Source organism: Phragmites australis, chromosome 1 (assembly GCF_958298935.1).
Source record: "Phragmites australis chromosome 1, lpPhrAust1.1, whole genome shotgun sequence".
Taxonomy (NCBI): domain Eukaryota; kingdom Viridiplantae; phylum Streptophyta; class Magnoliopsida; order Poales; family Poaceae; genus Phragmites; species Phragmites australis.
This window is the reverse complement of record NC_084921.1, coordinates 30955928-31098840: the sequence shown is the minus strand read 5'-3', so window position 1 is coordinate 31098840 and position 142913 is coordinate 30955928. Positions and strand designations below refer to the sequence as shown.

The following is a 142913-nucleotide window of genomic DNA, read 5'->3' as shown; positions in this document are numbered from 1 at the left end:
AGAAAGTTGTGCATGAGTTGAAGGAGCTTAGACCTGAGTATGAGTCTGTTTCTTATAAGCTTGCATTGCTTAGGTCTAGACGTGATGATGAGGAGTGTGAGAGTTGTTTGGTAGTTATGATAAAACTTGCCAAGCTTCAAGCTTTGCATGCTCAAGTTGCCAGTCGACTTGAGACTGCTGCAAAGCAACTCTCTGAGGAGTCTAGATCCACTCTCTTAGACGCCTGCATGAATTGCCCTTTGCTTGCAAAGGATGTTGAACTAAAAGCAGTGTGCATTAAGGAGTTGTAATCTAGATTGGAGAGTGCTGGGAGTTCAAAGGATGTGCAGCCGAATTGTCCCACCTGCATCATCTTTCAGAAAAAACTTAGTTGGGTTAGAGGGCAAGTTGAGAAGCTTTTAGTCGAGAATGAGTATCTCCTTTCTCTAGTAGAGAAATGCTCTGAAGGCAAGGGCAAAATAAATTTGATCTTGGCCAAGACCAAGATATGTGCCGATAAGGCAGGTTTGGCTCTTGGGCTGGGTTTTGAGAGGGTTGCTTACAATGGGAAGAGTAAGACTATTTTCACTACATCTATTACCTAGAAGCTGAGAAATTCAAAATCAATGACACACCATAACTCAATAAGAAGAAGCCCGTACCACAACCCAAGAGAGCTTCACAGTCTCAGATGAGAGCCCCTATGAGAGAGCCTAGAGTGACTAGCAGTCGAGTTCCCTAGAGACGCTACCATTGCACCTACTATCAGAGAGATGGTCACTTGGTTGGTTTTTGCTTTTGCCGTATAAGGGATGAGCGGCTATGTACTGCCCCTATGTTGATGTACATGAGCCTTTTTCTCGCTCCTACCCATAAGTCACATTTTTCTTTTTGTGGTTCTCGCCCCTAGTGTGCTGGTGTTGATTTGCATGCACCTACTTTTACTGCTTCAGGGTGGATGATCCAGTACTGGATTCCTAAGAGTTTATGACTAACCCCAGTACTGAGCCATCCATCTACTACTCTTCCCGCATGTAGGTGGCAGGCGGAGGCTTGGAGAACAAGTGGCTTATTGACTCTGGTTGTTCACGTCATATGACTAGAGATACATCATGGTTCTCCAGCCTCACCCCAACAAAGCGGCACGAGTACATCACTTTCGGGGATGATCGGAAAAGAAAGGTGAAAGCCAAAGGTATGGTAAGGGTGAATGAGAGTTATACTCTTAAAGATGTGGCTTTGGTGGAGCATCTGTGATACAATTTGCTTTCTATATCTCAGTTTTTGGATGAGGAATTAGAAGAACGTTTCAAACGTGATACTTCTTGAGTTCTTGATTCTTCAGGCACTTTGATTTGCCGAATTTTCAAAGTTGGGAGAGTTTTTGGAGCTAATTTTTCTAAATCTCTTGGTTCTTCTCGTTATTTAATTGCTCAACCTTCTTCTGAGCTTTGGATGTGGCATAGGAGACTAGGACATATGAGTTTTGACTTGCTTACTCGTTTGAGTGCCCTAGGCTTGATCCGAGAATTGCTCAAGCTCAAGTTTGAGATGAACCTCGTTTTGTGCTCCTTGTCAGTATGGCAAGATGGTTGCTCCAATCAAATTTTCTTGCACTCAATCTTGAATTTGACTTCTTATGAGTTACGTTTTGGAAGTAAGCCGAAGGTTTCGCATATGAGAGTTTTTAGGTGTCGGTGCTTCATCCTAAAGCGTGGTAATTTTGACAAGTACGAGTCACGTTTTTCTTATGGTATTTTTTGGTATTCTCTTCATGGTCATTTTTACAGGATCTTTAATCTTAACACTAACACCATCGGAGTCATATGATGTGACCTTTGATGAATCAACCCCTTGTGCTAGCCCTGTCTTTGAGTGTGTAGGTGATCAGGTTTCTGGTTTCTGGTTTAGATTTTTGTTTTGGTTTTTTTTTTGCTGAAATTTCAGCGTATTGTAAGGTCATTCTTCTTATTGCTAGAGGCATAAAATTCGTATACACATACTTATGTGATAGGGTCTTGAATTCCCTTACCTCTAGACAATCAACTTGGAGAGTTTCGTTGCTCAGTGTTCATCTTTTCTTGTTTCCTTGCAAGTTGTGATCTTTGAGTGCTAAGACATATGGATTGATCTAAAATGTAACATATGGTTTATATACCATCCGTGAAGTCGTGTTGCCTCGATTTTCTCTTATTAAAACTTCTCTCTATTTTTTCTTTCATTTAAGTTTTGAAATGCATTGGGTGATCTAAATCGGAGAAGATAATCGATTTCGCAAAAAAATTGTTGAGACATCTATTCACCCCCTCTAGTCACCAATTTAATTCTACACTATCCTTACTCGCAAGATAATGATAATATGATGACATTTGATAAGAGACTTGTTCAGAAATCATGTAAGTTTCTCTAAAACCATGTAAATTGATCGACAACCAGATATGGCATAGGAGCATGGATTTCCTTAGTATAGTTCAGCATGCCACCACGGACAAACACGGCCTGCACCACCATCGTATGAACTATGCTGTCCAAAATTCCATTGACTTGTGCCATATTTTGCCGTTGATGACACATGAAACGCATAGTTCTAAAGCCGCTAAACATGTCAATTACCATATTTTGTCTTTTTTTTCTCTCTCTATTCTGAGACTGTATTGCGTGGTTTTATATTTGGTCTTTGTTTTCGTCTTGTTGGTTGTATGAATCCTAGCTATAACACAGGGCCAACTCTTATGCTTGTGTATCTTCTGTATGCAATTATGAGAATTAATAAAGTTTCTATTATTGAAAAAAATAGATTTCTTCAAGTGGTAACGGAGGAAGAGGAAAATAAATATTGGAGGAGAAAGGAAAGATATAGAATGAATCAGATATCTGTAAACAAAATTCCCTAAATATCCTTCAACTCGTTCTTCAAGTTAGTCTGTGGTCCACTACTTAGGTCATCGCTAATAGATATTTAAAAATTCATCCTCCATAATACTATTACAGCATCCCCTATCACTATTACATCATCCTCTATTTTTTTATCTCCAACAACTATCCTATTTTCTAACTTTTATTACTTACCTCCTTCCTTCAGACTCACAGTAATACACTATAAACAGTGTTGCCCATCGTCTAAAACAATCAGCAAATTTGTTGTTCTCCATCTGCTACAGTATTATATCCACAACACTGTAGCACTGGAAAGGATCCGCTGGAGAGCGATGCTAGGAGCGCCGGCTGGCAAAACGAGTGGCACAGGGATGCGGCAGCATTTTGCGGGCACTGGTGGAGCTACCTTAAGTACCTTTCTTTATGTAGCTACTTTCTAATGTGGACCATCTCAGATTGTGTGTAATGGACGGTTATCGTTACTCGTAAGCACTTTAAAGAGTCTCAATCCAGAACTAGTTGCTCTTAAAAAATGCAGGTCAGACACTGCATTATGGAGATCAAGAGAGCTACGCTTGCTTAATTGGCGTTTCATCGTTTCGTCTTCTCTGACGCGTAATCAGAGGTTGACTTGGGTGTAATTGGAGCCGGCGAGGCTGCTACAAGCCTAGCCACGACACTGTGTCGGCAATTGTATACCGTTAAGTAGGAGAAAGAGCACTGCATTATGTATATGGTCAAATCTCTGCTATTGTTCTTGCAATCGGAGTTCAGAGACTGTTGATATGCGGAATGCCACATGTTATTCTAACTTCCGTATATAAAATTCAGTTCTCCGTGACTAATGCTGGGTAATGACGCGCCAATAATTTATAGTTGTGAACTATCCTAGAGCCCTTCGCTGTCAAGCAGCAACGATCAGAATCCTTTCTGATGCCCCATCCCGATTAATTTAGCGTAGAAGTTTCTGTATTTGTAGTACAATTGTGACTTGATTTGTTTCAAGCAAATTGCCCGTGAAAAGACGTCCATTAATTATTTATTTTCAATGGCGCCCCATGTGTCTTTATCATATTGGAAATGAATCATCAAACTCCACTGTATAATCCTATAGTACGATTAAGAAAAAAGAATCCACACAAGTTAATGGTTGTCAGTTAAATACTACAACATGTTCTTGAACAGATCAGACAACAGCTGATGTAACCGAAATATGTGTCTTTAATGTTTTTTAACAAGTCCACGCTAAATTATTGCTATATCAAATCCAATCAGGTACAGATTACTTATCCATTTATCTGTATAAGACATGTTCTTTCTTCATTTCTTTTCAGTTGCTCTTAGGATGAGATCAGAGCCAAGGTGTGTTGTATAGGGGTGTGACTACGGTCTTGGTCTGCAGATACTTCTCAAGGGCGTCCATGCCCATGTCCTTGCCGAACCCGCTATGCTTGTACCCGCCGAACGGCGCATCGGGGTCGAATGCGAAGTAGCAGTTGATCCAGATGGCACCTGCGCGGATCGACCGTGACACCGTGTTGGCGATGTCGATGTTCTTGGTCACTACTCCGGCGGCCAGGCCGTACCGGGTGTTGTTCGCCTTCTGAATCGCCTCCTCAACCGTCCTGCAACGTTGCATTCAGCAGTGTATGCACGGTTCAGTTGGTTCAGACTTTTTAGTTTCGGCTGTCAGATTGAAAAATGTTCAGGGAAGAAGCCTACTTGAATTTCATGAGAGCCATCACCGGCCCAAAGATTTCATCTTGCGCGATCGCCATGTCGTCCTGCATGAACATTTTTGTTAAGAAATTTCAGGATTTTCTTGTACCCTTTTTTTATCATGAGCGTTCTTGCACAACCTCTCTCTCTCTCTCTCTATATATATATATATAGAGAGAGAGAGAGAGAGTTGAAAAACTACTGTCCACGGTGACAATATATTGACCTTGACGTCCGTGAATATGGTGGGCTCAATGTAGTAGCCCTTGTCGCCGCAGGGCTTCCCTCCGGTGACTAGCGTGGCGCCTTCTTGCTTACCGAGATCAATGTACTTGAGAACCTTGTCGTACTGGTCCTTGTCAACCTGCATTGCATTTTCACAAGTGATCATTGCAGCTTGTGCATTCTTCTTCTCAGTAGATTATGCACATGATGACAGTATCACACATTCACATTGATGTGGGTACCTGAGGGCCTTGGTGTACATGCGGGTTGAACGGATCTCCGACCACCGATTTCTTGGCGACCTCGGCGGCCTTCTTCACGAATGCGTCGTAGATCCCTTCCTGCACATAGATGCGTGTGCCGGCGACACAGATCTCTCCCTGTGACATAGCAGGATTGTTGCAGCGGCGATGAGAAACTCTGCTCGCACTAGATGATCTGATACAGATCGATCGCACAGCCGGTGAGCATGCATGCTTACCTTGTTGGTGTATGTGGCGAAGTTAACCAGGTTCACGGCCATGTCAAGGTCCGCGTCGTCGAACACGATGACCGGAGACTTGCCGCCAAGCTCGAGCGAGACTGGCTTGAGGTTGCTCTCGGCTGCTGCCTTCATGACCAGCCGCCCGACCTCCGTGGACCCGGTGAAGCTCACCTTGTCGATGTCCATGTGCGACGCCACGGCGGCGCCGGCCTTGGGGCCGAACCCGGGCACGACGTTGAGCACACCGTCGGGGACACCGGCCTCCTTGGCGAGGTGAGCGTAGAAGAGCGCGGAGAGCGGCGTCTGCTCGGCGGGCTTGACGACCACGGTGCAGCCCGCGGCGAGGGCAGGGCTAACCTTGAAGAAGAACATGGTGGTCGGGTAGTTCCAGGGCACGATGTGGCCGACGACGCCGACGGGCTCCTTGAGCGTGTACCCGTGCATCCGCTGCGCCATCTTGAGCGTCTCGCCGTGGATCTTGTCGGCGGCACCGGCATAGTAGCGCAGCAGGTGGGCGGCGGCGGGGATGTCCAAAATCTTTCCGACCAGGAAGAGCTTGCCGGCGTCCACCGTGTCGAGCGCCGCCAGCTCCTCCACGTGCTGGTCAACCAGGTCCGCGAACCGGTGGAGGATCCGGCCCCGCTCCTGCTCGACACGTTGGCGCAAAACAAGGCTGCACGTCAGTCACGGATTTGGGCAAGAGTGATGGAGAGCCGGTTCTTACGTAGCCCGTCATCCTCGGCCAGGGGCCGTTGTCGAAGGCCTCCCGGGCGGCCTTCACGGCGAGGTCGACGTCTGCCTTGTCGCCCTCGGCAATCGTGGCGGTGACCTCACCGGTGCGAGGGTCCCGGGTCTCGAACGTCTTACCTGCAAGGGTGCGCAGAGTTCAAAATCCGTTAGTTTTTCATCAACTTCGTGCAAGTCCACAGCGAGTGATGGACCCCCGAACCCTCCCGACCATAACCAGAATGGAGCTCGCCGTAGTCGGAAGGCTCACAAGAGATACAAAGCTCGCGAGTTGGAAGGCTCGCAAGAGTTACAGAGCTCGCCGGAGTGGCCAGTGCACGGATCTCGTCACCAATCGAAGGTCAGAATTTTGCCCTCAAAATCCATTCGAACGATAATTAGCCGTTCGAATTAATTAGTGCACCCTTAATTATTCGCTTCAGGCACAAAATCGGCAGACGGTAAGTCAGATTTGTTGTACTTTAGCTTCCGGTATCTTTTTTTTTTGTCATTTAAATTGGGCACATGGAAATCAGTGGTTGGAGTTGAGTTTTCAGCGCATTGCCGATAGAAGAAGTATGGAGTAAAAAAAGCAGAGCGTTGACATTACTCAACATCACGTGACAGTAACATCATAATCCATATACTGGACTGATTGCTACCTTCAACATGCTATCGCTATAGACCCTATTGCTCCTAAGAGATTAATTTGTATATCTAGCTATCAGCTGGCCAAATATCTACGCATCCAACAAGTGGTAATACTAATAGCTGGTATATTAGAGAAGAGTATATACACTGCGAGTAAAGAAAAAACTATATATATAATGTGTTTAGCCGTATTGTAGTTTACTGTAGCGCCACTCTCAGTTACGATTTTAAAAGTAGTAGAATTACGATCCACAAGATATACAGTTACTATAAATATATATTGTCGTAATTCGATAACTTTTTTAGTTGTAATTATGAATTTTTTATCATGTGATGGTAACTTATTTATCTCTGCACATACTTCCAGTTACAATCCTAAAAATAATATAGTTGCAACCCACAAGATATATCAGTTACTATAAATATATAGTCGTAACTCGGTAAAATGCAGTGCTCTGCTCACGCTGTCCAACCAAAAGCACGTCCGGTGCCGTGGCCTATGGCAAATTCACGCGAATGAGTCATACTTGTATCGATGAGAGGCCACGACACGGGATAGCATGGCATGGTTGGGCGAACAACAGATCACGAGGCGCGATGCTGGACAGGCCCACGCGTGAAACGATGGTGCCAAGGCCGCGTGAATCCCTTCAGGCTCCATCGGCCGCAATGATGCAGTGCAAGTCTATTCTACGCCTATATATATAAGTCGGATCTATGTGGGTTAAACTTTTTAAATTTTGATCAATAATTGTGCACACTGAGAATATAATATTGATGTTAATTACTAGATGCATCATTGAAAAATCTTAAGCAAATAGTACCGCTAGCTCATCAATATTATATTATACGTATTTTATTATGGCCTAGTCTTTAAAATTAGAGGTTGACTATTATTTTCTCATAAAATATATTATTTATAGCTAAAAAAACATTATAGTGTGAAAGTTTTTTAAAATATGAATCTAGTTATATAACTTTTATACGCTAAACATATTTATAATTTGATCAATTACTAGTTAAAATATACAAAGTTTGATTTTATTAAAAATAAAATAATTTTTAAACGAGGGAGTATTAGAGTAACAAAGGGCACAAGTTGGATCAGCCCCACTCCAGGACTCCATCACAAGACTTCAAGCATGAAGATGTAGACAAGAGATTAACAGTGTAATTTAGTGACACGAAGTTGACAGGACACAGTGCCTGATCTGGACCGGGATTCGCTTTGGAGGTCATCTATAAAAGCTAGCAAACGAGCAATGAGCCAAAGGCCAGCGTCAGCAAGATGTACCGGACCGGTGATTGCTGGTTGCGTTGGCGTGTATGCAGTTGGGTAACCTGTCCCTATCTGATCAGACGAAGAATATAATCTCTTGGAATTGAGTACCGGCCGGATATCCAGGACTGCATCATTTCTCTACTACTTATAGAGTAGCGTAGTGCTTCTTCCCGTAGTCTGTCTTCCTGTGTGGGTCCCATGTTCTGCTGCTGCTCCACGTCCCGCGGTCTATCGTCTCCAGCGTGCTCGCGTCTCCCGCGTGGTCTGCCGCTCGCTTCTCCCCCGTCACGTCTCCAACGCGCCAGCGTCCCGCGCGTGCACGCGTGACATGCAAAGCACGGGTGCAGAACTAGAATTTAGCATGAACAGCCAGCCAGCTAGAGCTGAGGCTGCCTGGCAGATTTTTTGAAATAATATTATTTTACTAAAAATTGTAAAAATAATATTTAAAATAAGAAAGTCGTAGTTGCCGACTGACTCCTATCAGCAATCGGCGGATAGATATCAAGTTATGCAAATAATATAAAATTATAACTTTTTTCATATGATTTTAGATGATTTTATATGAAAATTTTAACTATCATTGATATCTACAACTTTGTAGTTAAAAATTTTTCTATTTGAATCTGTTTAGATGTAAAAAAAAGTAATTATAAATTTTAGATATGAAATTTCTAGCTACTTTTTTGGCATTTAAGCGGATTTAAATAAAAAAGTGTTCAACTGAAAAGTTATAGATATCGTTGATAAGTATAAGTTTTATATAAAGATCATCTTCATCTGAGATCATATGAAAAAATTATTAATTTTTTTAAATATCATCTACGAGATATAGGATATATCGGCAATTAGAGTACTAACAGGCCTCCACGTGTATGGCAAATGAGATGACGGCACTTCGATTGTCGATAGGTGACTAGTCGGTAATTGGAGTGCCAACTAACATATATATCTGCAAATTTTTCAATTTGAATAATATTTTGTAGTTTTCTAATAAAATAATAATATTTCAAAAAAATTGCCTGGCAGCTTTATATGTACACACCTTGTAAAGGCCGAATAAAACATCTTGGGGGCAGTTTCAAGATACACATATTATCATCAAATAGTTTCCTGATTACATAGTTGCAAAAGTTATGAAAAAAATATGGTGACGAATCCAATTACATTATTGGCCAAAGGTAAAGTTTAGCAAGTTTGTGTATACTAGCGGCCAGTGATTTCGAACTAGGTTGACTGCACGCGTTCAAAGGGAGGACGTCTAGCTATTTTACATTAAGACTATGTCCAATAAATTTCTTTTGCGATCTAGAATCTTTTTTAAAGGAATTTTTATTTTTTTAATGTTTCAATAGTTTCTCTTTACAGTTTACTTCACGAAGGAATTTTTAAAGTCATTTACTTCCAGATAAGATTCTCTCTCATTTCACTTTACGAATATCTTTTAATGGATGCTATTAAAGATGATAAAAAATAAAGGAAATAAGAACGAGAAAGAGGATCAGAAAAGAAATGAAATGAAGTAAAAATGGTTAGAGATGATCTAAGTAATTGTATTTTTATGATTGAATTAATTTAATGTTGCATTGCTTTGTTTTGTTCATGGCTGTCGTGAAGATGGTGATGTTGAGACTATTATTATCCCACTTAATTGAAAGTGGTTTTAGTGGTGTTTCATGGTGCACGTGGCCTTGATTATATGGTTGCAAAAGTTATGAAAAAAAAATAATCCCTCCGTCCACAAGTGGTTGACGTTTCGGACGACAACACGGTCTAAAAAATGTAGCTTTCATTACTTATTTATCTTTTTCATATCTTCATAAAATCCAATGGAGTTATGTTATTATGAAAATGCTTTTGAAGACAAATCTATATATATGATTTTTATATTTCCAATCTGCATATTTCGAAAGATATTGATAGTTAATTAAACATCCAAAAGTTTGACGTGAAGCGTGTCCAAAATGTTATATTTTCATGATCGAAGGAGTACTGATTAGAACCTGTATTACTTAACTATATATGTGGCAAATTTGGAAACTGTCATGTATACTAGTTGCCAGAAGTTTGAAAGGTTGATCGCACACGTTCTAAGGAGGATGTTTGTTTTAAAACTATGTGGTAGCGATAATTAATCTACATCGAAGTAAATTGTATTTGTATGATTTAGTTTAATTAATGTCACTTTGATTTTATTTGATCTGTTTGTGGTAGTCGTTATGATGGTGATGGGGCAATTAGCGTCATCGCAATTGAAAGTGATTTTAGACTTTTTAGGGTGTAATCGTGGTGCGCGTGGCCTTGCACGTCGGCTGTTGGATGAGATGGACCGATCAGATTTAGAGGCTGTTTGTTTCGGGCTGATTTTGACTTCTGTTTCTATTAGAAGTCTAGAAGTTAGAAGTTTTAGTTTAAATAAACAAGTTTGCTAAAAAATGATTTTTAAAGAAGTTGGAAGTCTACTTCTAAAGAAATAAACTGAAGCAAGAACCTAGCTGAGAGCAGTTTTTTTAAAAACAATATACTGATAAGTTAAAAAATTATTATAAAATTCAATAGCTAAAATCCAAAGACAGTTTTTAAAAAAACTAAAAACATAATTTTTCAGAGAAACCAGAAACAGAAATCAAATAAACAGACTCTTAGTGGGTGTGCGTTGCAAGCTCATGCAGGTGTACTACCTTCTAAGTAACGCCCTTGAAAATGGAAGTTTAAATCAATCAATGAGATCTAAAAAATAATGAAGGTCCCACTGTATGTACGTACTCCATGTATACTATGAACAAAGATAGGCGAGCAAGAAAGTGCTATATATGGCTTACGCCGGTCGACTAGTTTTTTCCGCGGTGAGCATGTGGATGTGCAGACCTACAGTAGTAAATTGGGTTGCCCAATTTCAGAGGATTTCCTATGAAATCTTGTAGAAAAATAATTTTAAATCCTACCGTACCGTCCATTTGAAAAATCCATGTATTCCAAACAAAGCTAACGGCACGTGGTTTTTCGAGCTCTGATAGCGTTATCTCTTTACTGGCAACTAAGCCTGAATCAATAATATTATGATGGAATAAAAAACAGAAAAAATAATTAAAAATAAAAGGTTTATACATAACTCTTATATTCTATATCTAATTATTATAGAACATATAGGTTGATCCTAGTTACTGATATGAAAATAGTGATGTATTAAATATATGCATGTCGATATTTTTATTATACTATAGTCTCCTATGTTACCTTGGCCTTTGTTCCCCACACCACACAAGAACAGACAAAGCAATGCAGGCCAACTGATCAAGATATGTAAAGATGTCGTCCACACGAATAAACTAAAGCTTGGAGCCGAGGCAGCTTGTCGTCTTTGCACCACAACTCGCTGCCTGCCTCACTGACAGTCCCTCGGCTGGAGCGTATTTGCACCACAAAATTAAGACAGATACTCTGTCTCGATTTCTTATTCTGTTTTTGGCATCAGTCCCTCCAGACTATGCATTTGAAATCTTGAGAAGATTTTTTCTATACTTTAGGAGAATCTTTTGGGCTTTGTTTGGAACGCAGAACAGGGGGATCGGAGAAAAGGAAGGGATGGGCGAGGGCGAGGGCGAGGGCGTACCGGAGACGGCGTCGACGAACTGGCCGTTGATGAAGAGCTTGGTGAACTTGATCTCCACCTTGGGCACCTCGAACCCCTTGCCGCCGCTGCTCCCGTTCGCCGTCGCCATGGCACCGCCAGATAGAGCGAGATGTGTAACTGTATTGTGTGTGTGTGTGTGGCCGCGAGAGAGGATGGAGGGCGCTGCCAGGCTTTTTAAAGGCCCAGAGCCAGAGCGGCAAAGGACGGTGGCAGATTCGTCCATGCCTGCTCTCTATCTCCTTTTCTTTATCATCTTTTCTTTTGTGAATAAATTAATAATTTATTATTTAAAAGATCAACATGTTAGTCATGTTAATAAGATGTAAGCTTATCTGAATCGATGACGGTAAGCTAGAGTAGCAAATAAGGGAAACCATCTCCGATTAACCAGGCGAGTTCTCTGATTAGATAGAATTGACTTCTTTCCATTTAGCTTTTCATTTTTTCCGATGCCGTCAATGTCCTCATTAAGGGTCCCAACGTGCTCGCAAATGTGCACGATTTTGAACGTCAACGTGGCCCGTTGAATTAAGCGGATGCGGCGCACTTGAAAGAGAAAAGGAAGGGCGCACGACGAACGCGCGGCGCCCGGCGAGGCCACGACGGCCGGGGGCCGAAGTCACCTGCCATCAATACCGGCGTGCGTACCGAAGCTTCCGCGAGAGTCCGTACTCCGTACGCGTGCCCTGTCGCCGGACTGTGCGCGCGTTGCGTCGCAAACAGGGGAGGCACGACGGCGACGGCGACGTGCGCCGTGACAGCGCGTGTTCGTGTCGCGGGGGCGTTCCTGGTGTGTGTCCGTCTCGTGGCCAGAGAAACGCCAGCAAGGTTACAAGGTAAGGGTCGTGCCACGGAGAGTGCGACAGAGATGGATGCGTCTGAACTGAATAGCCCAAAAAGAAGCGTAACTTAGGATGGGGAGAGGATTGGTGAAGAAGAAGAAGAAAGACTCAATAAAGGAAAAGGAAAAGTCTATCTAGGACCGGACCGCTCAGGGGATTTCAGCTTTTGCCACTCCCGAAGTTGACACTTACTTATTTGCCACCTACGAATTAGACATCTTTAAAATGCCACCAAATTGCTTATTAGTCTTTGTGATTTGACACTTTTAGCAGACCATAGCTTTAACTCGTGCTCGCTGACAATATAAAGATGTGAAATGACGAGGATGCCCCCGATCAGTTCTATTAGGGCATGGGAGTGTCGGTGCGGTCCCTCCCGAGCTCATTGGGGTATTCGCCGGGTCAATCCAATCCCCCCTCCCACCCCCTGCTGCCGCCGCCTCCTCCTACCCTGCCATCGGCACCCCCTCCCCACCCAAGCTCATATCCGACACCAGCGTATGATATTTCGCACCGCCCCTAGCTGAGACCCAACACCATCTTCTCTTTTCCCCTTGTTGTGCGCAAGGGAGATGAATTAGGAGGATCGACCCCCATGGTAAGTGTACGACCTCTCACGCGCGCGATTGGAGTTAGTTTGAAGGCTGACTCCATATTTTCTTTTGTTTTGTTGTACATTTCGTTAGGATTGACCCAGATGTTACGTTTAGAATCGGTGTTAGTGTTGATGAGTATATCGCGAAGCTCGACCATGGTTAGCACTTTGTCTGCCCGTAACAAGAGTTTCGAGTGGTGGATTGATATGCATGGATACAGTCTCGAAAAGTTGTATGAGGATATTGCCAGCAAGATAATTTGGGAATCCTGCTAAGAGCTGTTGTTCTTTGTAGTGGACAAGTTGGGTGGTGAACTTGAACATGTTGCACACAACCTAGAGTTGTTTCGACAGTTCTAGGAGAGGGACAGGTTGAAGTGGCTATTTTTCACCGTTAAGATTCGAGATAAGAAAGGCTATAGAGAGTCACAGTGAAGTGTGAATGAAGGACCTTCAATTTGTATTCAAGCACCCTCATCATCCCATATTGTTACCAATGCCAATGAAGGAGAAGGCATTGGTTCTCTGTCGGTTCCGGTTTCTAAAGTTGATAGCTCTCAGTTGGTTGTGGTGCCTGAAATTGATTGGGATAGATTAGAGATCTTTCCAACTCATGAGGATGGAGATGCACCTATTGTGCTAGGGGACGATCAGCTCTATGACTTGCTTGGACTTGGAGCTGAGGATGCAAGAGCTGAGGTTGCTAGGAATAGGGCACTTGCTGTGCCACATATACTAGCTGATCTAGAGCATGAGATAGGTGAGGCAACTCTTCGTGTGAATGATGAGAATGAAGAAGAGGATGGAAATCATTGGGACAGGGATGATCCAGCAATGGATGTTGGTTCTATCTATCCCAGCATGGAGTAGTTCAGGATTGCCATAAGACAACATGCTATCAAACAAGAATTTGAACTTGGGACTAAGAAATTAGATAAGAAAAAGGTTCGGAGGGTACTACACATCTGAATGGTGCCCATAGAAAATTGTTGCCAGGACAAAATCAGACAAGAGTGTTAGGGTATAAAATTCTTAGTGCTTTGCATTGCATTCATATGTTATTATGCACACTGAATTCTTGTGCTTCATATTAAATTGTCTTAGTCTCAATTTTGCAGGTGACTGTTAATAAGGATGGTCACAAGTGTGCATCAACCAGCAGAGTGCTTGCCAGAAATGCATCTAAGGGGTGGGTGGCAGATAGGGTTGCAAGTGAGCCGAGGAAGAACCATAATATGGGTGCTAAGGAGCTGCAACAAGAGGTTGAAAGTAAGTACAACGTGACAACCTCTTACTCCACAGTTTGAGTTAGTAGGCAGAGGGCAATGGATACTATATTTGGATCTTAGGATGATAACTTTGATTGGTTGTATAGGTTTAAGGCAAAGATTGAGCTTAGGTCCCCTAGTAGTTTTGTGGAAATAGAGACTAGAACTGTTGGTGGGGAAGTGTACTTAAATAGATTTTTCTGTGCATTTAAGCCATGCATAGATTGCTTTAGGGGTGGTTGCAAGCAATATGTTAGCATTGATTCCAATATGTTAGCATTGATTCCACTGCACTCAATGGCAAATGGAATGGACAATTATGTGATGCAAATGCTTTAGATGGGCATAACTGGTTGTCCCCCTTGGCATCTTTTTTTTAATCTGAGACAGCAAAGAATTGGACTTGGTTTATGGAACAACTTAGAAATGCTATAGGATCAGCGGCCAATATGGCTATATGTACATATGCATGCAAAGGTCTAGAAATTGCCATACAAAGAGTGTTCCCTTTTTTAGAACATAGGGAATGCTTTAGCCACCTAATGTAAAACCTGATCAAGAAATTACATGGTCCTATGTTTGAGAATTTGTATCCAGCAGCTAGGGCTTATAAAGCTGATAGGCATGAGCACTACATGAGCAAAGTTTTAGCTGTTTGCCGTGCTGTTAAGGATTACCTTGATAGGTACCATCAAGCTCAGTGAAAATATAAAATGTGACTATATAAATAACAATTTGGCTAAGAGATGGAACAGTTGGATAAAGGATTTAAATGACTTGCCTATATGTGAGTTAGCTGACAATGATGTTATTTGAAAAGAGAAGAAAGATAGGGCTGAGGCTTAAAGGAAATATTCTACCCTCTGTCACACTTGAATTGAATGATGCCAGTAGAATCTTAGGCCATCTGAGGGTCTCAAAAGGGATTGATCATTCAGATGAGGTAACTGAGTTGTATGACAACCAAATTATTGTTAGGCATGTGGTATACCTCAACAAGAGGGAGTGTACTTGCAAACAATGGTAGCTTTCTAGAAAACCTTGCCCTCATGCCCTGGCCCTCATCGCCACTCAAAGGGAGGCAAAAATAGATGACTATGTTGACCATGCTTACTCACTGGAAGCATTTAGATGCGCAGACAAGTCACAGTGGTCAATTGTTAATAAAGGTTTCAAGCTGCTACCTCCAATTGTGAAGAGATGCATAGGGAGGTAGAGGAAGAACATAATTCCTTCGTGCCTTGAGAAGGGCAAGGTGAAGAAGCACCACAAATACAAAAGATGCAAGGAGGTGGGACATATAGAGAAGGCATGTCCTCTTAATGAAACTAAGAAAATGTAATATAATTCTTTTAACCAATTTGAACCTTCAAATGAATCTCCTTTTCTGTGATAGGAAGAGAAAGCCAAGGCAGACCACCATAAGGAAAGAAAGAAAGAAGAACACTAAGGAGGCCACTGAGGTTACAAGTAATCAGACACCAAAAAGAACAAGATCTGATGTGTTGGCTAGCTTGGCCAACAGTCCAAGACCTGTTACTAGGAGGTAAAATTTGCTTCAATTGCGTCAATTGCTTTCAGAAACCCAAGTTCTTAATATTTTCTTGCTATCTTGCAGGTAGCTGGCCCTTACCTCAAAAGAGATGTGCTCCTAGACGTCGGCTACTTCTGGGATAGCAAGCAAGCCAGTTCCAGCTAGCAAGAAACTCACTCCAAGGAAAGTTGCCAATAAGAAGGCATGATTAAGTTGTTGATGCATTCTAGGATGTAACCTTTTGTCAGACATGTAACTAATGTTGTTATGCTTGATGTACTAATGAACTTAGGGGGGATCGAACTTGTGTCAGTCAATGATGTTAACCTATTTTGTGGAACCTAAGAACCAGCTGATGTTATGTTGGAGTTGATGTACTGATGAACCTAAGAACCAGCTGATGTTTTGTTAATATCAGTTACCATCAATTCCTGTTAATTTTGGATGATTTCAGTACCAATATTACTTCATTTTAGTTCAGACCACTTCATTCCACTGCAATGCATACATTTCGGTTCATTTCACTTCATTCCACTGGAATGCATACAAACATATGAGTTCACTTCATTTCAGAAGTTCACAAAAGCTGCTCAAGTTCAAAAAAGTTGAAACAATACACACACCAGTTCATCCAACTTTCTACATACCACAGACACAAACACATTCCCTCATTGTCGTTGAATCACATACAAACACATAAGCAAAATCACTATAAATGCATACATAGCACACATCATAATCAGCATAACCTTCCCCAAGCTAACTAGCTGCTCCACGCCATTGCTGTTGATGTTCGCCTTCTTCACTGCCTCCAGCCGCTCCTTCACTGACTCAAGATCACTCTTTAAATCAGTTGTAGCTTCCAATAGGTCGGGAATGACATCTCTAATTGAGGAGCAATCAACACCCACCAGCCCTTCGTCCACTAACGGCTATTCGTAGCCATCTCTCCACTCCCAAAAAGTGCACCCCGGATTCTACAAACTAAAAAAACCACACAAATCGGCAATGCAATATCAACAAAATGGCAATAAATCAAACCACAACTTACATGCCATCGGTTCCTTAGGCACTTGAAGAAGACCTTCCTATTATTCTCTGAGGTCTTAGTCGTGAGCTCAATGACCCCCTCCTCATTGCATCTAGGGCATGTGATTAGCAACAAGCCAGTGACATGGCCGCAGCCACCTCCCTTCGCGCTACTCCTTGTGGCCGAACTGGATCCCGACCGTGCCCTAGACCTTGTGCCGCTCTCAAACATGGTTGCGACCTGAGAGGGGGGAGGGGGACCGCCGGTGAAAGAAGAAGAAGTGAAGGCATGGAGGAAAAGGTTCGGGGAGGGCGACCGCCCCCGAGGTCCAGGGATGAAGGAGAAGGGGATCTGGGCGGAGGGGAGGGAACCATGCCGAGGGTAATTCTGTTCGAAAAATACATGCTGGCAGGCTCCCACTCTAATCAAATTAGATTAGCGCTCTAATCTACTAAAAGTGGCAAATCACGAAGACAAAAAAGGCAATTTGGTGGCATTTTAAAGAAGTTCGATTTGTGGGTGGCAAATAAGTGAGTGCCAACTTCAGGAGTGGCAAAAGCTAGAATCTCCCCCCCCCCCCTAGATCTAACTCTAGTCCCAGGTACGGCAAATGCTGCGTAGCATCTACCGCGTGACAAGCCGATTGTTCTCCAACCCCAGGAAACTCTTGGGCAACCAGATTCAATAAGGGTGTGTTTGGTTGTAGGATATCTTTGAATGGAAGATGGTCATCTAGTTTTTTTTAGTGTTTGGTTGGAAGGCAAGCTGTATAGGATGACTATCTAGATGGAATATTCTTCTTAGATACTGGATGAGCTCATCCGGCAAAAACTGCTGGACGAAGGCATGTATATTCTAGATGAGCTTTATCCTGTTGATGTGGAATATTCTGGTTAGTTAGAGTAAATGCATTTTTTAGTACACTTTAAATGATATTATGTCATAAACTGTTTATCTGATTTGCGATCTGATTGTACCATTGTATTCATTGCAATTAAATTAACAAAATAAGATCTCGCATGATTATATTTTTGATAAAAAAAACTAAGGTTGTGTTTGGTTCCAAAAAAGGTAATATAAACGTAAAGGGAATGAGATTATAGTGGTACTTGCGGTGCAATGGCTGATCACTTGCTTTGTTTGGTTAAGAACAGTGGTAACCGAACATGAACATACCAAGTCAAGCACACGGTGCTAAGCCTAAACTTGTGGGGCGGCGGAGCATGATGGAGACAGTTGTCGCCGAGGTCGTTGCATACCTTCATAACACTCGCTGAAGGGTGTGGCGGGATGGAGGCAATGCACCTTGGGTCAACGGTGCGGATGACAACCGAGGCACTCAGATTCGGACGCACCATGGATGACACCAAGGGCATCTCATCTGCTTGCTCCCTGACTTGGTGATGCCCACGAGCCACACCAAGGCACTCGAACGGGTGAGCTAGCTCGGAGGTAAAGGGAAAGACCGGCGGGAAAGGAGGCCAAGAAGGGGTGTCCCGCGCAAGCTACTAGGACACCATCAGATTTTGCACTTGGCAAATCCGACAAGCTTGCCGCATGGTAACGGACTCGGAGGCGAGAGGGTTGGCCGAGAAGTTGCAACCAGGAGCAACAGAGGCCTCTTGGCTGGCTCGGCAGCGCCACTTTTTCTATTGCGCTGAGAATTTTTCCCTAACCGACTCAGCAGTGCCACTTCATGTGACTCACGACTTCTCCAGAAGTGCCACCCAACATTGGGTGTAATGGACTCCCTGAAGACCTAGTATCCGATTCCATGGTACCTAATTACACCCGAGGTGAAACAAACATGTTTAACTGTATCAACTATCGATGTAATCAGATTACATCGAAAAAAGGCTCAACCAAACAGCATCTAAAAATATAATAGAGTCCTACAAAATTTTAACTAACTCCATCTAAATTTTATCCGTCCAACCAAATAAAAAATTATACATCCAACTAAACAAAAAATTAAATCGCACTATTTATATTACCAAACAAAAAGTTAAATCACCTCATCGAATAAACATAAATAATCATATCACACCCAACCTTATCCTTCAAACCAAACGCACCCTAACGGACAGGCACACATGCTTGGAAAACCATAAATGCCAGCGGTATACAGTGGAATACTCTGGCTGTGCCCTCCACCCAATGACCCAAGTAAACGCCAGGCACGCCCGACGCAGACAATCGAGACCTTCAGCAACAGAAAGGTTGCAGAAGTTTCAAAGAGAAGACATCTCGGCTTTTCCACACCCTTCAACATGGGATTTGAACGCAACAAGCCACAAGGCCCACAACCACATGGCCCATGCTGTCCAAATTCCAACAGCACGGCAATCATATGGAAGGAGCTGATACAATCATATGGGACGGCCTCTGTACTTGTTTTAATCGATGAGGTGAGGGCCGGGATGCAGCTCGCAGGGCATCCAAACTAACAATGTACAAGTTACTACTATGCTCCCTAGAACAAATGCTAGTGTACATTACATTGGGCGACTGAAACATCAGCTTTATCACTACAAGTCATATTGCTCAGCTCACAGAAATTTTATGGTACAGATTACCAAAAAGCCTTCTGCTTCATAACAGCTGCTTCTTCAGAACTTCTTGTTGTGCATATTAGAAGGGGCGGAGTCAAGCCTTTTTCAAACAGTCATGTTGGATTTCTGAAGAATGGATGGTCTAGAGCTTCTTGGGCAGTAAGGCGCTCTGATGGCTCAAATCTTAAAAGGCCATATAGCAAGTCCGCCAGTGCTGCCCTTGAATGGTCAGCATTCCTCAATACCAAATCCTGAAGTTTCAGTCCATAATATTCCAGATTTGTAAGCCGAATCCTCATCATATTTCACAGCATTTTACATGCACTAGGTTTTGCCTTGACATTCTTAGTTGAAATGCAAAGTCATTGACAATTCTAGTTAGTTACCACCTAATATTCTGTACTACTGAATTTGAAACAGAAAAAACAACCTGCATTTATAGTTCTCACCTACATGCAAACCAAACTAAGCCGTGCATTAAAAATTAGAGAACTTATTTAAGTGCTCTGCAAAAGCTTCAACTATACTATTGTTCTATAAATCTGAAATTTTACCCTTTTTACACTTGACTTGGTTGCAGATTGTCCTCTTCAAGTCTGTTTTCTTATAACTTGTAATTAATCTCTTCATAAGTGGCAGCACTTCTGTCCTAGGCAGCTACATACGTAAGTCAAATTTGTCTCTTCCATTAAAAGCTTCATATCTGGTAACGCTTTCATGAAGCATGGCATTTCTTTCCATGTGCAGTAACATATTAAATTGATTTTTTGTCCTCCAAAAGAAATTTTATATCTGTTAATGCTTACATGTTTTCTTATATGTCCAAAAGAATTTACTAGCAGGAATAGCAAACAACTGTACCTAATAAAGTACTGCAAATTATGACTGTAAACCCTAGCTCCAACCTTAACTAAACCCCCCAAACACCCTTTAAATTTAGAAAGAAGATAATCAGACCGAGGACAAGAAAAATACATTAAAATTTCAGGATCAAGAAACATAACTAGTTGACAGATAGCCATGGCCAACAAAAGAACAATTGAGAATCAAAACCTTTAGTCGATCAAGTTTTCTCACTGCTCTGATGCTTTCTCTTGAAACAGCACCTTCAGGCCAATTTAAACGTGTTCCTCTCCTAAAATATTTCTGAGCTGACGAACTGCACATTCAAGGTGACATCTCAGTACAATGAATGAACATAAAATAAAATGAAATGGAAAAGAGATTAGAAGCTAACGGCTGGTGACATATCATAGGTCAGAACACTCCTAAAGCCTTATAAAAAGGACATTTGGAAAAAAATTCAACTTTTTCAGTAGTGAAGCATCATTAGCAAAAAGCAAGCAAGCAGTATAACATGCAAGCAATATGTATCGTAGCAGAGTTGCAGTACACACTAGCAAAATTAACCTAAATGAAAACCAAGGATGAAGCAATACAAAAGGTGCACAAGCCCAGTGGGCATAATACAACTATTGGCTGTAAAATCATGTAGCTATAAACAAAATAGGATGAATTGAACATGACTTAAGTATAATCAATACTCTGTTATTGATGAAATATTATGAAGTACCGATTAGAAACAAGCAAACCCAAAGCCCAAAGGTTCAGCTCTGCAAGGAGAACCGAACATACCACTTTCTTAAAAGGCTTGAGAAAAAGGAGGATTTGATAAATTATAGAGGAACAAATAATAAAACTCAAAATCTCAACAAATAAAGAGATTTTGCTTCTCAAAAGTTGAATTGAACACACATTCATTTATTCTAACTGTGTGGAAGAGGAAATGAACAAATTAAGAGTGAGAACAACGCACCTGGCATTCCGTATCATGTGCTCTGGTAGTGGTCCCAAAACCCTCTCCATCATAGCTAGGTGCTCCAGGTTCTCATGTGTCTGGAACAATGCTTCCCCCTAAAAGGCTAATGGTTAGGAAAGTGGAAAGCACCTACTAAGACTAGTGGTAGAAGAAACACAAGTATGAGAAGCGATGTAACTGAGCATAGCTCAACGAGAATACAGCCAATACTCCAAATATCACATGTAAAACTCCAGCCTAGGCCTGCAATAGAAATACTCAACGAAATCAGAACAAAAGATTTATAGGAGAGATGGAGAAGAAGCATTACCAACTATCATGACAGTTGGTCTAATCATTGATGAAATAGGATAAAAGATCGATTTTTGTTCAGCAAATAAAGCATAGAGGTCAGTCCAATCAATTTCATTAATATAGCAACAAAACTTGAGCATTGTGCAGGTTTCAGAGTGACATATATAAATGGCACTTTTCTCATGAGAAAAATAAACTCTCAAGCATTGAGCATCTAAGCACTAACCAAATACAGTCAATTTTCACGAAATCTATAGTCTCATTAGGGCTACAACCATCAACTGTAAAACTGAATATGCACTCAAAAGACACTGCAGAAGGGGCAAAGAACCACCAAGTTTTTTTTCAAAATGAGTTGTTAGTTGTGCCACTTGGAAGTACATAAGAGTATGAACTGGGATGGTTTTGGGTGCTAAGATTTTAAAATTCATGTGTTCTACTCTATTGGAAAATATTCAATAGCACAGAAATCTTCAGTTTCAGCTATAGCTTATACCTCAAACAAGATAAAATGGAATCAAACCTTTCAGAATAACCAGTTTACCTAAGATTATTTCAGGTGCCCTGTAATGCCTCGTAGAAACAATCGAATTATGTTCTTGATTATCAAAGGCGGTACTACCAAAATCTATCAGCTTTATGGCACTGGACTTTGGCAAGCACTTGAAATGCATCTCATCTTGCGAACTCTTCTGTACAACCCCAAGCAATCGTTCAAGAAAAACTGCTAATAATGTATGCCCTAGTTGCAAAATAGCATATGAGCACTATGAAATTGGTTGAGATTAGGTACCTCCGAACTTGGAACTTTTATATACTCAGAAGACACAAGAAGTATGTTTTCTGGCTTCAGATCAGTGTGGATAAGCCGTGACTCATGCATATCTATTTTAAAAGAAAATATGGTCAAGCCTACCCCTTTGCAGCAAGAGAAGGATGAAACTGCAGATGCCTTTGCTAGGAATTGATATGCAGAATCAAGCAATAACTAACACACATGCTACAGATTCCAACAGTTGCCGTCCAAACTCCCGCACAAGTTCCATAGGGAAAGGTTGATATCTATTTCTCTTTAGAAAATCATACAAGCTTGGCCCAAGCTTCTCAAAAACCTGACAAAACCATTGATACCCATTGAATAAAGAATATCTTTAACTTGCCACCATATCAGTTATCAGGGAACCTTCATTAGCAAAGAGCAACAGCAAAGGTTTTGCTGTCATTGTTATAATTTGTATAGCGGGATCTCGCATTTTATAAAAGGGGTATTGGGTGTGCCAATAACATAAATATTATCAACAAACAAGTCATATACAGGAATGCAAGGCATTGTGTGGCTTTACAACTGATTTGTAGAACTAGCATAAGTGAATGAAAACTGGAACTTACAATGCATATATGATTGTGATAGTCAAACCACCTTTGAATCTGGACACAGCTGGCAATTGAAGAGGAATCATCAAGTGAGAAACAGAAAAGGTAATACTTTAGGTATGAGGTTTTCTGATACTCACAGTGATCTGTATCTTTCATTTTCTGCAAGGCGGTTAAGCACATCTATCTCGATCATTGCAGCATCTCGGTACTTGCGGATGCTCCGAACAACTTTTATGGCAACATATTCACGTGTTTCACGATCCCAGCATTCCAAAACTCGCCCAAAAGTACCTAGGAAAATCCAACTCGCAGTGTTCCTCATTAGAATAATAGCAAAGATACCCAGCACAAGAGAAGACGACAGATTGAAGAAAAAACCAAACCTTCTCCCATTTTGCTTAAGATTTTGTCTGCATGTCGATAAAGGGGACTGTCAACAAACAGTCATGCAAAACTCAAATAGCAACCAAACCCCAAAGTAGATACAGTATCAGCTCAACCTAACTCCACGAAATACTGGGAACTAAGAAAACTGCATGCACACATCAAGTTTAGTACTACAAACACAAAAACGACGAAGATCTGAATGGGAAACCTGCTTCATTCACCCCCTTCATCTAACAGAAATAACCACGTCATACATGGGATATAATAGCCCAAATTATTTATGTGATTCTGATAATATTTTTCATGAATGATACGACTACAGAAAAGCTAAAAGTGGACTAGCTACCAACTCCATGCAGGATCTCAGACCAATCGAAAAGCATATATAACCAAAATAACAAATATAGGTACTACTAGTCACAAATTATTACAGACAACTAAATGCTATCCGTGCACAAGGGCTCGAGGAGCTCAACGAGAGAGCCAAGAGTAGGGTGCTCACATCGGCGGGTCAAATTCTCGCCGAGATCGAAGACGAAGTGGCCGTCGCGGTCGTCCTCCCTCCACGGCGGCGACGCGCCGCCCCTCTGCGTCCACAGCGCGGCCGAATCCACGTCAGCACAACCCCGAGCGCCCCCAAATCCAAACCCTAGGCGCGAGAAAGCGGCCCTTACCACCTCCCGCTCCGGCGGCGGCGCGGCGGCGCCGTCATACGCTTGGCGCGTGCGCTTCCGCGGCCGCGACTCCATGGCTCCCGATCCGATTGGGAGGAGAGAGAAACCCTAGGGAGAAAGGCGAGGTCGAAGGGGCGCAAACGGCGGCGAGGTGGTGGCGGGGAGGCGTGGCGAGCTGGGGCCCAGATGGAAGTGAGCAGGAGAGGGGATGGGTCGGTGATGGACGCGTATGGGCTCAAATTTTTCTGTGTTGTGGGGCGGTCTGGGCTCAGGCCTGTTTGAGCTTCATAGGCCATGTTCACTGTAGCCACTAGTCAGCCTTTTTTATCATTTTTGCGTCTAATTTCTTCGCATGCCAAGATGGGAAGTGGTGGATTCAGGACCACCAAGTAAAGAAGTTCTAGCTCTTTTTCCTATCTCTTTCTCCTCCTCTTCTTCCTTTTTCATACCTAAAAATTAAAAAGAGGGCTTGCCGAGGATTTGATACTCAGTCGCAAGTTATTTTGTGATATAGAAAATAGGGATACATGCTAGTCATAAAAGTATATCACTTAGAGAGACACAGAGTTTAAAAAGGTTCTAGCCTTCGAGTTGAGTAATAGTCGTATATCTTGTCTTATCCTGATTATTCTTGAATCATATAGTACAATGATGAAATATGAGGTGTTTAATCCTAAGAAGTAGGTGAATTTGGTTGTGTCTAGAACTCGAGACCTAATCGACTAGGGGATTGCTTATGCTGTGGATCTTCGATAGGTATTGGTCTTCTACTCGATTAGTCTTGATGGGTTTCACGATTTTGGAGATCTGAAGAAGCGGGTTGCTTGTGTTTCAATTGGCTCGATGTGAGAATGGATGGTTTGATTGCTTGATGCCTAGAACGTACCTCTTTCCTCATCTTATATAGTTGAAGAAACCCAGGACGTAATTTCACTCGGATACCTCAGGCGTAATCTACTTGCATTGTGGAACTCCGGTATAGCTAGGTTCCTTACCGAACAGGACAGCGTTTTCTAATTCTAAACCAGCAGCTTTCTTGTTTTTTTAATCTCCATACCTTACTCTATAAAAGATCCTCCCATATACCTTCGAATTTCATCTCTGCACTTTCGACGACAAGCCAACATGTAGCATGTGTGTATAGATACCTCGTCCTTGTAATCGAAAAAGAGAGAGGGAAGAATGCACATTGCAAATTAAAAAAAAAAGATCGAAGAAATACACAGCACACCCTGGAGATACCCAAAGATGCAGGAGTATAAAGCTCTTACATATGACGACATTAGCTAGCAAAATAAAGAATTATTTTTCCTTATCGATCAACATACATACATACATACATATAATCGCTTCATGGACACAATTTTACATAACTTGATGGACGGTGACTAGACTTTATTGTAAGTCGCATCTCGCATCACATCAAAGTAAGGAAATGAACCCGCCCGACCAGAAAACCAGGTGGTAGCCAGCGAATAGAAATGGAGCCATGAGGAGCATGCACGTGGACGGCCGGAGAATTAAACTAGCTTGGACTTGTGTTGCTCAATTCTCAATTCAGTGCAGGATGTACGTGGCGAAGAGCGCCAGGAGCATCAGGACGTACGCGACCCCCTGGTCGATCGCCTTTGCTGCAATATGAGCAAGACAGCAAGCATGCGTTAACATTTGATTGATTATTTTCATTCAAAAAAAAGCATTTGATAGATTGTCTTCTTTCACAGAAGAAGAAGAAGAACTTACAATCCATTCTCCAGCTGCCGGCGCCGGTTGTGGCTGCCGGCGCCGTTGCGTGGCAGAGGCAGGGGTGCAGCAGCGTCGCGAGCTCGAGCAGCAGGTAAGCCAGCCAAGTCAGCCTCGCCGTCAGCGAACTCATGATCTCGATCGATCGATCGATCACAACACTTCCTCTCCCTTCCCTGCTGGTAACTCGATGTGGCGATCGTCGCAGTGGTGTGCGCATGTACTCTTATAGCCGAGGCCGACGAAAGTCGTGGCAGCATGCACCGGGTAGCTAGCTAGACTTCGGTGGTGCATGCAACCCCCATCACACGGGCGGGCCGGCAGGGCGAGCGAGAGCGCGCGCATGTCAAAGTTGGCGGGAGGCGCCGAGATGAGAAGTCGAGTAGAGGATCGCCAACTTACGTGGACGCGGTCTATCGATTATACAGTAATTGCTTGGAGTTTGGACGTGGCGACACTTTGACTAATCAGTGCATGCATTAAATATTACCACATGCACACGTCAACTGTACATGTGTACACGACGAGCACGTCTTCAACTGACAATCGAGTCGGCAGCTGGTGAACACGGCTGTACACGTACGTGGACGGCAGAAAATGAACCGACGAGTGTCGTCACGCTTTTCCAGTTCAGTACTACTGATCAAGATCGCAGTGTACCGTATACTCTTAGTTTCCGGCCGGCAAAAGGAAAGGAAACTTATCGGTCTTTATTATTTATACATAGAACGTCCGGGTCTGGTCTGTGGATGCATGCATGCAGCGTTTTCTCGCACATCTTTCTCTGCTTTCATCTCTCTTTTTTTCTTCTTCTCAAGAGTACTGCACATCTTCTCTCTGTGGCGGGCGTGAAATCGACTATATAAATTTTGTACGTCAAGAGTGACGGGCTAGCTTACTTTAATTACCCCCGGCCGCTCCATTCATTTAGCTGACTGGCGTATATATATCCAATAATTAGCAGGATGGTTTTTAGAGGGCAAATTTAAATATATTTCTACGTATAAAGGGCTGGACATGCTTCCTTTCTACTTTTCAAGAAGATCGAAAAAAATACTCCTATATAGAAAACATACATGCGTGCTAGATGAGAGTAGATCAAATTAACACTGCGGCGACCAAAATTGCAAGCTAAAACTTCAGTAGCCATGATTTACGTGCCTGATTGTCAGCGAAGAAAAACTACTTAGATGTGGAGTCATGTTAAGAAAACACTTACGGGTTAATTAATGGCTATCGATCTTGACCGGTTTCGATCTTAACAAAATATATATCTCGAAATCGGTTTAAGGGGCCGTTAGTTTGTGAACATGTCAACCGTGGTGTATAAATTGACTCGATCAAAACCTCGCCAAGCTAATTTATTTTGTTAATTTAATTTCTTGTCAATCCTATAACTAAACAGTAATTACTCATCAATGTTAGCGGGACCTATCTGTAAGACGTACTACGTACTGTCTCGATCCTCTACCTAAGGCTCGTTGAAAAAGAGTTGCATTATTACAGGCTCTCGTCTTAGTCTATTACTGTAATACCAAATTTTTTTGAGAGAGAAAGAAAGGAGTTTTGACCAAAAGTTGACTTTTTATCCGTTGCTCGTATGGACGATCGGAAACGGTGGTTGCGTTCATCTCGTCGAGACGAACCCATTTTGGTATTCATATGTCTGTTCCGGGCACTTTGTGACCCGTTACAAGCCCAATAAATCTAAACCGTTGTTTTTTCTTAAAAAATTATAAAAGACGGATGGGTCGGTCGTCAACCCGACCCATCCATCCAGAGGCTTCTCGCTTCCTCTCGTGCCTCTCTCTCTCTCCTGCGCACTGCGCTGCCGCTCTGTGCTTCACCCACCACTCCCTGCTCCTGCCGCCTCTGCACCGTGCTGCGCTGCCGGCCACCGTCGCCTCCGCCTGTGCCGGCCGTCGCTGCACCGCTGCTATGTGCGCTGCGCGCCGCCGTCGCGTCGGGCCGCGGCCGTGCGCCGTCGCCGCTGCCGCGTGCCGCCGGCGCCACCGTTTGCTCGCCGCCGCCGTCGCGCCGGGCCACTGTTGTCGCACCGTCGTGCCGCTCTGCGCCAGCCGCTATGAGCAAGCAAGCAAGCCGGCCGTAGGAGAAAGCTAGGAAGAAGGAAGCCAGGAAAGAGAAAAGAAAAGGAGAAAAGAAAAAAAAAGGGAAGAAAGAGAAAAAAAAGAAAAAGGAAGAAAAGGGGAAAAGTTGGAAATTTCATAATTTTGTCGGATTCGTCGTCAATCCTTCGAAGGTGATTCTTCAGTAATTCTTAGACGTTTATGGTTAGATCAAATCAATCAATTCCTATCATATCATTTCATGTGATCAATAGTCCGATTCGTTTCGATAATCGTTATCGATTCGAAGATACGACATCCGAGTCGAAACATTCATTTCCTTCAACGGAGCAAAGTCTCATTAGTGGGAACTTTGATTCGACTCTGAATTGGAAATAGTGTATCATTTAATGTAATACAGTTTTCTGTTCGGTTTTTTGAAATATAGGCGTATATGCGATGTTTTCAGGCGTAGGATTGACGCTTCATATTTTATGTGTTTTAAATGTGTTTTAGTGCTAATAATATACCTGTACAGGTGGTACTACTTCCGAACGTTCTTAATCGAATTTCTTCGTCGCTTTTGGTAAACGCATGTAACGTGGGGGTGTGATTTAGTGCTATGTTTATATTCATATCTTACTTCTTTTGCAAATAAAATTGAAGTATATGGCTTTTTCTAATTCATTCAAATCATGGATGATGTTGTATTTGATTATTTAAATCCATACTTTTCTTATTGATTTAGATTGTACCAAAGTCATCATGAATCAGTTTGGTGTTTTTTTATCACGAGTCATAAAAAAGGAATTAAGAATTGACGTCAATTCACATGCATACATATGCATTTATGCACTTCATATGGTGATAAAGGCCGATCACTGCCATCGTGCGTGATTCGTACCGGTACATGGAGTTGCATAAGAAGTTGGCATCGTCCAGCTCTCAAATGGAGTTGCATCATGGCATTCATACATTTTTATGATATCTGAAGAATACAGAATTCTTGAAGTTAAATGTCATATTTTGTGGGATACCGGGTTGGAGTCTGTTGCTACTTTCTCGACAAATACTTCTAAAAAGATATTCTCTTTAAAACCATATATTTTTCTATGTTGTGGGAAGAATGTTCAATTCCCAAAGACTTTTGAACTGAGTGAGATGTGTTTATATTCATAGCTGTTACTTGTTGAGCTCGTCTCACCCCCTGTTAAATCTTTACAGGTATGTTTAGAATGCTGACGTGCATTTTGGGGATGGATCTTGGTAGTTGCACACACTACCTCATCACAATGTCGATAACTCAACCGGTGTTTAGAAGTTGTGTTTTTGTTGGTCTATCGTTTGTTTTGTATATGTGGTGGTAAGACGCTGGTAGCGTTGTGAAAATTTCTATATATATGTTGGTTATATCATATATTGTCTGCCTATGATCTTTTTTGTGGTCAGTTATACCGCCCCTTTAGAGAAAATGCTGCCAAAATTTCCTATTTTCAAATAATTATGCTTAGTTGTAAAGTAGGGTGTTACAGCTTGGTATCAGAGCCTAGGCTTTAGGTTCTAGGGTAAGAAGATAATAACTTGACACACTTGCACATGTAGGATGGGAAAGGATTTGCATATCTTTTCGTATGCCTTGTTCCGCTATATTCCCTTTAGTTCATTTTTTTGAAGTATGTTTGCAGTTTAGTGCTTGTTTACTTATCCATTGTGGTGTTTGTAGCTATGCCGCCAAAGGTGTGAGGTCGTGGTCGAGGTAATGAGGCGGGTCGTAGTCGTACAACAGTCCCATGTCATGGTGATGCACAGTTATCGGCTGCTGAGGTTGAGTCCTCTCAACCAGGAAGTATCAGTCAAGCGGAGCTAATGACCACTATGAAGGAGATACAAGAAGAGCTAAGAGCATTGAGGCAGGCTGTTCCAAATACTCCTGCTCCTGCTAGAGTTGTGGCACGTGAGATACCTGAAGAGGGTGCTACTAGTGGGGTAACGCTCCGTGAATGGGTTAGTATGAAATTAGACTCCTTTTATGGATCAGGGACTCCAATTCAGGCTGCAGATTGGCTTGCTTATATAGAAATGCAGCTGGATGCTTTTGATGTGTTGCCTCGAGACAAGGTTAGATATGTGATATAGTTGATGAAGGGAGAAGCCCAAATCTGGTGGAGAGGTGTACAGTTAGCCAGGACTGTTGCCCATGGGGATCTTACCTGGTCTGAGTTTGTCAGGCAATTTGAGAGGAGATTTTATCCAGCTACCTTTCTGGATAAAATGCAAATTGACTTAAACAACTATACACAAGGTCAGAAATCAGTGGCAGAATATGAAGTGGGCTTTAATCAAATTGTGCGCTTTGTACCTCATGTAGCCCACGATGATGCAGAGAAGGCCAAACGTTTCAGACAGGGTTTGAAGCCTTTTATCCGTCATGTGCTTGGTGCTTTTGTTGTTACAGATTTTCGCTCTATGGTTGAACAAGCTTCTGGTGTTGAGTTGCAGCAATCTTATACTGATGATATTCGCAAGATGTCGGGAGCAGATCAGCATAAAGGACCAAAAGAGAAGAAGATTCATTTTGGTGGTCCCATCCATAAGAAGTACAAGGGACAACAACGTCACCAACCATACCGTGGTGGACCCTCTCAGATACATCCTCCAGGCACCAGTACCCAATTTCGTACAGTGGTTAAACCTGGTTTTGGTTTGGTGTGCTTCAAGTGTGGTGATTCACATATGCAGAGTGAATGTTCTTGGAAGGGGAACTGTTCAGTATGTGGTCGTCCAGGCCACAAGGATGTGGTGTGTCGCAGAAACCCGAACAGTCGTATCAGGTGGGAACCAGTATCTTCTTCTTCTGGGGTTTCTTCTTCATCGAAGGGATCAGCACATGTATTGGCTGCTACTCCTACTCCTACAGTCATTACTGGCCCGATGGCCCCACCGATGCAGTATTATATTCCTTCTACAGTTCCCACTGGGCCTTACTGGACACATCAACCTATGATTCCTCAGGGAACTTCTACACTGACATTGTCGGTGATTGGGGCATCTTCTTCCCACACTGCAGGAACCTCTTCATTTCAGACACCTTCTGGGTTATATACTTTACCTAGTGCTGAGACCGGAGGTCACAATGACGTGGTGACAGGTATCTTACCCGTGGACTCCTTTGATGCACATGTTTTATTTGATTCTGGAGCTAGCTTTTCCTTTGTCTCGGTAGACTTCGTTAGACGAGCGAGACTATCAGTACAACAAATTGGGCAATCTGTGGTAGTTAACTCCCCCAGTGGTCTTATATCCAGTTCTTATGTTTGCCCGGGGTGTGTTATAAATATTGGAGATGAGGAATTCACAGCTAACTTGGTGATGATCAATTTAGAGTCCTTCGATGTTATTCTTGGTATGGACTGGCCTGCCCAATACCAAGCCATTATCTCTTGTTCCTTGAAAATCATCACCTTGCGAGCTCCATCAGGAGGGGAGATTACTTTCCAAGGGAAGGCCTTGCCATATGCACTTTCCATGTTATGCAGGATTTTTTCTAACCGATGGATGTGGAAATCTGGTGCTCTTTGGTCATTGGTTGAAGGGCAGGATGTCACTCTACGCGTGGAAGATATTCCAGTAGTGTGTCGTTATCCTGATGTGTTTCCTAGTGAGCTTCCAGGATTACCTCCTGAACGAGGACCAGTCTTCCGTATTGAGTTGATTCCAGGTACACAACCTATTTATAAGACTCCGTACCGAATGGCTCCAATGGAACAAATGGAATTGAAGAAGCAATTAGATGAACTCCTTGCTAAGGGATTTATTAGACTGAGTACGTCACCTTGGGCAGTCCCTGTTTTATTTGTGGAAAAGAAAGATGGCACTAAAAGGCTTTGTGTAGATTATCGGGCGCTTAATCAAGTGACAATCAAAAACAAATATCCTCTACCTCGTATTGATGATCTTTTTGATCAGTTGAGGGGTGCTATGATATTTTCGAAGATTGATTTGCAATCGGGTTATCACCAATTGCGAATCCGAGATGAGGATATTGAGAAGACGGCTTTCAATACAAGGTATGGGCATTTTGAATACGTGGTTATGTCTTTTGGACTAACGAATGCCCCTGCTATTTTTATGGAAGCCATGAACCGGATGCTTCATGAATATCTAGATGTCTTTGTGGTGGTTTTCATCGATGATATATTGATTTATTCCAAGTCAAAAGAGAAACATGAGGTGCACCTCAGTTTAGTGTTGGAGGCTCTTCGAAAGAATAAATTTTATGCGAAGCTAAAGAAATGTGCCTTTTGGCTCGAAGAAGTAGGATTTCTTGGTCACGTTATTAATCAGCATGGTATTACTGTGGACCCAAAGAATGTTGCTGCAGTATTAGAATGGCAAAGACCATCTAATGCGACAGAGATTCGAAGTTTTCTTGGACTCGTTGGCTATTACCGGCGCTTTGTACAAGATTTCTCCATTATCGCAAAACCTATGACTAGACTTACTCAAAAGGGCGTTCCATTTGTATGGACTGATGAATGTGAGGTCAGTTTCGAAACCTTAAAGAATAAGTTGGTGAACGCTCCTATTTTGGCTTTGCCCGAGAGTGGTAAGAGTTTCACAGTTTACACTGATGCTTCTCGAATCGGACTTGGCTGTGTGCTTATGCAAGAAGGTCAGGTAATTGCATATGCTTCCAGACAATTGAAAACTCATGAACAGAATTATCCCACTCATGACTTAGAATTGGCTGCAGTGGTTTTTGCCTTGAAGAGTTGGAGGCATTACCTGTATGGTGAGTCATGTGATATTTTTACTGATCGTAAGAGTCTCAAGTACATTTTCACTCAAAGAGATCTGAATTTGAGACAGCGAAGATGGTTAGAATTAATCAAAGATTATGATCTGACAATTCAGTATCATCCCGGAAAGGCAAATGTGGTAGCTGACGCTCTTAGCAGAACAGGTGCACCTAAAGCAATAATGTCCCTACATTCAGACTTGGATCGGATGGGGATATCTTTTTGCTTTGCTGGCACTGTGCAGAAAGAAACTCAAATGATTATCCAATCTGCTATACCTGAACGTGTATGTGAAGCTCAGCAGCATGATCGTCTTCTTTTAGAAGTTCGAAAGAGAATTTCAGCAGGAAAATCAAAAGAGTTTAGTGTGGACAAGCATGGTGCAATACGCTTTAGAGGACGTCTTTGTGTACCACAGAAGGCAGATGTGAAAATAGATATATTGAGAGAAGCTCACCGGACTCCTTATACTATTCATCCAGGTGAAACCAAAATGTATCGAGACCTAAAACAAAATTTTTTGGTGGAAAAGGATAAAAGTGGATATTGCTAACTACATTGTAGCTTGTGGTGTCTACCAACAAGTAAAGGCTGAGCATAAAAGACCTGCAGGATTAATGTAATCCTTAGAAATTCCAGAATGAAAATGGGAACATATCACTATGGACTTCGTTGTTGGGTTGCCTCGTTCACCTCGAGGCAGAGATGCTATTTGGGTTATCGTGGATAGGCTTACCAAATCCGCACATTTCATCCCAATGAAGACAACCAGTTTGGCACATGATTTGGCTTCCTTGTATATCAGGGAAATAGTGAGGCTGCATTGTGTGCCAAAATCGATCATTTCATATCAGGATTCCAAATTTGTATCTCAGTTTTGGCAGAGTTTGCAAAGTGCCTTGGGCACAAAACTTTCTCTTAGCACAACCTTCTACCCTCAGACGGATGGTCAGTTAGAGCGGACCATTCAGACTTTGGAGGACATGCTTCGTGCTTGTGTCTTATCTTGGAAAGGCAATTGGGAAGATCATCTAGCCCTAGCAGAATTTGCTTATAATAATAGTTATCAAACAAGTATTCGGATGGCTCCTTTTGATGCCTTGTATGGCCGAAGGTGTGTTTCCCCTTTGTGTTGGGATTCTGTGGGAGAGAGATCACTACTTAGTCTAGATTTAGTTCAGCAAATATTAGAGAAGGTGCACCAAATACGTCAGAACCTGTTGGCTGTTCAAAGTCAACAGAAGAGCTATGCAGATATCCGGAGACGAGACCTAGAATTTACAATTGGTGACTATGTTATTTTCAGAGTGTTGCCAACCAAAGGTGTTGTATGTTTTGGTATCTCTATAAAGCTTAACCCGAGGTACATTGGCCCATTTCTAATCACAGCCCGAGTAGGCAGTTTGGCGTACCGTCTCGAATTACCAGACTCAATGAGTGGAGTACATAATGTCTTCCATGTTTCTATGATAAAAAAATATCTGAGAGACCCTGAGCATAAAATTGATGTTGAATCAATCACGATAGAGAAAGACCTGACCATAAAGTGCCACCCAGTACGTATTCTGGATTCCTCAGAGCAAGTCATGAGAAGGAGAACTATCAAGTATGTGAGAGTCCTTTGGACAAATCAAAATAGAACGAGAAGCAACTTGGTAACTTGAAGAACAAATACGCAAGGAGTATCCTGAGCTCTTTGAGACTGGTGAGTCATAAGTTTTGAAATATTTTACCTCTATTCCATAGTTGCCATGGAAGCGGCAGAATTCGGGGACGAATTCCTTTAGGGGGGGGGGGGAATGTAATACCAAAAATTTTTGAGAGAGAAAGAAATGAGTTTTGACCAAAAGTTGACTTTTTGATCCGTTGCTCGTATGGACAATTGGAGACCGTGGTTGCGTTCATCTCGTCGAGATGAACCCATTTTGCTATTCATATGTCCATTCCGGGCACTTTGTGACCCGTTACAAGCCCAATAAATCTATCCAGAGCCTTCTCGCTTCCTCTCGCGTCTCTCTCTCTCCTGCGCACTGCGCTGCCGCTCTGTGCTTCACCCACCACCGCTTGCTCCTGCCGCCTCTGCACCTTGCTGCGCCGCCGGCCGCCGTCGCCTCCGCCTGTGCCGGCCGTCGCCGCACCGCTGCTATGTGCGCTGCGCGCCGCCGTCGCGCCGGGCCGTGACCGTGCGCCGTCGCCGCTGCCGCGTGCCGCCGGCGCCACCGTTTGCTCGCCGTCGCCGTCGCGCCGGGCCACCACTGTCGCACCGTCGTGTCGCTCTGCGCCAGCCGCTGTGAGCAAGCAAGCAAGCCGGCCGCAGGAGAAAGCCAGGAAGAAGGAGGCTAGGAAAGAGAAAAGAAAAGGAGAAAGAAAAAAAAAGGGGAAGAAAGAGAATAAAAGAAAAAGGAAGAAAAAGGGAAAAGTTGGAAATTTTGTAATTTTGTCGGATTCGTCGTCAATCCTTTGAAGGTGATTCTTCAGTAATTCTTAGACGTTTATGGTTAGATCAAATCAATCAATTCCTGTCGTATCATTTCATGTGATCAATAGTCCGATTCGTTTCGATAATCGTTATCGATTCGAAGATACGACATCCGAGTCGAAACATTCATTTCTTTCAACGGAGCAAAGTATCATTAGTGGGAACTTTGATTCGACTCTGAATTGGAAATAGTGTATCATTTCATGTGATACAGTTTTCTGTTCGGTTTTCTGAAATATAGGCATATATGCGACGTTTTCAGGCGTAGGATTGACGCTTCATATTTTATGTGTTTTAAATATGTTTCAGTGCTAATAATATACCTGTACAGGTGGTACTACTTCCGGACGTTCTTAATTGAATTTCTTCGTCACTTTTGGTAAACGCAAGTAACGTGGAGGTGTGATTTAGTGCTATGTTTATATTCATATCTTACTTCTTTTGCAAATAAAATTGAAGTATATGGCTTTTTCTAATTCATTCAAATCATGGATGATGTTGTATTTGATTATTTAAATCCATACTTTTCTTATTGATTTGGATTGTACCACTGTCATCATGAATCAGTTTGGTGTTTTTTTTTATCACGAGTCATCAAAAAGGAATTAAGAATTGACGTCAATTCACATGCATACATATGCATTTATGCACTTCATATGGTGATAAAGGCCGATCACTGTCATCGTGCGTGATTCGTACCGGCACATGGAGTTGCATGAGAAGTTGGCATCGTCGAGCTCTGAAATGGAGTTGCATCATGACATTCATACATTTTTATGATATCTGAAGAATACAGAATTCTTGAAGTTAAATGCCATATTTTGTGGGAGACCGGGTTGGAGTCTGTTGCTACTTTCTCGACAAATACTTCTAAAAAGATATTCTCTTTAAAACCATATGTTTTTCTACGTTGTGAGAAGAATGTTCAATTCCCAAAGACTTTTGAACTGAGTGAGATGTGTTTATATTCATAGCTGTTACATGCTGAGCTCGTCTCACTCCCTTTTAAATCTTTACAGGTATGTTTAGAATGCTGACGTGTATTTTAGGGATGGATCTTGGTAGTTAAACACACTACCTCATCACAATGTCGATAACTCAACCGGCGTTTAGAAGTTGTGTTTTTGGTGGTCTGTCGTTTGTTTTGTATATATGGTGGTAAGACGCTGGTAGCGTCGTGAAAATTTCTATATATATGTTGGTTATATCATATATTGTCTGCCTGTGATCTTTTTTGTGATCAGTTATATCGCCCCTTTAGAGGAAATGCTGCCAAAATTTTCTATTTTCAAATAATTATACTTAGTTATAAAGTAGGTGTTACAGTTACGCCACTCTCAATGCTTCATTTCTTAAGTAATATCTTAGAGCAGAAAGAGTAAGCAATTAGGGTTAAGAAATAAGTTTTGTATGTATGTTTGTTGCTTATTTCTTGAGGTCTCTCAAAATAATTTATTATCGCATAATCATTTATGATTACTCAAAGATATAGTTTCTTTTATAGGTAATAAGTTTTATCATTCTTCTTTTTAAATAGCTTGGTACATCAACTTTTTTGCTTATGTAGATACCTAATTAATATCTAAAAAATCAGCCATATTGGAGCATTGAAAGAGCCCTTATCTTTAGTCGGCATCTCGCACACTAGCTTAGCTTTTAAACTGCTTGGTTTTGGGGTTTTTTGGATCCCAAAGTTAATTAAGAGTATCTTTTTTCGAAGGAAAAAATATAAAACCCCCCTCAAAAGTCACTTGGATTTTGACTTTTCCCCTAGAAATTATTTTGTTGAAAAAAAACCCCAAAGGTTTGACTTTGTTGCAAAAACACCCCAAAAATTCAATTTTTTTAAAAAAAAATCACACAAATTCTAAAAAAAAACTAGAGACAGTTCTAAGACCTTTTGTGAATTTTTTTTTTCAAAAATAATATCCTTTGCATCATATTTCATGGAGAGGAAGTTTGAAAAAAAAAGAAAAACGTGCAACTCATTTATTAATTCGAGTTAAATGCATAGTTAATTATTTACTAATCCAAAAATCATGAAACAAATTTTTTTAGTCTTCTTACATGATCCTCTATCTTCTAAAAATACATGAAATCTTGAAATAGTTATTTTAACGTGCAGGATTGAGTAAATGTGTTGCAGATAGATTAATTCATAACTAATCTATAACACCCCCAAAATTAGTGAAACCACTTTTATTAGTTTACTTAAATAATTATTTGTGTAGGGAATAATAGTAGACATAAAAAAAATTAAAATAACATGAGTTAGTAAATGAGCTGCACATTTTTCTTTTTTTTTTAAACTTCCTCTCCATCAAATATGATACAAAAGATATTATTTTTTAAAAACAATTTCACAGAAGGTCTTAGAATTGTCTCTAGTTTTTTTAAGAATTTTTTGTGATTTTTTTTTTTTGAATTTGGGGGGGTTGCAATAAAGCTAAACTTTTGGGGGTTTTTTGCATCAAAACAACTTTTAAGGGGGGAGTTAAAATCCAAGTGATTTTTGGTGAGGGGGGTTGCATTTTTTCCCTTTTTCGAAGGACTTTGCTAACGCCTGCACATCCATCCATCAAGCCCCTAGCATGTACACCTAGATTTAGAAAGCCTACGGTGACATGATTCCCGCTTTCCTTTTTTGTCAGTGAGGCGGGCACATAACTCTTCCCTTTTATCACCTCCAATATAGCAACATCAATATTTCTACTTCCCTTATGAATTTAGAGAGTAAATTTTCTTCAATTTAAAACCAAATCCATGCAAACACGAAAGGCAAATTTGTTTCAGTTTAAAAGCAAATTTGTACAAACTCAGTAAGCAAGTTTGTTTCAATTTACATACAAAATCTGTACGAACTTAAAGAAGAAATCCATATTACAAAGCATGTATAAAATTTCAATTTGCTAGCAAATCCATATGAATCTAGACTCTAGAGAGCCAATTTGTGATAGCAAATCCGTACAAAATTAGGAGCAATTTGTTCAATTTCAAAAACAGAGAACAAACTGATAGAAAATACATGCAAAAATAGGGAAATTTGCACAAAGAATATAGGATGATTAAGAGAAGCAAATTAGGGGGGGGGGGGGGGACGAGGCAATTTTGATGCATCTCGTAGGCAAATCAGGAGAACCCTCCATGCCCGAGCTTGGCAATGAGGGGTCACGGATATCTACGAGCTTGGTCACCTCCAACGAGCCCTGTCTCAAGCGACTCGCGAGATCAAAATTGAGAGAACTGTTGGCCACTTGCAACTATGCTCCATCCAAATCTCTTGTGGATCAAGCGCACACGAGGGAGAGATTTGGATTTGGAGCCTGCTCTCTGGATCAGATCGGAGCAAGCAAATGCCAGGAAGTTATTTGGGAAAGGAAAAGAACAAGGAAGTGGTTAGGGAGAAGTCAAGGAGATAATAACAGAATGGAGTGGGTCATGTCACATGGACGTTGGTGAATGGCATGCTAGCGGAAGTGCACCGGCATGCACCACGACTACATAAATAATTTAGTAAGATATTCATGTATAGATGGTTACTTGGAGATTAGGACTTCTATACGTTCTTTCCTTCTTAATAGTTTTTTCATTTCTCAACCGTAGTTTTGATGTTATAACGGTATTTAACAGTGTTGGTAGTTTGATCCATTCTATAGCTTGTGATATCTTACTTGTTTCAAACACGACATGTACAGATTTTTGTTAGCTAGATACTATAGATACTATACTTCTCTGTTTAAAGTGGTGAAAATATCTTCTATGATAAAACTAATAGAATGTCGGGACTTGGGAGCAGTTATGCCGTTTTTAGAAAATTTACTATCTTATTTTTGAAAGCCAGATTATGTTCATGGCTTCATGACATTACGTTATACATGTTGTTGTGATCTGTGAGCATATTGATCCTAGTCTTTTTTGGCAATATATATTTGTGATGCTGACTAGTTGAGCGGAGTCGATCTACAATAGTCATCATCATGCTTATAACGAATATTTTTTAGTATGATCAAAGTAGTGTGTACAGGCTTATTCTAGTTGTGTGCATGATGTGTCTAGCCTAGCAAAACAATGTCAAACATGACTAGTGATTTGGATATGATGTTTCAACTACTTCTTTCTGCCTTTTTTGTTGGCAACAAATTTAATATCTATTGTCTTTGAATGTTCCTAAGAATGGGAGAGACCAGCTGATGATCCTCTAGATGACGATGAAGAAGAAGAACATAAAGAACAACCACACAAGAGGAGATGATCCAGACAAGAACCTGAGGAAGATGACCCGGACAAGCCTACTGAGTAATTTTGAATGATCTGGTTGTGGTAGATAGACACTGGGCCAAACAAATGTACCATATCTTTGGAGCATATAAAATATATCAGTTCAATTTAGTTTTAACTGTTAGTTCTGCTGGTTTATATATGTATGACTTTATGATATTGAATGAAGATGTTTAATCTACTGTATGTATGATCTATTGTGAATGAAGTTTGAATATGTTATTGAATGATCTTTGTATATGATCTGTTGTCAATTTACATTCAATAATACATAAATTTAGTACTGTATAAATGAATATATAGACGATTTATGCCTAGAACCATTTGTACAAATACACAACAGGCGGCTCAAAATGGGAGCCGTATGTACTGTTCATAGTTGACAGACGGCTCACAACTGGAACCATATGTATTGTACAAGTTCACAGACGGCTCAAAACTTTGAACTGTCTGTGATATTTCTATAGTACAGATGGCTTGTAATTAGAGCCGTCTGTACTGTTCCTAGATCACAGACAGTTCGAAACAAAGACGGCTCGAAACCGTCTGTGACATTCTAACAGTACGTACAGCTCTAATAACAAACCGTCTATATAAAAGATTGGTACATATGGTTAAAAAAATATATGCACAAATCTGATTTATACAGACTGTTTTTTTACATATGGTTTGCAAAACCATTCCATATGAGATTTTCGAGTCGTATGTACAAATATTTTCTTTAGGAGTGCACGCTCAGAATTTAGATTTTACCTTTTTTGAATAGTTTTTTTTTCCTTTCTACTTACTTCAATTTTTAGCACTAAACAATCATCATCGCCTGTGTAACACCTGAGAAAACCTGAAAGTGACCGTTGCATACAGTCTATCTAGTAAGTACAAGTTAGCTCTGTGAATTTAACAGAAGCTCTAAACCACATTAAAATGGTGCATTGCAGGCTTGGCAGCACCGTTCTGTCAACAGGATGAACCACACGCACTGTGTCGATTGTCACTTTCTGCCTCAGTAGCTGAAATTAAAAAAAGAAATTATGGAAAGAGCCTTTGTGGGTCACGGTAGAGTGAAGTCTTCCTGATGTTGTTTAGGGCGCAGAACAGCATCACGACTCTCCAAGCCCGCCCCGGAACCGAATGATTCGATATAGGCTGAGATAGTGCTCACATCAATTCCACACTCTTCACCCCGTGATTGGCCAACAGCTTGATCACGGGAGAATTCCTTCAGTTCCATAAAAAAAAAAAGTTTCTCTTCTTTCACTGCCATCAAATTTTTTGAAGTTCTCTCGCTACCATCCGTTTTATTTTCTTTAGCTCTCTGCCACTCCATGACCGCTCTATCACACTACTGCAGAACAGATGATCAGTATCGGTTCAAAAATGTGATCAGTGCCGGTTCAAAACCGGCACTGATAGTCAGTAACTATCAGTACCGGGTATGAAACCTGCACTGAAAACCACTATCAGTGTCGGTTCTAGATTAGAACCGGCACTGATAGTACATCTATCAGTGCCGGTTAGTATTACCAGCCGGCACTGATAGGTGTTTCCCGCCTTTTTTTTTAAAACGTAGCGGTTGCCGACAGTACAGTGCCATTTTCAAATTTTGGACGTTGCCGGAAAAAGACACGCATACATATTTTCATCACAGCATATATACACAACCACATAAAAATTTTATTTATAAAAAATCAAGTCTCATCACAATATATATACACCGTATACTTATCAAGTTTCATTATAATAATCTTATGGAGTTTAAGATTTCTTGTGAACCGATGGATCTGAACTCTGCCCTTTTATGGGTTGAAGGTAACGAGAAAGACGATCTAATTTCATGGAACTCGCCGGTTGAATTGATGATTTCGTCATTGATAAACCCGACAAATTGTTCTTGAAGCGCGTTGATTTCATGAGGCATGAGACGTTCTTTGGACAGCTTGAGGATCTGCAATTTGAAGAATTGAATAAATCAATATATATGATTTCGGCGTATCGAACCTAAAAATTAGTCATCAATGTGTATACCGCCTACCCCAGGATCTTCCGGCAGGATCGAATCCTCTGTGTTGAAGCTGTGCATAAATTCCATTACATAAAAATCACATAAATTATTGCCCGGACCCTGCTTCCTACAAGGAAAGCCATGTCGGACTGTACATTCTTTCGTGTATGGCCTGTATCTAACGCTCTTCTTGGTGTATCGCGGGTACACTCTGTATGTGTGTGATTATTACCGTAAGTAGACTTAGATTCAATCAAATCAAATATTACAAGAGTAGTAATAAAATGGTCGGTTTTTACCTTTGTAGCAAGTCAATGACGGGTTGGTAGGTTTCTTTCGGATTATCTTGTGAGTCGAAAATAAAGATCTTGCTAATATCTGACTAGATGACAATAAGGATCCAGTGAAAACTGTACATAGGTCACTATAGGTTAGTTGGTCCTAATTTCTAACGATATATTGCTAAAAAGAGTAGAAACATGTACCCCCAATGGTAGGGTAAAAGTATGTATTCCTTTAATTGTAGCTCCAGAAGACACTTCAATACATAGTCCTCAGTTTTCTTTAGGTCGGTAGATTTCATCATTGTCGGGTTAACAAGATATGGGTTGATAAATCCCACATGCATGATGCACTCCTTTCTGCATCTTTGTACCTCCATTCTACACAAGGAATAAGTTAAGAGATTCAATATAATGGTACAGAAATGTATATTGTGAATTATACATATACGACACTTACATAGTCTAACAACTCAAGATAGACACGTCGAGGGCATCATACCGGTACAGTCGATACATTTCCTCGAAGAATATAAAAATACTGTTGTCCCTGTGGAGGAGATCTTGTTCCTTGAATCTAGCCTCGAAACTTTCCCTACCCTCCTTCGACTCATTCATGTACCACGCATGAAATTTTCGAAGTTGATATGTCAGTTTGGCCCACTCGTCCGGCGCGACCAATAGTTCGCCCAGCTTAAATTGCCATCTCTCAACTGCTTTGGGTGCCACGGACTCGTTAAAAAATTGCTCTTTTGTCATATTGGCATCCTTAAGGAATCTTTCTAGTTGTTGTTCTTCCCGTACCTGATCAATAGAAGCCTGCCTTAAGGATTTCTTTCCTTTGATACGCTCGTAGTCTGATTGACGCTTAGCCACAGCAGGTTTGCTCAGCGTCAAGAGAAACTTTTTTGTTTCTTCAGTGAGTGGTTTTTTCTTCTCAGGCTCTCGCTTTTTAAAAAATTTCTTGACTTCGACGTTCACTATCGCTCTGTTTTCCTCTGCAGTTCTTTCATAAGGCAACTTCTCACGTGCTGCCACCTTTTTAGACTGAGAGCGTGTTGTCAACTTCGGAGGAGTTGGCAATTTTGGTGGCAGTGTTGCTGACTTCGGAGGAGGAGGAGGAGGCTCACTTGGAGGCACTGGTGCTGACTTTGGAGGGGGAGGTGTTGGCTCCCTTGGTGGCACTGTTGCGGACTTTGGAGGGGGAGGAGTTGACTCTTGTTGGCGACTTGCGTGGGGGAGGAGTCGGCTCTCTTCTCGGTGACGGTGGCAGTGGCAGCGACAATGGAGGAGTTGGATCTCTTCCTGGTGACGGTGGCACTAGCGCCGACTGTGGAGGAGTTGGATCTGTTCTGTGTGCTGGGTCCGACTCCGCATCAGACGACTCATCTGTCTCATCTTCAAACAATATGTAGCGCTTGTGCCACAAAACAAAGCCACCCATGTTTGATCCGAGCCTCTTGTAACCTGTCTCTCCAGAGTAATTCATGTCAAGCTTACGGTACGGCTTTCGCACGGAGTCCACGTGGACCTTAGCGTATCCCCGTGGTATCGGAAGATCGTTCAAGAGAGCCCCTTCGACACATTGGTCGACCTGCCCCATAGCCACCGTGATGGTAATGTTCATAGTGGGCACGACAAGCTTGCACACCTTGCTTTCTGTGATGTCATCCACGGGGAAACCGGCTAATTCATCTTCTCCAAACCCCGCGGACGTGCAGCTGCTCCGACGACCACCAGGGCTCACAACATTTTCTTCGCCTTGCTGCTGTCTGATTCCTTGCTGAAATGATTCTTTGATTTCTTTGATTTTGACGTCTGTCATCTGACGCTCTTGCACAAGTTCTTGTTGCACTACAGCCAGCAGGTCTTCCAGCTCTTCTCTCCTTCTCTTCCGACTCCTATAACTTTCGGCGGATTCTGGGAATCCCTCTTTCCAGGGCACCACACCCTTGCCTCTGGTGCGACCTGGGTGCTCCTTGGTTCCTAGTGCCAAGATTAACTGGTCGTTCTCCCTATCCGGCCTGAAAGAGCCTTGGGAAGACTGGGTGTGGGCATCTGCAATTCTCTGCATCACTTCCTGTTCTCTGTCGCTTTTGAAGTTCAGACTGCCATCTGCCGCTAAGGTCACCCCTCTCGCGTACAGATAGTGCTTCGCCCGTTCAATCCAGGGAGCCGTCTGAGGTGTGGCACCACTGCGGGTTACCTGTTCTTCCATCTCATCCCACTCATCGTATTTCCTCACGTACCCATGCGAGCCAGTTCTGTGGGGGTACATGTTCTTCTTGGAGTTGGCTTTGTTGATCTCGCTTAGTCTTTGTGCTTCCTCTGAACGCTTGTGCTCTATGAAATCGTTCCAGAATGGTTGAACCGTCGGATAATGGTCCCATTTTGGTGTCCGGCCTACCAAGCCATAATTTCTCCACAGCTTATTCTTGAAATTCTTGAACGCGATGGACATTGTTGATAGGGCACGACTCTTCGCTTTGGCCATGCTGCATCCTTCAGGGAACTAAAACTTTGCCAACAACTTGCCCCACATAAGATCCTTGATATTTTCTGGAACCACCCACATGTCATCCCGTCTGCCTCTCCAAGTTCTGTATGTGACTGCGACATGGTCCCTCACCAGACACCCGATTGCTGTCTTGTACGGGCCGAGAATAACTTTTGGTCTTGTGGCCTCCCCGACTGCATTGACCTCCGCGATGATGAAACGTCCCTTAGGCATCCTACTGGGACCTCGTCCACTCCTATCTTCTCCAGTCATCTCGTCACCACCCGGAGCATCAGCATCAGGGTCGATCTGACCCTCCGGTGCATCACCTTCGGTCGTGCCCTGCGCAGCCTCAACGGTTGTCTCCAACTCAAACTGTTCCATGTTCAAGTACAATCTCGGGCTACCGCCCCATGTCTGGTCCGGCTCCATGTTTGCAGGCTCATCATGTACTGAGGCTGGAGCCGGACTTGAGGGACCTTGTATCGGAGGGGGGACAGGATGGGGCCGTGCACGGCGGTTGGATTTCGTACGTGTCATTCCTACATCAACATTGTAGACACAAGAAGCACTTGATTTAGAGATAATCTAAAACCGAATGCTATACTGGAACATAGAAGAAATGAGGAGAAAGGGACGTAAAATGCAAGGGCATAAGGCATACAGAAATGCAAAAGTACAACATATTGATCAGGTCCATAAGTACAACATACATCAGTTTCAGTTATGCAAGTGTTCATAGCCAGAGTACAGAACACATAATAATCAGGTCCACACAAGCATTATACATTCAAACTACTCATCGCTATCATCACTCGGCAACCACCAGTACTCATCGCCCTCAATGTGGCCAACATCATCGCCCTCAACGTAGTCATAAGGAACCACGTCGTTTTGGTCCACGCTAGAATCCACATCATCGCCCTCAAGGTGGCCAACATCTTGACGGTCCAGCACCTCGGCCGATTGAATGGACAACTTCTGAAGCCTTCTCACTACCTCCTCAATTTGGAGTACAAACCGGTTCGCATCCATAGAGCACTTGCACGAACAGGGATCGAAGCTTTCCTTAGCCATCTTCCTTAGGTCTACAACTATATCATCAATCTTTTCGATGGTCCACGCCCAACCATCAGTCATTGTTCTACAACCATCCAAAACGGATAGGAAAACACATATGACATACCAATTTATGACAAAGCTATATATACAAAGCTATATATTCAAAGGTATATATACAAAGCTATATATTCAAATGAAAGGCACATATTAGAATCAATGACAAAGCTAGTCCAATTATTAGAAAATTGCATGGTTTGAGATAAAAAAAATATTGTAATGGTGGCGGCCTTGCAACACCTATTGACTCAATGAGCTCGATCAAAAAGAAACAAAGATCAAACCTCGATATTTTCATTCACGTAACCAGCTAATCTACTTATTCTGGGATACATCACCAAGTGACCATTTTTCTAACATTTATTGCAACAAGTTGCCTTGTTATAGTTTTCCGGTTTCACAAGATTTAAATTCAAATAAAAATATATTAGAATGAGTTGTATTAGAATTTAACAATGACTGGGTCAAAGATATCACAATTGGACAATGACGACTTCACCAGCCACGGCTACCTGTGCATCGCAATTACTCCCAATTGGACAACATGGACAATAATAAAGCAAATACGAACTTTCAACTCTAACTCGATCGACACGTCAAGTAACATAAAAGACGAATTTCTTTTAAAAGGAAACCCAAAATTATAAAGGAAAAAAAGAGAAAGATTAGGCTACTTTTAGCTAAAATGGCTCAATTACATCACCACTATATAACCAAAACAATAAGAGTTTTTGAATGACTGTATGTGGAAAATGTATTTGGTGTTTTAGTTCATTAACTACAATTAGTTTTGTTCTGCAAATCTTGATGAGATCTGACCAATACTTCCTCAACTTCTTGATGGTATTCACAACAAGCGCTATATAACCAAAATAATAAGAGTTTTTGCACAACTGTATGTGGAAAATGAATGGTAGCATGGTAACTTTAAGGGGTGCAGCACTAGATGTATTCTCATACCAAGACTACACTACAAGGTAATTCTGACAAAGAAAACATGAGCGAATTCCAACACCGTAGCCTTCATAAAAGAATCATATTTGCCAACAGAGCTTGCACTAGTTAACTTTGAATCATGAATTACAATATAAATGTTTGTACAATTATACATGTACCGAAGGATTACAGATCATTGCAGCACATAACATCTACACTCAACCTCCCTAATGGATCAACAACTATGGCACTATCAACTTAAATTGATACATATATGCAAGTTGCTGCTGCAACACAAATTCAGGTACTTTCTTTTTTAGGACATTTGCCAATTTGCACGCCGTAAACCCAGATAAATGCAGAAGTTTGATGTCAGACCATAAACACACAAATTGTTGCAAAATTGCACAGCTGCAATAAAAGCATAGTTATCTACCAGTTTTATTTCGTCTTCAAGAACCTGTCGTCGAACTGTATTTTACTAAACAATTCATTCTTCCATGACAGGATACAATTAGACAGGATGGCCATGGACAAAAATTGGATGAACACTCAACCTCCCTAATGGATCAACAACAATGACACTATCAACTTAAATTGATACTCTCTGGAGCTCAACAGTTTTCAAACCAAAGGGGCTCAATATCTCCAAACAGCTCACATTTCACAGAACAAAAATAGTCTCGCATATATGTATATTTGAACTTCACATTTTTCACATGTATTTAGGTAATCCAGTCACTTGAATTTTCATAGCACTAAGCTATAGAACCCTAGTTCGTAGTTCCTCTATTTCTCCAAAATTCTTCCATCCTTATCACAAATTTCATTGGGGAGGACGGGATGGTGCTTACCCGTTGGGCTTGAAGGGGATGGAGGAGAGCAGAGCAGGAGAGGTGGTCATCGGCGTCGGCGTCAAGGGCGGCGGCGGCTCCTCCTCCGTGGGGGGTGACGACGGCCAGGGCTCAGGGACAAATCGGCGTCGAGAGGAGGTGGCGGCGCGTCGAGGCTCGGGTGACTGAAGCGAACGAGGAAGGTAGCGCTAGGGTGAATAAAGGAACGAGGATGCAGCTAAGTGTTGGAGATAAATATAGGAGACGTATCAGTGCCGGTTCTATTTTTCAACCGGCACTGATACTAGTATCAGTGCCGGTTATAAATACTTGATTTCCCAGCAAATTAATTCTTATAATGTGCTTTGTTTGACAAAATAAATGCATTAATGTGCTTTGTTGCATATAAAATTAGTTTTAATTCTAGAAAATTGCAAATAAATTTTATAAAATCTTTTTAACTTGTTTTATGTTGAAAAATAATTCTAGAAAAATTCAATATGCACTCGATATAAATTAAAGCATATTATTACATCACTCATACATGTCCTTCATACAAAATAAAGCTTAACCTAAATATTATATAAATTTCACCAAATACATGAAAGCTGCTTTCACTGAACGATTAATGCTTCATTATGGTCGCGGCGTATGTAGGTAGCTTCCGCAGTGTCATCAATGAGAATCAGTTCGACATTCTCTCCAAAAGGAGGCAGGTCTTCGAATTTGTCGCAGTCTTTGTCATCGACAACATTCTCAACACCGACGATTTTTCTTTTCCTTGAAGAACCACGTGACGCTCCTCCTTGTTAGCTGGGTCCGGGTCCTTTACATAGAATTCACTAGATTATTATTAAAATTCATGACTTTAAAAATATACGCAATCCACATACCAGAAAATTAGAGCTAGATTTTAGAGATATTTTACAAATACCTCCCTGATTTTTTATTCTTTGGATGCCACTCGAATGACAGTTCTAGCGGTATTTTTGTAATTTTTGAATAGCAATAATGGTTCAACAAGTTGCAAAGTTGCAACTCGTTAAATCATCTACAATGATAAAATTGCAACCTTTCTCTAATTTATATGGATATTTGAGCTCTTGCTCATTTCAAATTTCAACACCAACTAACAACCACCTAAATTCAAACCTAGAGAAATCTAACAACTAAAATCCAACTCAGAATCAAATTTAGATCATTTCTATACATCTAACAACGACAAAGTTGCAAATTTTACCTAAATTAGATCTCAACTACATCTCTAAATCCATAACCATGGAACAAGCACCATCCATCATCAACCCTAGAGCAATTTACCAAGTAATCTATCCAAAAATAAAATATAATCTCACTAACCTTAAAACAGTTGACTCCTCCAAATTTTGAAGGCTCCCACGCAAAAAAAAAAACTTGAATCGCCAAAAAAAATTGGCAATGAGGCGCTGTAACATTGGGCTGCGGTGGCGGCGGCTCTGTTCTGGGTCGAGACGGGGAAGAAGATGGGCTATATATACTGTAGCAGGCTTTCAGTGCCGGTTCTTAACTCCAGGCCCTCAATCGCGGGCGGGAGTTTTAGAACCGGCACTGATACCTCTTTCAGTATCGGTTCCTTTGAACCAGTACTGAAGGTGGCGGCTATTATGTGGGATTCTGTAGTAGTGTCAATTCTTTCATCGAGTTTCACTGTACATCGATACCGTTGATGGTACTGCTCATAATACGGTGATCATCTGATATTTTCAAAAACCAATGGCTTTCTATTTTTTAAAAAAAATTAGTAGTCTTCTGTTTCTTAAAAATCCTAAATTTTTTTAGGTGTTTTATAATCTATGTGCAATCTATTTTAATTAGATTCATCCAAAAATCCTATGTAGAATTGAAACTAAAATCTAAAAAACTATTTTTATAATTTCTAACGATTGTTAGGGCCTAAAATAAAATCCTAAAAATCTAGTAAAATTCACTAATATTCTTTTTATGTGATGAAATAATTTCTAAAATTATTTTTAACACTAGGTTATATAGTGAAAAAATAAGTTCATTTGTAATGCTCTATTTATATTTGCATAAAGCCCTAGATTTTTAATGTGGCTTAGAGCTTCTGTTAAAATGGGTTTTAGACTTTCAGCCCTAGATTTTTAGGATTTTATTTGAGGCACTAACAATTGTTAGAAGTTATAAAAAATAGTTTTTTTTGAGAATTTTAGTTTAAATTTTACATAGTTTTTTTGGGTGAATCCAATTAAAATGGGTTATATATAGATTATAGAACACATATAAAAATATTTAGAATTTTTGAAGAAATATAAGACCACTAATTCTTAGAGATATTAGATGACCATTGTATTGTGAATAGTATCATCAACAGTACCAAAGCACGGTGAAATTCGACTGAAGAATTGTCGGAGCGGTCACGGAGTGGCAGAGGGAGGAAGAAAGATAAAATGGATGGCAGTGAGGGAACTTCAAAAAATTTGATGGCAGTGAAGGAAGAGCAACTTTTTCATGACACTGAAGGAATTCTCCCCTTGATAACTTGTGTATGTATTCTTTGTGCTCCAGAAATTTCTGTCCCAGCTTCCTTCAACATTGAACTCCCTTCCTCATAAGTGAGCTTCAAGGCTAGGTTTGCTCTAGATACTTCACAGGTTCAAATGGATACTACCTATTTATAGCCTCAAGTTCCTTCTCGCCGTTTTCAGTCAAGTGTTTAAATATATATCGACACGAATAAGCCATCTATAATATCACAGACCTCAAAATAGTGCTCCTTAATCTCCATTGTTTCAGCATCAAGACCAACAAACTCACAGAGACGCCTGTGTGTGTTGGAACTTTCTGCTCTAAAGACATGACCAACCTCGAATACACGTTTATACCCGCCACAAATAGCCATTTGCTTGTATAATTGAGGAGATTGCGCTAAATTAGACAAGCAAGCTGTCCATTGTACAGCAGCTAAAATTATCCGAGTCTTGCACTAAAGTTGTCCATTAAATTCCCACCAATGTTGTCTAAGTCTTGCACTAAAGTTCTCTAGTATGCTTGCACTTGAGGACCAATGTTTGGTCCAAAGCATGTGTTTTTTAATCTATTTGACCTCCTTAAACTTGTCGGTCCGAATTTTTTATGAACTCTAATGACAGTCATCGCTTGAATTTCTCAAACTAGGCAAATGACTCTGTGCCCAATTTATCCTAGTTTTCATCCCACGTGACATATACATGAAAGTGAGGCCTACTAGTTAGATATGGCATCTTCTACTTTTTTTTTTGTCTCCCACCTCTTCACACCTCATACATTTTTTGGTGACATGGCATCTCCTACTTCTCTCCCAAAAACTAAGCTTGAACCATGGTCACCGCGAAAACCCGAGCTTGCCAAGCCCATGGCTGCTGCCCCAATCTGAGCTTGCCGTGCCACACAGCGCCACCTAATATAATTTCAAAACCACTATATGCACGTACATAGATAAGACACTATAACAACCATGACTGAAAATACTATCGTTTTTCATTGAACATACATTGTGGAGCGACACATCCCAATGTATTTATATTGTGAATTGGAGGAAGTTTTAAACGAAAATTACCCATGACGGATGACTCGATGGGGGTAAGCAAGCAATGGTTTTTGGATTCTCACGCGACGGAACTACGCTTCCCCCGTAAGAAAACAGGTTTCCAGCCAGCGAACAAGGAATGATGGCGGATCGCTTAAGCCTTCACGCATTCCATGGAATCCGTCATTACTCTTTCGTTTCCAAGACCCATGCACCGCAAGCTCCCGCCATTAGCGCACCTCACCCTCCGCTGCTCCTCCTCCTCCTCCTCCGCTGCCTCCGCTTCCTCGCCACCACCTCGCCGCCTTCCTCCTCCTGTGCCTCTCCGCGAACTCCTCGCCCACCGCCTCCTGCCTCCTCGTTCGCCCTCGCCCTCGCCCTCGCCTTCGCCGCAACCTCACGTCGACCTCCTCCTGCTCCGCCGCCGCGGCGACGCCTCCCCGGAGAACTTCCACGTAGAGCTCTTCAGGCGTGGGCTCAACCATGACCTCTTCCTCTCCAACCATCTCATCAACTCATACGCCAAGGGCTTGCGCCTGGCCGCCGCGCGCCGGGTGTTCGACGAAATGCCTGAGCGGAACGCCGTCTCCTGGACCTGCCTCATCTCCGGGTATGTGCTGTCCGGGCTCGCCGACGAGGCGTTACGGGTGTTCCGCGCCATGCTGCGGGAGGAGGCGCCCGGGTGCAGGCCCACGTCCTTCACCTTCGGAACCGTGCTCCGGGCGTGCCAGGACACGGGGCCCGACAGGCTTGGCTTCGCGACGCAGGTCCATGGGTTGGTGTCAAAGATGGTGTATGCGTCGAACACCACGGTATGCAATGCCATGATCTCTATGTATGGTAGCTGCTCTGTTGGTCCACCGCTCCTGGCGCAGCTAGTGTTCGATGCCACGCCGGTCAAGGACTTGATCACGTGGAACGCCTTGATGTCTGTGTATGCTAAGAAAGGGGATGTGATTTCAACGTTTACACTGTTCATGTATATGCAGCGAGATGAATCAGGGTTTGGGCTGCGGCCGACCGAACATACCTTCGGCAGTTTGATCATTGCGACGTATCTGTTGTCGTGCAGCTCGGGTGTGCTTGAACAAGTGTTTGCAAGGGTGCTCAAGTCTGGTTGTTCTAGTGACCTCTATGTCGGCAGTGCTCTGGTTAGTGCTTTCGCCAGACATGGCTTGCTTGATGAAGCTAAGGACATTTTTCTCAGTTTGAAAGAGAGAAATGCAGTTACCTTGAATGGTTTGATAGTTGGGTTGGTCAAGCAGCACTGTGGTGAAGAAGCGGTAGAGATTTTCGTGGGGACAAGGGGTTCTGTTGATGTCAATACAGACACATATGTTGTGCTGCTCAGTGCGATAGCTGAATTCTCTGTATCCGAAGAACGGCTGAGGAAAGGTAGGGAAGTCCATGGACATATGCTTAGGACTGGACTTACTGATCTGAAAATTGCTATTAGTAATGGTTTGGTTAATATGTACGGCAAATGTGGTGCCATTGATAGGGCCTCTAGAGTTTTTCAGCTAATGGAAGCGAGGGATAGGATTTCATGGAACACCATCATCTCGGCTCTTGATCAGAACTGTAATTGTGAAGAAGCAATAATGCATTACTATCTGATGAGACAGGGTTGTATAAGCCCGTCAAAATTTGCAACAATCAGTGGTTTGAGTTCCTGTGCAGGTTTGAGACTTTTAGCTACAGGCCAGCAAGTGCATTGTGATGCTATTAAATGGGGGCTAGATTTAGATACTTCCGTTTCAAATGCACTGGTTAAAATATATGGAGAATGTGGAGCTATGTCAGAGTGCTGGAAGGTTTTCGGCTCTATGACTGAACATGATGAAGTTTCTTGGAACTCTATGATGAGGGTCATGGCCAGTTCACAAGCTCCTACTTCTGAAACTGTGGAAGTTTTCTCCAATATGATGAGGAGTGGTTTGACCCCAAATAAAGTAACATTTGTAAACTTACTGGCTGCTTTGTCTCCATTGTCTGTTCTTGAATTGGGGAAGCAGGTTCATGCGATGGTGCTGAAGCATGGAGTTACAGAAGATAATGCAGTAGATAATGCACTCATATCATGCTATGCAAAATCAGGAGACATGGATTCCTGTGAGCATTTGTTTTCTAAAATGTCTGGCAGAAGGGATGCTGTCTCATGGAATTCTATGATTTCAGGGTACATTTACAATGACCATCTACAGGAGGCTATGGACTGTGTTTGGCTTATGGTACAGAGTGACCAAATGATGGATTGCTGCACTTTCTCCATAATACTAAACGCATGTGCCTCTGTGGCAGCATTGGAGCGTGGAATGGAGATGCATGCTTTTGGTATTAGGTCACACTTGGAATCTGATGTTGTGGTTGAGAGCGCTCTTGTTGATATGTACTCCAAGTGCGGAAGGGTGGATTATGCTTCAAAGGTTTTCAATTCTATGACTCAGAGAAATGAGTTCTCATGGAATTCTATGATTTCTGGTTATGCAAGACATGGTCTTGGAAGGAAAGCCCTTGAAATATTTGAGGAAATGCAGTGCAGCACAGAAAGTCCAGACCATGTTACCTATGTCAGTGTGCTATCTGCCTGTAGTCATGCTGGATTGGTGGAAAGAGGTTTAGAGTATTTTGAAATGATGGGGGATCGTGGTATACTACATCAGATTGAACATTATTCTTGTGTTATAGACCTTCTCGGTCGAGCTGGCAAGCTTGACAAGATAAAAGAGTACATACAAAGAATGCCAATGAAACCAAATGCTCTCATATGGAGGACTGTTTTAGTTGCTTGTCGACAATCAAAAGACGGGGCTAAGATTGATCTGGGGAGAGAAGCTTCAAGGATGCTTTTGGAAATAGAGCCTCAAAATCCTGTAAACTATGTTCTTGCATCTAACTTTCATGCAGCTACAGGAATGTGGGAAGATACAGCCAAAGCCCGAGATGCAATGAGACAAGCGGCAGTGAAAAAAGAGGCTGGTCGCAGTTGGGTAACACTAGGTGATGGAGTTCATACTTTTATTGCTGGAGATAGATCCCATCCAAACACCAAAGAAATATATGAAAAGCTGAATTTTTTGATACACAATATAAGGAATGCTGGTTATGTTCCCCTGACAGAGTATGCCTTGCATGATCTCGAAGAAGAAAACAAAGAGGAGTTGTTGAGCTATCATAGTGAAAAGCTTGCTGTTGCCTTTGTTTTGACACGTTCCTCCTCAGGTGGCCCTATAAGAATCATGAAGAACCTTCGGGTTTGCGGAGATTGTCACACAGCCTTTAGATACATTTCTCAGGTTGTTGGCCGGCAAATCATTTTAAGGGATTCTATCCGATTTCATCATTTCAAGGATGGGAAGTGTTCTTGTGGGGATTACTGGTAACTCCTTTGTAACAGTTCTTAACTTCTCAGGTCATAGTACCACATTACCAGGTACATGGTTTCTTAACTTTCTCAGAATTGAGGCAAATGTTTCTTTTCAAATATAGAGTTGTAGTTAGCGTAAAAAATACAGTTATAGTTTGTCTTCAGATACATGATTTTACCATTTCATAACTAAACTGCTGCAAATGTTATTCCATTATCCCCTATCCCAAGGAATTTGCAAACTAATCTATTGTATTTTTTGGCCTTGATTTATTCTGGCATCTAACTTGAACATTAAAGGTCTTCATGTGGTTTGCTGTGATGTGCAGACTCGTATGGAGCTTTAGAGATATTTAGAAATCATGGGCCGGAAGCCTAGAACTTCTGCTGATTTATAGCCGTTATCTTTTCATGACAGTCCATGGATAGCGCACTCTACATAAGTTAACATAATATTTGTGATACATCCATAATCTGACCGAATAACTACTTTTGTTCCTTAAATACTGTATGAGCAAGTGCAGTATGCATTAATTTTACTCCCAAGACACCACTTTGTATGCCTGATATTGTGATGTGCATATACTGGTTCATTTCCTTAAATGTTCATCTAGCTTAGTAATGCACAGCAGACTCATGTGAGTTTGAACTCAAGCTACATGAGCTGTTTTTTAGCTAAAAATCTTATTCTGTGATTGGCATCTTGTAATTGTACATTAGAGTAGTAAACCTTTTTAGCATGGACTGTAACTCAGTAAATCGTAATGGAACCACCATGTTGTCCTTGTCCATGAGCAAATTCAGATAGATAAGCAAAGAAGAAACTGGAAATTGACTTTTTATGTTCATCATAATTCACTGGACAGCACAAATGAAACCAAGTTGTAAGTTAGAACAGCGTGCAAGATTGATTTTTCTATATGCCAGATCAAGTAAGGTACATTATACTTAAAAGACTTATACAGAACAATAACACCAAATGTCTGCCATCAGTCCAAGTCAACAATTCCAAAATTGGAGAGAAGGATCTTCATTTGCTGAACAAAATCTGAGCCTGTCGCATACTCTGTTAGCATCCCTACTGCAAACCCAAACATAGCCCATCTGCAAGAATTTTAACAGTCTGAATCATCACATCGGAACATGCAATCTTAACGTATCCAACAACTTGCTGAATCATAAGTCTACTAATCCTACATTTTTAGCATGCTTGTTGTAGGTTGTAGTTATCTGGAGCCTCATGAGTTATTTAGTAACTACATAAAGGGAAAATGAATATGATAGTTTGCAGTAACTTCACTGGGTCATTGTTCCTGCTGAGTAAGAAACATCTCAGTTACCATCTAAACAAACTAGGAACTAAGCAATCCCAGCTGCACTATTTATTTGATTTATTGACTGCTTAAGGAGCATGCTATTTGTGACAACCTTATGCCATGATCATTCTGCTCACCAGTACGCAGTTTAGTTTAGTCAGTTTAAGAAAAAATCCTAGTTAGAAAATTAAAAGAATCTGATCTTAATATTTTTTTTTCCAACCATACTTCATAAAAAACTTATGGTTCTCAATTTTGATTCATCTTGCAGGGGCAAACGTACCTTCCATTGGAAATCTCATTCTTTGGCAAGAACCCAAAGAAGGGCCCCTGGTCAGCCTCCTCCAGCTTCTTCTGCTTGAAGTAGTCCTGCAGCTCCTTGGCCACCTTCCTCTGGTACTCCAGTGTCACAGCCCCAGCCACCGGCTTCTGCACAGCTGCCGAAGCTGCGGCCTCCACCGGCTTCGGCTCAGGAGGCGGCGACGATGACAACGACGTCGGAGCAGTCGGCTTCACCGGGGTCGGGGGCTGCGACAGGGTGGGAGGTGTGGACAGAGCCGGCGTCTTGGGAGGCATCGGCGGCGGCGGCGACAGCGGAGGCGCTGCGGGTCTCCGGATGGGCCCCTCCGCCTTGGAGCTCCTGATCACCGCGAACGACCTGCATGCACGGTGTGGAGGCGAGACTGAGACGCCTCCCACCTTCACCTTGATGGAAGGGATGGACGTGGCCAAAGACATTGTTGCTTCTTTGCTCGAAGCTTTGCAAGAGTTGGGTGCTGGTTCTTTTGGTTCTTGGAAAGAAACTGGAGGGAGGGTAGGAACGCGTGGAGAAGGTTTGGACACACACCCACACTCTGGTTGTGGATAAGAATGTGTGGTGCCAAGTTTTCCTCTGAACAGAGGCGCCAAAGAGCCCAAGACCTTAATCGGGCGTGTTGCCGAACAGTTTGTGAGGTTTGCAGGGACGCAGCATGGGCGCAGCACATTCAGACGTTCTGCTGCTCCCCTGCAACGTGTTGCGACTGTCGCCGTCACTTGGGGACTCGTCATTTTACAGACTTCGCATAGGTGGACTGTGTGCAGTGATGCAGCAGATAAATGGCGAATTTAGTAATATAAATTTTATGTTCTCAATCTATACAATTATATGTATAATGATGGTAAAAATTAAAAAGATTTTACCAACGCATCCTAAAACATTTGAAATAACATCGCTTGTAATTTTTTGAGAGTACTCTTTATTTTCTTTTTTAGCCACTGCAAGTCATTCTTTTACTCAGAACACAGAGAGAATTGTGGGTTGTTCGATTCGTACCATCACCACTTAACATTCAAAATTGAGTCGATATATTCTAGTTTAGGTACACATAAATTTTATCCCATAAATTGTTGGAGATCCAATCTTATTGAATTGTCAAAAACCAATGTCTCGTTATCACAACTGTTGCAAGAAGACCAAACCCACATGGAACACAATACGGCTGAATAAAACAAAAAAAAGGTCCATTTGTGGCGTCACTCTTATGCATCAAGACATGAACTTTTAACAACTTGAACGAAGATGTCAACAAGCCATCACTCAACGTCAGGAGTAAAACAAAACAAGAATAGCAGGAAGTCAGGAATCCAGCATCCCTGACAACAGTAACATGGCAGTTTCATATGGTACAACGGCCATGAGAACACCAAGGAAAGCCAGAAGGGAAAAAGATAAAAAGAAACAAAGCAGTAAAATCTTGATATAGTACATGTGGGCATCAAAACTGTAACCCTACCGTGCGGACTAGCTAAACACAGCACCAACAAATAATTAAGCAAGATATCAAGTCACCCTGTTTGCTTCGTTTCAACTGTCAAAGATCATTCCGATTGCTGAGAAGTCACCAGTGCAACATATCATACCGAGATCAACTTCAGCTTCGCATGAAGCACTGTTTCTGTCGAGCTTGTTGTACAGACACGAAATCTATTGAATCACACACTCGCATTTCCTGAAGCCCTCGTTTTCCCCTTCATCATCTGACAACCCTTCATCACTGTGGAAACATAATCCTCAGCAATCAGATTATACTACAGCTACAGTAAAGCTAAAAGTGGAACACAGGAATATAGTATACATCTATACACTCATTGCACCCATGTTAAAATACAGGCTGCAGCTTATGAACTATCAGGCTTTGTGGCTTTAATGTTAGGCAAGGTAAAAGTGACCAGAGTGCCAGACACTTTCAACATGGAAAAAACACAATTGTGTTAATTAACTTGAAGGGGACTCGTCTTCCAAATAAATGACTGCAAATCAAAACAAGGATGCAGCTATCTTTCATACTGTTGACATTCAATAGCAATCAGGATTAAAACCATCCAAGACAGAATACCTAAAGATCTGAATCATTTGACGGTGCAACTGCTTCTTCAATGAGCTAAAACTAGAGTAAACCCCAGGCATCGCAACGGGTTACAATATGGAACAAGTGACAAATTCAAAGTACATAGAGAGATCATGGTGGAGCTTGGAGAGAATTCTAGAAGCTTTCGGTTTTATGGTGAAGCCTAGTCTTTAAAATAGAATACTCAAACTTTGCAGTAGGCCCATGCTTTCGGTTTTATGTGCATTTTGCCTCGTTCGCTTATTGCGTGGCACAAAACACTTCAGATGATGTGATGCCTAGCTCTTCACTTCAACTCAACTTTAGAGGCAGATAGTGATTTGTATTCACTTATGTGTATGACAAACGACAATAGACAGTTTCTACATTAATATAATCACGAACAAGATACATTTTCTGGGGGCACAATGAGGTACAGCGAAAATAGAATTTTCAAACCATACCTTGTTTCAAACTCCCTGATCTCAAAAAGATCCTTTCCACATGTATCAGTCCACTGAACTTTCCTCCGTTCCATAGCAGCCTTCAAGGTCTGCACCTCTTCTAGTGACTCGCACGGTTCTTCACCCTCACTCACCACTATACACTCCAAAGAATCCCTTTTCGAATTGCTCTTAAGACAGCCTCTTCTCTCATTCCCAGTGGTGGAACCATTAGTGGTCAACTTCTTGTTTGCTGTACTAGATGCTTCTTCCAGAGAGCTACCCAACGCATTGCTTGATCTGTCTTTCGGAGGAGATGCCCCCTCAAGGCCAGTAGCCGTACAACCGAAGCAAACAAAGGGAGCACATTTCCCAGGAGCCTGGTCCTCGTCGGAGGCCAGATGGTACACCTGCTGGGCCTCTCGATCGACTAGCCGGTACTGGTTCCACGGCGACCCTTTGACGGGCTTCTCCTCATCTTTCCGTCCAAGCAGCAAGAGAGCGAGGCCATGGCTGTACCCTGAAGCTGAAGATGAGAAGAATCCTCCTCCTTCCACAGCCAGTAGCATCTCCACTGCTCATCCAGGCACCATGAACTAAAATCTTGTGCCCAGCCTGACAAATTACCGCTCCACTGGCTAGCTTACTACCCTGCAAAGGGAAGTTACATCATATTTAGCATTCACCACCCCATTTTTTAATAAATAAACCGCTATTCGTACTCTACTGCGCAGCAAACAGATTCGCAAGAGATTGGACGAATCGGGGCATCCACCACAGAAAGCTTTGGATTTGAAGGCTGGGAGCAAGAAAAGATTCTGCTTTTAAAAAACTAGCAATCCGTCCAAGAAGGCTAGGGTTGATTCCTTACCGAGAAAAAGAAGGGATCAACCCAAATCCGGAAAGATCTCCATTCCACGGCAGCCCAAGAGAGGGTGAGGACGACGAGGGCGCCCGCAGGAGAAGGAAGAGAGGCGCAGCCGCGGCGGCACAACGGTGGCTGGATCTGGATCGAGGCGTTGTTCGGCGGTGGAGAGTGGAGAGGGAGTCTACTAAACAAAAAGCTGGGGGAGGCGTGGTGTGCTGCTCTGTCACTGTGGAGTGTGGACTCGGTTGGTCAACAGGCTGCGAGCCTGTGAACCGGTGGAGCAGAGGTGTTCATCACTTCTCGGCAACCCAACCCAGCCCAGACCGGCCCGGCCCGGCCCGGCCCGGACTGGCCTGTTTTGCTTGGCTTGGACGGGGACGGGCTCAGACGAGCGGATTGGGTCTGCTCGTCTCCGAAACCATATTTAAAATAGTTTATGGAATGCGTATAATCTCCTTAAAGATAAAATTTATATTAAGATAATTGCTCTTACAAATGTTTTTTTTTAAACCTGTGTCGTCTTGCGGGATGTTGTGTCATTGTTCAATGCCTACAGAAACTGAACAACGTATGCAAGTTTGACTTAAAAAATGTCTAGTTTTGAAGTTTTATGACTCTGGACATGGCTTCCCTCAGCTCAGACTGGTGTCGCCACCTCTCCCAGGACCGGAATGATTATCCCTGCCCGATGGGTCTACATTCATCCCTGAATGTCGTCGGGTACTCTTCACTTCCCCGCCATTCTTGTAACCGTCACCTGTAATCCGCGCAGGTGTGTCAAGTTAAGGTTTCCACAGCAATGAGGGCTTTCAAATCTACCTCCCAGCCCTTCATCTCTAGGATTTCGCGTACATCTGGACATGATTTTAGAGAATATCATGCTTTGCAACTGTACTCTTAGAGTTAAACATGATTAAAATAACATGTACATGTACTCGGTTGTCCCTTATATATACCTTTTGAAGCCTGTTTATAAAACAAGTATAAATTTCGTTATGTCATTTTCTCTATTTTGCCACCGGTTGGTACTTCAAATAGACAATGTGACGAGCTAAAACAAGTATAAGAAGTTTGTTCATGCAAGAAAAATCTATCCCAATAAGCTTTACAATTAAGAGGAAAGAATCGACAAACAACTTTTGCATGAGAAAGTTAGCTTAGTGCATTGCAATGAGGTATTTTTTTCTTTTTTCTTTAAGAAAAAACTATGTAGTATGAGGATGACTCGTGAAATTAGCTACTACATGTTATTGACATGTGGCTTATCATTTGAACTTTTTTTAAGGACTGTGTCGGAGGGTGAACTTCTTAAACGGGGATTTGGAGGGACCCCTTTGAGATTCGGTCGGGGATGATTCTGAATCCGTTTTGCGGGTGAAATAAATGGGCGTAAATGAGATGCAGGTGGAATGGAAGGATCAGATGCAGAAATGAGTAAATGCTCAGGGGATTTTTAGACAGGTTCGGACCGCACTGAGCGTAACACCCTACTCCTGTGTGTATGCTATAAATGCTCTGAGAATGTCTCTCTGAGTATCTGCTGTGTACAAGAATATTTGTCTAAGTCTAGAACTTCGTACTCCTTGTTCTACGGTGCTCGTCCGGCTTCAAGGCTTGAACCGAACTGAACCTTCGTTGTCTGGACCTGACTCAGTTAATATCGAACTCTCCAACTTGTCTTTATCCAGGGAGCCCGCCCAGCTTAAATACCCGCCGGGGTGGTAGTGTGCCCAGAAAGGATGGCGCGAGTTCCAAGGCGCCATAAATGAAAAACAACCATCATGGGTTGCTGCGCGAGGTGACGAGGAGGGTTGAAAATGCGCCCCGTCCGGTCTTGTTCGTCATCATGTCGTTCTTCAACGGGCGCCGCGGGGAGGGCCCACTGGGCAGCCACCGAGCAGCCCAGCGTGCCCGCCCGGTCAGAGTAAGCCTGACACAGCAGGGCGGCAGACGGGGCGCCTTGGGCCTCGCGATGTTATCCCGAGGTGCGCCGGATGTCGCGCGATGGAACCTGTGCATTTAAATGTCCCCACGCCTCCCTGCTAGGCCGTGACAGGGACTGACAGCAAGCGTGGGGGGAGCAGTTAGAAGTGACAAGCCACACGCCTTCTTAAATGCAGCATCGGGCCTCTAACCAGCTGACACCTCACCGCTAGACCTCTGTGGGGGCCACCGGCGAAGGACTTTCTCAGGCCTTCGGGGAACCGAGTGCTCGGGAGCCACTGTTCGCCGCCCCGAGCATTCTCTCCCGGATATGCCCTTTCTTGATCCTCAGAAAACCGAGTGCTCCGGGGGCCACTGTTCACGGCCCCGAGCACTCTCTCCTGGAACTGGTTGTTTGGGTCCTCGGGGAACCGAGTGCTCGGGGGTCACTGTTTATGGCCCCGAGCACTCTCTCCCGGAACTAACTTCCCTTGGGTCCTCGGGAGACTCGGGTGCTCGGAGGCCACTGTTCGCAGCTCCGAGCACCTTCTTTCCGGTACTTAGTTTTTCTTGGGTCATCGGGGAACTCAGGTACTCGGGGACCACTGTTCATGGCCCCGAGTACCCTCTCCCAGAACTTGATCTTCTCGTACATCGGGAAGATAACCCCCGCGGGAGGACGCCATGTGGCACTCTGCTGTTCTGACCTCGAAACTCGGGGACCCTTAATTCCTGTGTCACCGATAGACTGCCGTTAAGCTATTTCTTTAGTTCAACTTAATTAACTAAAGTTAATCCACATATCGCTCCACATCCATCTCTAGACTTTTTCAACGAAGATTAACAAGACTGGGAGCCAGCCTGAAAAAACATTGATTTTTCCGTTTCCAGCGGGTGCGAGGGGTGCCCTGGGAATGGGTTAGGCCAGCCAGATGAACCGACCCGGCCCACAACAATCCTGAACCGGCCCGGCCCGGCCCGGCCCGTTTCTTCTGCTGGTCGACGGCTTGGTCGCGTGAACCAAGAATTCCACGAGATTTCAATTTAAGGGGCACCGAGCCGAACCACGGGTAGAAAGAAAATTTTTTTTGCAAGCGCAAGCAAAGCAATCCGCAAACCCTCCCTCCTCCTCGATTCGATCGGCGATGGCCCGGAAAAGGAAGACGGACGCCGCGCCGCGGCTGGACGAGGCCGACCGCACGCTCTACTCCACCTTCTGTGGCGCCGCCAACTCCCTCTCCCAGCTCTACACCCAGGCCATGGCCCAGCAGAAGTTCTCCTTCCAGGCCGGCGAGCGACACGCCCTCGTGCGTTCAGCTACAGCCTCCCTCCCTCCTGTCTCCTTCCTCCCCCTGCCCGCCTCCTCTCGTCGGTCGGTCGTTCGGTCGGTGGTGGGATAGGGAATTCGATTGGCCCCGCGTGCAAATTCCGATTCTACTTTTGGTTTGGCGATGATGGTAGAGCTTTGCCGTCTGCTGGGTTTGACGGGCGAGGTGGAGAGGTTGGATTTATCCATCCATCCATATACGGGTGTAGGATTCCGTATTCAGCGCGCACAAGCTTAGAAGAAGAAATGACGGTTGGGGCAGTCTCAATTCCGTGTGTATTGTGTGGTGTCACACTGTCAGTGTACCGTTCTTGAGAGGTAAATCCGTCTTGAGAGGGGAGACTAGGTCATTCACAGCTATGTCACAAGGAAATTATGCAATGTAGTCATTTTAAAGGTGCTCACGTCATGTGCTTTTTTGCCCCAAGGAAGTAATTTTGTATTGCACTAGTGTAGTATCCATTGGAACTTGAGAGTAGTGGAATATGAAGTTTTCTTTGATCTGCCTTTTGTCTTTTACAGAAATAGTAAGGTATAGTGACTATAAGGATAGGTAAATATACATAATTTGATACTGGAGTTTGTTGTCCTTCAAGACAGCATATGAAAGCATTCACCATTCTTAGAGCATGATAAATATTTTGTCATTGAAGAATCTGTATTTTAATTTGTGATGTTCATATCACTTAAAATTTGTCTTGTGTTGTCTTGCCTACTAAATATTAGACCTTACAGTTGTTATGTTATATTTTCTTATGGGATTATTTGCCTGAGAATGTACTTTGCTAAATTCAAGCTTAATGCTGCAGGAGAAACTCTACCAGTGGATCTTGAGGAAGCATGAGGAAGAGGAGCGGCTCACTGTAGCTGATATAATGTCTCATATCCAGGTCCAACCTTGAAACCTCCTAGTCTATGGTGCTGCCTCCTTTCCTGAGAACATGTTTGGACTATGAGCTGCCTTACTTTTGTGGAGAAGAAACACTTGATTTGCTTGCAAGCATATCTTTTCTTTGCATCTATACCTATATGGACCTCCTTGATTAGAATCAGGATTTCCGAACATACAAGATACAACTCATACTCTACAGGAGATACGTTCAGCAATGGACCTATCATTTTGAGAATTAGATAAGAGTGGGGTCTTAAGTTGTGTTTGGTGAAACATTATGAAGTATGAACTTTAGGAATAACTAGCTACGGACACCTCGTTACCATTATGCCTGTTGCATTGGGTATTAAGATTTCTTGCACTCATTAAATTTGTAAGCCAATCATAATGTTGACACTATTCTTTTCTTTCATAGCATGAGATGGACTATGGAGGTACTGATGCACATGTCTCCCCAAGAGTACATCAGCATCCTCAGATTGCAAATCCATTTACAAACCCGGTTGTCCAATCCGCAACTGGTTTATATGGGCAAACAACTGCTGGGTTTGCTCCTAGACCCAGCCTCAGTGACCAGTCAAATAATACAATATTACCAAATGCCCTTTCAAGCCCAGTGTGCAGGAATCTCCAGAATTATCACTTGACTCAAGGTGCTGGCAATGGAGGCCAGAACGCAGAAGCAAACTTAGCAGGGGCAAATCGGGAAACCAATTCCACAAGCTCCAACGACACCTCTATGGACATGGTTTCAGACAGCGCCGGGAACGAATTCTACCAGTGATTCGTTGTGAGATGTTGCGCCTGCAATCAGGCAGCATCACATACCAATGTTGACCATGTTTTTTCCCTTCTCTTTTTTGTATGCTCCGTATTCTCCCTAAAGCTCACCTTCTATGCGGCGTTGTAGTCGCACATCAGGTGATTCTCTTTTCTTTAAGCAATTGGTAATTTTCGTTGAAGTTATTGGAGAGAAATTTATGTGTCTGGGTGGGCTGCATCAGGCATGTTTTATTCCCCACAATGTGTTGGTGAGTTCAAGATTCTGAATGTAAATGAAAATTGCGTTGTGATATACGTAGTATACTGATAGAGAAAGTCGACTAAACTTCCTGAAACTTGGATAGAACTTCTCCGGGAACTGCGATAACATTTCTACAGCTTGATAAAGCCTCAATGGCTCGAGGCTTCTTGTGTGAAATCTCTTTGAAACTTGAGGAGGCTTGTGTGTAAATTTTCTGAAACTTGACGCTGCTTGTGTGGAACCTCTCTGAAACTTGAGATTTTTCTTTTAGATGAAACCTCTCTGAAAGTCTGAAACCTAAGCTGACTGCTATCCCGTTGGAACGGGATTACGTCCTCTAGATAAAGTCCGATGTGAGACTTTTTTTTTTTTTACCGCGTTTAGAGGGTAGTGTGCATGGCTGTCGTAACAAAAACCGATCGTCGTCCGCTTTTGGTCCATGTGCCGATGTTGTAATGTTTCTGTGCTGGAAACTTTAAAACTGTTGTGTTCTTCCATGGTCAATGCTGTGCAGAAGTTTCATTTTTTGACATAATGTTATAATACTATTTAAGCGAGGTGCTTGGATTTGTCATCTTCTCTTGATGACCCTCCTTGCACCATGACCACTGAGGACACGAGGACTGACATTTTGATTGACATTTTGGACACTAGCACGATTTTCAAAATATAACTTTGACTATCAATTTGTATTTTGATAGTTTTATCAGATGAGCTTTTTTAACTGTCCTATTGGTACCCTCTTCAAGGATGATAAAAAAAAACTCTTATAAAATACAATAAAATTTTAATGCCATGTAACTACTTGAAATAAATCTATTGATACCAATTATAATGTCATGTAACTACTTCTTGAGATATTGATTATTAATTTTGGATTGTTTGATTACACTCAATCCAAATTAGTACTTATTTGTGACGGGATGAAACACGTCAACTACCAATATTCATATGCAGCTCGGCCCGAATTTTCTAGGCTCAGGGGAGAGCACCTATTTGTAGGGTGACCGACTCCTAAAAGGAGGTTAGTAAGCCTAACAGGCACATCTAAGTAGTTTTTTGTTTTTAATTTGTATAATTTAATATCAATAATTTATATTTATAATAGTTTTGTATTTTTATATATATTCAACAATTTAAAAGACTTACATCAATAATCCGTGAAACCTAATATCCTAATTCAACATTATCAAAAGCCATTTTCAACAATTTGTGAAACCTAATATAACAGTTGTAAAGTGCTAATTCAACATTATAAGATGCCATGTTCAACAATTAGCAATAATATGTTCAATATTTTTGTATGCGGTTTGTTCAAACAGTGTATTTGGATTGTTGAAATGGTACATTCAAATTGTTGAAATTTTCAAACAAAAAATATTAGGATGGCTCGCCCAAAAAATCTGCAACGCGTTTGATTGCTCTGTTTTTCTTTGTGGGACACCTCAACAGTGAAATTTACTCCTTTCTTCTGAAAAAGAAAACCTCAAGCTGTACATTGTACATACATAAACATCTACATCTACATAGAAAAGTTGCTTTTGTAGTTTTTCGGATCAAAATTCTATCAGGATTGCTTTTTTTTAAAAAGGAAAGCTTTATTAACTCTCTCAACGTTCGCACAAGAGTTTATCCCCAGCTTCTGCATATCATATATGCACATAGCCAAAACACAAAACACATTGAAGACGATAAAACTAAAGAACTTAGTTAAATGGCTGGAAACAAATCCTTGTATCTATGATTATTATACTTAGTTTTGGATCTAGGATCTAGCATGCTATCCAAGAAATTAGTTGATAGGCTGAAGAGCTCCCTAACCACTCTCTCCATGCGTGCGCATGCCAAAGTAACCAACATGTGATGCTCCTGTTGTTGTAACATAGAAAAAGATTGTTCTTTTTGTTAAAGACAATATCATTCCTGCATAGTCATAGGGATCAATAGAAAGTGGCTGCCACTGCCAGGATATTAACACTCAATTTTTTACTAAGGCCATGAAGCCCTAAACATATTCAATACGCTTCACGGTTGGTAAAGATTTGATGCCACATGGACTATGAATCATGTAGAACGAGCAAAGTGACAATCAAAGAAGAGATGTTTAATTGTTTCCTTTTTTGACAAAAATAACACTTCTGATAACCTAACAATTATCTTTTGTTAGTAAAACACCCGAAGGAAGATATTAACTTTTAAAGGTATTTTTAATTTCCATATTTGACTAATTTGTATAGGATCGTCACCTTGCACAAGTACCCTATAAAGAGAGTTGACCGGGAACTTTCCTGGCTGATTTAAGCTCCATTTAAACTCATCCCTTCCTTCGGGCAATGTGATGTTGTTTAGGCGTTCCATCAGTTAATTCCATTTTACCAATTTCCAGCCAAAGAGGTCCCACCTTTGAAGGATATATTGGGAGGGAATGATTCCATTGCCTTTGCAACTGTGACTTGATTATTTTGCACAATGTTATATAAGGTAGGGTATTAGTCTTGTCAGGGGATGATCCCTGATAATGAATCCAGAATGTACTGAATGATGAGCGTGTTGATCGGTGTTTCTTGGGGTTGGATCAAATGGACGCAAGAACACATAGATTTATCCAGGTTCAGACATCCCATTGGATAATAGTCCTACGTCCTGCGTATTTTTTTATGAATTGGATGAATTTGTTACCGAATGTTCTACAAGCCGAGTTCTCCCGCCTTTATATAATAGGGGAAAAGAAGAACAAACAAATGGATCGTGCCAAGCCATGCAGTAGACATACTCCTGACGAAGGCAACTACTCCTTGGTCATCATTACGGGTGGTATGCACGCTCATCCTGCACTGGTCGCCCTGCAGGCCTTGTCACGTCCATCAAGCACTATCACATTTGCCTGTGAGGCCGTCCCGTAGCATTTAAGTGGGTAGACTATTATGAACTGAGTTAAGAATGACCAGTCTGCCACTCGCAGTTAAGTACTTGGCCTTCCAGCTCCTCAACCTTTTTTCAATTCGTTACTCTACTCCTTTCCAATCTGAATTTCTAAGTTTTGATAGTGAATTGGGATTCCTAGATAACGCAGGGGTAGTTCACCCTTTGCACATTCAGATATCAGCATAGTGATCGCTTTGTCTTGAGCTGCACTAAAGCAGAACAATTTGCTTTTATGAAAATTAATTTTTAGTCCTAAAAGCCGCTCGAATGCACACAATAGTAGCTTCATGTTTTTGGCTTTTTCTAGATCATCATCTATGAATAGGATGGTGTCATCGGCATATTGGAGAATCGATAAACTATTGTCTGCCAGATGGTGTACAACTCCTTCAACCTAACTGACATTCTTAGCCCTCTCAATCAGTATTGCTAACGTATTGGTGATAATGTTAAACAGAATCAAAAAGAGGGAGTTCCCTTGGTGTAGACTTTTTTTGTTAGGAATAAATGATAGGTATCGTCATTGACTTTTATTGCTATACTTCCCCCGGAAATGAAGCTCTCTACCCATGAGAACCATTTAGGCAAGAAACCTTTCATCCGAAAGGACTATAGGAGAAATGACCATTTGACTTTATCGTAGGCCTTTTTGAAGTCTATTTTCAATATTACCCCATTTATGTTTTTTTGATGGAGTTCGTGTATCATCTCATGTAAAATGACCACCACTTCTAGGATATTTCTTCGACGTATAAAAGTTGTTTGAGTGGGATGAATTATCTGGTCCGTGACACTATTAATTTGGCTAGTGACCACCTTAGTGAAAATTTTGAAGCTGCCATTTAGCAAACAGATTGGTCTGTAATGTTGAATACAACAAGCTTCTTTAATTTTTTGGCAGTAATGTAATAACTCTGAAGTTTAGACTATATATTGGGAGGTTCCATAATGCATTTAATGGAACATTTTAATCAGGTATTCCTTGATGATATCCTAGAATCTCTAATAGAACTCAGCCAAGAACCCATCAGGATTTGATGCTTTATTCGTTCCATTTGAAAAATAGCATGCCAAACTTTCTTTTTGGTGAAGGGAGCCGTAAGGATGGCATTTTCGACCTCTATCACTTGAGCAATGTCATATGTATGTGCTTCAGTCATAGAGAAATGACTATTCATAGGTGGTCCAAATAACTCTTTATAGTATTTTGTTATATATGATTTTAATTAAAATTGTCCCTCAATTCGTCCATCTCTTTGTCGGGGGATAATCCCTGATAATGAATCTAGGGTATATCTGTCGATGGGTGTATTGATCTACGTTTCTTGGTGTTGGATCTAATAGACTCAAGAACACGAGGATTTTATCCAGGTTCAGGCCTCCCTGGGATAATAATCCTATATCATGTGTATTTTCTTATAGATTGGATGAACTTGTTACAAAATGTGTTTTTGCTATCCTACAAACCAGGTCCTCCCCCTTTATATAACATGAGAAAAGGTGCACATACAAACTGACTGTGCCAAACTCTGTGATAGAACTACACTTGATGAAGCTAACTATTTCTAGCTCATCATGATGAAGGATAGGCATGCACACCCTGCTCTGGTTGTCCTGCATGCCCTGTCCTATCACCGAACGCCGTCACGCTCATATGAGAGGCCATCCCATAGCATTAAATGCTACAGGACCGGTCACTGTGCCACCATGCCTGTCCACGACCTTGCTTGCCGAAAGGGTGTGCCTGGGAAAGGAAAACACTTGAGTGGGTGGCTTAAATACGATTTGACTGGTTATGTGAGTACATGCCTTGCGACCAGTAGGGGCTAGTCGTAGGGTTTTATCCTCGACTAGGGGATTGGTCACAGGAACCATGTCTTGGTTGCAAGGTGAGGCCGTAGTCATGGGGGTATTTGCCTGCCGGTTGACACATGATAGCATGAGGCTCGTCAGGTGGGGCACCCCCTTACCTATTACACCGACAGTAGCCCCTAAGCTCCATCATGGATGTGGTGGAGTGACTGGTCATGGTTGCTATGCGACGTGTGGTCGTGGTCGGATCCAGTCATGCCACTTGGGACCCATGTGAGCACATGTCCGCCCTGGGGAGTCATCGACACAACCCGCCTTAGTGGTCGACTCAAGAAACCACATCCTAAGGGGAGGTTAAATGTCTGGAGAGAGAGAGAGAGAGAGAGAGAGAGAGAGAGAGAGAGAGAGAGAGAGAGAGAGAGAGAGTGGGAGGGAGAAAACATAACAACACCGCACTCGAGGGAATTTTGATTCCCCAAGCGTTGCTTTTCGAAATTCGAAAGGACCGGGCCCCGTGACGGTTGAGATACCACGACGACTCTTTAAATTGGAGCGCTGAGATCCTTCATGAACCTTTCCACCGCCTCCTTTAGCCTCCAAACTTCCGCGCCTAGTGCCCTTCATCTCCAAACTTTTACGCCTATAGTCCTTCATCTCAACCACCATTCTTGACATAGAAGCAACCTCCACCGACATCAGATGGCGCGCACTGGTAGCGAGCAACTTTTCCCAAGTCCAAGTGCAATGCGGCAAGGCTGAAGCAAATGCACGACGCTGACCTACTCACTCACCGCCTGACCTCGGGGTACCACTCTAGGGAGAGCATGCTTGCTCCTTGCTAGGGGGAGATCGTGATGTTTATTTCCTTCTTCTTGGTTTGCTCGTGCCGTCCTTCTCCAAATTCTTCACCACTGTCATCTCCTGCTGAGCATTTTTTCTCATCTGTGTGAGAACTTCGTCGGGGTTGAACCGTGCCTCGACCTTTTCGGTTCTTCTACACAGGCCGATTGATGATCGGGACAGCCATCGTAAGCTGTGGGTTCTGTCTCTGTGACAGTGCCGCAAACTCCTACATTGAGGTGGGGCTCAAGTCGTCGTGATCGGTCTGGAGGGAGGATTGGTTCTACCTCACAGTAGACAGCTCCTTGGACAACCTCCGCATGCCAAACAATCTCTCCATCACCCAGTACCACTCCGACCGGCAACCAAACTGGCCACAGTATAGACTCATCTGGTCGCAGCAATGACCATGCTGCTCGGAGTTGGCTATCGACCACGGGTGGAGGCTCTACAAGTAGTGCCTGACAACAAAGGGACGACCAGGCTACTGCTTGTCAAGCCTCAGGGCAAGGGGGAAGATATCAGAGGTAGATTTGGCCTCCCTAGAAGCGTCCAAATGTGCTCGTGGGATGCCGACCACTAGCGACACTCTGGCGGCTTTGACCTCCCCCTACTCTTAGTGGATTGCCAAGACGAGAGTGTGCTCACCGTTCCAGCCACGCGGTAAGCTCTTCGGCTAGTCGTAGACACTTTGAGCTCTTTCCTTGACCCCGTAATTCATGCTCGCTGTAGGTCCTCAACCCCATCAACAACTCTGACCACAAACCCTCCTCTGCTGCCCCTGCAAGATGCTACAGGCCCCGGGGCAGCCACAATCCTGACGCCAGCCTCAGCTGTTGAGGCCTCCACATCTGCAGAGCCGTCCGCGGCCTTGGTCATGGCACCAGCTCCTTCCTCTGACCTGCTCTCTCTAGTCACCAGTCTCTCTACCTCTATCAGCAAACTGATCCCATAGAAAGAGGCGGCAGACCGCAAATGAGCTGAGCTAGAGAGGCTGGTGGCCGACGAGAAGGAGGCACAATGCATGCTTCAGCGGGAGAAAGCCAAGATCGTTGCCCGAAGCGCCCAGCAGCTAGAGGCCTAGAGGACGACCCATGGCTTTCTGAGGGATGCCTTCCTGGCAATGTGAGGGCCCTTAATGAGCGTTGATATAGAAGTTATCAGGCCCAAGGAAGATATCGCGCAGGACTGGGCCTACGCCATCAGCGTCTTGGTGGAGAAGATCATGTAGCTTCCAGACATCCTGGTAGCGAGGATCGGGGAGGACGTGGTGAAGGCAGCGAAAGCCACAACGGAGTATGTTCTCTAGTGCTACTGCTACCGTGACCCTAACTTTAACCTCGAGGTTGTTCGGGAGGGTGTTGAGACCGCCGGTCCTAAAGCTGAGGCGAGGCTGCAGCGGAGTGCCAAGGGCCGGTGGAGTACGTAGGGTCACTCTTCCAAGTGAAAACCACCAAAGAGTAAATATTGTATTGTACCTTAGTCTTGTAATATATTTGGATGAAGTTTTTCATTTATTTGATAGGCTTGTGTTACTGCTATGGTTGTAGTGCTTCTACGTTAATTGTCCCTTCAGCTCGCTACGAGTCCTCGACCCCTCTCATCGACAACTCCATTGACCAGCGCAGTCAAAAATTGGTGGCCGAGTGTGAACTTAGGTTCACGGTCAAGCAAGAGAACCTACAGAGACATCTTCGAGGTGCGCCAGCCCTGCCACAGGCTAAGTCATGTGCAGTCTCAAGCTAGCCAAGTAAGACTCGACCAACTGTCTCTTGGCAGTCTTAGGCTAGCCAAGTAATACTCGACCAGCTGACTCCTGCATATTTTGTGACCTATTTCTTCAACCAGCTTGTCAGGAGGAGCTACTAGTGGTGCAAAGGGACCTGGAGCGAATTACGAGGGAAAAATGACTAGCAGTGGGTGTATTTCTACGATTGCCTTAGTCGGATGTTTTCCCCCTTGACTTACTACTTTAGTCCACTGGTGTTCAATTTTGTCCAACTCCCGTAGACACCGTGATTGACTTACTGTTGGCAGCCTCCGAGGAGCTAAGAGTGCTCAAGTATAGGCTTTGCAAGACCGTTGGTGGCCACCTGTTCGAGGTCGGAGTCTATGACGCCTGCCTTGCCCTTGCCTGTGTCACTGAGCACTTTCCTGACCTCGACCTTGCTCCGGCAGTCTCTGAAGGCTTCGTTGGTGCCCGAAAGACCACGAAGGAGCTTCACGACCTTGCAGACTCATATCTTTGGGTCGTCAAGTTCGATACATTGAGAAGCATCTTTGTGTACTGGGTACACTGAATAGTCTTTTAGAACTAGCCCCAGGTGTTACCTAAGGGGTCATTTTGCAATCTAAGGACTTGCTCCTAAATAGATTTTCCCCGCGCCCATGTGATGAGTAGGCCCTGACTATTCGTTACGCCAATAGGGGGCCAAGGTTTTCCATACCGCTCACTAGTTAGGTCTGTGGTGCCTAGGACAACTTTTAGCATGGTAATCCCTTTGGTGGCGACAAGTGCTCGACCTGAAATAGGAATTGCAGCATTTTGGCCATCTTCCTGCAGCCGCCCACATCCCTCTCATTGCGCGAGAGAAGCAATTTTCTTTCCCCCCTAAGCTACTTGTTACTCACAACATGTGCGAACAGGCAACAAAATCTAGGAGCACAAATCAAACATTATTCTAGCCCCCTACCATCTGGTTGGTAGAAGGGCTACCAACCAGGCGGTCTAACCTTTGAATCAGAAAAACTTACAAGTCGAGGGTAGTCTGGTCTTGTTCAGGAGATCCTACAAAACAAAGTGTCTGGTAGGGCAGGACCTTTGAATCGGAAAAACTTACAAGCTGAGGGTAGTCCGTTCTTGTCCGGGAGATCTTGCAAAACAGAGAAACATAGGCTCATGTTCGAGTAGTCTTACACATAGAACTTATGCAACTGGTTTATGTTTCAGGAATTGTGTAATTCATAGCCATCCTCCATGGCTAATTTGGCTGTGTCATGTTGGGTAACCTCGACCACTGTGTAGGGCCCTTCCCACTTGGGGGATAGCTTGTTCCGATCTGCTTTATTCTGGATTTTCCTTAGGACGAGGTCACCTACAACCAGAGTTTGCTCCTGCACTCTGCAGTCGTGGTAGCGCTTGAGGCTTTGTTCGTATCGGGCTCCTCAAATCAGAACATGATCGCAGAACTCTTCGAATAGGTTTATGTCATTCTCCTGTCGAGTCACCTGATTGTCATTCGAGTAGCTGGTTACTTGAAGAGACTAGAGGGTGATCTCTGAGGGGAGCATTGTTTCAACACTAAAGATCAGGATTAATAAAGTTTCGACCGTGGCTCTGCTGGGGGTCATTCGCAGCGACTAAAGTACTGTGAGGAGTTCGTTCACCTAACGTCTCGAATAACTCTGAAGCCGATCAAAAACTCGGGTTTTGACTCCTTGTAGTATCATCCCAATTGCCCTTTTGACCTGCCCATTACTCTGGGAGTGTGCCACCAACGCGTAGCATACTTTGGTCCTAATCTCTTCGCAGTAGTCTGTAAAAGCACTTGTGATGAACTGAGTCCTGTTGTCCATAATTATGTGGTTTGGGATGCCAAACCACACTACCAACTCCCGTATGAATTTGATCGCTACCGCGGTGGTGATATTCCTGACTCGCTCAGGCTTAATCCACTTAGTGAATTTGTTGACTGCCACACACAGGAATTCAAAACTGTCATGGGCCTTGGGGAATGGTCCCCACAATATCGAGCCCCCAAACAGTAAAAGGTCAATAGAGTGATATGGTTTGCAGTGCTTGAGGTAGTAGGTTGGTCTGTTAGCCATAGTACTGACACGGCTCCCACTGTTTTACCAACTCACAAGCATCCTGGAGGGTCGTGGGCTAATAGAATCCTTGCCGGAACACTTTTCCAATTAAGTGCGGTATGAAGTGTGGCTACCACATATGCCTCCATGGATATCGGATAGCAAGGTGCTTGTCACACCCGGTTTTAACGGCCAAAACCAGATACGGCTTATGTGTGCCCAGGATGTTCAACACACATAAGGACGTCATAGGTGAAGTAACAAAAGCAATACTTTAAGTTACAACCGTTAAACTCTTACACAAAGTTTTCACCTAAACAACTCTACTAACCAATCTATAACTATTAAACGATGGTAGCGGAACGAAGGTATCGGCGACCAAGCACTCCACAGGCACCAACCGGAAGACACACTCCTAGAATATCAGGTTATCATCTTGAAAGTCTTGAAAGTCTTCCACTGAGCAGCATATGTATTGTGCGAGATAGCAAGGATGAGCACATGGAGTACTCAGCAAGTGTGGAAAAATAATGATATGTAGGCTTTCAATGAGAATAGGCTATCATACGGTATTTTTGCGTAAATGCGAGCAATGAATTTATATTTGGACTCAAAAGCGTTAAACAGTTATTATGTGAATGTATCCCATATAACCAACCAACCAACCTACAAGGTTCCCCACCTTGCAAACCACAACCTCCTAGTACTTCCTGTACCAGAACCATAACTACAACCAAACTCATAACCATACCATAACCATTCCACCACCAACTAATCATGTGAGGATCCAAATCTCTCATATCCGTGAGCACGGCTGATATATCAGATTTTACACTCTGCAGAGGTTGTACAACCTTCCCACAAGTAGTGATTTTATCACCTGCAAGCAGATGACTAAAGTCTCCATGTTGCAATGCTGGCCAAGCACTATACACACGCCAGTGGTGTGTTGCCAGGAGATCACTACGAAGCCTTTACAAAGAATCCTCCCAGTATATGTCACCAACACTCTAGGTTTCACCACTAGGTGCTGCCACCTAGAAGCCCCCTCTTGTACCATGTGATTTCTGAGAGTTACCTTCCCTCATCCACGCCTCTCATCTGGCCCACACAACAATGGAAGAACCCTAATTAATCGGCTAAGCCTACCCATATCAGTCTCGTGTTTGTACGGAACATCTTGGGTTATTGCTCCACGAACCGGTCCTTACTTAGGTTACTTGAGCAAACACTAAACCAACATCATAACTATGACAACCATCAAAACCACTTTGCTCAAGGCCTAAGGTTCCATGTTGCTAGACCATTAACCAGTTAACCACTATTGTTGCATATGTTCATTAGTCAAGTATATGACACTTCCCAATATCCCAAAAGTATGGCTAAGTAATCTACTCAACAAAGACATCTAACCATAAACCATCTAGGTTTCAAGGGATGATAAGGAAAAATCTAGGGAAAACCCTAACATAGGTGACTACCCATCATATTGACTCTGCATGCAATTTTGTAAAACAAAACATTTAATAACATAGGTTCAATATGATCAAGGACACTTGCCTTCTCCTTGCTGCTGCTCAGTATACTCTAGCTCCTGCTCTTGATGTTCTTCAAACTGATACGGGGCGTTGATGACTAATCGCACAATTATCGGCAAATACACAAACAAGATACACTAAGAACAGAGCACATAACAAAAGAACAACGAGATAAAACCTATCTATAAAGAAAGAGCACTGAAAAACGAATCTATCGACGCAAGAATCGCTTAAAACGGAGCTACGACGAAAAAGTTAGGGCTAAAACAAATCTAGGGTTTAATCTGAAAAAGAAAAGGGCTTATTTTGAATCAAACAGAAAGTTCAGGGACCTTTTGTAAAACTAGGGGACCTAATTGTAACTATGGAAAAGTCTAGGGACTTAACTGTAAAAAGATAGGGCTCTTTTGTTATTACAGAAAAGTCTAGGGGTCTTTATGCAAAATTACCAACTAAAGGAATTATCTGAAATTATTTTTGTACTGGAAAAGCTTGAAATATTGACTGGGCTGCTTTGGCTGACGTGACACGGTGACAGGGATGACACATTAGCAATTTTGTTGATGTGGACGGTGATGTGGCGTGTGAGGTGGCTGAGATGTTGACTGGATCAAAGGATGGACATGTGGCAGCACGGCATAGGCGGATGAAGGGGTATCCTTTGTTTTAATCTAGATCGCATGTTGCTAATCAGACGGCTGAGGATGGATTGGGCGGCTGAGGGAGTTTGGGGACAGATGGACATCAGCGGGGAGGAAGTCCACGGCGGAGCCGAGCTCGGGCATGGCGGTGACACGCCGGAGTTGGTCGGAACGGCGCTCCGGTATACAGATTGCGACGACTAGCGGTGGATAAGCTTCAGGAGGGTAAGGGGGTTCCGATTGAGGTCTTACCGAGAGCGGTGCTACACCGGAGAGGTCCAGCGGCGGTGAGGAAGGCGATGACGCACGGAAAGTCATTGAGATGGATGCTCTGGTGGTCAGGGAAGTAAATCAACGACACCAGCGCGAACAGGGGACAACGACGAAGGTATAGGGCTACTCGACGACGGCGAAACAACGCTAGAGCGTCGTGGCGGCGAGCTTCACCGAGGCGGCGGTGACTATGGTGACGGCGAGATCGATCTCGGCGATTTGGCTCGGGTCTCGGTGGGTTTTGGCGATGGGAGATCCGAGGGCGATGGCTGGGGATATATAGGCGGCAAGAGGAGGTCGGGACGGGCTAGGACACTCAAGGGCAGCGACGGATCGATTCGGACATGGTGGCGGTCGGCCGAGTTCGACTCGAGGACGACGGGTCTGACAGGTGGGCTCCACACGTCGGCGGCACAACGCGAAGGCGGAAAAGGTGGATACGCCTTTGGTGAGCGGGCTGGCGAGCTGCGCTGCAGAGCGGCTGAGCGAGCGAGCGCGCGCGAGCTGGGCCGAGGCAGCCAGGCCCAAGTGGGGAGATGGAGGAGCAGCGGGCTGGCGCAGCTGGGCCTGGCCGAAAGGGAAGGGAACGAGCCGAGGTAGGAGAGAGAGGGGGGAGGGAATGGGCTGCGCCCATGGGAGGAGGGAGCACGGGTTGGGCCTGTGCTAGATTAGGTTTAGGGGTTTTTTATATTTATTTTGGAGAATTTCTATAGAAGAAAGAAAGCAAATAAAATCCAATAAAATACCAAATAAAGCCTAAAAATTCTAGGAAATTCAACAAGCTCAAGAAAATATTTTGAAAACAAAACAAAATATTTTGAGCTTATGAAAACATTTTGGAAATCATTTTAACACAAACAAATTCAAATAAATCCAAAGGAGCTTAAATAAAATCCAATAAGATCCAATAAAACCTAAATGCCTATTAATCAGCATGAATGCATCCAAACAATTAATAACCTTAATTCAAATTTGAATTTGAATTTAGAAAATAGGATTTTTCCTATTTTAATTATTCAACCTATAATCAAATCTTGGAAAATTTTAGAAAATTGAAAAAAGTGAAAATCAGGGTGTGACAGTGCTCCCCTCTTCCCGAGTGATGTATTTCTGTAAAAGGTCATTGCTCCCCCTACAGTAGAGGTATCCCTCTACCCTGGAGTATCTGCGAGCTTGCCACATAACCTTTTGTGCTGACACATCATCATCAGGGATCTCTCGATTATGAAGGTATGCCAAGATCTGATCCATCCAGGTCACACCCGAATCAATCTAGATGACCACATGATGACCACTTGAGGACTGCACCAAAGGAGGCGTTGCCCCCAAAGGTGTTACTTCAGGTGCTCTGTTTCCAAGAAGAGCACCCCCTTCACCTTGGCCTGAGACCATGATGGATGGTCATGCGAGTCTTTCTTTAAAGACTTCGATCGGAATAGGTGCGTGAGAAGGTAGACGAGCCAACTCATCAGCGAGGAAGTTGTCCCTGCGTAGGAAATGCTTGATCTCGAAACCGATAAAGTGTCGCTCCAGCCTTCTCACTTCGCGAGGTATGTCACTATTGTCGGGTCAGAGCACTGAAACTCCTTTTGTACTTGGTTTACGACCATTAGCGAGTCCTCTTTCACTAGTAGGTGTTTTATACCAAGTGCGGATACTACTCTCATTCCGGACAAGAGACCCTCATATTTTGCAATATTGTTAGTGATAGGAAAACATAATTGAACTACGTACCTGATGGTGTCACCGGTTGGTGAGGTCAAGACCACTCCAGCCCCTGCTCCCTTCAGCACGAACGACCCATCGGAGATCATGGTCCAATGCTCTTTCACTTCTGATCACTGTTCCTGCTTAGGCTCAAAGGATGACCACTCGGTCACAAAATCGACTAGCGCCTAGGACTTGATGGTCGTCCGGGGGATGAACTGAATATCGAACTCCCAGAGCTCCACTGCCTACTTCGATGTTATACTTGCTACATCCCTGTTGTGGAGGATTTTTCTAATCAAGAGTGAGGGGACTACCTTGATTTTGTGGTCCTAAAAGTAGTATCTGAGCTTACGAGAGGCCATCAGTATGGCGTATAACAGCTTCTGTGCCTGTGGGTACCGAGTCTTCATGTTATGTAGGACTTCATTGACATAGTAGACTAGTCACTGAAGACCTTCACACTCGATGACCAGGACCGCACTCGCAACCTATGGGGTAGCTTGTGGGGTAGCTGCAACATAGAGCAGGAGCTCATCGTTGGGTTGAGGAATGGTTAGTACAGAAGGGGAAGAGATGTACCTTTTGAGATCTTAGAAGGCTGCATCTACTTCTGGCATCCACATGAAGCGCTCACTTTTCTTAAGGAGCTTGAAGAGCGACAACCCCTTCTCTCTCATCCTCGAGATGAACCCGCTCAAAGTCGTCACATGCCCTGTCAGTTTCTGAACTTCCTTTAACCTAGTCGGGGATCTCATATGATTGATGGCTCTGATTTTGTCAGGGTTTGCTTCTATTCAACGACTGGATATGAGGAAACCGAGCAACTTCCCTCATGGGACTCCGAACGTGCACTTCTCCAGGTTCAGCTTTATTTAGTACTTTCGAAGGTTGTCGAACATTTCCTAGACGTTCGCGAACAGATCGTCCTTGGTCTTGCTCTTTACAACCATATCATCAACATACGCCTCGACATTCCTACCGAGCTGTGGTCGAAGGATGAGCTGAATGCATCACTGGCAAGTGGCACCGGTGCTTTTCAGACCAGAAAACATTTTTACGTAGCAAAAGACCCCTAAGGACATTACAAAAGAAGTTTTCTCCTCATCTACCCTATACATACTAATCCGATAGAACCCCAAATGGACATCTATGAAGCTTAGTAGATCGCTACCGGCGGCGATCGAGTCAACAAGTTGGTCGATCCGGGATAGAGGGAAGAGATCTTTCGGGCATGCTTTGTTGAGGTCTTTAACGCATATTCTCCACTTACCATCGGGTTTTCAATCCATGATAGGGTTAGCCAGTCATTCCAGGTACTACACCTCTCGGATGAAGCTTGCTTCCAGGAGCTTATCGATCTTCTCACGAAGTGCTTCCTTTTGGTCAGGTGCAAACCAATGCACCTTTTGCTTTACTGGTCGCGCGTTAGGTCGCAGTAACTACTTATGCTCGATCACGTCCCTAGGGACTCCAGGCATATTAGACGAACTCCAAGAAAAAGACATCTGCATTTGCCTAAAAGAAAGTGATGAGCGTAAGTTCCTATTTTGGGTCCAGGTCAGCCCTGATTTGGACCGTTCTGGATGGGTTGGCGTCGTTTAGGCATATTGCCTTAGGCTGATTGTTTGGATTGGCGATGACGTGGATATTCTCTGGAACAACCACTGGGCACGGAGTTCTCGGGTTGCGATCCGGAAGTTAGCTCGATCATGTCGAGGCTCCTCTTGTTGTAGTGCAGGACCGTCTTTTGGTTGCCCAAAATGATGATGGCTCCCGTGGGACAAAGGATTTTGATTGTCTGGTATGCATAGTGGGCGACGGCCATGAACTAGGCTAACACTGGTCGCCCTAGGATCGCATTGTAAGCTGCCCCGAAGTCCTCCACGTCGAACATGACTCCCTCAGTCCTGACGTTGTTCGACGAACTGAAAGTGATGGGCAGCTCGATCTGCCTCAATGGCTTGATCGAAGAACCGAGGGTGATCTAAAAAAGGAAGGAGATGGTTTCAACACACTCCTCGTGATTTGCAGGACATCTAACGCGTCGGCGAAGAGATCCATCTTTCTTAGGATATTCATCTATCGGTTAACATATGAACACGTAGAGCCCACCAAGTGATGCATCTATTACCTATTACACCGATGGTCTTGTTCTAGATTGAAGATGTGTTGTTTTCTATCGGGATTGCTAATTTCCTATACCTCGTTCACTTGTTTTTCTAAAAGAAAAAAATGATGGTACTTCTCAATCTTAGAGAGCTTCTTTAAACGGGGGTTTATTGGGCAAGGGTTTTAGATTCATCTGGCTCCGTCAAGCTTAGAGAGAGAAAGAAGGCAGTGGCGGAAGTCGTGGAGGTGGTGGTGCACCAGCCACCAGAGGAGGACGTAGAAGGCGGTGACAGTGGAAGAATGGGTCATTGAGGGCAAAAAGCTGGAGACCACACCTGGCATACAGGTCCTCAATTCGTCTTCGCACTCATTCCGCCTGAGAACAGCCATCGATCTGCCTCGGAAGTCTGGCGGCGGCGTCGCCGGAACATGGCGTCGCGGACGCTCGCCAAGGCTATTCAGGAGCTGCCGCATCGGTCTCGCTTGGCCTGGAGGACCATCGAAGTCAGCGAGGCTGGCAAGGTGGGGCAGGCCGAGAAGGCCCTCGACCTGTTCGAGGCAATGCCCGTGAAGAACCAGGTCGCCTGGAACGCCGCGCTGGCCGCGCTCGTCGACGCCGGCCGCACCGACTGGGCGTTCTCCTTCTTCCGGGAGATGCCCAGGAGAAACGCCACCTCCTACACCACCATGATCGGGGGCCTCTCCCGCGCCGGGGCGGCCGCCAGGGCGCGCCGCCTCTTCGACGAGATACCGGTTGATCAGCACAATGTCTTCACCTGGACAGCCATGGTGTCGTGCCATGTCCGGAACGGCGAGCCTGACAGGGCGCTCGAGCTCTTCGTGGCGCTGTACGGCGAGCTTTTTGCACGCAAGATGCTGCCCAACGCCCACACGCTCAGCTCGCTGCTCAAGGCCTGCATCGGTCTCCAGTCGCTCACCATGGCGGTGCAGCTCCACGCGGTCATCATCAAGCTCTTGGACGAGGGGAGCAGAGTTTGCTTCGTGTGGAATGCCTTGATTGACACGCATGCGAAACTGGGCTCACTCGCGGACGCCGAGAAGGTGTTCCACGGGATGCAGTACACGGACATCTGCTCGTGGAACATCATGATGGATGCGTACTCACGGCATAGACTCGTCGACAGGGCTCTTGATCTCTTCAGAATGATGAGGAAAAAGGATGCCTTCTCATGGAACATCATTATATACTGCTTATCGGAGAATTGCCGTGGAGAAGTCGCACTCCGCCTCTTCATTGATCTGGTCAGATTGGATGGCCGCTGTGGTGGCAATGCCACGCTGAACGCGTCAATTTACACAACAGCTCTGCACATCTGCTCAGTTCTGGCCTTGCTCGAGCTTGGGAGGCAAGTCCATGCGCGCACTGTCAAGGAGGGCCTCTGTCACAGTAACGTCTTCGTCTGCAATTCTCTGATCAGCATGTACAGCAGCTGTGGTGCGGCATTTGATCTGGAGCAGGTGTTCGAGGAAATGATGGTCAGAGATGTCATATCATGGAACACGGTGATACAAGGGCTTGGCCAGAACGGCCTTGGGAGGCAAGCACTGACGGTTGCAGAGCGCGCGCTGGAACAGAAGATGTACAATGGCAACACGTTCATCGCCATCCTGACGTCCTGCAGCCACGCGGGGCTGGTCACGGAGGGGCTGGGCTACTTCGACGCCATGACTGAGAAGCACGGTGTGGAATGGACGCTTGACCACTACATTAGCGCTATTGATCTCCTCGGCCGGGCCGGGAGGTTGGAAGAGGCGTACGACCTGCTCCGCAACATGCCTTTCAGGCCAAACGCAGTGGCGTGGCGCTCCCTTCTGCACTCCTGCCTGGCCCATAATAACAGCTTACTGGGGAGCGTCGCGGCGCAGGAGCTGAGAGAGCTGCAGCCCGATGGCGGTGCCAACTATGACAGACTGGTGCAGGGCTGCGGGGACAGCGGCAAGGCTGGTGAGGTCCCATTCGAGAACGAGAAGAGTGCTGCTCACGTTCCCGGGTGCAGCTGGGTCACCTGAGTTTATACCCTGAACAAACTTTGCATCAGCAAATTCACCTTCATCCTGTCAAGAATCTGCAACAAGCTTTGCGATTTGGAAAGCTGTGCGAGCCAAAATGAGAGGCTTCAATCCATGAAGCGAATCCGACAACGACAAGAGATAGGCTACAGAAGCGTTCAGAAACATTGAGTCAGGCAATCTTACCATGGTGACTTGGTGAGTGAAATCAGAACAAGATAAACCGTTGAAGCGTCCTCATAAAAATGAGATTTGAGAGTAAGGTCCCTTGAAACATGGAAGGACTATGAGGAGTCCACGGGCAGTGCAGTGGTTATTAGTAAGCAGTTTGTGCTAGACGTGTAGATTTATATTTTTCTTTTTTGAGACCATAGATGCCACAAGGAATGAACTGCAGCAATATTTGGACGTGAAGCTGTATATAATAAGAGTCTGGAAAAGTCATTTCGAAACATGACTGCTCCCGAGTCCTGGAAATCATCGTCGGATATGTGGATTACTGAAAGAATAGATGCGCCCTAGCATACGAGCAAGTAAGCTGTGAATTAAAAGCCCAATACAGAGCAATGATCCACGCATCTGTGAATAAGCAATAATGTTAGATGCTGTCATCAAATCATCATATCTAGAAGTATCTTATCACAGCAATTTGCATGAACTAAGGCAGATTTCTGACATTGTCTTTTCACTACAGTTCTATTTGACATCACTCGAACTAAAGAAAAGGGCGAGTTTAATTACAAAGCAACACAATGTGGAAAAGTGAAAAAAAATTGATGACTACTTTCCCGATCATTCATGTTATTGTACTGTTGATTGGGTAGCACAGCACAGTCAGGACCAGCAGCAACATGTTGAAAATCCCTCCCATTGAAGCAACTTGATCTATAAGGCTATACAAGAAACTCATCTATCGTAACAAAAGCTTTGCAGCAGAACACCAGTGCTATCTTAACAAGTTCTGCTGACTAAAACCATATGACGGCATGGGTAGAGAGGATCAGCAAGCTCGAAGCATCTGCATTTATCAACGTGTTGTCAGCTGTAGCCTGTAGGGTTTATGTACAGGCAAATAGTATTCATCGCATAAATGTTGTGACAAAGAATGTGTTCACTCTACCTTAAAAGCAGCATTTCTATTTTTCATTGTTGATGTGACAGCATCAAGAAAAGCCTTTGCAGCTTCAGCATCAGTTTCTGCAGCCTCTGCAACCCTTGCAGCCTCCTCAGCTTCTGCGATGGCTACTTCTGCCTCGGCAACTGCCTTGGCAGCAAATGCAGCTGCCTCTTCCTTAGTCATGCCTTTCATCTTCTCCAATTCAGCATCCACTTGAAGCTTAGTTAGCTGTTTAACATTATTTTCTCCGTTCATCTCTTCAGTGGAATACACCTTGGTGCTCTTTCCGCCTAACGAAAGTGAACTTGGTGCAATTCTGTACTTCTGGTTTACCTACAATCACGATTAAAATAGTAGCCAACTTAAAGTCTGCCCCCTTCTGATAATTTATTGAGAGGGAAGGGGGGGGGGGGGGGGGGAGGGACCTTCATCAAATTTCCAGAAGAAACCAATGCCTTCAATTTTGTGGACAGAAGGCGCTGAAAATCAGCAGGTGGCCAGTATTGCTCCTAAATATTCAGACAATTCACGTTAGAGTCATCCGCAAAAAGAAAAAAGAAAAAAGTATTATCAGAAAAAGGAAATAGCAAGGCAAAACTTATGTACAGAAAAACAAATAACATAAAAAGGAAGCAAGTGAACACAATATAAATTGATAGCCATCAACCTCAATATATGCAGCAATGGCCGTCTTATTAGACCCAGAAGGCTCCTTAAGCTTCTTTATAGCTTCTAATATGAGGTCATCAAGCCTGCAAAAATGACAGACATACATTAAAAACCACACTGGGTGACCAAGCATCAAGAAAAGAAGTATGCTGAATGCATTGAGTTGCAGACTAATGATTTAAGTAAAATGAACAAAGCAATGTAAATTTCAATTTCTGAATAGAGATGTTAACTGAGTTATATAAATAAAAATAACGATCATGTGTAACAATGTACTAACAAACATGTATCTTGTACAAAAATATTGACTTTCATGGCAAGACAACTAAAACCATGTAAAGAATTGGACATTAGGTGCAGTACTGTCTAAGGTGTGGAATGCAGGGGATGTATCTGTGTCAACAGTATATTCCAGGTTCCAACAACTAAATTATACCTTTTATTTTTGAAATTGAGAAGTGTGTTCTAGACCTACAACATCCAACATACTAACAAGTTATGCCATCACCAGAACATGCTATGCAGCACAGATCATGCATCTACCACATGAGCATACATCAAATAATGTACAAAGTGAAGCTTTCCTGAACATAAGCAACTGCCATGCATTGCATATTACACACAGGAAGATGTATATGCTAGTTATTTAATATATTTTTAACATTTATGTTCAAACTTAAAATCCCATGGCCCAACTGTAGTAAGAGATTGGTCAGGTCAACATTTATTACTCTGATGTCGGTGTGAGAATGTTTAGATGTCTGCATGTGCATAGTTCACAGTTGTGTGCTGACCATCAGGGTCCAACATCTGCATGTGCATAGTTTCCTGTTGTTATTATGCTAACCATATAGGATTCCATCTTCTCATGTAAGGGTTCTTCATATAATTATCCATTTGTGCTACCATCAATTCGACAGCAAGGTCACTGTACGATATATGTCAGGTAAATAATCATCTATCATTTTTCCTAAAAACCCTGTAGCACTAGCAGGACATAATAGCCTTTTAGTAATTAAACCAGTCAAGAGAGAGATAACTCATAAGCAAACTGGGTTATCAAAGGAAAATTATGAAGCTTAACGCGTATGATACCAAATATGCATTTCATTTGCTACAAGATAGCAATTTACATCTTTCTTTTAATTTCGTCCCTTTGATATGCTTGCAAGATGCAAATGTTAGTATAGACATAATCATAATCATGTTCACCTGTCCAAGATACAACAGCGCACAAAGCCCTACACTAGTTGTCGTAAAGACGGTTTGGCTGCCCTAATATGGTTTGAAAATAATTTCCATTACAATCAACTTCTGAATTTTAATGTCTAGCTAGTTCTGATTACAAGCAGAATTGATGGGAGGCATGAAATAGCAATATAATATATTCACCAAAAACAAGCCTGGGCAATCAATCCTGCAGGTTACTTGTAAAGTGAATATGAAGCAGTTTTGATAAAATATTTGCATCAGTACTAACCTAGCAACTGACTTCTCTGAACTGCTCCCAACCTGCAAGGGTTCCACAGCCATTGCTAATGGTTTTGCATCAATGACTGCATTATCAACACTGTCCATATCATTTGCATCGATGTCCATTGGCTCAGCAGTGACCTTAGGCACATGCCTGCCTTTCTTCAATGCCATTCTTGCCTTCTCCCTAGACCCATAACCTCCGGCAGTGACGCTCAAGTTGCGCCACTTGTCCTACACAGTCAGACATACCAATCGCAATAAGATCAATTTGTACTTGGTAATATACAGAAACATTAAAAAAAACTATTGGAGATTCAATACAAGTGGTGCATTAGCATTAAGTTACAAAACAAATCCTAGTTAGGGCAAGAACCTTGTCACTAAGAAAATTATAGTAACAGCTTGTTAGATGCATTTCAAGTTCTACATTCTTGGTGCAGAATTCATAAAAAAAAAACATGGTTCTTGATCATTTGAACCATCCAAAATAAATTTTGTCATCTAATAGAAAATTTTTCAACCAATGTATCAAGGTCATTAGGACCCAATGAAAAATCCACTCTACAACCTAGAATCCAACTCCTTGAACCATCAGAACTGCTCCCCCAAAATAGTCCAACAAAGACCATGCAATTGGGCCTAGTGGAAATGAATTCCGAAGCAATCATCAAGACCTAGCTAACTAACACCAAGATGAACAAGATCTCAAAGTGGAGTGGGAAAAATGGAGCAAAGCAACGCACAGCTGTGATGGTAGCTTTTGAGACATCAAAATTTCAGTAAGTCCATCATTGTCCCAAAGAGAATGGAATTTCGCACCGGAAACTTTTCTAGATCAGTCTCGCCGATCCGCCCAAAATAGTAACAATTGTCTCATGAACAAACCTTCCCATGCAATCGCTACCACAACCACCTAAAATCCTGATCTAAAACCAGACAAGGAACGCGCCCCGCTTCCCGGACCGTCCAAAACTGCGACCTTTCGCTCAAAAAGACTCGAGATTTCCTTCCCACTCCCCCCTCGCTGATCGGCAAGACCCACTGCCAAGAATTTCACAAAACCGCCCACCCTCCCAGCCGATGCGAGCGTTACGGATGCGAGGATCACGCGCGACCCACCTTGAGGTCAACATTGGAGCGGAGGCGCAGGAGGACGCTGAACTCCGGGTCCCGGAGGATGGTGCGCCACTTGCCCGGCCCGTGCTTGGCGACGCCGGCCTTGAGCGCGGCCTCCTCCTCCGGCGTCCACCGCTGCTTCGGCGCCCCCATCGCAGGCACGAGCAAGGAATCAAGAAACACCCGCGCCCGAGGATACCGTCCTCAGGCAGGCGTTCGCTCTTGATCGGGGGCCAAGCGGCTTGATTCGATCCGGCCCCCGAAATTCCGAGGGTAATTCGGGGGAGGATACGGCGCGGCGGGTCAGGCGGCGATCGGAGCGTTGGGAATTCGAGGAGGGGCGAGGAGGGTTCTAGGGGAGGGTGAAGGCATGAGATGAGGAGAGGGAGGAGGAGGAAGCCATTGAGCTTTGGAGGTGGAGGTGGAGGTTATAAACGGAAGGGGATTAATTGGGAGAGAGCGAGAGATTTTTGATGGCTTGGCTCTCTCTTCTCTCTCTCTCCCCTCCCCTCAGATGTAAAAACGAAGAGGAGGAGGTGGGCCGGGGCCCACTGACAATGTGGCCCGTCCATGGTGTGTGGGGCCCACCTGGGCCCATTGTTTTCACCTTGTGGCGTTTCCTTTTCCTTCGTGGTAGGGCCAAGATAAGTCTGGATTCATTGACGGAAATGCCAAGCGACTATTTATTTACCCGCTCAATTATCGAGATGTTGCTATTTGTGGACAACACAAGATGGGGTTGGGTCCTTCCGTGTTTTGCCAATTTCGACAATCTTGGTCCTGGGATGCGTCAAATCCCGACTCACACCATCGTATCGGAAACACTGTAGTGGAAAATCGGCCATCAAACGGCACTATATTAGCGATCAAAAGATGTGTGAAAATGATTTTATCCACATCTGAAAATGCAAAACTAAATTAATTCCCTTATCTAATTATAAAAACTTGAAATTGCGGGGGATAACCACCCACCATTTGAATACCATTTGGAATTTCCTCTTTAGTTGAAAGTTAGTGATCAAAATATGTGTGAAAATAACTAGGCTTCTGAGTAGGGGTACTGAAGCAATTGTCCTTTGTTTTATTTGAACATTTGGTTTTTTTTAATGGAAGGGGGTTATATTAAAACTGAGTAGTACAAACCGCTTACGTCAAGAACCTTGCAAGGCAAGCAAATTACCTAGAATATTTGGGGTTTGGTTTAATGTTTTTCCTTTTTTTCTTTAAAATAAACAAGGCTGAAGTCTTCGAATGTTAATTGAAACTCTAAAATAAGCTGGAAGGTGATTTATGTTGGGGCTGAGAGTGGTCAAATTTATTATGTGTAAGTTCTGTGTTGCGTTGGAGTATGATAAAACATGATAATTTCTCATTTTTCTTGCTTGCCAGACCATCCAATCCAAATCGTGATTCCGAAGTAGGCGCTAAATGACGAGAATGGATCATAAAAGATGACAACATTAGTGTTGCTACAAGAAAAAACTGCAACGCGAATCAGAGTCTGAACAAATGCTATTTTATTCAGGGAAATACAAATAACACCAATCCGACGAATAATCCGATCCCAGGGGAGTTGCTCCAGTCATCAGTATTCAGTCAACGCCTCTGGGCTTGCCTGCCAGCAAGAAGGCCTTGTAGGTCACCTTGCGCACCAGCGACGCCCCTCCCCACTCTTCCTCCAGCTCCTTCACCACGCTCTCCCCCAGCAGGTCCACGCCCCGCTGCTTCGCCGTCGTCACCGCCGACCACGACCTCAGCATGCCGACGAGGCCCTCGAATGACATCTCCTGCTCCATGTTGAGACTCAGCGGCTCGCCCTCCCTCCCGAGGCCAACGTCGTCGAACGGGAACGGCAGGTTCCGGTAATCGTCAATGACGTACCTGTCGGATGCTATCACACATACTGACATACACACTGCCATGGATGATGGATCTATCATCTGATCAAGAATCCTATCTGTACCGAGCTCGGGGATCCCAGTAAGGCAGGGTGGTGTGGAGGAAGCGCGCCATCATGTCCTCCACGGGGCTAATGCGGTAGTTGTAGCCCCAGACCGCGATCACCCCGCCGGGCCTCCGCAGGACGCGGCGGGCAACGCCGGGAGGTCGAACCAGTGCACGGCCTCGGCCACCGTGATGAGGTCCACGCTGCCCTCGCCGCCAAGCGCTGCGACGAGGTCCTCCCCGGGCGTGGCGTCCGGGGTGTGGAGGTATCGGACCTTCGGGTGCTGCGCGGCGTGCCGCAGCTGCTCCGCGCTCACGTCCGTCGCCAGCACGCTGTCGTAGTGCTCCGCGACCTGCGCAGCGAGGAGCCGTGTCACCGGCTCGCTCTAGGTACAAGCTTGTAACGAGCACAAACGCTTTACAAAGACCGAGGAGTTGGGATGCTCACACTGATGGCGGCCTGGCCATTGCCGGTGCCGACGTCCCAGGCGAGGCGGTGGTGAGTGGTGAGCGCCACGAGCTTGGTGAACAGGTCCTTCGGGTAGGCTGGCCGCGCCGTGGCGTACACAGAGGCCTGCTTGGCGAACAGCCTGGCCATCCGGTCTTGGTCCAGGAGGAAGAGGAACGGACCACTGTCCAACCTTGAGTTCTTTAATGGCTGTTGTGTTAGGTCTGAAAAAGTAGCAGAGGTGACGAATGGAGTGACGTCAACAAGTTGGCAACCTCACCACGGTGTCCCATTGACTACAACCGTCTAACAATAAATAATAAACCAATGTTTTGTTCACATTACTGACTTCATTCTTCTTGTCACACACAGTTTCTTGCTTCTCAAGTCTAACAGCCTATGCAGTATGAACTAATTTCTTGCTTCAAGTGTTATCTGAAGATTGTTGAAAATTATGCCTCGTCATTATGAATTAGTAATCACTAATCAAACACTATCCACATCAGATAAGGTAGGAAAAGGAGAGAGTTCTATTCAAAATATACCTGTGAGTGTCAGGATTCAGACTTACAGTTAGGTAAGCAAATTGGATGGCATTTCGCTGTCTGACAGTAGTTTTTTTCAGGGGAGGTCGTGCCTGTGAGCATAAAGCCCTTCAAGACATTGCCATCAACCAAGAAGGCCACGAATACCATCCTCCAAAATGATCTGTCAATGGCTCCGACGCTGCAGACATGTTCTCATCATGCCTTCAGAAACCAAGCTTCCTCACAATCCAATGAAGATGCCAGATCATTCCTGCAGTGTCTCTTCACCCACGTGTGGCGATTAGTAAGAGAACATTCAGTCCACAGGATGACACTGCACAGTGTATGGTGTGAGCTTACAATGCCCCTGAATTTGCAGCAGCCACCAAAAAGCTAGACATTGTGATTCACCAAGAAAGCCATGGAGAACACCAGTCCACTAGCATCCTCCAAAATGATCTGCCAATGCCTCCGGTGCTGAAGACATGTTCTCACCATGCCTTCAGAAACCAAATTCCCTCTAGCAATCATGGCAGGCCATTTCCTCACCATCCTAATGAAGATGTCGGATCACTGCCTTATCTTCTCACCCATGTGTTGAAGTTGGAAAGATAACCCTCAGTCCCCAGGATGACACCACACAGTGGATGGTGCGAGCTTATAATGCCCCTGAATTTGCAGCTGCAACCCAAAACTGAATATCAACACAGGTTTAAAGAGTTGTTACAAGAAATACTAAGACATGATTTCCTCTATGACCTATACCCAGGACTTGGACGAAATCAAGCAAAAAAAGAGGACTTAGGAAGATAAAGTCGCACCAGTCAAATCAAATACCAATTGCCCGCAGAAGTTCATGGAATCAGCTCAATACATGCTCAGCAGTCACCAATATTTGAATGAAATTCACAAGAAAATTTCTGAAGTGCTCAAAAGCAATACAATGCACAGACTAAGAAGTGCTCGCAATCTTGTTATAGCAAATGATAACATATAAATAGAAGACAGTTCACACAGGTCTGAGAACTTCTTGTGATGAAAAAAATGTATTTATTTGATATATGTCCATCTCAAGAAGATGGCATGGCCATGCAGAAGTGTAACACAACTCAAATTGAGGGTTCATAGAAATTTCAACAACACAATAGTACAGCTTAAAATGCTGCAGTTTATACCACATGCAGCAATCAGAAACACCTGGGCAGATGTAACCATGACATAAGCCCAACATTGGTTGTGGAAGTGAAATTCACCCAACTTAAAAGCGGAGAGCTCCTCACCTTATTTGCTAGTTTTTGGGGTGTAGAAAATCCCTTTCGATCCTACAAGACAATGAGTCTAAGGAAGTGGCAAGTATCTCACCATACAAATGTACAAGGCAAAATTGCTACAGGACATATTTGAAGTGTGGCTTTTGCTACAGGACACGATTTTTTTATTTTATCGGTGGACACTAAAAAATGTAGATATTTGCCTCAAGACATCACGAGTATTAAAATAATTGTTTCTGGCTGAATAGGAGAGAGAAATAGGGGAAAAATCAGAAATGCCCTCAGGCCCATCAGTCCGATGAGAAAAAATCAGAAAAAAATAGAAAAAATCAGAAAAAAGAAAATAGGGAAAAATCAGAAAAAAAATAAAAAATCAGGAAAAATTAGGAAAACATCAGAAAATAGAAAAAGTTTTCAAAAAATAAAAAAATTAGGAAAAATAAAAAATAGAAAAATCCGGCATCAATTGTAACAATGGCTAAATTTATACTTGTAATTTTGACTTTTTCAAAACAGAACACGACGTATATTCTTAAACAGAGATAATACTTTGGTTTCTTGCTTAGATGTATAGTACACATGGACTAAAGTGAGTTGGTTAGTGGCTTTGTGTGTCACCACCTGCATTCCTCCTAACAATAATATATGGCATGGACAGCATTCGACATGTCACTATTCACAAACTAATATATTCTTTTTTTACTCTTTGGTTTCTACTTAGATTATACTCTCAAAAAGTTAAATCTAGTTTCTACTTAGATTATTCAAAAATAAATAAAGCGAGGCACATGTTTTTCTAGTCCTCTACTTCGCGCAGCTTCTTACTTAGCGTTTTTCGTAAGCTCATCCATCACTTCCTAGACAGAAGCAGCACCAAGTTTGAAATCTTGATGCAGATTTTTCCCTTTTTTTTATTTTTGATTTTTTTTCCTGATTTTTCTATTTTTTCTATTTTTTCTGAATTTTTCTAATTTCCTGATTTTTCCTTTTTTTTCTAATTTTTTTTTCTATCGGCTAGTGGGGCTGAGGGCATTTCTGACCTTCCCCCTGTTTCTCTCTCCTATTCAGCGGGAAACGATTATTTTAATGCATGTGATGTCTTCAAGCAAATATCCACATTTTTTGAGTGTCTACCAGTAAAATAAAAAATCATATCCTACAACAAAATTCAAACTTTAAGGGTGTCCTATAGTAAAGTTTGCCAATGTACAATGCACCGAACGGAATAGCCACATCACAATGAAAAAGGGCATAACTCGATTCATGTTATATAACACTGATATTAATTTAGACAGTGTCTCAATGCATCAGGGCAAACTCTGGATATCGTTCTGACTGCGCAACCAAGCATGGGATGTTCTGTAATACAACATCCTGATATAGCAATCTTTTCAGCAACCTCAAATTATTTTGCCCTCAAGCATAGATCAGTGTGAACGGTTCCAGTTCGCGGGTAAACACATAAAAGGAATCAATCAAAACCCACATTTCCCTCGACGAGGCTGTGGTTTGCAATTTGATCCGAGGCCATTTAAACCTCGGGAACAGAAAATGCGGCATTTTGATCAAGAATCGGATAAGGGAAAAACTTTGACATTACCTAATTGCTAATTAGCCCAGGACGCCGTGGCCGGACCAGATCATGGAAACGTGAGAATGCCGTGGTGAGTGAATCAAATGCCCAGATGGAACATTGGCAGGACCAAAACCAGACGCACAAAGAAATCGTAGTGATTAACCAGATTAATCGAGAGATTCACATGGATTTTTTTTTGCTAGATGGATGCGTGGGAGGGTGGGGCATTCACCTGGCGGGAGATGACGGCGCGAGCAAGGAGGTGATCCTTGTAGAGGAGGAATGTCAAACCCGATCGAGAATCAATTGGATTCGAACAAGAACAGAGGAAGAATTGAACGAATTTTGGGGGAAAGTTGCGTACGGGAGCTACCTATTAGAGTATTCCAAAGGTTCTAGTACATTCTTCTTAACACACAACCCTCCACCCTAGTCTCGGCTGGTTATATATCTCCAGCTCGACTACAGCTTAGAACGGAAAATTACCGCAAATGGAAAATTAGCAATCTTAACGACAGTTAAACAGGTAAAGTAACTGTAGTTATCCGGTAAGGAAAATAAATGCGCCACAGTGCCAACTGGGATGAAGAATAGCCATCCGATGTCTCCTGAAGAGGTATCCAGAGATCTCTGCCGTAGAAATCATTCGTTGGTCATGACAATGCCCCCTCCTTGAGAAAACACTTGCCCTCAAGTGACAGGCGAAGAAGAGACGTCTTGAGCTTCATTGTCTGCAGGTCCTCGAGTGGAACTGTCATGTGGCCACCACTTCTTCATAATTTGCCAATAGAACACAGGAAATGTAGCTTTGGTGAAAGACTTATCTTCCCAAGTAGCCTCAAGTGATGGAGAATTTACCCACTAAACAAGCCATTGAGTGATCAGATTATTGCCTCTAGGTAAAGCTCTAGTATCTAGGACGATAGCAGGAGCAAGTTTGATTCTTCTATTGGAGTCCACCAGAGGCAAGTTAGGACTAGGAATAGCATTGGGACCAATATGCCTTTTTAGCTAACTGACATGGAATACAGGATGGATTTGTGCATCCTGCGGCAACTGAAGTTTGTATGCGACATTTCCAATCTTCTGCAGAATAAGAAAGGGACCATAGAATTTAGTGGCTAGCTTGAGAGAATTCCTTAACCCAAAGGCTACTTGCCTATAAGGCTACATTTTGAGGTAAACAAATTCATCCTCTTGGAAAGATCTCTCGGTTCTATTGGTGTCTGCATACTTTTTCATACGAGCTTGTGCTTGAGCTAAATTTTCTTTTAGTTTAGCAATCATTGAAGCCTTGTTAGTAAGGTCATCTCTTGCTAGAGAATCTGGACCTAGTATCAATACTTCCCTGATCAAGGGTGGTTCATAACCATAAAGAGCCTGGAAGGGTGAACATTTAAGTGATGAGTAGTAATTAGTGTTATACCACCACTCCGCAAGAGATAACCAAGAACTCCACCTTTTAGGTTCTGAAAATGCCATACACCTTAGATAATTTTCAAGGCATTGGTTGACCCTTTCGATTTGGCCATCACTTTGTGGGTGGTAGGCCGAACTGAACCTCAGGGATACTTTCAGGCTCTTGAACAAGGACTGCCACAAGTCACTTAGTAAATATTCGACCCCTGTCTAATACAATTGCAGAGCGTAATCAATGAAGCATGCAAATATTATCCATGAAGACTTGTGCAACTAGGTTTGCATTGATAGGATGTGAGAGTGGAATAAAGTGTGCATACTTTGTAAGCCTATCTACAACCACTAGGATAACATCTCTCCCATTAGATTTTGGTAGCCCTTCTATAAAGTCTAGAGATATGTGAGACCACGCCATGTCTGGAATTGGAAGGGGATCGAGAAGTCCAGGGTAGTGGCAAGTCTCACCTTTGGTTCTTTGGCAAGTGGGGCAAGCAATAACAAAATTCTCTACTGATTTCTTAAGTCCAGTCCAATGAAAAAGTCGTTTTACTCTCTGATAAGTAGCTGCTATGCGTGAATGACCTCCAATTGCAGAAGCATGTAATGCAGAAATGATGTTGTTCTGGATGTCCTTGTGCTGTCCTAGATGGATCCTTCCTTTATACCTCAAGATTTCAGAATGGAGAGTATATGGAGAAGATGGTTCTGGAGTGATTGACAGTTGCGCAATGAGTTCTTGACATTGTGCATCATCTTCATAACTCTTGAGAATTTCAGTGACCCAAATAGGTTGAACAACTGAAATGGCATTGCAATTGACTTCCCTTCTGGAAAGAGCATCAGTTGCTTTATTTTCCTTACCCTTTTTGTATTCAATCACATAATCAAGTGGCAATAATCTCAAAAGAAGTTTGTGTTGAATACCATCAGTAAGTCTTTGCTCAGATAAATACTTCAAGCTCTGTTGGTCAGTTCTTATGATTAATTTGGCCCCAAGCAAATAGTGTTTCCATTTTTTAACTGCTACTAAGATTGCCATTGCTTCTTTATAATAAACTGACATAGTCTGAGCCTTGTCTCTAATAGCTTTGCTGAAATATGCAATTGCTTGGCCCTGTTGCATTAGAACTGCCCCAATTCCAGTTCCAGAAGCATCTGTTTCCAGAATAAATGGCAGGTTGAAATTAGGGAGTGTGAGGACTGGAGCTGATATTAACCTATCTTTGAGCTCTTCAAAAGCTTTTGATTATTCAGGACCCCATAAGAATGCATTGTTTTTTAACATATCATGCAATGGCTGGCAAATGAGACCATAATTTTTGACAAAGTGCCTATAGTACCCAGTTAGGCTAAGAAATCCTCTAAGTTGGGTCACAGATTTAGGTTGAGGGCAATTCTTAACTGCCTCTATCTTAGCAGGATCTGTAGAGAACCCTTGTGTATTGATAATATGGTCTAGGTACTTTGTTTGTTGCACAACAAAGGTACACTTGCTTCTTTTTGCAGAGAGCTTGTTGTCCAATAAGACTTGTAAGACTATTGTCAGATGCTGCAAATGGTCATCAAAGCTTTTGCTGTATACTAAGATATCATCAAAGAATATCAACACAAAGCGTCTCAAGTATTGAGCAAAAACAGTGTTCATCATAACTTGAAAGGTAGCTGGTGCATTAGTCAATCCAAAGGGCATGGCAAGGAATTCAAAATGCCCAAAATATGTTCCAAATGCAATTTTTGGAATATCCTCCTCATTCATAAGGATTTGATGAAACCCTGACCTTAAATCCAGCTTAGAGAAGTAACAAGCTCCATGCAATTCATCAAATAAATCATTGACAATGGGGATTGGAAACTTATTCTTTATAGTCATGTCATTGAGCTCTCTATAGTCCACACAAAATCTCCAGTTGCCATCCTTTTTTCTAACCAATATTAAAGGAGAAGAAAATGGACTTTCACTAGTTTGAATAATTCCTTGGTCCAACATTTGCTTGACTAATTTCTCAACTTCATCTTTTCGATAATGGGGTAGTCCATATGGCCTGAGGTTGGGTGGAATACTCCCAGGTTTGAGAGGTATAGAATGAGTGCAATTCCTGTGAGGAGGAAGACCATAAGGATCTGAAAATATAGCATCAAACCTTGATAATATTTCAGAGATCTGCTCATCCATTTGGAAATTGGTAGATTCAGTTGGAGAGTTAACCTTGAGCTGTAATAAGTATCCCATAACTCCTTTGGACAGCAGTTTACCACTCTTTTGTGTTTCTATGGCAATGCATAAATGAAAAGATGCACAATCAGTGAAACATACTTTTTGAACCCCATCTTTACAAATAGATAACTGCCTTTGCTTCAAGTCAATTGCAATTGGACTATGCAGATAAATCCAATCACAACCTAATATAATGTCATAACTTTTTAGCTCTAGCAGGAGGAATGGGTTGGAAAATGACTCATTGTAAATCTAGTAAGAGCATTGATAGACATAACCTCCAGTTTGCAGTTGTCCACGTCCAGCTACCTTGACAGATTGTAGACCTGTATATTGGATGGCACAATCTGCCTTGTTGGCGAAAGAAGTGTCAAGAACGCTATGGGTACTGCCACTATCTACTAGAGCTAATCCTCTTTTTCCTCCAAGAATCACAGGTACACATAATGTAGCATGAGATCTGGTACCATCAAGAGCATGTTGAGATATCTGTATTAAAAATGGGTTGGTTTGAGGGTGGGTTTCAGCTTCCTCTGGTGTTGATTCTTCATGTTCTCCTTCCGAATTATGAATTTCCTTAGGCTCTAAGATAATGGCATGTGCAGTATTTTGATAGAATTTGCACTTTAATTTTGCTTAGGAGTCCATGGAGCAGCACATTTCGAGCAGGAACCTGGTTCTTTGGGCTTTATTGTAATATTGGATAGCTTGTCAGGCCTGTAAGCAGATTCAACTTTTGGAGCTTGCGCTAACTGATTCAGAGGTTTCTGTTGAGCAGGGAAGGCATTGTAAGATGACCTATTGGTGTTTGAGGAATATGAATGTTGTTGCTTCTTGCTCCAAACAGCCTTTTCCAGATCTTTTGCAATCCAATATGCCTCATCAAGGGTTATTGGTTTGTGTGGCTTCAAATAGTGCTTGATCTGGTCTTTTAATCCTTTCACAAAACATCTCACATAGTATTCTTCCTACAATCCTGGGTGTTGCCGCTGCATATGAGCCATTAAATTCCTCAAACTTGTCAATGTATGCAACAATCGTTGACTCCTGGGTCAATGAGTGAAATAATTCCACCACATCATACATACTGTGATCAGCAAATTGGTTACAAACCATAGTGCAAAATGACAACCACCTAACATTCCTTGCTGAAAGCCTTAAGCTAGTCCACCAATTCTCAGCCCTTCCAGAACAATGGAGAGTGTCCGTGGAGACCCACATCTCAGGAGGTACAACAGCAAGATCAAAATATTTTTCACACTGACGAGTCCATCCAATAGGATTATCCCTAGAAAATGATGGAAAATCCAACTTAGGGCGAGATATGGATATGCTGAATGAATGTTCAGGATTGCGCTGTGATGTGTGATCCTGGATGAAAACTACCAAATGTAGGAGGCCTAGCACGAGGTGGCACATAGGTGTTGTGTGAAGTAAATCTGGTATGAGGGTGAGCATGTATATGGGTGGGTTTGTTGTAAATCTGATCTACATTAGGAACATAAGCAATGGGCTTGCTAGGAATGTAAGTATAAACTGCTCCATAATGTGGTGTGTTACTCGAAGTATTTTGTAACGAGTTTCCATGATTACCTTCAACTGGAAGTTTACCGGGCCTCTTGTAGCATCTAGACCTCTAGGTAAGTGGTAAGTGTTTCGGTGATTAATGACAACCATATCATTGTGACTAATATGTATATTTTGAAGGAATTCAAATTCTTTAATTCACAATGATTGAATGGTTTTTCTTGGTCCCTCATGGAATTCTATTGGTCGACCAAAGGACTTTTGCGTCAAGATTAAGGATCTTCTAGTTCTAAATATCACAAGGTGGTGAAGGACACTTGGAGTAGTTATATGTCTTCTTTTGTCTTTTGACCGTACTATAAAGGGGGGCTAAGTGTTGTAGCTTGACCTAGTTGAGTCTAGACATAGTTGGATGCACATTTGCAAAAATCTAGCGTTAGGTAGCTCAAAGAAATCCATGGGTGAGAAGTTGAGAAGTTAGAACTCAAAGTCGATTGAATTGGACGAGTTCCAGGAAGTTTGTTCTCACCGGATTGTCCGGTGTGAGAAGGTTTTTTACTCACCGGAATATTTGTCTTTTCTGATAAGACTTCAACTAAACTTACCGGATTGTCCGGTGATGGAAGGAATTATATATTAGAGCATTTAACAGAAGAGTCATTTTTTTTAGAGAAATTTGAAGTTATATGCGCCGGATTGTCTGGTGATATGAAGGATTCATACACCGGACCATTTAACAGAAGCTTGGTATTTTTGGAGAAAATCAAAGTTGAATTGATCGGATTGTCCGATGACTTAAACGAGTCATCACCGGACTATTTAACAGAAGCTTCGTATTTTCGAGGAAATAGAGTATAACTCACCGGACTATTCGGTGATGCTATATGGAAGAACATCGAAGCATTTTGCAATGGTTACTGACAATTGTCAAATCAGCGGGTGGAACAAGTTAACTCACCGGATTGTCCGGTCTTAACAGAGATGTGTGCACTGGACGATCCAGTGTTCACAAAAAAAAGTGAGTGGTTGAGTAACGACTAGATTTGGACCTCTAGCCTATATATACCTCCTCACTTGGTTTCATTCATCTCTCTTACAACTCAGAAGCATTCATACACATTGTGTGTCATCTAGAGGCAAGGGAGAGCACTTGAAGTGATTTGCAAGTTCTTAATTCAAGATTAAGGACTCTATTAGTGCTCCAAGAGTAGTGAGTACGCATCTAACTATTGTTTTAGGCTTGACTGGGATCAAGTGAACCAGTTAGCTTGTTACTCTTGGTGGTTGGCAACGCCTAGCCGGTCGTGGAGATTGGATGTGCTCTCGGTGAGCTCTTGGAGGTCTTATGGGAGCCCCGGGAAGCTCGTGTACTTGGTTTGATGCCTGTCAATACGGAGATGGAGAAGTGACAATCACTAGTGAGCACTTGAGTCTCGGTGACTCAAGGGATAGCGACATCCTTGTGTGGATGCTCCAACGAGGATTAGTGGAGAGTGCCAACTCTTTGATACCTCGGGAAAAGCTCGGTGTCCTCTTTCCCTACTCTTGTTACATTCCGCATTTTGCTTCTAGCATTTCTTTCATGCAAGTTTCAATTCCGCACTTTACTTATGTTCTATATGCTTGCATGTGTGTTCTTACCTTTCTAGCTTGCTAGGTCGTCTAGTTGCTTTCTAGACTAAGGTTGCTTCTTATTTTAGAAATTGGTAGTTGGTTTAGTTTTTAATTAGTACCCTATTCACCTCCCCTCTAGGGCTATTAGATCATTTCAATTGGTATCAGAGCCTCGTGCTCTTGTTAGGCTTTAAATCGTAGAGCAATGGCCCCGTGGAATGGAAGTAGCATGCCAAGGTTCGATGGAAAGAACTTCGCCTATTGAAAAGTTCGCATGGCGAGCTATTTTGAGGCTATTTTTCCCGAAGTTTGGCTAGCCGCTTCCATTAGGTTTGATCACCTTTTTACCGACTAACAAGTTAGATGGAATGCTAAGGCTAAGAATGATATTTTTGAGGGAATTAGTAAAGAGGTTTTCTCTAAAATTCATAGCAAGGAATATGCTAATGAGATTTGGACCGCTCTTTGTGAAATTCATGAGGGGTCTAGAAAAATTCATGAGAAAAGATATCATGTGCTCATGAATGCTCTCAATCAATTCAAGATGCTTCCTAATGAATTATGCAATGATATGTATTCTCGCATGAATATACTTGTAGAAGAAATTAACTCTCTTGAACTAACTCAATTGTCTCAAGAAGACGTTATTCGCAGGATCTTGATGGTGCTTCCAAAGTCGCAATACAACATTGCCATCTCTCTTCTTCATGAAAGGGACATCAATAACATGACCATCACCGACGCCATTGGAAAAATATGTGCTCATGAGATGTTCTTATTTTGAGATCATGAGTCTTCATCCAAGAAAAATCTTGCTCCCAAGACAAAGATGGTTGACAAGAAGAAGAAGATAAAGCTCACATCATCAAGCGAAAGCGATGAAGAAGATAGTGATGATGATGACTCCGACACTGAGCTTGCTCTTCTCATGAGAAGAACTACAAAGATGATATCAAAATTTCAAAAGAAGGGCTACAACTATGATCCCAAGAGGAACAGATTTCGCCCAAAGAATTTGACAAGTTCGGTTGAGAAGATAAGAAGAGGTGCTACAATTGTGGTGAATTTGGCCACATGTCATATGATTGCCCTCAATCCAACAAAAAGAACATGAACAATGGCAAGAAGATTGAAGCTAATGAAGATAAGGGCAAGCACAAGAAGAAGAGCTAAGATAAGTATTCAAGGAAAAAGCTCTTCAACAAGAAGGATGGAGAATGCAAGGCCTATATTGTTGGTGAATGGGTCTCCGGCGAAAGCTCAAGTGATGACTCAAGTGATGATGAAGGCAACAACCTCGCAAGCCTTGCTATCACCAACGATGATGATGCTCCCCTACCTCCACGACCTATGTGCCTCATGGCAAAAGGTAACAACAAGATGAGTAGTGATGAAGATGATAGTAGTGATGATGATGATGGTCTTTCTCCTAGTGATCTATCTAAGCTCATGAATGATTACACTACTATCATCAAGAAACAAAAAGCTAAAATCAAGTCTCTTGAAAATGCTAATGCCATGCTTAGTTCTAGTCACAATGAGTTGCTTGCTAAATACAATGATGTGCTTAAGAAAAATGATGAAATGTTTGCATCTAGCAAGTCTCTTGAGGCTAGTAACAAAAAGCTAAAGCTTGAGTATGTTGACTTGAAATGCATATATCAAGAACTTTAACTTGCTCATGATGCCATTGATTCTTCTCTAAATGAATTGTCTACTACTAAAGTAGTTAAGATCAATACATCTATATCTTATGATGATCTTCTTGAAATATCTTGCTCATCTTCATATGATGATGTATCATCTTTAAAGACTAACCATGCAAGAAAAAAATAGCTTAGGGATGAGATTGCAAGCTTAAATTTATGTGTGGCTCGGTTGACTAAAGGGGAGTACAAGCATAAAAAAAATCCCCATGAAGAATGATACGTAATATAACAAGAGATGCATTGGTTGCTTCCCAAATCCGGTGGAAAAGGTCATCAAGTCACCGGAGATAAAAAAGTGCTTCATCAAATAAGTTGGCTCCTATTGTCAACATTGTGAAGTCACCGGTCACCACACAAGGAAGTGTCCCATTCCTTCCAAACCTCTTTCCATTTTGCCATCTAAATACAAGTCTACATTTAATGGTTATCATTTTCTATTTTATAAGCTTAAGAATGGGAAAGTAATGGCTAAGTTCATTAGAACTCAAGCAAAGGGCAAGTTTCCAAGGCAAATTTGGGTGTCTAAGAATCTTGTGTCTCACATAAAAGGTACCAAACTTAGTTGGGTACCTAAACAAAAGGCTTGATCCCATATGTGTAGGTGAACTACAAAGCCGACGGAAAGTATTGTGTGCTTGATAGTGGTTGTACACAACATATGATCGGCAATGTAAAGATGTTCACCTCTCTAGAAGATGAAGTGGGTGGACATGATAAAGTCACCTTTGGTGATAACTCAAAAGCAAATGTACTTTTAGTTAAGTCTCTTAGTTTCAATTTACTTTCCGTAGCTCAATTATGTGATTAGGCTTCACATGCTTACTTAATGATGTTGATGTTGCCATTACTAGCAATAAGCATAATGATCTAATCTTTAGAGGCTTTAGATATGGACATATATATCTTGTGGATTTTTCATCTAATGAAGCTAGCTTGACAACATGCCTCTTCACCAAGACATCTTTGGGTTAGCTTTAGCATTGATGACTTGCTCATATTGGAATGAGCCAACTCAAGAAGGTATTTAAGAATGGAATGGTGATCGGTCTGAAGGACGTAATCTTTGAGAAGGACAAATTGTGTAGTGCTTGCCAAACGGGAAAGCAAGTTGCAAGCTCAGATCCTTACAAGGCTATGATGTCTACATCAAGACCCTTGGAGCTACTACACAAGGACCTCTTCGGACTAACCACCTACAAAAGTCTTGGTGGTAATCTCTATTGCTTTGTCATTGTTGATTATTATACAAAATACACTTGGATTTTCTTTCTAGATGACAAGAGCAAGACCGTTGGGATTTTAAAACAATCGCAAAGAGGGCTTAAAATGAGTTTGATGCAACATTAGTGAAGATCCGAAGTGACAACGGGACGGAGTTCAAGAATACTCAAGTTAATGAGTTTTGTGAAGAAAGAGGCATCAAGCATGAGTTTTCATCTACCTACACTCCTTAGCAAAATGGTGTGGTGGAGCGGAAGAACAAGATATTGATTACAGTTGCAAGAGCTATATTGGATGAGTATGGTATACCAGAGAAGTTTTGGGTGGGAGCAATCAACATGGTATGCCATATATCAAATAGAGTGTATCTCCACCGACTATTGAAGAAGACGCCATACGAGCTTCTTATTGGGAGGAATCCCAATATCTCCTACTTCAGAGTGTTTGGTTGTAAGTGCTTCATCTTTAAAAAGAGATAACACCTAGGGAAGTTTGATCATCGTTGTGATATTGGATTTCTTGTTAGTTGTGCATCAAACTCCAAAGCATATAGAGTATTCAACAATGCCATCGGTTTTGTTGAAGAAACGTGTGATGTGGAGTTTGATGAATCTAATGGCTACCAAGGAGAAGGTATTGCTTGTGATGATGTAAGTGATGAACCTTTGAGAGAAGTGATGAAGAAGATGGCCATTGAGTCTAAGGAGGATGACGAAGACATGCCTACTACTTCCACTCCACATACCTCCTTAGCACCCCAAGTGGATCAAGATGAAGAAAAGGATGAACAATATCTTCCAATACATGATACACACATCTCTCAAGAAGAAGCTCAAGCTTAAGCTCAAGATGTTGGACCACCGCAAGACACACCACAAGAGCCACAAGTAAAGCAAACTCATATTACAAAGGATCACCCAATTGACTTGATCATTGGGAGTCCATCAAAAGGAGTAAGAACTCGCTCTTAATATGCTTCATTTTGTAAGCATTACTCGTTTATTTCTTGTGTGGAACCCACTCATGTAGAAGAAGCCCTTAAGGATTCGGATTGGGTGATGGCAATGCAAGATGAACTTAACAACTTCACCCACAACAAAGTTTGGATACTTGAAGAGCGACCTCAAGACAAGAACGTCATTGGTACAAAATGGGTCTTCCGCAACAAACAAGACGAAAACGGTGTGGTGGTTCGAAACAAGACAAGATTAGTCACTCAAGGTTTCGCATAAGTGGAAGGCTGGGATTTCGGCGAAACATTCGCTCCCGTGGCAAGACTAGAAGCTATACATATCCTTCTTGCATTTGGTTCAAATCATAACATTAAGCTTTATCAAATGGATGTGAAGAGTGTATTCCTAAATGGCTTCATTAATGAACTTGTATATGTTAAACAACCTACCGGTTTTGAGGACCATAGATATCCTAATCATGTCTACAGGTTGTACAAGGCACTCTACGGACTCAAGCAAGCCCCAAGAGCTTGGTATGAGCGCCTTCGCGACTTCCTAATCAATCAAGGATTTAAGATCGGAAGGGTGGACATCACATTGTTCACAAAACCATCGATAATGAGTTTTTCCTTTGTCAAATTTATGTTGATGATATAATCTTTGGTTCAACTAACAAGAAATTTTGCAAGGAGTTCGGGGACTTGATGTCAAAAGAGTTTGAGATGTTAATGATTGGCGAGCTCAACTAGTTCCTTGGGTTTCAAATCAAGCAATTGAAGGAAGGGACTTTCATCTATTAAGAGAAGTACATGAAGGATATTCTCAAGAAATTCAAGATGGATGATCGCAAGCCAATCAATACTCCAATGCCCACAAATGGACATCTCGACTTGGATGAATCAGGTAAATCGATTGACCAAAGGCTTTACCATTCTATAATTGGGTCTCTCCTTTACCTTATCGCATAGGCCCGATATTATGTTTAGTGTATGCATGTGCACTCGCTTTCAAGCTAATCCTAAAGAATCTCATCTCAGTGCCGTAAAAAGAATCTTGAGATATCTTAAGCATACACCTAGCATAGGCTTGTGGTATCCCAAAGGTGCTAGTTTATTACTCTTAGGTTACTCGGATTCGAACTTTGCCGGATGCCGTGTGGATCGTAAGAGTACTTCAGGTGGGTGTCACTTGCTAGGGCGGTCCCTTGTTTCTTGGCCTTCCAAGAAGCAAAATTCCGTAGCTTTGTCTACCCGAATATATAGCCGCCGAAGCATGCTGTTCTCAAATCCTTTATATGAAGCAAACCTTGTTAGACTTTGGTGTTAATCTAGAGAAGATTCTACTCCTTTGTGACAACGAGAGTGCCGTAAAAATTGCAAATAATCCGGTTCAACACTCTCGCACAAAGCACATTGATATTCGCCATCACTTCCTTAGAGACCATGTGGCTAAAAATGATATATCTCTTAGTGGTGTAAGGTCGAAAGATCAATTAGTGGATATCTTCACAAAACCTCTAGATGAAGCCACATTTAGTAGGTTGAGAAGTGAGCTAAACGTTATAGATGCTTCAAATTTTATGTGATGTTTTTGTCATATAGATGCATTCATAATAGGCGCTTGTGTAACCTTCTTAAGATAGTGGTGAACGTGGGTTTTACTTGAGACGGTGGTTCCCTAGTTTCTCTCAAGGCATGTTGTTGGGTTCACCATGAAGAAGCTTGAAAAAGGAAGTAATATGATAAGATAGTTTAATTTATGCTATGCACTCATATGCCATATAATTTGCACTCATGTTTAAATTCATGCACTTGTAATGCATTGCATGTGCATTGGTGGTAGAGATCACAAAGGAGAATATCACTCTTTGTGAATGTTGTTTGCTTTCCATGTGAACATACACCTCTATAAGTGTGATTAGAAAGATATAAGTGCTTAATGCCTATTGAGTCATGTCCTAGTGAATTTAAAGCCTTAATCTTTGAATTTATAGGCAATATAGCTCAAACATTTCCTTGGAGTTTTTCTCTCATTTCTTTGATTTTTATTGGCTATTTTGAAATTGTTATAAGATAGCCTTTTGGCAAATATTCTAAAATGAGTGTTTGAGAGGGAGAGATTTCACTCAAACTGGTCCAAACATGTGTTTTCATTGTGTGGTTGTTTGAAGTTTGGACTCAACGCGAGATTTTAGTTCAGCAGAAATCTTTCCTTCTCACCGGATGATCCGGTGCTCTCTTGGTTATTCTCAACGAATCATCTGATACTCTGTTGTCGGCGTTTGCTACGATCTCTGGAAATCTGTTCGGTGCTCTTCAAGTTGGCTTCACCGGACCTTCCGCTGTTCTTTTTAAAGGCAGAGAATTCTCAGTGGAAAGAAATAGTCCGGCGAGTTCAAAATTCACTTCACTGGACCATTCGATGTGGTTATTCGAATTTTTAAGATTGAATGATCCGGTGAACATATGGTTAGACGTTGGACTATCTGGTGTTCAGTTTTCAGCGGAGATGCAAATTTTCAAAGGTTTTGTTAAATGGAGCGGTGCTTTGTCCGGTGCTCTCTCCCGTCATCACCGACAATCTGGTGTTCACAATTTTGATGGGACCCACCTGTCATATTTCTCTTGTCCACCCGGTCTCTTTCCTTTCTAACTCGCACCCAAGCCTGTTCCTCCTCCGCTGTCGAGTCACCTTCAGCATCACCCGAGCTTTGCGCCCCCGCTCCGCCACCAAACTCGCCGATGACCACTCCCTGCTGTAGCCACTCACCGTCCACAGAGGCTTTGCCGCCAGACCAGCGCCGCCGTCATCCCAAAAATTTCCAGGAGCTGCCACCACAGTCCTTCTAGCCACCGCCGCTAACTCGCTGCCGCCCAACTAGGAGCTCCCCTCAAGCCCTAAGATCTTCTCTCTCTCGTGGTGATTTAAATTTCTTCGAGTATTTCCAATTTCTCCAAACCTTAGCTCGTATTTCCTCAAATTCACTCAAATGCATGCAAAATTTGAGCAAAATTGAGTCAAATTGCTTCAATTAAAGTCATATCTTATGCAATTGGACCTCAATTAGTGTCACAATCTTGAATCCCTAGCATGTTCATCAAATTTCTCCTCAAATTAGGGCTTAGGATTCAATTTTGGGCAAATTTCATTCAAATTTTAAACTCCTGAAACTCATGCTCATCCATATTGCATCTTTTGATCTTCTAGATGGGTCACGAGCGCCGCGATAAGGGCAAGGTCGTCGAGCAACCTAAGAAGAAGAAAACAAAAGAGTAGAAGGAGTGGGATCGAGCGATTGCAGCTGCCGATGCTCCAGTTCCTCAGTGAGGGCTGTAGATTAGAGACACAGATATGACTCTGCCGCGTCGGTCTATTCGCACTCGTTAGACTACTGGGATTGGATCGATTCCATCTGTCCAGGAGAGCCGACAGTGGGCTCATCAGGAGCCTCAGGGAGAGACTGAGTTAGAGCCGTCAGAGCAGCTACAGCCTCAGGGGGAGATCAGGTTACTGGACTTAACTTCTTACAAATCCCCAGGATTAAGAAGCTCATATTTGTACCGATTGAAGAGTGATTTACCCCACAGAGGGATGAGGGGTCAACACTAGGTTTTGGACTATTCTCCAGGAGAGTTTTCACGCTTCTTATCTCAGAAGGAGAGTCAGTCTGAACATGCACAAGAAGATTAATTTGCATTATCTTGAGTTGGCAGCTAGTGGAGTTAATATGAGATCTCATTTTGAGTGTATTCCTAGACTAGCTGAGTTGGTGTTTGGAATGGGCCAGTATGTTGAGGATTGGGTAAGAGTGTCTATGCCACGGTCTGGATTACACCCGAGAGGAACTTCATTCAGTTTATGTTCCATTTTGAAAGCTTCAGACTCTACTGGAACAACATTTTAGAGGCATTAGGTCTTCAGGCGAGCTCCCGTTGGTTATACGAGATTGTTCATCCTCATGCTCAGCCACCCCGCCGTCCTCTCGTTGGTGGAGTCTTCCCGACAGACGATGAGATCCGACCGATTTTCAGGCCACCTTTTGCTCCAGGATCACCGAGAGTGCTAGATATGCTGACTCCTGAGGCAAAAGCTTTACATATGGCATTGAGACGCAGCCTTCTTACGAGGATTGGATATGGAGAGGTGATCACCAGTTTGCAGCAGTGGTTGGTACTCTCCATCCTCACTCACCAGAGATTTGATGTGATTGACTTGATTCTTTGTGAGATTGAGGATGTGAATGCTGACGAGATGACCATGGCTGGACAGCAGCCTTATGCACATTTCATATCCCACATGATTGCACACTTGGTCAGATTCCCTCAGTACATTCAGGTCTACGAGCAGTCGCTTACACACTATAATGTGTATGCTCCCACAGCACCTTCAGACAGGTGACGAGGCCAGCGTGCGATATTTCATGCTCAGGAGTGGATGCCTGCTGATGTTAGAGAGAGAGCAGCAGCAGAGGATCATGCCCTTGCAACGGCTGAGGCAGAGCTCCCGCACGTATTCTTCTTGAGTGACAGCGACTCAGATTCTTCAGATCTTGAGTTCTTCCCACCAGTTGCTAGGTCACATGATGCTGAGACTGGAGGGTCTTCTCAGGCTGTTCCCACTTCTACAGTACCTTCAGTACCTAAGACAGCGACCTCCGTGCCCCCTGCTGCACCTCTATCAGAGTTCATTCTTATTCTTCAGCAGATGCAGCAGCAGTAGGCAGCCCAGGCAGAGCAGCAGGCTAAGCTACAGGCAGACATACTTCGGCAGCTGGAGCAGTAGCTCATGATGATGCAGTCACTCCAGCAGCACCATCAGGCTACCTTAGCAGCTCTTCAGGTCGATCGAGAGAACAATGACCGCGTGTTCACTTTTATCTCTGGATGTCTTGGGTCTCTCTTTCAGGTATCAGGTCTTCAGCTGCCAGTTGCTCCTCGGGCACCAGGCCCAGCACCTAGTCCTCTCCCAGGCAGTGTCAATGGTCACTTGTGAACACCAGTGTCTGCATTCCCTTTGTCACCCCTCTTCAGCACTGGTGTATTTTTTCAGCCTGCCGGGACTACGACGAGGCCAGTTCTCCCTTCTTTGTCTACTCCTATGACTGGCGCTCTTCATTTTTAGGACTCTCCACAGCCGACTGTGCCTTCTCAGCAGCCATCCGTTCATACTCCTCTAGTCGTTCCGTCTGCTTTCGAGGAGCTCGATATAGCATTTCATGGGATCGCTACTCAGGGCACCACTACTGCTACTAGCTCAGCCCTAGCTACAGTCTCAGAGGCACCATCAGACACAGCTCAGCCTCCTCAGCCAGCTGTTGGCCCCGCAACTGTTGAGCTATCGAATTCAGATACAGACTCAGGCTCATAGTTCCAGGTGTGACCGTCGCCAGCAGTGCCGTCTTCCTCCTCTCCTCCGGATGTTTAGGAGTATGCTCTTTTTGGTGCTTAGATGCCAAAGGGGGAGAGAGTCTAGGTGATAGCGGGAATCTTTTGGAGAGAGATAGATGAGTGACTAGTGATCTTTTTAGTTCATAGACTTAGGGGGAGCTTGAGTAGTAAAGGGTTGGAGTGTTGGATTTTCATGATTGATGTAATGACAAGCTATTTGTTTCTTAATCGATGTGTTTTTGCTTGTCATCGTATTGTGTTTCCTTTCATACTTTATTTTAATTCTTATTCTACTAGCATGATAGGTTGTTCTAGTACTAGACTTTCTCTTGCTTATTTGCTATATGATGTTCTATGCCTAGTTTGATATGGTGTTCTTCATTCTTATTTTCTTATTTCTTTGTGTTGTCATCAATCACCAAAAAGGAGGAGATTGTAGCATCTAGGCCCTTGGGTAAGTGGTAAGTGTTTCAGTGATTAATGACAACCATATTATTGTGACTAATGCGTATGTTTTGAAAGAATTCAATTTTTTTAATTTACAATGATTGAATGGTTTTTCTTGGTCCCCCATGGAATTCTATTGGTCTATCAAAGGACTTTTGCGTCAAGATTAAGGATCTTCTAGTTCTAAGTGTCACAAGGTGATGAAGGACACTTGGAGTAGTTATAAGTCTTCTTTTGTCTTTTGACCGTACTATAAAAGAGGGCTAAGTGTTGTAGCTTGATCTAGTTGAGTCTAGACATAGTTGGATGAACACTGGGAAAATCTAGCACTAGCTAGCTCAAATAAATCCATGGGTGAGAAGTTGAGAAGTTAGAACTCAAAGTCGATTGAATTGGACAAGTTCCAGTAAGTTTGTTCTCACCGGATTGTCCGGTGTGAGAAGGTTTTTTTACTCACCGGACTATTTATCTTTTCTGAGAAGACTTCAACTGAACTCACCGGATTGTCCGGTGATGGAAGGAATTATACACCGGAGCATTTAACAGAAGAGTCATTTTTTCAGAGAAATTTGAAGTTATATGCACCAGATTGTCTGGTGATCTGAAGGATTCATACACTGGACCATTTAACAAAAGCTTGTTATTTTTGGAGAAAATCAGAGTTGAACTGACCGGATTGTCTAGTGACTTAAACGAGTCATCACCGGACTATTTAACAGAAGCTTCGTATTTTCGAGGAAATAGAGTATAACTCATCGGACTATCCGGTGATGCTATATGGAAGAAAACCGGAGCATTTTGCAATGGTTACTGACAACTATCAAATCAACATATGAAAAAAGTTAACTCACCGGATTGTCCGGTGTTAACAGAGACGTGTGCACCGGACCATTCGGTGTTCACAGAAAAAGTGAGTGGTTGAGCAACGGCTAGATTTGGACCTCTAGCCTATATATACCTCCTCACTTGGTTTTATTCGTCTCTCTTGTAACCCAGAAGCATTCATACATATTGTGTGTCATCTAGAGGCAAGGGAGAGCACTTGAAGTTATTTGCAAGTTCTTAATTCAAGATTAAGGATTCCATTAGTGCTTCAAGAGTAGTGAGTGTGCATCTAGCTGTTGTTTTAGGCTTGAGGCTTGATTGGGATCAAGTAAACAATTAGCTTGTTACTCTTGGTGGTTGGCAACACCTAGCCGATCATGGAGATTTGAGGTTCTCTCGGTGAGCTCTTGGAGGTCGTGTGGGAGCCCCGAGAAGCTCGTGTACTTGGTTTGATGCCCGTCAATCCGGAAATGGAGAAGTGATAATCACTAGTGAGCACTTGAGTCTCGGTGACTCAAGGGGGAGGGACATCTTTGTGTGGATGCTCCAATAGGGATTAGTGGAGAGTACCGACTCTTCGTTATCTTGGAAAAAATTTGGTGTCCTCTTTTCCTACTCTTGTTACATTCCGTATTTTACTTCTAGCATTTCTTTCATGCAAGTTTCAATTCCGCACTTTACTTATGTTCTATATGCTTACATGTGTGTTCTTACCTTTCTAGCTTGCTAGGTCATCTAGTTGATTTCTAGGCTAAGGTTGCTTCTTGTTTTAGAAATTGGTAGTTGGTTTAGTTTTTAATTAGTGCCATATTTACCCTCCTCTAGGGCCATTAGATCCTTTCACCTCTCTTCAACGAATACCTTGCCCAATTCCTTCTCAATTTCATCACAATTACCTTTTCCCACTTCCATATCTTCAGGTTTGTTCTGTGTAGATTCCATTTGGGGTCTAGGATTCCTTGCGAACTCCATCATAGCTGCCTGTATGGAACTGAGCCTGTCTTCCACGTGAGCTTGGATGGAACAGAGCCTTTCTTCCACATGAGAGATTTGAATCTCCAAATTGCCCATTCACGACTTCATCTCTAACATATCCTCCTGAACGGTCTCAACAAACCCAATACTGAACCATCTGCATCCTCTGGGCCCATGACACTGGTGATAGTAGTCGCAGCAGTTGCTGAAGGTGCCATTGCCGAATTCATCGCCGCCAACACCGTCTTCGTGTTGCGCGTCATTCCAGCCCGAATCGAAACGGATTGGCTCATAATCGCTTCATCGCCAATAGTCCATCCCGAAATGTCTACCGCTACCACAATTGGAGATCGACTCCGGGATTTTACACACGAACAACCTGAGCAACCCTCGTCTGAATCCAATCACTCACCGTCACCACCGATCCAAATCCGATTGCAGCTGTGGGGATTTTAGGCGCAAACAAGTTGCGCAACCCACATTTGGCAATGGATTCTTCACTAGCGATTCAAGGAGCGTGAGGCTCTGATACAAGTTGTCAAACCCGATCGAGAATCAATTGGATTCGCATAAAGAACAGAGAAAGAACTGAACGAATTTTAGGAGAAAGTTGCGTACGGGAGCTATCTATTAGAGTATTCCAAAGGTTCTATTACATTCTTCTTAACACACAACCCTCCACCCTAGTCCCGTATGGTTATATATCTCCAGATCGATTACAGCTTAGAGCGGAAATTTACCGCAAATGAAAAATTAGCAATCTTAACGACAGTTAAACAGGTAAAGTAACTATAGTTATCCGGTAGGGAAAATAAACACGCCACAGTGCCAACTGGGATGAAGAATAGCCATCCGATGTCTCTGAAGAGGTATCCAGAGATCTCGACCGTAGAAGTCATTCGCTGGTCATGACAAGGAAGAACCCCGTCACCAACGTAGTTGCCGTGCCAGCCGTGAACGACGAGGGCCGCACCCACCACAGGTATCCCATCCTGCCCCCCCCCCCCCCCCCCTCTACTTCCTCTCTATCCATCCTCGCCGCCGCTTCACGCGCTGAAGACGGAGACGATTCTCTCCAGGATATCTTCCATCTGGGCTCGGCGGCAGCGCACCTCCCTTCTCAATCACATGGGCTCGTTCGTGTAAGGACCAAATGGGCCTGAGAGCATTTGGCCCAGACCACTAATTTCCTTTTGAGAAAAGAAAAGCCGGCAGGGAGCTCGTGGATCGGTAATATCGTAACCGGATAAAGCAACCAACCTCGCGACGACGGCCGGAGCACCCGCCAGGCGCCGGCGCCTCGCGGCGTCCTCCCTACCCTCTCGAAGCCGCAACCCGTCCTCCCCGTCTCCAAAGCCCTCACCCCGGTCCCTCGGCGGGCGCAGGCGCAGGTCCAGGCCCGAGGGCGAGCCCGAGTCCAGCCGGTCGCACTCGCCGGCTCCAAGCGCCTAGACGACGCGCTCCCCGCCGGCTTCGTACGCCTCCTAAACGCCAGCCACAGCCAGGAAGCGGATGACGCCGGCGGAACAGGGGGGCGCTACGACCCCAAGCCGGGGGACTTCGCCGTCGGGGTCGTGGTCTCCGGCACCGAAGCGCGCCTCGACGTCGCCATCGGCGCCGACTGCCTCGCCACGCTGCTCGCCAAGGAGCTCCTCCCGCTCCACCGCGTCGGCGCTGACCCAGCGGCGCAATCAGCTCTGCCTCGTCCTGGGAGCGTGGGCGTCGTGGCGGGCCCTGCCGTGGGCGAGGAGGAGGATGAGGAGGCCCGGAAGCAGAGGCGCGGGAGCAGGGCGCTGGTGGCGCCCGGAACGGTGGTGGCGCCCGGAACGGTGGTGTTCGCGGAGGTGCTTGGCCGGACGCTCAGCGGGCGGCCGCTGCTGTCGGCGCGGCGGCTCTTCCGGCGCCTCGCGTGGCACCGCGCCAGGCAGGTTTACTCGTCCTCGCAGTTTCCTTTTGCTCTCCCACCTGACATTGCTGAGGCCGAGCATATAGCTCTCTACGCATGATAGTGTGAGAGATTCCTTCCAGGCTTTGATGCCATGATTGGTGTGTGTTTAATTTTGTCAGACAGATTATGCAACTTGATGAGCCAATTGAGGTTAAAATTTACGAGTGGAACACCAGGGGACTACTCACACGAATTGAGGCAAGAATGAAATTTTGCCCCCCTTTTTCTGCTGACGCATTCAATGGTCAGTAAATCATATTGTTTCTGTTTGAGGGTAACATTTAGTTCAACTTCATTTCAGGGCCTGAGAGCATTCCTTCCTAAATTTGAGCTCGTGGATCGGATAAGTACAAGTACGCTTGCGGACTTGAAAAACAAAGTAAGGAACATTGGATTTAGTACTGTAAATGCTCAAAACATCATTTCATTATTTTTGCGTGGTCCTAATACTTGAAAGAGATTGTGGTTTGTCATATTAAGTTACATCTCGTGATTATGTTGGTTGATGCCGTTTGTTGCTTCTTGGCATACAGGTTGGTCACAGCATACGTGTGTGCATTACAAGGCTCGATGAAGAAACTAACGATCTGATAATTAGTGAAAAGAAAGCATGGGTTCGTTCACTGACTTGTCTTCATAAGCTATAACTATGCTTTGTTTACAGATTCACAGATTACATGTATTTGTAAATTTTAACAATCAAGTTCCGAAAGTACCAATTGAAATTTGGAACAATCAAATATGGAGAGACGCATTAAATTCTGTACATGGAAAGTTTATCTATTTGTGCTTTATGGGCTGAGGCCTCTGAAACACCGACACGCAAGGAAACAACCGCACCCGCGCCGCATGCGGTGTCCGATACGGACACGGTGCCGATACAGTGCCGATACGTATCGGCGAAGTATCGTATATTTTCGGAATTAAAATAAAACTTTGGAAATTTGGACACGTCGCCGACACGCACGGGACGCGGCGCCGACTCGGCCTGGCCCAACTCACGGGGTTTATCCCTCCCCCAACCCTAGCGCACCGCACCGCATGCTTAAGGGATGCAGGCGCCGCACCGTGTGCCCGCCACCGCCGCCGCAGCCTTCCTCCTCATCCCCATCCCCCGCATCCGAACCCCGCACACCTCTCGGGCCATGGCCACCTCTAGCGACAGCGGCGGCGAGCAGCGATGCCTCCTCTCCATTCCAAAGGAGGGCGAGCGTGTCATCAATTTTGCACTCGTGAGTCCTCGCCATCTCCCTTCGATTTTGCTGTTCTTATCGACTACGCGCGCCAGGAGGAGGGACCCTGGAACTCCATCCTCCTCATGCTCATCGAGGGCGTCGGGCTCATGCTTAACTGCGTCCTCGCCAACCCGCAGATCTCCTCGCGGCGGCCGCCACGATGGCCTCCTCCGCCGCGGCGTGGGCCGCTGCTCTTGGTGATGTCTCATCTCCCCTTCCTCCCCTCCCCGCCTCCTCCGCTCGGTCTCCGAACCTCCTCACCCGCTTCCTCTCTTCATTTCAGAGCCTGTGCAGGTCCTCGTCGCCTCTCGCCGACGAATCCCCAGTTGCCCGTGACGCAGCGCTCTTCGCCCTCCGCGAGATTGCGCCGCTGGAAGGGGTCGCTCTCCTGTGTGTTCGCTCCCTTCCTTCCGTGGGAAGCAGTTCGGTGAAATCTGTTGCTTGTTGGGTGCAGGAACCCATTGCTCGTTCTTGACTGCTGTGCCACCGTCTCCTGGGGAGGACGTCGGGTACACTCACGTGCCTCTGGGACAATACTTTTCTTGTTCACGGCATTGTTTTTTGGGGTTGGTTGGATTTGGGGTGTGATTAGTTTTGGTTTATGTGGAATGCAGCGGTCGGCAACATGGCTGGGGTTTTTCTCATGATGGCTTCTACAGTGAGGGCTCTCAATCGCTGGGATGCCGAGCGTGAGTACATTTTTCAGCTTTGCAACTTAAATAAATAAATAAATAAATAAATATAATAATTATTAAAGTATATAGCCGCACCGCGGTATCGGTCATTTTGGGAGAATGCCGCACCGCGGTGTCCGATACGTGTTGTGTCCAATACGCACGTCGGTATCGGTGTAATCTAGGTTGAGGCTGTGTATTGAATGCCACCAGGCTTTCACAAATCGTCATTGATAAATCAGTTTCTTGACATTTCATTGTATGTACTATAAATCAATGGCGCAGGCTCTAGACCTTCTTGCTTCCAGCAGTATTAGTGACTTTTATGTTATAAGGTGATTGCATGTGATGTGTGAGTAGACATAGCAAATTCATTTCCATTTTACTGCTTTCTAAAAGAAATTCCCATTTTACTGCAAGGTACTAACACTGCCAAAGATATAAAAAAATGAGTGTACTGATTTACTGAACTCCTGATCATCAGGAAATGACTTATCTTAAGGAAGGAACTCTCCTACAAGGGACCGTTCGCAAGATTTTTCCATATGGTGCACAAGTTAGGATAGCTGAGACAAACAGAAGGTATGAGATAGAAACCAGAAGGCCACAATGATGTTTTTGCTTTTTAGTTATTGATTTTGACTAATTTGTATTTTTCTAGATTGTGCAATCAGGCCTAAGCTAAAAAGTGCCCTTTTTTTTTGCCAAGGAAAGCAACTAATAGTGTACACAACTACTGATCTGCAGTGGATTATTGCACATCTCCAAAATTAGCCGAGGCCATGTTTTGTCAGTAAGTGACATCCTGAAGATAGATGATGAGGTGAAAGTTCTCGTGATCAAGTCAAATGTCCCAGACAAAATTGCGCTTAGGTAAACCTGACCTCACTTGCATTGGCTCTATTCAGATGTGAACTAACTTTTGAAACTGCTGTAATGGTTCCGATTGTACTGCATATTTCGTTATGATAGATTTGGTCACCAGATATGGTAGAGTACTGAAATTTATCTTGCTACTTCATCAACAGCATAGCAGACCTCGAGAGTGCACCTGGTTTGTTTCTTGCAGACAAAGAGGTGAGATACTGAGTTGCACTCTAGTCTTTGATGAATTTCCCTCCTATGTATCTTTTCTTAGTACCATCTGTCTTATGCTGATGCAGAAGGTGTTCTCAGAAGCTGAAGAAATGGCACAGAGATACAGGGAGCAACTTCCAGTTACTTCTCAGAACCCTAAATTAGATGATGACCTTCCAGGAGAAACAATTCCATTCGACGATGAAGCTAAAATATATGCAAACTGGAAATGGTTCAAATTTCTGCAGCATAGCAAACCTGGTAGCAGCAGCAATGGAACATAGATGCAGCTTCTGCACATCTCACCCACTGCATGTTGTAACTCAAATTTTGCATCCTGTTGAAGAGTGTGGCAACAAAGGTTACAAGACAAATGACAGCAACCAAAGCATTAAGCACATGAAGCTGTACTGTCGCTGGAAGACCTGAAGAAGTAACGATTCTTGGTGATCACAGCACGTCCCACAACCCAGTATTGATTTCGCGACAAGTAGCGAGATGGAGCATGCAAATTCCTCTGACAAGTGACAACCAAAGGGGGGAAATGCCCGTGAAAGAGAGTTGTCTTGCTTCCAAATTGCATTGCACTGGTGTTGCAAAAAAATGTTGAACTCCATACCGCATTACGCATATAACTCCCTCCCTGGAGAGAATGTTGCACTATTTGCTCGTGTTATGTATCTGAAGAATGTAGCTTCATTACTGTACCTCGAATGAGTTTTTAAACTCTTCTTGAAGTTAACAAGATAGCTGCACCAAGAGTGCAGAATAGTCTCTGAATTTTGATGAAAATATGTGACATAGCATCAACGTGAATCTGAATTCTGAAGTGTGACGAGGTCGGGTTGCAATGTCGTAGACTTGCAGTGACCGTCTTGCAGGAGTTGATTGAAGGCTGTAGGGAGTATCTGAACGCTGTGTCAGGCCAGTGAAGACTGTCTGTCAGCCAGGCCTGACGCAGAGCAGTACCCGTATCTTTTGTGAGATTGCAGTAGTCAGTCTGAGTCAGCGAGTAACTTGAATCTTCAGTCCAGTGGGGTAATGTCTGCTTGTGCGTTGGTACTCGCTGCCCTCTGCTCCTCCGGATTTTCGTATCTTGTTCGCCTCGAGCATGGAGATGAAATCACTGCAGATCGCAGATGCATGCCTTCCATTGGAATTTTACAAGAATCAGTACAATCCTGCAGGAAACCTACGAAATTCTTGCGTTCCAGACGTGGCCTAAGCAAGCAGTCTTATGAATACCTCCGACGGTCCTTTTGCAGCTATCGGTTTTCATCTATCAACATGGTTATCTGCTCCTTACGTTCGTTTGGAACGGAAGATTTCGCAGGCTTCCCGTAACATCAACGAATTTGTTTATTGGAAACAAGGCCACACATGCCATCCATCAGATGCAGAAAACCGTGGGATGTTTCTTTTCTCGATCGTCAGATGCAGAACGGACGGCCGTGTCCCATGTCTGCTCGCAGTAGAATTTTGAATATGCAGTGCAGCAACTAGGACTTGAGCTCCTAGGAGAACGATGCATGCATGGTGCAGACAGCAGAGGCGACAGCGAGTGGACTGAAGCTGCACTCTGACTCTGCTCAGTCAACTCATGAAAAAGAAACAAATCAATCATGGCGTCGCAGCCTGCGTGCGGTCAAATCCGAGCTGCCCGCCACCCCAAAGCATTTACTCAGGCTCCCCTGCATGCATGCGCAGCTGCAGCTACTAGCAGGCTACGCTCCTCTACCTGGGAGCTGGGCTGGTCATCGATCTCTTCGCCGCGCTCTTCTTCTCGGCTTCCAACAAGCACGGAGTAGCATAGCATAGCATAGTCTACCACTACCACTACCACTAGCAGGGTGGCAGGCCGTTTCATAGGACCAGAGAGGAGAGGACGACGGATCTGCTCTAGCAGGCAAGCCACTGTTTGGGCATGGAGGAAAGGAGACCTAAGACTGTCTCCAACAATATTCCCTTCATTTCGTTTTCTTCCCGATTCCCTTCCCCATTTTCATTCCCTTTATTTCCTCTCATCTCCAACAGCTTCCCTTCGAGGGGAATCGTGAAGGAAAAGTAGAGAGAAACCCGTGCTGGAGGGAATGACCCTGGGAATCCCTTCGCGACGGGAACCATAAAGGGAATCCGTTAGAGCGCTGAAGGGAATGAAAATCCCGTCGTGAAGGGATTTTAGCTCCTGAAGGGAAATCGTTGGACACAGTCTAGGACGTGTTTGGATGCCTGCACGCGCGGAGCAGCACGCCGGCCTAGCTCCGCACGTGCAGGCGCTTGCCGTTTGGTTGCTTGCATTTTCACTTGAGCCTGCATCCGTCCGTGCGGCTGCATCTCCCCAGCCTGTCTGGCGGGAAACGTCGGAATGGCCGTTTCTCCCGGGTCAGGCCAGCCACATGCAGCAGATTAGCATTAACGATGAATAATTAGTAAATATTAGCTCATATTAGTATATTTTAAATTAGATTAAGTTTTAATATGATAAATTAAGTATTATATAGTGTATTTATGCAAAATAAATATCATGTTAACACTTGTTTTTTTATTTCAATCTCATGCAACATATACTCATGCGGGCAACCAAACACAATCTGTTCTCAGCCAAGCTGAACACATACAGCCAACCAAACAGACTCTACTGCATCTCCCCAGCCTATCTCAACTCAGCCTGTATGACTCATACGAGTCAGACTGAAGGCATACGGGCAACCAAACATGCCCTTAATGTAGGATGCGTACGAGGGAAATTGCAGATAATTTATGTGATATTCATTCGGAGCTTGAATTATTCTATGGACACTGACCGAGCTTATCTCCTGTGGAAGTTGTACAAAATTTGTTTTGGAACCTCGATGTTACCATCAAGCTCTGAATATATAATCGGAGCGTATCCGGAGGCATTTTTTCCCCTGCCACGAAAATTCATTTCCTACTAAAGGAGAAAAAAACCCAAGCAAGACAAGTTATTTTCGACGGTTTCCCAGTCTCCCAGAGCAAATCGAATACATGTGCAGCTTCCTTCGTGCCTTATAACATCGGCAAGGAAAACAAGAGTGGCTGTAGCCACGTACAAGTATTAATAATATTCAAAGTTTTCTTAGTGCATACATGTGCAGTTTGATTTGCCGAACGTCTCAGATGTTGTATGTCAAAGCTAAAAAAATTTACTTATATCTGATATCTATGCTATTTTAAAAATATGTAACGATTCTCGTACTAACCAGAACGTTCTACCTCCCGTCTTACATATTACTTTTAAATTTCAAAAAATTATCTAACTTATACCACTTAATCTCTACTTACTCTGCTCGTATGTGTTTCGCTCTCGAAAATTCTGCTCCCACATTTTACCTCTAATTCACGTATCTATCTGTCCAGCGCGCTGTACGCCATACACGTCGATTGCTTCCCGTAACTCTGACTAACACTCGCAGATGGACGGGCATAATGACTATCGACCGTCTCCTAAAAGACAAATTCTTCCAAAAAATAATCAAATTCATACAATTCGTCTCCACAACCACCTACTGCAACCCCCTTCGTACTCGGCCGGGCGCCATCGGGGCGTGTTCGCCCAGCCGACGCGCCGGCCTGGAGATTATCCGCGCGGCGCGCCTCCCGGTCCGGCCCCACGCCGCCGCGGAGCGAGGAGGCGTCGTCGTCGTTGTCGTCTGTCTCGGTCGCGAGCAGAGAAAAGCGCGAGCGGCGTCGCGCTCACGTCCCCACGCCCCTCCGTCCGACACGTGCCCCGCGTGACGTCACGGCCAGGGCGTCGGGCGCCGCGCGCCGCGCGCGTCTGAAAAGGAACGGAGTTGACGCGGGCGCCCTCCTCCAACCCCGACGGCGTCCGGTCGGGTGAGGACGTGGCGCCGGCCAAGGCCACCTCCACTCCTCTCCAAGCAAACCGATGGTCGTCTGCATGCCCTCTGGGTCTGGGATCAGGATCTACCACAGCATGCTTCTCCGCCGCCGTCCGATCCAGGATCTGACGGCCCGGATCATTCTCCGAACTCTCCCGATCGATCAACAGAATGACGATCGCGTCGAGTTCGACGTAAACTGACCGAAATCCACGCCGCCATTAATTAAGCCGGAACGCGGCAGACGGCAGAGCCGTGGCTCTCGAGCGAAAAGGACGGCGCCGGACGTCCCAAAAAAAAAGTTTCACTGCGTGACATGTAGATCGTGCGTGTCGACACTGTGTATCCCCCTTGACAGCGACACGTACAACTCGGTTGCTATCTGCAGCGCGTTTGTCAACAAGCTGGGGGGCATATGCGCGCGATGCGCAGGGCAAGGGTGCTAGGATATGCTGAATAATGTTAACTAGTAGATAGCTGTCCGACTCTCCAACACAGCCTTAATCTAAAGTAGCACACGAGAACAAGAGACACAAATATGGTGAAGACTTTTTTCTTTATTACAATGAAAAACTGGTGGTTATAATGCATACAACAATTTTTGGAGCTCTTACAAGGAGTTAGGTATCTATAGCTCTAAAAAATCGTAGAGCTAGATTTATAGCTACACTTAAAATATTTAGATAAGTTATCTTATTTTTATTTTAGTCTAAAAATATAGGCTTAAATTATTTTATGTTAGCATACAAATTTCAGATATGAGGTAGAGCTAGGTATTAGGGCTCTGTCAGATATTATATATATGTATATATGGCCACACTATTTAACGTGCAGCATGTAAAATATGCACGGAGCGCCGAAACAAACTAGAAGGAATGTAGTAAAATCGGAACAAACTCGAAACCAACTACAAAATTAATATTGGGCACGACGTGCTCTTCGAGGTCCTACGAAAAAATGTAATATCGATTTAATAATACCATAATACATGGTTTGGCATGACCGGAACACATCTATTAGGTGCGCCAAAAATATATTAGCTGTCAAATAAAAAATATATGTTACGTGACTGAAAAAATATATATCACAAATAAGGAAACCAAATAATAACAACATGCAAGATTTCCTCTCTAAACAAGGAAATTAAACACATAATCAAGGAAGCAATCTTTAACTAATCAAGGAAATAATCTCACACTAATTTTGTTGCTAATAATAGCCTGCGCGATTTTCTCTTTAAACAAGAAAATTAATCATGTAATTAGGGAAGCAATCTTTAGCTAATCAAGGAAATAATCTCCTGCTGATTTTATTAGTAATAACAGTCTGTGAGATTTTCTCTCGCTAATCAATGAAATAACAGCCTGTGAGATTTGCACCAATGGATGACATCTTGCCTCGTCGTTGAACATTGGGGAGCGAGCATAGCGAGATGGAGAGATTCATGAATGTGTCAGAGCGATTGACAATGTCTCGACTCTTTGTTGAACACGTGGAAATGAGCACAGGGAGATGGAGAGTTTTATGCCACTCTCAAATTGCCTCCACCGGCATTGGCTAAAAATTTGGATCTGGAGATCTACAATGGTTTACATGGGGGATTAGAGGGGGGAGAGAGGAAACAGTTGCTATTTAAAGGCTAGCTGGATGGTTTTTTCCAGTTGCGGGAGTAAAAATTACGGCTTTCTCAGGTTGTGAAAGTAATGCTTTTTTTAGTTGTGGGAGTAAACTTTCGGCTTTTTCTAGTTACGGAGTGGATTGCGTATTGATTTTCCGGTGGAGGGAGTAAACTTCCGAGTTTTCCCGGTAGCGGATTGGATAGCACGTTGAATATTATTTAGCATGTTGGATGTTTAATAGAGGTTATATATATGTACATTTAATGGGGCATATAGAGGGGAAAGACTCCCTCTGCATGAGGGAGTAGGAATAGATAAAGTAGCTCTTACCAAGGAGGAAGACTACATGTCTTTTTCCTTTAGGAATTTAACACTACCCATTAGACAATTTACCGTGATACATATGCCTCTTTGAAAACTCATTCTCAAAAACTAGTGGAAAAAAATATCGAAAAGAGTGCATAATACTGTTCTTATATTGCAAACATTGCCTCATTAAAAACCTTGCATGAGCATAAAAAAGGAGTACAATATTTTATTAATCTATTAGATTGTCAGGTTACTTTGCAAGGTGCCTTGTTTGTCTAAAAAGACTTGTATTTTGGGATTGTGCAGTTAGGTATGTTTTTTCTTAATCTTCGATACGTGCATAGTAAGGTATATTTTGTATACATACTCAGTCGGACATGCTATGCAAGCCTGCAAGTTTGCTCTACATGCCTGCGTGGTTGCTATGCAAGCCTGTAGGGTCAGACATGTTATGCATGTCTGCATGATCAGGGAAGTTCTCCCCTTGATCTCAGTACATCTCTAAGTCTTCTCATACCAATGTTGGGGGAATGATACCGCGTGGGTCTCTATTCGTTGACTTCGGCCACAATGATCAAATCCTAAAAACCAAAACAAAGAGGCTAATGTTAAGGTAGAGATAATTCCATTTATACTCTGCAGGAGTTAGGCTCGAGAAGGCATAGCAAAACCCAAGGAGCAAAGCCGATGGGGTGTGACGAAGCCAGAAGGACAAGGGTCTAGCAAAGCCCCAAAGCCGAAGGAAGGCGGCGCAGGGACCTTCGATGACAGAGTGAAGGTTGACCTAAAGAGGGGCCCACAAGTTGGCTAGAACCCGACAATGAAATGGCTCAAGGGAGATCACTAGTAACCTGGACAAAGGGTTCAATGTGGGACTCCCAAGACATGTGTCAAGATTTGGTTGCTTAGGGTAATGTATATGGACAATTACCATAATAACCCTGAGATACCCTAGAATATTCTCTAGTTTTAGTAGGAATATTCCTGTGGATAAGGGGTAAATATGTAATGACAACGGAAGTGGTTGATGTATGCCTATAAATATCCCCACTCACCCAATATAAGGGATATATGAATAGTTATTACATCAACAGCTATATCACTGTTCACTGTGTTGCGATTACGATCACAACATTTGGCGCCGTACATGGGGATCGAACGTATGACCGCGTGATGGTCCCATGCTATCGAAGACTAGAAAACAAAATGCACAAGCGTTTGCGGATATCAAGGGGGCTCGCAGGTCCATTCACAACAAGAAGGAGCGGCGGTGATCGAGGGGGCTAGGGCTTCGGCCAAGGTTCCCAGGGTCGACATACCTGGAGCTAGCATCGATGATTTGGGTGGAGTATGGGGGTCCGGAGTGGTCACGCTGGATGACCATGGTGGTCGGATGGCTGAGCCTGAGGCCCTGGAACATCATCAAGCTCCCCCACATGCCTTAGCAGACCATGGATCAATTAATGGTGGCAATGATGCGCGGTACAGAAGTCAAGTGGAGGAAGCTAACAAGCAAATACTCACGAGGAACTCAGGTCCCTCCATCAATCCCTCTCGTCTCAGCAAGGACCTCCAGGCGGTCTCAGTGGCAGTGGAGAGCCGGAGGTACTTCATCAGTGAGTATCCAAAGAACCCCATCATCTGTGGATAGAAGATCAAGCCTCCCTATTGGCCACAAGTCTGCAAATGCGATCGTGGTCTCCAGGGTTCAAGATGCATATACTGCACTTCTACAACGATCGAACTAACACGAAGGAGTTTGTAATGAGCTTTGAGGCCAAAATAGAGTCCACATGGGGAGATGAAGCTACCATAGACAAGGCTTTTGTTCTTGCCATTAGGGGGATCACACTCATGGTACACATCCCTCCCAGTGAGAATGATATTCTCCTGGAAGCAGCTTCAAGAGACGCTTTTCTCACATTTTTAGGGCAACTATGTGGCTCCGGCAACTCTAAAAAATCTGTTCGCAGTTAAGTAGAAGGAAGGCAAAAGCCTAAAGGAGTTCACTCGATACTTTGTGCAGTTAAAAATGTCAAGTGAACGGTCTCAGTGATTATACCATGATAGACGTTGCAAGACACTGTCTGGGTGCTTTAGTTTCGCGCCTGGCACGGAAGCCAGCAAGGGACATGGTTGAGTTGTTCATCAAGATGGAGGAGTACTCAAGGGCCGAGGAGGACGAGCTTCGGAGATGCACAGACAGGCTGATCCTAGAGGCCAAGAATAGCACGACGAGTGAAGGGAAGACACCCCAAGGAAGGGAGAAAGAAGAACATCCGAGGGAAGCCTATAGGTTCTCGGATAGGCACATAACTCATCATCATCACTCTCACCAGCAAAGGGTCCATAAGTGAGGGGTGCACAACATCGAGGAGAGCTCAGATAGAAGTAGGCAGATAGGTGGAGGCTCGATGAGGGGTCGAGGCCGTGGCTCTGGGAGGCCCAGTCCACTATATTGTGCAATATATGGCGAAGATGCGGGTCACACAACCAAGGTGTGCCCTCATGTCATGACCCTGAAGGAAGGGCTAAATCAACAGTCGTATGGGCCTTCAGGTTCGGGGTCTTCGCAAGATCCTCGGACAGTGCACCATGTGGAAATGAGGGGCGGGCCTGGTTTCAGGCCAATTCCTCCATACACTCACCCACCCTATTACCCCACATCATGGACCGAAGCCCCTCCTTTACATCAGTCATAGACACCGGAGTTATCGCCCCCCTCATCGAGAATGGCTATTGAAGACCCCTCCAGGTGGAGAGAGGTCCGTCCAGAATGTGGAAGGGCCTCGTAACATGATAATTGCTATCTCTGGGAGCGCCAGCTAAGACTTTGAGTCCAAGAGGTAGTGAAGGAAATACGTGAGTAGAGTCAATCATGTGAGATCAGGTTCCTCGATGGTTAGGTCTCGGTGGTCGCACCAGTCGATAACCTTTTCACAGGAGGATCTTCGGGTCCATGATTATCCACATACGGATGCCTTTGCTATTTTTGCAGAGATGTCCGACACGGAGATACGTGGGTCCTGATCGATAGAAGAAGTTCTATTGATCTCCTGTTTGTGGTGGCATTCGATTAGATAGGGATCCCTAGAGGCCGTCTACGGCCAGTGGGAACCCCATTGCAAGGTTTCGGGGGGATATCCAAAGAAGCTCTGGGAAGGGTATCACTCACTATATCTTTCGGCGAACAGGGAGGACTCCAAACACAAGATATCCTGTTTGATGTGGTCGATGTTCCTTACTAGTACAATTCTATTTTTGGAAGAGGAGTGTTGTCCAAGCTTGACATAGTGGTGCATCATGGCTACTTGTGCATGAAGATGCTCAGCCTGGAGGGTTTCATATTTGTTTGGGAAGATCAAAGCATAGCCCACGGATAGAACATGGCTACACCTCCAGTCAACAGAAGGTGCACATACTATTTGAGGTGGATGCGAAGGGGCAAGATAGCACGCCACCAAGAGCCAAGCTCGAAGGCAACATCAAGCGGATCCCGTTAGGCTCGAAGGATGAGGATAAATGTGTGCACATAGGTGTGGAGTTACCGCCCAAACAAGAGCTTGAGTTATTGGCTACCCTTCAGGCTAACGAAAACATATTCACAGAGTCACCGAAGAATCTCCCGGGAGTGCCAAGAGAGCTGATAGAGAACCACCTAAATGTCACCTTGGGAACAAAAGAAAGAAAATAGAAGCTTTGAAAGATGTCCGCTAATCCTCAGGATGCTGTGAAGGAGGGAATAAAGAAGCTGCTAGAGGCAGGGGTGATTCATGAGGTCATCCAGCCACAATGGCCAGCAAATCCTATTTTAGTAAAGAAGCACAATGGAAAATAGCGTATGTGCGCCAACTTCACAGATCTGAACAAGGCATGCCAAAAGGGCGACTTCCCGTTGGCCAGAATAGACCAACTGGCCGATGCCACTGCTGGATCAGAGCTCATGAGCTTTCTTGATGCTTATTCGTGATATCATCAAGTCTGGATGGCCGAAGAGGATAAGGCAAAGACTAGCTTCATCACACCCTCAGGAACCTATTGCTATGTTCAAATGCCCTTGGTTTACGCAATGCAGGGGCCACGTTCGTAAGGCTAGTAAGCAAAGTACACCAAGCACAACTGAGCCGTAATATTGCCGCATATGTGGATGACATTGTGGTTCAAAGCAAATGTGAAGGGGATCATGGGGTTGACCTGGAGGAAACATTTGCCAACCTTCCAAAGGCAGGCCAGAGGCTGAACCCATAAAAGTGTGTTTTTGGCGTTCGTTCGGGCCAATTGTTGGGATGCTTGGTATCCAGACAAGGCATCAAAGAAAACCTGGAGAAAATTCAAGCTATCATCGATATGAAGCATGCCCTTCCTTCGGATCATTCGAGGGGAAGATCCCTTTAGATGGACTGATGAATAGCAGCGAGCCTTCAAAGCTCTAAAAAGCTATTTGGTGATGTGTAGCCATGTCACTATCGGCAATGAGTGCCGTTTTTGTTCAGGAAAAGAAGGACGAAAGAGGGCTTTGGAACGTACCAGTTTACTTCGTTACTGAAACACCCAGTGGCATGAAGGAGTGATACTCCAAAGTTGATAAGATGGCTTATGTATTGGTCATGGCCTCTAGGAAACTTTAGCACTATTTCACGGCTCACCCTATCACGGTTCCAACATCATACACCCTCAGGGAGGTCTTGTACAACCGTGAATCCACCGGGCATATCAGCAAATGGGCAGTTGAACTCTCTTCACTGTTTGTCACCTTCACAGCCCGCATAGCCATAAAATCACAAACACTAGCTAACTTCATCGCCGATTGGACACCCGGGGCGAAGGAGTTAAAGGAACCACGGCCTGGTCAGATATGGACCATACATACCAATGGGGCCTAGGGCCTCTTGGGTGCAGGAGCAGTGACAGTCATCACATCGATCAGAGGGTTGAAGCTATGCTATGCAGCCATGCTTCACTTCAAAGCCACCAATAGTATAACGGAGTACGAGGATGTTCTCTCAGGTCTCCAAAAGGTGAAGGCCCTAGGAGCGAAGTGTGCTATAGTAAAGACAGACTCATAGTTGGTAGCATGCCAAGTGGACAAGACATACTAGGCAAAGAACCCGGAGTTGGCAAGATACTACCAGATGGTAGTCAATATGCAGAAGCATTTCACAGGTTTCATGATGAAGTCCATACCAAGGGGGGAGAACTCGGAGGCAGATGCCCTTGCGAAGGCTGATCCTTAGGGCACTCTGTTACCATTTGAAGTCTTCTTCAAATTCCTTAAGTCCCCAATGGTAGGACAGGACGAAGGGCCAGTTAACGTCTCTATGATAACAGAAGAGGATTGGCGGGAGCCTTTAGTAGCATATCTACGAAGGTAGGCACTGCCCGAAGATGATGTAGCAACAAAAAGGACCACCTGCAGGGCACGAAATTACTAGATCATTGACGAAGTACTCTACAAAGGGGGAGTATGTGCGCCATTGCTCCAGTGTGTGTCAAAGGCTGAAGGCATAGACCTCCTCAAGGAAATACATCAAGGATTGTGCAGATCTCACTCAGGACCAAGGGTCATAGTAGTGAAGGCCTTCTGTCAAGGCTTCTATGAGCCAACAATGATTACAGATGCAGAGACCCTGGTCTGCTCGTGTTTGAGAAGAAAATGGATGGGATGGCAGACACACATACAAAAATGTCCTCTTCAGCCAATTCCCCCTGTGTGGCCACCGGCACGATAGGGGATTGATATTATTGGCCCTTTCCCTCGAGCGCCAGGAGACCTCGCTACGTCGTAGTAGTTGTGGACTATTTCTCAAAGTGGCCTGAAGTTGTACCACTAACCCATATCGCGGCAAAGAGCATTAGGCGTTTCTTCTGGCAAAACAATGTATGCCGCTTTGGGGTCCCCGAGAAGTAACCCTCAACAATGGGACACAATTCAGCTCAATTTTATTCAAGCACTTCTGCAATAGTCTAGGAACTAAGCCGGTTTCACATCAGTAGACGACCCGTAATCTAACGGAACAGTAGAGTGGGACAATGGAGGAATATCAATGGCAATAGCGAAGCGGATGGTTTGACTGCATAAAGGAAAATGGGTAGAAGAGCTGACGAAGATCCTGTGGTCCCTTCGCACAACTCTTACTAGGCCAACGGGCTTCATAACATTCCATATGCTATTCGAGGATGAAGCAATGACCTTGGAGGAGGCTCAAGTTAAGTCCTTAAGCGTTCTATCAGCCAACACCGGCAACCAGGAGGTGACGAAGGATCTCGTGGAGGAGACTCACCTTGTTTCTGCCGCTAGCTTGGTGAAGTACCATGAAGAGACTAGGTCCGAAGGTCTAGTACTTCGGTGCAAACTAAACCAAAAAATGGTGGGGAAGCTACAGTCCAAGTGGGATGGCCCATTTGTCGTGACAGAGTCTCAATGACCAGGTTCGTACCGCTTAGCCACTTTAGATGGTGAAGCACTGAATCACACGTGGAATGCAGATTCACCCTGCAAGTACTGGGTCTAAGGACCAGCCTTCGTGCAACCCCCTTGGACAGGTAGGATTGACCATGGCCTTCACTTTTCTATAAAATATATAAGTAACTCTGGAGCTGTACTCTTTTCCTTAAAGGGGAAGCCTCATTCTAGGGTGCAGGGTTTTTAACAAGGTAGCCTCCTTATGTAATCCCTAGAGGAATGGAAAGTAATTCCCTAAGAGGAATGTGAATTTGTGCTTCGGATAGTCAAAGGTGATAGTCCAAGCGCTCACCCATGGCCAAAGTCCAAGGATGCACAATTTAAAAAGTCAGATGAGCCCGATGACCCTAGAGGGTTGATACCTAAGGGACTCACCCGTAACAAAAGAGTGTGGCGGTCTAAGGGCTCCCCAAAGGGCCGATGTCTAAGGACTCACCTATGATAATCAGAGGGTCGATACCCATTCAAATGGGGTTGATCTTTTCGATAAGCCGATCGGACCTAAGGGTTCTGAAGGGCTGACGTCTAAGAACTTGCCCATAATGATCGAAGGGTCCATATCCATAGGAATGAAGTCGATCCTTCCGATAAGACAATCGGACCTAAGGGTTTCGAAAGGCTAATGTCTAATGGCTCACCCATAATAATTGGAGGGTCGATACCCACTCGAATGGGGTTAATCCTTCTGATAAGCTGACAGAACCTAAGGGTTTTGAAGGGCTAATGTCTAAGAACTCACCCATAATAATTGGAGAGTTGATACCAACTCGAATGGGATCGATCCTTCCGATAAGCCGACCGGACCTAAGGGTTCTGATGGGCTGACATCGAAGGACTCGCTCATAATAATTGGAGGGTCAATACCCACTTGAATGAGGATCAATCCTTCTGACTAGCCTACGGAACCTAAGGGTTTCCAAATGAATAGAGTCTAAGGACTCACCCATGATAATCGGAGGATCGACACCGAAAGGGGTCGATCCTTCCGATAAGCCGGTCGCGCCTAAGGGTCATGGGGGGTTGAAGTCTAAAGACTCCCCCATAACAAATTGAGGGTCAACATTCGCATGTGGGATCAATCTTCTCCTAAAATACCAATTAGATATTTGCTTAATAGCTTAAAATGTGCGTAAGAGCAATAAATTACTCAATGGTTGCCAACCGGTTATCAACACATTATTTAATAGAAATTATTACAACATTACAAAGAGGTCAGGGGTCGGTCGAAGATCCCGAAGGATCATAGGAGAAAATCACCTTATATCTGTGGCTACGCGCTGACTGAAAGGCAAGGCTGTGCCTTGTGTCAAAAGAAGCTTCTAGATCTATTTCTCGACCAGACTGGCTCCCTAAGAAAGGGGACTCCGATAATGAAGTCACAGTGAAGCCTTCTGTCATCGCAAACTCGTCTTCTTCAATAGACTCCTCTTTTGTGGTGAAGAGCTCGGCAACAGAAAAAGGTTGAGCTCCCATGCGTTTTCGTCGATCCTCTAAAATCGACTATCAAAGGTCCTCCAAAACGCACGGGCTTGAGCTTCAGAGGCATCCTGAGTGTCTCTTCACCTATGATAATACTCTTTGAACTCCCCTTACGAATACTGGCATAGAAAGTTTACCCATAGCACAACGCATGTAGAGACCTCCGTATTCCATTGCCAGAGGAATTTCATCTAGAACAACCCTCTTCGGGCTAAGACCCGAGACATTGTCTTCTCCCACTTATAAACAGATGAGGACCATGTCCGGTAGTTCATTTTAAATGTTGAAAGACACAAAGAGAGCAAATAAGAAGCAAAGCTAATGAAGGGTCGTCCCATTACCAAAAGTCTGCCTTACAAAAAGACTGACAAGGACCCTAGTCCTTACAAAATTAGAGCAGAGGCCCTGGTCTACAACCTATCGTATGAACTAATAAAACTTATTGATAGAGCCAAGGTTAGAAAGTCACACCTGGGCTCCGCCAATATTAACTCCATCGCCTTGGCACCCCTTTAATGCATCCCCACCACGCTGCATCAGTTTCGACTACTGCTGAGGCTGAAGTGCCAGAACCAACGTACTAGGCAATAGCAAGGGCTTCAGATTGACCGCGGGTACGCCAGTCCTTGTTGAAGAATGCACGAGCAGTTGTTTTCACTCCGTGACCCACAAACTTCAAGGTGGCTCTTGTTGGAAGCTTGTAGTCTGGCGCGCTGAGGGTCTCAACATAAGAACAACTGGTAACCCTTAGAGCAGCCAAGGTTGCCTTGATAGACACCTTAGCATAGAAGTCGCTAAAGTAGTTTACACCAGTCTTCAAGAAAGATGTCGCCTGATTAATCCACTCGAGGGAACCTCGGAGTTCAGACCCAGCTGTAAAGGGAGGAGTGTCAGTCAATCCCAACTCATTGAATAGCTTAGACATTGCCTCAGAAATGGCTTAAGTAATCTTTGTGTGATCTGACAACTAATTTTCTAGATTTTCCTTCTAATGCTTGAGCGCCGCCTTCTCCTGCTCGAGGGTGGCAGTGAGTTTTTCACGTGCCACCTTCTCTCGATTGAAGGAGGTGGTCAGCTCTTCTCACTTCACCTTCTTGAGCTCAAAGGCTGCAGCAGATTCAAGCACACACCCTCACTCTCTCATGAGGGCGGCCTCAAGGTCGAGCCTCCACCGTTTCAACTCTTCCTGAGCAGAGTTCAGAGTGCACTGCTGTTTCTTCTCCCCTTCAAGCGCATCATCGGAGGCACATCATTTCCTTTTTTCTTCTTTGAGGGCACCCTTTGAGGCAAGCCACGCTAGACGCTCCTCCTCTATTGCATCTCGAAGGTCCTTAACCTCTCCTCTTTGGCCAGGTAGTGCCAGGACCTAGCCTCATCAAGATGAACCACCATGTGGCTAATGACTGTAGCAATTCAAACAAGAACCAAACCCTATTGCAAATCCACACGCATGTTAGCGTTGGAGAAACAACACAAAAAACGCAAAAACATGTGGAGTCATTCCTTCATTTGTGCCATTTCATGATGGTCTATCAGGTCATATGGGGCGTAATGAGTCGCCATTGTCTCGACCGCAGTTTTGTCCAATGACTCACCAAGTGCGATAAGATCTTGCCACATAGAGGGCCTTGAAAAAGTCCCTATAGTCAAAACCTTCAGAAGCGGAGGTACTTCCGCTCGATTGAGGAATCCTTAGGGTCCCCATCATTGATTTACCCTTCCCTAAGCCTAGCCTCGGCGGAGAGGCACGGTGTGGAGTGGCATTCTTTGATGAACAAATATATTGTAACATAAGACATAATACACATATGAGATAAATATGTAAGAAAGGTACCCTAAGCATTCTCTTCACTCGGTTCGGATGGACATCGCCGCCACGGTCAGAAGATTCTTCAGGATCCACGGTAGAGCCTTTGGGATCCATGGCAGAGCCTTCAGGTTCTAAAGCAGAGCCGTCAGGAGCCACAAAAGACCCTTGAGGGGTCATAGTTGGAATTAAAGAGTTTGTCACACACATCGTTCATTGAACAAGCACCCTTACATGAAGGAGCCACGGAAGTAAGAGGTACCACAACGATAGGGGATCGGTTGCGAGGTCTGGGAGCAAACGAGGTCGATGTCGCATCCCCATCACTGCTAGCTTCGAAGGTAGGACACCACAGCTATCACCATGTCCTTCAACAATAGGTACAACCCGCTGCTTCTTCGGTCTTGTCTCATTGGGTGACCCGGAATCTCGCTGGAGGGCCTTCGCGTCAGTAGCAGAACCGGATGCATTGTCAGCAGTGACATCCACCACTTTCTGCCTTCATGTGAACTCGGTAGGGATATGCGGTCCATGATGTGTTCATCTGTCCACCTGCTACCCTCATCATTAGTAATTTGTGCTCGGCCTCAGTGTACGGCCTGAGCAGAGCCTCCGCCTCTACCTCGATGTCCTCAACGCTCCCTACAATAACTAGTGGGTAATCACAATATCTAGGAAAAAGAAGGGGGATATCAAACGCATGAGGACACTTACCTGGGGCCCCTTCGAGACATATTTTAAAGGCTTGAAGCTTGCTCGAAGATTCCTTTGGCACCACTTTGAACTTCCAGCCGAAGGAGAGCATACTAATCCCAATTGTGCAATACTCCTCAACAAGGTCACGAAAGCCAAGATGCTTTGCGACCAATGCGATGGTCTTGAGCTTCGCGTCAATGTCAGGAGTCATGTCCATGGATGGCCTCCTTCAAAATCTTATTTCCTTCTTATATGAAGCCATTTTAAAACCGTGGAGGACCTTATGATAGAACCAGAAATCGGTCCAATCATTGCTCCACCGATTCCGTTGAGCCTTTGGAGGAACTAGCAACCCTGCAAAAGAGCAGAAGACGACGTTGCCATATGACACCGCATGCTCCTTCCCATTCAGCACCAGCTTCTTCGGCTGACAGTGCGCGTAATGCAAGAATAGAAAGCCACAGAACTAGGCTTCTGACCTTGCGAGCACCAAATCCACGCAAACATCAATATACAAATGATGGCATTTAGCATCACCTGCTAGATCTACAACTCATACTGATTAAGAACACCGGCCAGCATGGAGATCCCGGGAAAGCAAAGGCTTGTGGTGAAAAACTAGAGGAAAACGATAACCTCTCTTTCACTCAGTTGTGGCGTCATCTCCTCGGGCGAAGGCAAGTGGGCATCGCCCACATGGATCCACAGTTTCTCCGGTAGATACTTGATATGCCCCTCCTGCAGTGGCTAACACCGAAGTATGACGTCGAGGGATCCATAGTTTCTCTACCATAGACTTGATATTACCCAAGGGGGAGGGGTAACCGACATATATATATATATATATATATACACACACCTAGCATGACGAGAACCCAAACCATGACCCCGGAAAGTCTAGGGCACATCATCACACGTACAACATATTAGAATGTGGCAGGCATCCTAACACATGGGGCCCACACAGATCATGTCACGTCTACACGACAAGAGAATTACAGGACATGGGGGTAACATGTGGCGAACAGATATGGAATAACCAAATTAATCACCATAACGAACTCGATAGCACCACCGCCACCGTACAACACGATTATGGTGTACAACACATGCGTTGAGACGCCAAGGCTCCCATGGGAAACCACAATAGTCGCCACTAAACCCCAAGAGATGTGTGACTGTTCACGCCCTAAAACCGGACCAATCCGCCGCATATAAATATGGAACTTACCACTGTGAACCTCATATAGCTCCAAACCAAGCTAACATTACCGCCTGCCACCTAGCCAGTGATGCTAAAGGCTCAGTTAAGCCCCAACATGATAATCATGGAGTGGGCAGACCTCCTGTGGCCAACCCTTCGCGTCATCACCTACTGCTTTGACTAGCCGAAGGACTTTGTGTCCTTCAGGGCAGTTTGCTCAGGATGACGTAACAACGTCCATCGTGAAGATCACTCATAGTTCACCCCCTGTGTCTTCTAGACGAACGAAGTCCAAGAGTCACGCGAGGTGTCATTCTACTCGCTGACAGAAGAGCGGACCTTCATCGTGCGAGTCCCTCCATTCATTGGGCGCCGAACCCGAGTCAAGATCTTTGAAGGAAGTTGTTTGATAGGGTTCGAATGCGATGACGACTCTATTAGAATCGTAAACACACTAACCAGAAAGGCGTTTACGCTACCTCGCCTCCCAGAATGGGCCCGCTCTTGAACCCAAAGGGTTTCTTCATACGCCCGAAGCCTGGGGCTGAGTAAGAAAGAATCATCATCATCATCATCATCTATGCATATTGCAACCACTATCTTACATCTGGAGAACGCTTCGAGTAAGCATCATGGTGGCAAGTTGCTAGAATGGACGGCTAGACGTCAGAGCTGGCGGAGGAGCTATGGCCACGAAGAGGGCCCGAAAAGGGGTAACCTCCTTGGATCATTCAAGCAGGAGGCCATGTAATCCTCCTCCATAGTGACACTCTCTAGGCTCCATCACCAGATGGCATCCGGTGGGCTTCACCCCTGAAGGCACCACATAGCTTTTAAGGCAACAATGGGCAATGGAACCTCCCAAGTCATGAAAACTGGACTGCGTCCCCGGAGCTCCACAACAAGATCATATTGCAGAGCTAGGATAACATATGGTACATCCTAGCAGGGGAAAGGGACCTCGCAAGCCTTCGCAAAGACTGCATTCACTTCCTCATATGGCTCAACAGCCACGGCGGAGCCCAATATTATGTATGGCAGTGGGATGTTAAGGTGAATGTCCCAGCCATCAGCCAGGCTGTCCTGGCAACACATCAGTGGGTGTCGGGCACTTGGTTCGTTCCAAGTCTGGCGTAGGCTGCCTCGCCAAAGGAGGAGAAGCATCAACCTTTGCGCAACGCATAGATATGTTGTATAGGTTGTGCATGGACTATATTTTGAATACTATTACCAAGCAATCGAAGGCTTCACACCATCGTGCGATGAATGTATTTTGTTTTGTTTTCATTGCATGATAGTGAAGGGTACGCCCTAATTTAAATATAGATACACAAATATTTCATGTCCTTTGTTTTATAGCTGGTTAATTTTGTCGTTTTTGGGGGAGATCGAGGCAAGAGTACCACCCCATTGTCTAAAGATTCTCGGCTTCAACCCCCAAAAATTAGGACCAAAACCACGAAGGATCCACTGTTGGGGGAATGGTACTGCGTGAGCCCTCGTTTGTTGACTTCAGCCACAATGGGCAAATCCTAAAAACCAAAATAGAGAGGCTAATGTTAAGGTAGGGATAATTCCCTTTATGCTTTGTAGAAGTTAGGGTCGAGAAGGCGTAGCAAAACCCAAGGAGCGAAGCTCGGAGGTGAAGCCCAAAGAGCTGAAGGGGTGCGGTGAAGCCCGAAGGACGAAGGGTATAGCAAAGCCCTGAGGCCAAAGAGGTGTGATGAAGCCCAACAGGCGAAGAGTGTAGCGAAGCCCTGAGGCCGAAGGGGTGCGACGAATTCCCGAAGGACGAAGGGCTCAATGAAGCCCCAAAGCCGAAGGAAGACAATGCGAGGCCTTCGATGACGGAGTGAAGGTTGACCTAAAGAGGGACCCGCAAGTTGGCTGGACCCCGACAATGAAATGGCTCAAAGGAGATCGCTAGGAACCCGAACGAAGGGTCTAATGCGGGACCCCCCCCCAAGACACATGTCAAGATTTTGTTGCTTAGGGCAATATAGGTGGACAATGACCATAATACCCCCTCCCCAAGTGTTAGTAGGAATATTCCTGCGGATAAGGGGTAAATATGTAATGACAACGGGAGTGGTTGGGGTATGCCTATAAATACCCCACTCACCCAATGTAAGGGATATATGAACAATTATTATATTAACAGTTATTGCACTGTGTTGCGATCACGATCATAACAACCAATACTATACATGCACCTTGCAAAGGAACTAGCACGTAATGCCTTATTGAACATATCTACAAGATTATCACATGATCTAATATTACTCACCAATATTTCTTCTTTCTTCTGTAATTCATGTGTGAAGAAGAATTTAGGTGAAATATGCTTCGTAGTATTTGATTTCATATACCTCGATTGTATTTGTGCAACACAAGCTACATTATCTTCATAGATAATAGTAGGGGATAATGCGATGTTCATGCATTCAGTACATGCTGTGTAACGCCTTAGCCAAATGCATTCTTTGGGGGATTCATATAGTTCTATTATCTCCAAGTGGTTTGTCATGGTAGCAACCATCATATGCTTTGTAGATCTCCAGGAAATAGTTGTTCTACAATAGAGAAACACATATCCAATCTGAGATAATGCTTTATGAAGATTAGACAAATACCATGCATTTGTATAACCCACTAGGCTTAAATCTCCTTTCTTCTGGAAGAATAACCCACTAATGCTTTATGGAGATTAGAAATATTTTATTTTCTTTGGGAGACCATGAATTTGGAGGAGACATTACTAGTGTCTAAGATATGTGTTGCTCCTTTGCTTCCTTGTTTATCTTAATTTTGATTACCAAAATTTCTAGAATTCCTTATATTTAAGGTTTTCTATATTTGCTTTTTCCTTGTTTGCTTAATTTTCCAGATTTCCTTGCTGCGTAATTTTGAGTTAGATTTCTAGATAGTTAACTAACAAACCCTAATGCTCCGCTATGGTTTTAGGTTGCCATGAGCTAGTTAGTTAATACTTGTTAGCAAATCCTAAAGATATCTAAATTAATTTATTTGTTATGTAGCTATATATGAGTTAACTAATCTTTTTTAATGCTGATTATTTTTGTTTATATGTATAAATGGACTGGAGTTGGATGTATGTGGAGATGTACATGTGATGAGTTTATTAGTGATGTCTCTTCATTTATGTGTATTGCCAAGTTGGATATTCCTATAAAGGGGCAAACCTTCATGCATTGTCCGTGTTATGATTGCAAAAATGAGGAAAATTGACAAAACCACATAGGTCCATTAACACTTGATTTTAAGGAGTTTCACCAAGGGATATACATGTTGGACCAAGTACAGTGAGGAGGAGCTTGCGCATAATGATGAAAACACAAACGATGAGGATGTGTTGCTTGATGACAACACAAACGATGATAATGTATGTGTTGCATGATGAAAACACAGATGATCATTTGGGTCTAAAGTTACATGATGTTGAGGGGAACTATAGCGATGGGGAGTTTTCTAAATCATGGGCCCATGGAAAGATTCAAGGACACCTTTGTACCCGGGTTGTAAGACCAAATACACAAGGTTGTCTTCTGTGCTTGAAATTCTAAAATTGAAGAGCTTCATAAAGATATAAGGAGTTATTGTTTATATAAATGATCATGGTGTTGATGTAGATATGTTTTTTTTATTTGTTTTTACAATGAAGAGGCCAGAGGGGTTTGGGTTTAGTAGCTTCATCTAGTGTCTTTAGGTTAATTACCTAGTAGGTGATGGACTCTAGGTTTGGCTAGCTCTAATAGACCAGAGGAAGACCCAAGCAATCAAGGAAGAAAACATAGGAGGCTTGGACTTGAGTTGGATTGAATTGGACAAAAGTAATAAGTTCCTCTGGAAAAATAGGTCACCATATAATACAGTGAGGTTATCATACAATACGGTGAAGGGAGATAGAAGATAAATAGAGTTTTCTAGAGTCACCATATAATAAGGTGAGGGTCACCATAAATTATGGTCGGGCACCATACAGTTATACAAAGAGCATGTCAAATGGTGCCTTAGGAGATTAGCCAATGTACAATACTGTGTAGGTCATCATACAATACGATGAATACACATAATGCTCCAACAATCGATTTTTTGACCGTTGGAAAGGGGTCATCGTACAATATAGTGCTAGTCACCATACAATACGGTGACCAGGAATCATGGACATATTCATCTAACAACTAATTTTGGGGTGTGAGGCTATAAATACCCCCTTGGCTGGCCATTTGAGGTTTCTCACTCCAACCACAAGGCATACACATATATTGGAGAAGGATTAAGTCACGTTGGAGTTAAAGTTGAAGAATAAGGCTATTAGAATAAGATTGAGAACTTGATTAGTGCTAGTTAAGACCAAGTGTGTATATTGCTAGGTAATTAGCTTAGAGTTGGATCAAGCGAGTGATCCACAATTGTTACTCTTGATGTTTGCCTACACCTAGACTGTTTGGCGGCGGTGTGTCTTGCGAGACCCTCAAACCGAGTTTGTACGGCGGCCGCAAGCGTTGTGGGTGAGAGGAGTGGCCCATGTTGGAGCAGCGAAGCAATACCTTACTAAAGATGGCGGTGAGCAACCGAGTATACGTAGTGGGATCCCACTAGTGTTTAGGGAGCTATAACGGCTAGAGCCCTAGAGTTATCCAACTGGGGAGTTTGGCCCTTGCGAGGGGCTCCAACATCAACTAGTGGTGAGAGACAACTCACCGATAACACAGGAAAAAAATGTTGTGCCAAATTTGTGCTCTCTATCTTATTTACGTCCCGTACTTATTTTTTGCATTGTTTACTTTCTGGATTTACCTTTTCTAGAATTGACAGGTGTATTTCATAGGATTGGAACCTAGGGTTTAAAACTTTGTTACGATAAAGTAGACATACTAGATAAATTTAGAGTATATTTAGATACAAAATAATTTAGATTTATCTTATCATTTTAAGCCGATTAGTTTTTAGAATCTCCAATTCACCTCCTCTTAGGGTGTCACCAGTCCTTGCAACATAGACGTTATTCTTAGTTTTATGTATATATCTGAGTGTCTTTACATTGTACATGTCTTTATAAGAGCACCTCCAATAGTGACACGTCAGCTAGCTATAGGAATCTGTAGGGATCAGTGACGTCCTAAGAGGGAGGGTGAATTAGGACACTTAAAAACTAAATTGACTCCAAAACTACACAAGATAAACCTATATCAATTTCTTTATAAATTTACTCTAGGTTTATCTAGTGTGTCTACTCTACCGTTCAGAAGAGATTGCAACCTATCTAGGAAGGTAAATTGTAAGAATATAAATGCGGAAGCGTAAATAAGGTAGAGAGAGCAAACTCAGCACAAGAGATTTTTATCCCATGGTATCAATGGCATAAATGCCACCCCTAGTCTACGTCGGAGCTCCACAAAGAATATGCTCCCGGTCGACACCCGGTCACGGCCCTTGAGCCATTAAGGCATCAAGCCTGATGGGCCACCAACCCACCAAGGCAAGATCTCACCTCAAGCCTCTCTTCCGGTCGCTTGTCGTCATGATCACTTCGGAGCTTGAGCCACCAAGGCAAGGGTCTCCGTGTCCCCATACACGTGTCTTGCCGCTGCTCTACACCAAGTCGGAGGGTCAATAAGATGCCTCCAAGTCACCAATTCTCTAAGGCACCGGCATACCTCTCTGTACATAGCTAGGATCACTCCTTGATCCCCTCTCAAAATCGCAGCACCTAGCTACAACTCTCTCTAGTCTTATAAGCATTATCACTCTCTAATCTTATGCTTAATTGCCTTGAATGATCACTTTAAGCACTATGGTGGCTTGAATGTCTTCTCAAGTGTCTATGAACTTCTCTGGACAACCACGCTTTCAAATGACTGAGTGGAGGGGTATTTATAGCCTCAAACCCACCAATTAGCTGTTGCAATAGAAGAAACTAGCCGTTGGAACCCACTCAAACTCATCTGTGAATACCGGATTATCCTGTGATGACTCATTGAACACCAGACAAATGCACCAGATTATCCTATATGCATATGTTCATTTTGGAGCTCTCTGGAAATAATAGTCCGGTGTGTTCATTTTGTGAACACCTGATCATCCGGTGAGAAAAAAGACTCCGCTCCAAACTTTCTGTGAATACCGGACTGTTTTTCATTGTTCTCACTAGATTATCCGGTATAGCACCAGACTAATTTTGATGTGAGCACCGTATTATCCAGTCAGACAATTTTCAGCAGAACAACGTTATGTATTTTAGGCATAACTTTTCGCTCCAAACTCTGATTTTGATGATCTTGGGCTCTATAGAAAGCTCGTGAAGAGCTCTACATTATTATACAGAAATTCATCCCATTTGATTACATCAAAATTTATGGAACAAATACAATTCATTCCTCTATTTGTTCCGGCTTCGGTGACTTTTCTTTTGTTGCATCCATGGGCCCTACTAAAGCATATACTTGACAAATATGTTAGTCCTATTGATTATGTTATTATTAATCACCAAAATAACATACATGCCCTAAGATGTTCCTCTACAATCTTCCCAAGGGCATGTTCGCTAGAATCTCCCATTTTTTGGTGATTGATGACAACACAACTAAAGTAAGAGGCAAATTAAAAAATAACACCAATTATGAATGGTCGAAGACGTTACCTCTTTGCTTAGATGCTTGTTCTTACCACTTAGTCCCCCTTTTATTTTGTGACTCCTTCTTTCTCCATTGCCACTTTCTCCCTTGGTCGACCCATGCAATAGCTCCCCTTTGTAACTTGAACTTGCAAGATCTCCCCCTTTGTCAACACTTGCAACTTGAACTTGTTTTGGTCACCATAATTCTCCCCCTTTATCAACAATCTCAAAAGGGGCTATAAACACAGGTTGAATTTAAGGAAGAGCGTTAGAGCATATGAGAGAGAGCTTCACAAATCATGATCCAATAAAATATACCACTTGTAGGAAAATCCACTTTTAGGGATACAATTCAAGAATATGGTACCAGTTGAAATGAAGGCACGTGGATCACAATTCATGAAACTCACATAATATGATTTAAACTCCACATATATGTGTGCATACATATGATAAGAAAGAAATATATGCATAACTAGACAATATATCAAGATAAGAAGTTTAAGTCATATTATGTATGGAGGTAGCTTAAATAAATAAAAGATTTAACAATGATACCAATTGAAGAAATCAAGCATTGCATACCTTCGAAGATATGTTGATTGCTCCATGAGACTACAAAAGATATCACTATAAACACATGTTAGTCTCACAACCTATAGGATATACTCCCCCTAAAGGTGTGCATAAAAGTGTTGAATACTTGTGAGAAATATATATGCACTTGTTATCAATAACAATAGGGATTTATCCTATAGATTGGATCATGACACATAAAAGATACCAAATGTAAAAACAAGTGACATGTAAAAAAACTATAACTAATAAACCATGTATGTTGCTTGTTGGTTAGAGATAAACACAAGTAACCTACCAAATAAAAACCTACACTAGGCATTGCAATAGATTGAAATAAGCATATGTAATCTTGGACAAGGAAAATGAACTACAACAATTATAATATTTTGCATCTAGCTCCATTCCCTCTTCTACCTTGGAAGGGGATTTGGGTATGTGATGATCATGATCTTCAATATGCACCTATCTTGTATACTTGGCTTCTTTGCTTGAACCTCTACTTAATCTTATGAGCCAAGCTTCCAAATCCCCAAGTCGACTTGTGCTTCAAGTTTTCTTTGGAACCCAAACCGATTGTGGCCCCTTAATATTGGTGATGACTTCCTTGGCATTCAAATGGGTTGGTTCCACCTCTAGTCCTTTTTTCCAATCATGTGTGCAACCACCTTACCACTGTCCTTTTTCTTGAGCTTGTAGTGGTTGCTCTTGGTCTTAATCTTGTAGTTGGGCTTGGTGTAGAGGTTGAAGGTCTTGTTAGAGCGGTTTAACATCTTCTTTTTCTCCTTAGTCTCCTTCTTGGCTTGCTTGTATTGGAAAGACTTGTGGCCTTCTTGATGGCATTTGAAGCATGTCATGGTGGACCCCTTCGCAAGCTTCTTCACCATGATTGTACAGCTATCTTGAGGAGGTTAGACATGATTCTTGCTCTTTAGTCTTGCCAAGTCCTTCTTGAGTTTGTCCACTTCTTGCTTAAGCTCATCATTCTCTTGTGCAATGAGGTTGTTAGATGATTTTACAATAACATTCTCAATACAAATCTCATTACAAAGGGGTAAGCTAGATAAAGCAATTAAATCATCACAAGAAGTGGAAGCATCTACCTTATGATTGTAATTAAATAGGGAGGTAGATTACTTCAAAGGGATCTTAGTTTGAGATTCAATGCACTCAAATATAGCTTTAAGTTCTTCATGCTCCTTGTTTAGCAAATTGAATTTGTATAATAATTATTCATAATTAGAAACAAAAGTAGCATGAATATCATTAAGTGCATTGAATTTCTTAAACTCTTTATATTGATTCTTAACGGCCCTTTGTTGCTCATTGATCAAATGAAGAACTTCATCATAGGAAGAAGAATTCTTATCAGATTCATCATCACTTACATCGTTATCTATACCTTTGGACATAAGACACTTGTGAGATGACTTGCACAATAACTTGTGTGATGACGACCTTGAGGAAGAGCTTTTCTTGGATGGGAGGATGGTGAAGCTTTCATCACTTGAGCTTGTCTCTTCATCATCGCTCACCCATTTCCCTATGCTTGCGAGTGCCTTGGCTCTTCCCCTTGTCTCCCTCCTCTTAATCTTGGTCTTCTTTTCCTTCTTGATGTGATCAATTGTGTTGACCAAATTTTCAATGGAGATAGGATGATCAACCTTGGCATTGATCCTCTTCATATTCTTCTCTAACTTTGAGAAGAGCTTGCCCATCTTAGGATCAATCTCTTCATCACTTGATGTACTTTGATCATTCTCTTCATAGCTCTCTTCATCTTGATCAATATCATCTTCGTTTGAGCTTGACTCTTGCTCTTGTCTCCTCATCCTTCCCTTCATATGTTGGCATTGAGCTTGCTTGTTTGTGAGAGCAAGGTTCTTGGTGTCGGATGGGGAAGAAGCTTCCACACCCATATTCATTGTCATCTCATGGGCGGTGATCTTGCCGAGCACTTGACTTGGAGTCATCTTCTTGATGTCATTGCTGTCGTAGATGATGGAGACTATTAACTTGTATTTCAGAAGAAGAGTTTGAAGTATTCTTCTCACCACTTGATCATCTTCAATTGTCGTCAAACCTAACCCATTGATCTCATTGACAAGAATATTCAAACGTGAGTACATGACATTAGCACTTTCATGGGGTAGTTGCTTGATGTCATTGAGCTTAGTAACAAGCACATGATATTTCTCATTGCGCATATCCTTTTATGCCTTCATGTATTTCAATGAGACTAGTCTAAATATCATGTGCATTGTTGAGAGAATAAACACGATTAAATGCATCAACACATATAGATGATAAAAGGATACTCTTCGCCAATGCATCTAATTGCTTCTCCTTGTTAGTGATGCGTTTCTCCATCCCTTCCTCGGTGACTCTCCAAACGTCTAACCCTCTAGCTTGCATATAACAAATCATTAGAACCTTTCAACGGGAAAAATTTGTGCCATCAAAAAATGAAGCACTATGAGAATCTATACCTACCCTGGACGTCACAACTCTCTAGGCGGTAAAGCCTAAATCGATCATAATGAGATTAACGCTCAAATGCCATTAGAATTGGCTAAACCTCGTGAAAGGTGTGAGGCTCTAAAACCAATTGTAGAGCCGGTGAGAGCCCTAGCTCTGATACCACTTGTAGGGATTGGTGACATCCTAGGGGGTGAATTAGGACACTTAAAAACTAAACCAGCTCCAAAAACTACACAAGATAAACCTATATCAATTTTTTTAATGTGCTCTAGATTTATCTAGTGTGTCTACTCTACTGTTCACAAGAGATTGCAATGTATCTAGAAAGGTAAATTGCAAGAATGTAAATACAGAAGCGTAAATAAGGTAGAAAGAGCAAACTCAGCATAAGAGATTTTTATCCCGTTGTATCGATAGCATGAATGCCACCTCTAATTCACATTAGAGCTCCACAAAGGATATGCTCTTGATTAGCACCCAGTCATGGCCCTTCAGCTACTAAGGCCTCAAGCTGGATGAGCCACCAGCTACCAAGGCAAGGCATCACCTCAAGCCTCTCTTCCGGTCGCTTGCCGCCATGATCACTTCGGAGCTTGATCCATCAAAGCGAGAGTCTACGCATCCCTGTAAACGTGTCTTGCCAC

General features: G+C 43.5%; 10 protein-coding genes and 1 pseudogene across 11 annotated transcripts; 5 read left to right on the top strand and 6 right to left on the bottom strand.

Moving 5' to 3' along the window:
• Positions 1-3975: 3975 nt before the first annotated feature.
• Positions 3976-11739, bottom strand: LOC133915099 (aldehyde dehydrogenase family 2 member C4-like). Its single transcript, XM_062358114.1, has 7 exons — positions 11557-11739; positions 6009-6151; positions 5282-5929; positions 5043-5180; positions 4802-4939; positions 4579-4640; positions 3976-4481 (listed from the first exon to the last, which is right to left on the bottom strand). The coding sequence occupies exons 1-7, from the start codon at positions 11663-11665 to the stop codon at positions 4208-4210; spliced, it is 1512 nt and encodes a 503-aa protein (XP_062214098.1). The 5' UTR covers positions 11666-11739; the 3' UTR covers positions 3976-4207.
• Positions 11740-19082: 7343 nt separating this feature from the next.
• On the bottom strand, positions 19083-24215 carry LOC133915083 (serine/threonine-protein kinase AFC3-like). Of its 2 annotated transcripts, XM_062358094.1 has the most exons (12): positions 23950-24214; positions 23778-23862; positions 23272-23298; positions 23026-23179; positions 22901-22949; positions 22509-22623; positions 22305-22396; positions 22056-22203; positions 21396-21460; positions 21215-21312; positions 20452-20557; positions 19083-19649 (listed from the first exon to the last, which is right to left on the bottom strand). In XM_062358094.1, exons 1-12 carry the CDS (start codon positions 24022-24024, stop codon positions 19512-19514), a joined length of 1152 nt encoding a protein of 383 aa, XP_062214078.1. In that variant the 5' UTR covers positions 24025-24214; the 3' UTR covers positions 19083-19511. The 2 variants fall into 2 exon arrangements, with proteins under 2 accessions (XP_062214078.1, XP_062214086.1); XM_062358102.1 differs by lacking the exon at positions 23272-23298 and having other exon boundaries at positions 23950-24215.
• A 5418-nt stretch (positions 24216-29633) lies between these two features.
• Positions 29634-36297, top strand: LOC133884047 (uncharacterized). Its single transcript, XM_062323447.1, has 6 exons — positions 29634-29876; positions 30066-30527; positions 30636-31598; positions 31797-32693; positions 33442-33571; positions 36281-36297. The coding sequence occupies exons 1-6, from the start codon at positions 29634-29636 to the stop codon at positions 36295-36297; spliced, it is 2712 nt and encodes a 903-aa protein (XP_062179431.1).
• Positions 36298-50677: 14380 nt separating this feature from the next.
• On the top strand, positions 50678-55915 carry LOC133915056 (putative pentatricopeptide repeat-containing protein At5g09950). Its single transcript, XM_062358062.1, has 2 exons — positions 50678-53980; positions 54244-55915. Exon 1 carries the CDS (start codon positions 50721-50723, stop codon positions 53928-53930), a length of 3210 nt encoding a protein of 1069 aa, XP_062214046.1. The 5' UTR covers positions 50678-50720; the 3' UTR covers positions 53931-53980; positions 54244-55915.
• On the bottom strand, positions 54724-56330 carry LOC133915065 (light-harvesting complex-like protein OHP2, chloroplastic). The gene is made up of 2 exons (XM_062358074.1): positions 55514-56330; positions 54724-55018 (listed from the first exon to the last, which is right to left on the bottom strand). Exons 1-2 carry the CDS (start codon positions 56278-56280, stop codon positions 54904-54906), a joined length of 882 nt encoding a protein of 293 aa, XP_062214058.1. The 5' UTR covers positions 56281-56330; the 3' UTR covers positions 54724-54903.
• A 421-nt stretch (positions 56331-56751) lies between these two features.
• Positions 56752-59152, bottom strand: LOC133915074 (uncharacterized). Its single transcript, XM_062358086.1, has 3 exons — positions 58914-59152; positions 58064-58693; positions 56752-57266 (listed from the first exon to the last, which is right to left on the bottom strand). Exons 2-3 carry the CDS (start codon positions 58609-58611, stop codon positions 57197-57199), a joined length of 618 nt encoding a protein of 205 aa, XP_062214070.1. The 5' UTR covers positions 58612-58693; positions 58914-59152; the 3' UTR covers positions 56752-57196.
• Positions 59153-61906: 2754 nt separating this feature from the next.
• Positions 61907-64129, top strand: LOC133915046 (uncharacterized). The gene is made up of 3 exons (XM_062358050.1): positions 61907-62140; positions 62970-63050; positions 63468-64129. Exons 1-3 carry the CDS (start codon positions 61979-61981, stop codon positions 63834-63836), a joined length of 612 nt encoding a protein of 203 aa, XP_062214034.1. The 5' UTR covers positions 61907-61978; the 3' UTR covers positions 63837-64129.
• A 15775-nt stretch (positions 64130-79904) lies between these two features.
• LOC133915028 (pentatricopeptide repeat-containing protein At4g02750-like) lies at positions 79905-82216 on the top strand. Its single transcript, XM_062358028.1, has one exon. It carries the CDS (start codon positions 80164-80166, stop codon positions 81763-81765), a length of 1602 nt encoding a protein of 533 aa, XP_062214012.1. The 5' UTR covers positions 79905-80163; the 3' UTR covers positions 81766-82216.
• A 181-nt stretch (positions 82217-82397) lies between these two features.
• Positions 82398-86585, bottom strand: LOC133915036 (single myb histone 1-like). Its single transcript, XM_062358039.1, has 6 exons — positions 86147-86585; positions 85032-85258; positions 83550-83634; positions 83308-83391; positions 82886-83215; positions 82398-82783 (listed from the first exon to the last, which is right to left on the bottom strand). The coding sequence occupies exons 1-6, from the start codon at positions 86294-86296 to the stop codon at positions 82766-82768; spliced, it is 894 nt and encodes a 297-aa protein (XP_062214023.1). The 5' UTR covers positions 86297-86585; the 3' UTR covers positions 82398-82765.
• Positions 86586-87572: 987 nt separating this feature from the next.
• LOC133888642 (uncharacterized) lies at positions 87573-88812 on the bottom strand (annotated as a pseudogene).
• Positions 88813-111109: 22297 nt separating this feature from the next.
• Positions 111110-115951, top strand: LOC133884036 (protein PIGMENT DEFECTIVE 338, chloroplastic-like). Its single transcript, XM_062323439.1, has 9 exons — positions 111110-111183; positions 111451-112129; positions 112273-112347; positions 112451-112528; positions 112683-112763; positions 114543-114640; positions 114806-114931; positions 115087-115135; positions 115222-115951. Exons 1-9 carry the CDS (start codon positions 111110-111112, stop codon positions 115417-115419), a joined length of 1458 nt encoding a protein of 485 aa, XP_062179423.1. The 3' UTR covers positions 115420-115951.
• The last annotated feature ends 26962 nt before the right edge of the window (positions 115952-142913 follow it).

Coding starts and splice junctions, on each gene's coding strand:
- LOC133884036 (XM_062323439.1), top strand. CDS start 111,110: ATGACAAGGAAGAACCCCGTCACCAACGTAGTTGCCGTGCCAGCCGTG. Junction 112,529..112,682: donor TTGCGGACTTGAAAAACAAA/GTAAGGAACATT, acceptor CTTGGCATACAG/GTTGGTCACAGCATACGTGT. Junction 115,136..115,221: donor TGTTTCTTGCAGACAAAGAG/GTGAGATACTGA, acceptor ATGCTGATGCAG/AAGGTGTTCTCAGAAGCTGA.
- LOC133915046 (XM_062358050.1), top strand. CDS start 61,979: ATGGCCCGGAAAAGGAAGACGGACGCCGCGCCGCGGCTGGACGAGGCC. Junction 62,141..62,969: donor CCGGCGAGCGACACGCCCTC/GTGCGTTCAGCT, acceptor TTAATGCTGCAG/GAGAAACTCTACCAGTGGAT. Junction 63,051..63,467: donor ATATAATGTCTCATATCCAG/GTCCAACCTTGA, acceptor TTTCTTTCATAG/CATGAGATGGACTATGGAGG.
- LOC133915065 (XM_062358074.1), bottom strand. CDS start 56,280: ATGACGAGTCCCCAAGTGACGGCGACAGTCGCAACACGTTGCAGGGGA. Junction 55,019..55,513: donor AATGAGATTTCCAATGGAAG/GTACGTTTGCCC, acceptor AAATTCTTGCAG/ATGGGCTATGTTTGGGTTTG.
- LOC133915036 (XM_062358039.1), bottom strand. CDS start 86,296: ATGGGGGCGCCGAAGCAGCGGTGGACGCCGGAGGAGGAGGCCGCGCTC. Junction 85,259..86,146: donor GCTCCAATGTTGACCTCAAG/GTGGGTCGCGCG, acceptor CTGACTGTGTAG/GACAAGTGGCGCAACTTGAG. Junction 83,635..85,031: donor TCAGAGAAGTCAGTTGCTAG/GTTAGTACTGAT, acceptor TCATTTTTGCAG/GCTTGATGACCTCATATTAG.
- LOC133915028 (XM_062358028.1), top strand. CDS start 80,164: ATGGCGTCGCGGACGCTCGCCAAGGCTATTCAGGAGCTGCCGCATCGG.
- LOC133915056 (XM_062358062.1), top strand. CDS start 50,721: ATGGAATCCGTCATTACTCTTTCGTTTCCAAGACCCATGCACCGCAAG.
- LOC133915083 (XM_062358094.1), bottom strand. CDS start 24,024: ATGGAGTCGCGGCCGCGGAAGCGCACGCGCCAAGCGTATGACGGCGCC. Junction 23,299..23,777: donor CGAGAATTTGACCCGCCGAT/GTGAGCACCCTA, acceptor ATCGACATGCAG/ACAAAATCTTAAGCAAAATG. Junction 22,950..23,025: donor AATGAAAGATACAGATCACT/GTGAGTATCAGA, acceptor TTCAATTGCCAG/CTGTGTCCAGATTCAAAGGT.
- LOC133915074 (XM_062358086.1), bottom strand. CDS start 58,611: ATGCTACTGGCTGTGGAAGGAGGAGGATTCTTCTCATCTTCAGCTTCA. Junction 57,267..58,063: donor ATCAGGGAGTTTGAAACAAG/GTATGGTTTGAA, acceptor ATGTTTCCACAG/TGATGAAGGGTTGTCAGATG.
- LOC133884047 (XM_062323447.1), top strand. CDS start 29,634: ATGAAGGAGATACAAGAAGAGCTAAGAGCATTGAGGCAGGCTGTTCCA. Junction 29,877..30,065: donor ATGTGTTGCCTCGAGACAAG/GTTAGATATGTG, acceptor ACACAAGGTCAG/AAATCAGTGGCAGAATATGA. Junction 31,599..31,796: donor TGAGTACGTCACCTTGGGCA/GTCCCTGTTTTA, acceptor ATCCGAGATGAG/GATATTGAGAAGACGGCTTT.
- LOC133915099 (XM_062358114.1), bottom strand. CDS start 11,665: ATGGCGACGGCGAACGGGAGCAGCGGCGGCAAGGGGTTCGAGGTGCCC. Junction 5,930..6,008: donor GGCCGAGGATGACGGGCTAC/GTAAGAACCGGC, acceptor CGTGTCGAGCAG/GAGCGGGGCCGGATCCTCCA. Junction 4,940..5,042: donor ATGTACACCAAGGCCCTCAG/GTACCCACATCA, acceptor AATGCAATGCAG/GTTGACAAGGACCAGTACGA.